At 41.0% G+C, this 128,065-nt stretch overlaps 1 protein-coding gene across 3 annotated transcripts; it reads right to left on the bottom strand.

The window, feature by feature from the left end:
• Window positions 1-8,586: 8,586 nt before the first annotated feature.
• RNF130 (ring finger protein 130) lies at window positions 8,587-110,960 on the bottom strand. 3 transcript variants are annotated; one of them, XM_081135672.1, is made up of 9 exons: window positions 110,343-110,960; window positions 83,461-83,655; window positions 71,547-71,797; window positions 47,442-47,513; window positions 40,760-40,842; window positions 34,232-34,328; window positions 32,011-32,215; window positions 28,349-28,442; window positions 9,006-9,132 (listed from the first exon to the last, which is right to left on the bottom strand). In XM_081135672.1, the coding sequence occupies exons 1-9, from the start codon at window positions 110,587-110,589 to the stop codon at window positions 9,081-9,083; spliced, it is 1,296 nt and encodes a 431-aa protein (XP_080991798.1). In that variant the 5' UTR covers window positions 110,590-110,960; the 3' UTR covers window positions 9,006-9,080. The 3 variants fall into 3 exon arrangements, with proteins under 3 accessions (XP_080991799.1, XP_080991798.1, XP_080991797.1); XM_081135671.1 differs by lacking the exon at window positions 9,006-9,132 and adding an exon at window positions 22,042-22,255 and having other exon boundaries at window positions 110,343-110,945; XM_081135673.1 differs by lacking the exon at window positions 28,349-28,442 and having other exon boundaries at window positions 8,587-9,132; window positions 110,343-110,945.
• Between the last annotated feature and the right edge of the window lie 17,105 nt (window positions 110,961-128,065).

Raw genomic sequence — 128,065 nt, 5'->3', positions numbered from 1 at the left:
AGTCTTTGCGTGGACATGTTTTCAGTTCTCTCGAGCAGGTCCCTAGGAGCGGAATTGTTCAGTCATACGTAAGGACATGGTAACCTTTTTGAGGGCCCACCAAACTGTTCTTCAAAGCAGCCATACGTTTCACACTGGCACCAGTGATGTGTGAGGGTTGAGGTTTCTTGGTGTCTCCTCAACATTGGTTACTGCCTAGCTTTGCTATTCTAGCCATCCTAGTGGGTGTGAAGTGGCCCCTCATGTCGTTTGGATTTGTGGTTCCCTAATGACTTATGACATAGAGCATCTTTTCATGTACTTGATGGTCATTTGTGCTTCTTCCTTGCAGAAATGTCTATTCACATCCTTTGCCCGTGTTAAATTGGGTTGTCTTTTTATTGTTGCATTGTAAGAGCTACTTATGTATTTGAGATACTAGACTTCTTACATTATTTTAAATCTAATCCTCACACATTAACCCTATGAGGTAGGTATTTTATGATCCCTATTTCAGAGATGATAAAACCAAAATCCAGACAGGTGAAATGATCTGCCAAGTTCCTACTAGTTAAGTGGCAGAGTTGGTACTCATGTGCAGCTCTTTCTGGCTCCAGCTCTTTTCTGCCTGTATGGGACATCTGCTGCTTTGTCCCAGAATCCACTTCTTTCTGTGCAGCATCTTGATTTTGCTGTGGGGACCACACCTTAGAACTCTTGGAACCTGTCTTTCAGGTGAAGCTGAATGCACTATTGGGTGGCAGAAGTGGAACCCATGCTGGCCTTGACCACTGGCACATTCTACCTCTGTGACCACAGTGGCCAGTTTGGTGATGACCGTGTGCCTCCCAGCAAGCCAGTTAGGGTTAAGGAAATGCCATTCTGGCCTGGGTTACCTCCTGGGGAATTAGATAAGGACTACTGCTCATGGGGCTACCACTATCCTGAGCCTGAGACTGAAGTTTGCCTGGAGGAAGCAAAGCTAGCAATGTGCCCTGGTATCTGTGTTTGAGGACCAAACCATGCCATACCCTGAGACAAACATACCCCTGGCATTTTAGCTTTTGTGAGCCACTCGCTGCATTCCCCTTTTCCTTAAGCCAGTTTTGGTTGCAGTTTCTGTAAGAGTCCTCGCTGATATAGGTTACCTCCAACAGTATTCCATGTGGCAAAGCAGCTTTTTCAATAGATTTTTATTGAAATGGTTATATTAGCAAATCCCACATACAGGTATACACTATTGGCATATAGGTATATACCATACAATTTCACTACTTAATTATACTTACATCAACCATACAGACCTAGGAGTTGCGCTGCCCAGAACATTTTAAAGGGCTTATAAGATCTGATTGCCGAGAAATCAGCTCATAGTCTACTTGCAGGTGTATGTGTTCTAGACAAGCTAACTCCTCCCTCAGTGAGCCCCTAAATTAAGCTAATGATCAGTTTTGCTTCTTGGATCTTTGCTGTGCGCTCTTTCTGGCACAAGCTATCCAATGGTGGATTAATTCAAGTGCATAGTTTCCCTTTCATCACTCAAGGTGGAAGCTGAGCCATTTGCCACATTTAAGTATATCCCAGCCTCCCCCATCCCAAATCACCTGTGCTGTAGTTAGAAAAATAGTTTGTATGCCATCCTCTGAGATGCTGTGCATAGTTAGCAGGAACCCAGAGTAGGAGGAGCTCTTTGAATGACACAAATATGAAAGGGGCAACTTTAATATTTGATGAGTACAAAAGCTACTGAGGGTCAAAAACAATTGTGATATATATGGCCCAGGGTTTGGACCAACTCCTTCTCTTGTACAGGAACAGGACTGTTCTGTTAGTTGACGATGTTCCCTACCCCAAATAGCATTTCCTAGCTTGGAGTCCTTTCCTGTTTTTGTAATCGCACTGGTCAAGTTTCCTCAGAGCCATTGCCACTTGGGAGTAGACCCTCCTATCCATTCTCAGCTTAAGACACCAGAATCTGGCCCCAAGCACTGGCCTAAGGCACCAGTCAGGGCCAGCAGCCAGGCCTGGGCACTATGGATGGACATAGTGCCCTCTCTGCTTTGCTCCAGGATGGCACATATTATCTCAGGCTGGGCACCCGGGAAAGGAGTTGGAACCTGGCACTGGCCACACCTGGTGACCTGGTCCACATGGCATGTTGGCAGTCGCTAGGTGGTCAGCCTTTCTGTTTGGGAACAGCTTACTCACCTGAGGGAAAGAAATGACCTGTATGTTACGATCCGCCTACCCCACCCCCACCTTTTGTTTTTACAAACATTTCAGCTCAGTACCTCTCAGTCACTGGAAAAGTCCTTTAATGTCACATAGTGTAAATATACTTCGACTTAGATGTGGACGAAGGATAATTCTGAAAGCAAATTAGAGTTTACTTTCTGTTGGGTTAAATTTGTAAAAATAACTCAGAACAATCATCTGTAACTCTCAACAGTTGCCAGGGGCTGTAGAGATTTCTGGAGAGAGAGGGTGATCATTGCTGAGGGGTGTCCGGAGTCTGTCAGGCTCACCCAATGACTGGCACCCCCAAGTGCACCACAGTGGATTGGCGAGAGCTTAACTGTTTCAGCCCAGCATTAAAACAGACTGGGGACCCTGGGAGCTGTGTCCCAGGGGATAAAAAGTCCACTGCAGCCGAGAAAAGGGTGCTCAGGACATTCTCTAGCTCTCAGATTTTCCGCAGAAGGAGAATGTGGGTGGCTCCCGAAGGCCTCCTGCTAAGCCGACCACCACTCTGGGCTCCAGCGCGCAGGCTCTGGCAGTTGCCTGGGGCACCAGCCACGCTGTGCCAGGCCTGCTGCTGCTGAGAAAGTCAGTCCTCTCAGGTCGCCGAAGCTGGCCTGTGCTACCCCAGACCCACTTCTCCGGGTGTATAGCCGTGGACTCTTCCACAGCGACAAAGGAGAGCCCAGTGGAGGTCTGAGCCCTCCAGCAGCACTGAATCCTTCTGGAAGGTTAATACTCAAGTTGCATGGAGTTCATAGTTTTATGCTTTTTGTTTGTTGTAAAGTATCTTCCTTCTTCCTCAAGTCGAAGTGAAGAAAACAGAAAAACAGCATTAGCTAGGGTGAACTGAGAGAGGGAAAATCCCAGATGAGTCCCAGGTCATGGACTAGGGACCCCCACAGGGCCTTGTGGGACCAGGGGAGCCAAGTCTTGGGTGCAGATATGCCGTCCTTTTAGCAACCGGGGCCGACGGAACCCCTTCCCTCCAGGGTCCCTGAAGGCTCCTGGGATGCTGCTCTAGAGAACACAGGTGACTGCTTTCATCCTACGTCTGCCAGGGACTTACTGGTCTCTTTTCTTCAAGGCTCAGTTTGTTGGGATCATCCAGGACACCTTAAGAAAGAGGGCAAACCTCCGGACTTGACTAACACCCCAGAGGAGCCCAAGGCCACGAGGGGGCTCCTGACCCTGCCTCAGTCCCCCTTTCCCAGGCCCCCAGGAGCTGAGTATGAGCTGGGGACCTGGAGCCCCAGAGCTTGGAGGTGGGTTCAGTCGGAGACATGGCCCCTGCAGGAGAAACTCCCCCACAGAGCACAGGCTCCTGGCCCGGCTCGCGCTGCTTCACAGGCGGCAAGAGCAGCAGAACTGAACGCAGGCGCACCCAGGCGCCTCGCCTCTCTACCCTTCCTTCTGTTTTCCCTCTGATGTTATGATACCTAAACTATATAAGGCGTTTTCCAGTCCTGCTGACGGGACCTCAGCCATGTCCATGGACGGTACATACACTCAACGCTCATCCTTGGTACAGTGGGCTTTGCAACAATTTACCAATGAGGCCAAAAGAGAAGGCAAACTAGATGCACCTTACTTGTAACAACTGCCCTCCAGAGGGAAGCCACTGATTTTAAACTGTGGGTGTCATAACGGTCACCCTTACTCATGTGTGGAGCTGGGAGCAAATTCTGAGTTTGATCCCAAACTTTGTTTCTGGGACTGGGTGAGGGCCAGCTGGTCTGCCTCTGGCACAGAGTGAGGTGAACACCACCTTTCTCAAATAGGGAAATTACACTCAGTGGTGTTTCTAAATTGGTTGCTGTCAGCAGCTCCTTCTGCCCACACCTAATGTCACTCTCCCCAGGGCTTTACCCTAAGCCTGGCTCTCATGTCACTGGGCAATCTGAGCCCCGCTCTGGCTTCCATCACCGTCTGAAATAAGGGAACGCCAGGCCTGGCCAGGCACTCTCTCTGGGATTCTAAGCCCAGTGAGTGTGTGTGGGAAGGAGAGTGCATGTGCCTTGTGTACACTGTGTGTGAGAGAGAGAGAGAGAAAGAGAGAGGGAGGGAAGGAGAGGAGATGTGGGGCACTGAGGAACTGCAGTTGGATGGAGACTACTTGGGTAGGTATAGGTGACATGTACATTTAAAACAGCTTCCCAGGACCTCTGATGTACAGAGGGGCCATGCCCTGATGGCTGTTTCTCACCAAACCTGTGCTGGGGACCCAGAGCTGCATCTCCATGCTCCTGTAGAGGCCCTGCCAGCCCCGAGATCTACGGTGCTCCCACAAGGGCTCTCCCTGGGTCCCACCAATCCCACCCTGTCACCAAGACTAGCAGCCTGGGCTTCGGCTTCAATCTCCCGGCTCCCTCTTTTTGCACTTTCAGCCAGACCCCGGTCTTGGCCCTGCTGGAAGTTTGCTGCTCTAAGGCAGGCAGGCAGGCCCGGCAGCCAGGCATCATCGCAGGGCCTATCCAGCCCACCCCCATCCCAGCTCTCTCTCCAAACAGAGATCTGGGCCCTCCCCTCAGCAAAGCTTCCCTGCCTAGCAAGTGACACCAACACCTTTGTCATCTCAAGCCCCCCTGTTCTGCCTTCACCCGAGGTGTTGCATTCCTAGCAACTGCAGGTGCTTCTGGGCCTCTCCGCGGCTGCACTATGCCCCTCTGCGTGTGCCCTGGAAACCCCTCTTCATGACTTGCTCTCATTTCATCTGGCCTCACATCCCCGTTGGTTGTTAATGTGCCAGTTTTTTATAACAGCCGAAATCTTAATGATCACTGGATTCGCCTGAACTCTGAGTATATGCGTTTGGCACAGTGAGAACATAATAAAGTCTGTTGACAAAATTAACCTTATAATCCTACCTTTTTCCTTCTAAATCCTACTTCCTGGAAATCAGTGTTTTTGTTGCATGACATTTATGAGCAGCAACCACTTGTCAAGGTGACCTGACAGTACTATCTCCTCGTTTGCCTAAAGCAGAAACGCTGCATAAATAATACAGGTTAACAGCACAGCAACATTTTGTTCAGTTAAAACCAGTTTTGTTTGCTTGTGTTAATCTTCACCTGAGGATATTTTTTCCAGTGATTTTTTTTTTTCAGAGAGAGTGGAAGGGAAGGGGGGGGAGAGAGAGGCAGAGGGTAAGAGTGAGAGGGGGAGAGAGAGAAACATTGATGTGAGAGAGACACATTGTTCAGTTGCCTCCCCCACACACCCAAACTGGGGATTGAACCTGCAACCCAGGTATGCTCCCTTGACCAGGAATCGAACTTGCAACCCTTCGGTGCGCAGGCCAGCACTCCAACCACTGAACCACACCAGCCAGGGACAGTTAAAACCAGTTTTGTTTAACGTGTAGATCAAGGAAAGAACTAGATGTGAGGGGTAATAAAAATAAGAGAACTTATAAAGCCCATAGGAAACATCAAGTTCGTTAAATTTAGCAACCTTATTTTGTTTAAATGCTTTGTGACCCCATCTTTTGGTTTTAATCCTCAGTTGAGGATATGCTTTTATAGATTTTAGAGAGAGAATGAGAGAGAAACATCGACGTGCAACATCTGGTTGCCTCCTGCACTCCCGTATGTGCCCCAACCAGAAATCGAACCCACAACCTAGGTATGTGCCCCCAACCTTTTAGTGTAAGGGACAATGCTCCAACCAAATGAGCCACCTGGCTAGGGTGTGACCCCATCTTTTGAAGCTGGGCTGTTGCAGGCATCGGGGCAGCTGGCAGGTGTTAAGGGAAGTGCCTCGTGGACATTCTCCGAGTCAGGCCCGAGAAGAGGCAGGGAGATAGAGCCTTTCTTAAAGAGTGGGGCTCGCCAGGCTTTACCAGGCGTTTTTAACCACCTGGCGGTAGAACTAGTCTTCCCCTGAGGGGGCAGAGGCAGGCAGCCCTGGGCAGACATGCTGCCCACTAACAGCACCCCTGCCACCGGGCCTGGGCCTCCTCCTGTGCACAGCTGGGCTGTTTTCTGGTCAGCCACCTCTCCTCTTTCTCTGAAATAACAGGAAAGGAGGGCTAGGGGAAGTTCTCCCCTTAGGAAGCTAAAAATCACCAACTGTAAGCATTTGCATTTTAACTGTCCCAACCCAGTTCCTGGCTGCTCCAGACCTCGGTCCACATGCTGCTTCCTGCGGTCGTGCTGCCGGTCTGCACCCGCTGGGCCTGGGGAAGGCTGCAGCCAGGCCCAGCTCAGAGCAGTCCACTGCAGCGCCGGAGGCCTGTGGTGTAGGTAACACCTCTGCCCCTTCTATCCCTCAAGCTGTCCCCACCTGACCTCCCCCAGACGGTCAAAGGTTATCATACATTTCCCAGGTAATAACTGCGGTGGCTGTAAGAATTTCAACACGTGAGATGCTCAAACAATGTGGAAAAAATGCCTCTCTGCGCCCTTGACCACATCCGCCTGGCTAATAAACTCTGCTCCCTGGATCTTGAGCTTCTCAGAGGCAGGAGTGCCCATGTTGAGGTGTGTTCTCATGAACAGCACTTGAAAGCAGCCCTGGCATCTGCACCCTGCGGGGGTCCCCCATCCCTAGATGGCTCAGTGGAGGACTCCCCTCAGCACAGCTGCCCACAAAGAGGCTGTTATCTGAGACAAATCAGGCCACCCTTGCTATTCCCGAAGTGCATGACCTTCATGGAGAAGTTACTGTCCCTCCTGACAAAGGCAGGACATTATGTAGCTGAGAGGGAAAGTGGCCCCAATTTTCAGGAAAAGTGTGTCTCGCTGGGATCTGAAGCGCTGTTCTGAGTGAACTCCCTGTAGGAAATGCCTCCTTGGTTATTCAACAGGGAATGTGTGCCCTAGATTTACCAGAAATTCAAATATTCTATCAGTAAGTAAATTTGTAGGGGCCTGAATTTTAAATTTCTTCTCAAGTAATTTCATTTCTTTTCAGTAAAGAAGTCTCGAGTGAAATTTAATGTCATTGCTTTTGTAAGACTGCACAAATCAGAAGAAAATGCTGCATTGGAATCTGAGTTCTGGTTCAGGAAAGCAAGGTGGCGGTGGGGACAACAGGGTCAGAACCGGGCCCTCTTCTCTGTGGGAAGAGCCACACCAAATACAAGTGCCGGTAAGAGTCTGGAGCCCCTGGCAGACGAGCTGAAGCTCCTGGACTCTGCTCTCTCACCGCAAAACCAGCGGCAAACCTGTCTACCAACAGTGCTCTCTAGAAACTGCTTTTTATCAAAACGATTTTTACAGTGCAAGGGCTATAAAAAGGAAACAAACAAAAGCCCTTGGTTAAAGGTAAAAAGAAAAAGTTGCCAAGACCTTAAAAATCTGCACTGTTCCAGCCTCAAATGATTAAAAACAAAATGCCGTTCATCACGCCGAGGTGACGATCCTAAATTTAGGCTGTTCCCACCCTAGGTTCTTCGAGGGTTTCTGTTCCAGGCATAACTGTGTCTGAGGCATCTGAGCAACAAATCGCAAGCAGGGATGCTGTTAAAGAGAAGCCGGTGCACATGGGAAAGGGCAAGCGCTCCCCTCAAACTTCGGTCCTACAGAGTCAATGGAAACAGCAGCCTGGGGATACGTGGGTCTGAGTGGTTTCTGCTGGGCCTGACTGTTGGCATATGGAGACTGAAGTTTCCATTCTCGGAACAAAGACGGGAGGGTCTGAGTGCATTCACCCCTCTTTCAGGCTCCTGTCACTAGGAGAGACAGGCTGAACTAGGGTGTGTCCTTGAGCAAAATGATGCCTAGACTTGTTTCATAAATTTGCTCATTATGGTTCCTTGTTGGGATTACTCTTAAGATGTATGTTTCTTGTGATGTTAACTTGATGTCATCCCAGGTGTGTGGGAAGGTCACGTGTCCCAGGTGTGCACTACGTCGGCCACCACACATCTTTTCCTGTAAGCTCCTGCGCCTTCTTCATGCTGATGCCAAGGCTGGTGGGAGAGCACTGGGTCAGACCAGTGAAGACTGAAGCGGGGGCTTATCTGGTGTCTAACAGCAAGGAGTGATGTGATCGTCTCGAAAAAGCTCTCAGAACAGTTCTGGTTTTGACACCCACTGGCTGTCACCCTGAGATCATTGCCAGGCTGGCCTCCTGAATGCCGCCTCCCCACACACCTTGGTGGTTGCCAAGCAAATCAGTCCACAGGCCTCAGGGACAGAGCCTGCAGTGTTTTGGTGGTCACGCAAGCACGTGTCACTTTACATCATGCTCAATGACAATGTCGACCACTGCCTCTCCTGCACAGCCTGCCTGTAGCCCCATCACGATGCTCTGGTGGTCAGTGTCAGAGGAGGGATAAAAGGTGAGGCTTTCTCTCAGGAACCTTCAGAAAGAGGTCCTTTAACAAGAAGTAGATTAAGAGACAGGGAAACACAGAGTGGGCTACGCAGCAGCAACTCGTGCCCGCGTCAGTGAGAAGCGTGCCTGCGGGCATTAGTTAGTATGCATCGTAAGTGGGGAGCACAAAGGTATTTAAAAATGCCAACATCACCCCAACACAGACAGTATGTGGTTATTCACAGACACGCTGACGATGCAACATTAACCCCTTGGCTGCCTCTTCTGCATACAGCCAGGCTTGTCAGGGCCCATGTTCAGAGGCCAGCTTTGCGTGGGTTTTTGGTGCCACCAGGTCACCTGGGAAGTAAGGCTGTCCTCAAAGCCTCACCTTGGGGAAACTGCAATTTAACCTTGAGCCCCAACCTGAGCTTGGAAAGCGCTGCCATTCTTCCAAAACAGACGCTGACAGAAGATAGAAATAAGGAAGGCGATCATAAGTCAAGTCACAACAGAGGTGACCCCCAAAGGCCCATTTAAAAAATCAGGTTTTGTTCTCATCATACATGTCCAGAGAAGGTTCGATTGTGGAGAATTCACTTTCATACATCAGGCTCCGAGGGGACAAAGAGCTTCGATGAAAGAAGTGACCACCTGGAAAAGGCACAAGAAAAAGAGACTTACTAGGTCATCAGGCCTCTACTTCCCGAGGCTTCCCACGTGGCTCGGAGGAAAGAAGGTGGATTATCTTCAAAGCATAACATTTTCTCAAATATGTGTCTATATTTTGGGTTCTTATCATGAGAGAAAGGCAAAGAATTCGGGCATCCCTCAAGCACACTTTAAACACGTAAATTCTAATGTTTGGGTCCTCAAAAGATTAACCACTGGAGCTCTTCAAAGCAAAAGCTGCCTGGTGCCCTTACGAAGAAGCCTCCACCTACAAACGTGACTTCAACCAGGGACCCGCGATCACGTGGAAAACTGCATGTCCCGTCTGCGCCCAGGGTGGGGAGGGCACAGAGCCGCGTCATCCCTGGGCAGACTGAGGCTGTGACATTGAGGCTCTGACAGTGCATTACAGGTTTTTATTGATATTAAAGTTATACCTTAACATGGTTCAGACAGTTAATCCCACATGTGGTAGGATCAGTCATTTGCGGTTCCCCTTCTTCAGAGGCCACTTCAAGCAGATTCGTGGCATGTCTACCTCCACGTCTCTAAATAACATGCCTGTGCTGACCCTTCCTAATGTCTTCAGTCTTGGACTTTACCTACTGAACCCCTACTATGGAGGACTTCCCCCCTTTACCATATCCACACATTTTCCCATTGCCCCAACCAATTGTATTTTGGTAAGAATTCAATGTTCACATTATTTGACTATCTGTGCTATCAGAGGTAAGGCATACTTACATTTCCTTTTCTGAGTAACTGTTTCATTTTACAGTTTTACTGGGGTGTAACTGACACAATGGAATGCACATATTTAACGTGTGTAATGTGATGAGTCTTGACTTATGTACACACCCCTGAAATCATTGCTGGAATCAAGACCGCGAACATCTCCGTCACCCCCAAAACTTCCTGGTGACGCATAATTCTTCCCCTTCTTTCCACCTTATTTCTATCCCTCCCCCCCAGGTAAATGCAGGTGAGTTTGCATCTTTCTAGAATTTTACTTAAGTGGAGTCATAGAGTAGTTTATTGGCTCATACAAATAAAGCTGCTATGAACATGTGAGTAGGAGTCTGAGTGCCATTTCCCTCGAGTGGACACTGAGGAGGAAAGGCTGCATGGGTGTGAGGTGACTTTTCTAAAAGAGCTGAGCTGCTGGGCGTCCTGCCAGCAGTGCGTGCGGTGCGCTCCCTGGCAGGCTCGCCAAGGCTGAGCCGGCAGGGTTTACCTGTCAGCCACAGCCGGAGCGCGGTGTCTCACTGCGGCTGAGTTCGCATTTCCCTGACATCTGGCACCTTTTCACGTGCTTATTAACCAATTGTATATGTTTTGTGAAGCATTTTGTTCAACTCTTTTGCCCATTTAAAAAAATTGTGTTGTCTTCCTAGTATCAAGTTGTAAGAGTTTAAAAAAAATACACACACACACACACACACACACACACACACTCTGCACACATTTCCTTTGTCAGACATACATGTTTTGCAAATATTTTCTCCCAGTCTGTGGCCTGCCTTTTTATTTTCGTAACAATGCCCTTTAAAGAACAAAAGTTTTAAATTTTAATAAAATCTGATTTATTTTTCCTTCTCTAGCAGGTGCTTTTGTGTCAGAATAAAGAAATCTTTGCCAAACCCAATGTCACTAAGATTTTTATCCTATGTGATCATCTAGAAGTTTTATAAGTTTTACTTTTTACGTTTAGATAAACCACTTCGAATACATTTTTGTATATGGAGGGAAATAAAGATTGAAGTTCACCTTTTAGCCTATGGGTATGTTCAATAGTTTGAGCATCATTTTGTTTGAAGAATTATTCTTTCCCCATTTGAACTGCCTTCGCACCTTGGTTGAAAATCTATTGCTCCTATAGGAATGGCTTTTTCTGGTCACTATTTTGTTCCAGCAATCTGTCTGTTTATACTGTCTTGATTACTACAGCTTTAGTTGCTAAAGTTATCCATCTTCTTATTGGTTTCCTGAACATACTTAAAGTTATTTTAAAGTCTATGTCTGATATTTCCATCATTTGTATTTCTTGTGGATCTATTTCTTTGTTTTTCCTCCTTTTTGGTCATTTGGTTTTCTGGTATGCCTGGTACTTTTTCTTTATTAAAGTATAGTTGACATACAATATTGTGGTACTTTCAGGTGTACAACATAGTGATTCTACATTTGTATACTTTATAACATGATCAAGGTATTAAAAAAATATATATATTTTTATTGATTTCAGAGAGGAAGGCAGAGGGGGAGAAAGAGAGAAACATCAATGATGAGAGAGAGTCATTGATCGGCTGCCTCCTGCATGCCCAGTGCTGGGGATGGAGCCCGCAACCCTGGCATGTGCCCTGCCCGGGAATCGAACCACCGTCTCCTGGATCCTAGGTCAATGCTTAAGTGCTGAGCCATGCCGGCCAGGCTGATCATGGTATTTCTATTATCCTCTGTCACCATACAAAATTACGATGTTATTTTTATTTTTTTATTAATCCTCACTCGAGGATATCTTTCCACTGATTTTAGATAAAGTGGAAGGGAGTGAGAGAGAAACATTGATGTGAGAGAGACATCAATTGGTTGCCTCCCACATGTGCTCAGTCCAGGGCTGGGGATCGAACCTGTAACCCAGGCACATGCCCTTGCCCAGGAATCAAATCCGCGACCCTCTGGTGAGTGAGCCAAAGCTCTAAGCATTGAGCACACTGGCCATAGCCAAAGTTATATTATTTTATATTCCCTTTGCTGAACATTATATCCTATGTCACTTACTTTATAACTGGAAGTTTGTACCTCTTAATCCCCTTTACCTTTTTCACCCCTCTCCCACCCTCTCTTCTCTGACAACCATCAGTTTGTTCTTTGTATCTATGAGTATGTTTGTTTGTTCATTTTTTATTTTTTTTAGATTCAACATGTAAGTGAAATCATATGGTATTTGTCTCTCTCTGTTACTTCACATAGCCTAATATAGCGTAGGGCCATCCATGTTGTCACAAATGTCAAGATTTCACTCTTTTTATTGCTGAATAATATTCCATTGTATATGTAATAGTATGTCTGGCATTTTTGATGGATTACTAGACAGTATATATGAAAAAGGTAGAGATAAATGGAGGTTACTGATAGTGGTATCTTCCTCCATAGGGTTTCCTGTTGCCTTAGGAAAGGAAATATCACTTTTAGGATATGGGCCTATCACTTCAATCCAGTTAGAAAGTAAGTAAATGCAGAGTTGGGCTTTGGTCTTTGAGATGGCCGTTCAAATTCTGGGTCATCCTCTAGTTGTAGGGTGCAGGCCTTTGGGGATTCCAATGGAAAGCCCAGGGTGTTTCTCAGGGCTTTTTCCTTGGTGGGCCCTGAATTCCCAAGTTTTGTCTCACAAGCACAGTAAGACTGCCTGAGTTCTCCTCATCTCTGTCTTGCACCCACATTTTAGCTGCTTTACAGATACTGTTTATGACAGTAAATGTCTGAAATGCCCAGTGTTGAACTTTCCTTTTTTCTGGGCTCTTAGTACCTAAAGTCCTCACTACATTTATAGCTCTTCAAGGTCTTTCCACATTTTTTGGGTTTGCTGGTATGCCGGTTGGACTGCAACAAGCTGGAATGACATTACCAGAAGCAGAAACTTAATCAACTTATTATCAATGGCTTTGAGTTCCCTTAGTATGGATTAAAGTTCCTTCTAGACTTTAGAATCCTGAAATTGATAAATGCAATTAAAAAAATAAAAAAATAAAAGATTTTGCAATTCTCTGCAAAATATATGTACCTGATTATGTGTATTCTCCTATTTGCTCTTTTATATCTTTCTTCCCCTTTTAAATCATAATCTACTCATGTGTACAACTCAGATATACTTTATTTCAGTATCTTTACATTGTGCCCATGAATACTACATAAAATTGAGTTGATTGGGATGCATACTACCCCAGTTAGGGGTAATTACTTTGTGTCCAAATAGTTTTAACTTGGAACTATCTCAGCATGAAATAAAAAGGGCTTTTGCACTAAGAGACAATCAATGACCCAGAATTTAACCACCGCTTGCTATTTATGTATATCGCCAGTTTTGGCAGTTATATAACCTTCATAAAGATTATGAAGATTTTAAATAACTGAAATGTCCATCAGTTTAGAATTGATTTAATATAAAGTGCATTTGTTAATATTAAAAGGAGGAGTGCATGTGTGGTCTGTATGTGTGGATGTGGAATAATCTCCAAGTATTGGGAAATAATATTATGGCCCACATAGTCTTTTTTGGATAACCTAATATTTCCTATATTCTTGGTCTCAAATTTTGTTAAGTACTTTTTTTCTGATTCATTTCTAGCAAAGAGCAAATAGAAGCTTGTCTATGCCTTGAGGGAATTGTTGATGTAGATGCAAAATGGGAAAAGAATTGTGTAGAGTCATTTAGGAGAAACTTGTCAGGTTAAGATGAAGACAGGAAACGTTTACAGAAGCATAGGTCCTTACTACTTACAAATGTAACCATTAGAGTGTCTGTGACAGTACTGGGGAAACCCTTTCCTGAGATCCTAAACTTCAAAGGTGTCAAGTTTTCTTCTGTGGGATGCTACATTTAATTCTTAAAACAGTGACCAACAGATAATTTGTTTTAAAGCTATGTGTAGTAGAGATTTTGTTGGGGAAGGGTGATGTGTATATTATGCTAATAATTGTCTTATAAAGGTATGTATAAAAGAATATACTTCTAAATGTACAAAATCTCTCTGGCAGTATAGACACAGGCAACAGAGACTGTGCAGGTCAGGGTCACTGGTTCAGGAATGGGAGGGAATATACTTTTCCCCTTACAGCCTTTTACACTATTTTGACTTTTTTTTTTACCATGTACATATACTATTCATTCATAAAAATAATTTAAAATGATTTCGAAGTACAAGAAGAAGGGGATAAAAGGGAAAAAAATCTTAATATTTATATATAATTTCACAACCACCCCACAAGATAGGTATGTTATTCTTATTTCATAAGAGAGTAAAACTAAGGCTCAGAGAGATAAAACCACTCGCTAAAATCACACAACTATAAGTAGAATCCAGGTAAGTCTGAATCCAAAGCTATCTTTCAATTTTATACTCCCAATACATAAGTACCTTAAATTATCATCATGACCAAACGGCAAAAAACATCTAACAATGACTTAAACTCCATAGTTGCAACACTGGTGACTGAGCTCCTCCTGCTGCATAAAAAATAGGTATACTAAATGAGAAGAGGTAGCTTTTCCAAGGCAATCAATATTTAATTAAACTCAAAACTTCCCAAGGACTTCATGAAGGTCCCAATAGCAACTTTGGTTTAATAAGACAACATTGCTACTGTTTCTCTTTTCAAGAAATTTAAAAAGTGCCACATGAAGTGCAGACAGACGAGGGTTCAGCACGGAGCACTGTAGCAGAACCAGTTAAATCACTAAGGGAGCTGGCAATCTAAGAATTACTTTCACTACGGAAACCTCCTTGCCTTCCTAGAATTCACATGACAATGTAATCTACAAATCTGCATCTTGTGTCTTCTTAAGGAAATCAGACAATGCTCAAGTCTTCTCATCCTAAGGCAGCAGTTTTCACACTTTTTCACCTCATGGCACACAATTATTAAAATTCTGCGGCACGCCAAAAATATATTTTTTGCTGATCTGACAAAAATATAGGTATATTTTTGATTCATTCACACCAGACAGCTATTGTTGTGCTAGCTATTGTCAGTTTTTTATTTGACAATTTAAAGGAAAAGAGGTCAGTGCCCCTGATTAGTCAGGTATTGTATGTTTTAAAAATTCTGCAAAAAACAACAAAAAAATAGTACTTCTGGGGCACACCGGTGTGCTGTGGCACACAGGCTGAGAACCGCTGTCCTAAGGCATCAGGCATTCATTCACCTGGAGTGGGGCTCCAGGGGTCAGTGCCCGACTGTGAATGAGGGCTGCTAGCCCCCTCCCGAGGCCCCTTTCCTTCTATTTCCTCTGCTCCACTTCTACTCTAACCCAGCCCCATTTCCAGATCAGGTGGATATATTTGCTCATAAGCGAGAGCTGTTCTAATCACTGTGCCTGAGGCTCAATGGGGGCTGCACCTATTGAAAAGTGGTATATGACCAGAACTTCCACGTAAAGCTTTCTTCATGTAAAAGAGGAATCATCACTGGAGGTGACACAGCTGCCTGAGTTCCCACCTGGCTCCGGACCCCTGTGCCTCCATGAAGATGAGTGTGTGCTGGGTGAACACGGGGTAGAGCAGTGGTGCCCAACAGACCTGAACATGGAACAGACCAGTCACGATGCCTCGGCAGTGCGGGGCCTTCTCCTGGGCTGAGGGACCCCTGCGCAAGACTTTCCCAACATCAGTGCTAGGAAGGAATTTTATGGCTTTTGGATCAGTTTATCTTTTCATGCAAGGAAGGAGGAATGTTACTGGGTAACACTGTCTGCCAGGCGCCTTCACAAACGCCTCCTTCCAGCTCCCGCAGCCCCATGTGGCTGGTATTGTACCTTCCAATCCACTGGTGAGAAACCGAGGCTGGGCGAGGCTAAGCGCTGACCTCTCCGCACATTCAAATGCGTAGGTCCCATCAACCTACGGCCCCAGCTAACTTAGCGGGTGTGGAGGTGAAGTACTCGGAGGGACGGCGGGAATGAAATCCGTTCTGCCCACAGCCTGGTGGTGCGGGGCCTCCCCAGGCACCTCAGCACTATGCGCGCTGCTGTGACTCCCTCCCTCACCCTGGGCTGCTTGTGCCTGTTTCCCATGGAAGAGGCTTCCAGAAGATGCCCAGTTCCGTGGAAGCCATGTCCTAAGTCAACCCCATCGCACTGCCCAGGCTTTCCATGTGCACTTACACCCACTCAAAAATAAGCCCAGGAGAGAAAGAGGGGAGGGGTGGGGAGGAAACATCTGGAGTGGGGTCTGCCTGCCGCTTGGCCTGCAGTGAGTGGCCTGAGGGGCGCGGGGCTCTGCTGCTCCTGGGGGAGGCTGCAGCGCCCCGGACTTCTCGGCACTTCACTGACTCGAGGGGTTTTTCCAAAGTAACTGGGACATTTTATTTTTTGCCTTTATAAACTATCCCAAATCCCTAGGATGTAACCCCCTACTATGGTTTGTTAAGCATGTGACCAAAAGCGAGGTGCTGGAAATGCATTTTTCTGGGTTCAAAGAGAAAGAAACCATTTGTGTCTGCATTTTGAATGATCCTTCTGTTCGTGTGTCTGGGCCACTCTTACTCTAGTCATGTGCGCCGTGTGGGGGGGTCATGAGAGAAGAGCCTCCAGGAGGGAGCACCAGGGTCGTTGCCAGGCGCCCTCTGCCTCTGCCCCGAGCATGGAGAGTGCCACCCGGAGGCAGAGGGCGGCCATGCCTGAGGTTCCCACCCAGGGTGAGGAAGCCCTCTTCCCGGGCTTGGTTTAGGTAAGGCCAACTGACATTTTCCTCAAAAGGGACTTTTCTGAAAAACTCTAAAGAAAACAAGAGTAGAGGAACTGTGTAGCCTGCTGGACTTCTGCTTCTGTCTCCTCAGACTGGCCAGGCCGGGCCTGCCGACAGCACCTCTGCTGGGCCTCTTCTCGCCCTGGGTTTACTTTACCCTGTCCTCAGGCTGAGCTCGGGTCTGATGCTGCCTGAGCTCCTGTTACTTGTACCTGCTTTTTTTTAAGACTCCTCAGTAAAAAAAAACAGCACCTCTCCCAACAAGATCTCCAAACTTCTCTCTGAGCTGCTCCGCTGCTTTCCTGTGCCGAGTGAATGCTTCCTAGAAGTCTCCTTACCTACGGGTTTTGAGAATCTTCCTCTTGTCACTGACCCAACTGTATCGATCCAATTTCTTTCCCATGGGCTTGTCTCTTAAGGTAGCTTCTGAGCTGTAATGTTCTAAACCAGCAACCCTACCTGCTTTCTTTTGTGAACCTATTCTTTTAATTCCAGGAACCAGTTTGCATCTAATTCACTCCTTCCAAATTCATGGGCCTCCTCATGGGTCCCCAGTGGAAAGCCATGCTCTGTGAAAATTATAAAACTCTTGAAATTTTTTGCGACCTTTAATTACATAACTGTCTCCTAGATATGACACCTAAAACACAAACCAAAGGAAAAAGACAAATTGGACTCCCATCAAAACTAAAAACTTGGGAGGTGGGTCTAAGATGACAGTGTAAGAGGATGCTGAGCTCACCTCGCCCCCTCCCCAGGACACACAGAATGTACATCTATATTTAGAGCAATTCCTCCTGAGAGACAACTGAGGGCCAATGAACAGCTGCACAACAAATGAGACAGAACACATAAGGAAGGCTGGGAACCTCATGAGCTCTCCAGGAGCTGAGTAATCTCCAGCACTGGAGGAACCAGCGAGCCACCGTTCACATTTCCAGCTGACAGAAACTCTATCCAGGTCTCTGGCGGACCTGCAGGGCCACCGGAAGGAGTCTCCAGCCAACCTCCCAGAGCTGGGTCCCACAGGAGGAGGGCACCACAGTGTGCATGCACTGGGCCCCTCAACTGGAGATTGGTCCAGTGGGCATGGCAGGATGCAGCTGCAGCCACCCACCGGGTTGCACACACACGTGGGGCTCCCCTGCCCAGAGGGAGTGAGAGCTAGCACAACGCTGTGGTACCTGCACACAGGGCTGTCTCGCTGCAGCAACTGCAAACAAGCAGGGTGCTGCGATGTGCACACTCAGCAGCCCTACCCAGACCCAGCTGGGGCAACAGACAATTAAAGCAATGGGGCACACCACATGCACACTGGGCAGCCCCGCCGAGATCAGAAGAGCAAGGAAGCGTGCACACACCAGGCTGCCCAACCCGACACCCACTCGTTCCGGCCAGGCGGCATACCAGCTACCCACATGCACCCACCCTGACTAGAAACAGCCTACCAAAACCATCTGGCACAGTCTACACAGAGACCATTTTTGCAAGATTGGGAGAGAGCTATTTCATCTAACTCATAGGAACAAACACAGAAAGTTAACTGAAAAATGGGGAGACAGAAGAATATTCCCCAAATGGAGAAACAAAAAGTACCTGGAGAAAAACACTAATGAAACAGAGATAAGTAACCTGCCTGATAAAGAATTCAAAGTTAACAGTCATAAGGATGCTCGATAAACTTGAGAGTGGAATACAGGAACTCAGAGAGCATATCAACAGTTAGAAATGTAATAAAGAGCCAATTAGAGATGAAAAAGACAATAACTGAAATGAAGAACACATTAGAAGGAATAAGAAAAAAGGGGCAGAAAGTATATTTGAACAAATAATGGATGAAAACTTCCCTAACTTGGGGCAGGAAACAGACATCCAGGTTCAGGAAGCACAGAGTTCCAAACAAATGAACCCAAAGAGGCTCACACCAAGACATACTGTAATTAAAATGGCAACATTTAAGGATAAAAAAACAATTCTGAAGGCAGCAAGAAGGCAGCAAGTCACATACAAGGGAAACCCTATAAGGCTGTCAGCTGATTTCTGAGCAACTTTTAGACCACAAGGGAGTGACAGGAAATGTTTAAAGTGCTGAAAGAAGGGAACCTACAACCTAGAATACTCTACCCAGTAAGGTTGTCACTCAGAACTGAAGGAGAGATAAAGTTTCCCAGACAAGCAAAAGTGAAGGACTTCACCACAATTAAACTGCTTTCCAAGAAATGGTAAAGGGTCTTCTTTATGCAGAAAGGAAAAGGGCCAAAACCAGAAATAAAGGAGATACAAGAAAGAAAAAAACCACTCAATGGTAAAGGCAAATATATGACAAACATAGTAAATCAACCACTTAAAAAGTTAATATAAAGGTTAAAAGATAAAAGTAGCAAAATTAACCATAACTACAATAGGAGATACACAAAACAAAAAGATATAGAACATGTATCAGCTTAAAATAGACTGCTATATATATCTATAAATACCTATAACTATATAGATAGATAGATAGATAGATGAATATATATGAACCTCATGGTAACCACAAACCAAAAACCTACAAAAAATACACAAAAAATAGAGAGGAACCCAAACAAAACACTGAAGAAAATATGCAAATCAAAAGGAAAGGAATCAAGAAAGGAACAGAGAACAGCAGCAGCCAAAAAACAATGAACAAAATAGCAATAAGCACATACCTATCAATTATTACTTTAAATGTAAATAGACTAAATGCTTCAATCAAAAGATATAGGGTGGCTGAATGGACTAAAAAACAAGACCCCTCTATGTGCTGCTACTAAGAGACTCACTTTAGGTCAAAAGACACGCACAGACTGAAAGTGAAGGGATGGAAAAAGATATACCATGCAAATAGAAGAAAGCTGGGGTAGCAATATGCATATCAGGCAAAACAGACTTCAAATACATATATATATAGATGTTAAGTATGTATTTTTTTGTTGTTAATTCTCACCCAAGGATATTTTTCCCATAGATTTTTTTAGAGAGAGTGGAAGGGAGGGAGGAGCAGAGAGAGAAACATAGATGTGAGAGAGACACATCAACTGGTTGCCTCCTGCATGCACCCTGACCAGGGCGGGGTGCAAACCCACAACCCAGGTACATGCCCTTGACCGGAAATTGAACCCCTGACACTCTGGTGCACAGGCCAACGCTCTAACCACTGAGCCATGCCAGTCAGTGTGTGGCAACTACATTTTAATTAAAAAACAAACAAACAGGCATAATTGCAGAGGAAGGGAATGCAGTTTTAAAAAGGGCAATTATAAAGACTAATCCAGCAGTGTCCAAAAGAATTAGAATGTGAGCCACATATGTAATTTTAGATTTTCTAGTAGCCACCTTTAAAGACTTAAAAAGGAGACAGGTAAGATTAATTTTAATACTATATGTTACATAACTCAATATATTCAAAATGTTATTTCCACATGTACACAATATAATAATTGAGATAAAAAATAAAAACTTGTACTTCGAAAGACACTATCAAGAAAATAAAGAATTTAAAAGAAAGAATGCTTGCAAATCACATATCTGATAAGGGTCTAATAAATGGAATATGTAAAGAACTCTTAGAATTCAACAACAAAAAGACAAATAATATAATTAAAAATGTGCAAAGGGCTTGAATAGACATTTTTCTACAGAAGATATTCAAGTGGCCAACAAGCAAATGGAAAGATGCTCAATATCATTAGTCATTAGGAAAATGCAGGTCAAAACCAAAATGAGGTGCTACTTCACACTCACTAAAAATATGGCTGTAATTTTTTCAAAAAGAAAGTGCTAGTGAGAATGTGAAGAAATTGGAACCCTTGTACCTTGCTGGTGGGAAAGTGAAATTGTACAGTTGCTTTGGAGAACAGTTTGGCAGTTTTCAACAATTTAAACTTAGTTACCCTATGACCCAGAAATTCCACTCCTAGAAATGTACCAAGAGAACTGAAAAGATATGTTTACATGGAAACTGGTACACTAATGTTTATGCTAGCATTATTTACAACAGCCAAAAGGTGGAAACAACCCAACATCCATCACTAGCTAACCAGATGGACAAAACGTGGTATATCTATACACTGGAATATTTTTCAGCCACAAAAAATGAAGTGTTAATACATGCTACAACATGCATGAACCTTGAACACATTAGCCAGACACAAAAGGCCACATACTGTATAATTCTATTTATAGAAAATGTCCAGGGTAGATCAATCCATAGAGACAGAGAGTAGATGAGTGGCTTCCAGGATGGCAGGGGGTAGGAGGAGTGAGAGGTTACTGGTAATGGCACCAGGACTTCATTTTTGGGTGATGAGAATGTTCTACAGTTAGATAGTTGTGATGGTTACACAACCTTGTGAATATACTAAAACTCTCAGAAATGGCTTACCCTTTAAAAGGGTAAATTTTATGGTATGTGAATTATAGCTCAAAAAAAACAAAAGAAAAAAAATCTTCAATCGCCCTACCAATCTGAGTATGACTGCTGAAGGAACCTGCCACCAATGGGAATATGTTCTCATTCTCAGGCTGCAGAGGTGGAAGCTGGGAGCCCACTGCTCGGAATGCTACGTGCACTGTCCCAGCCAATGTCCCGGCCAATGTCCCAGCCAACGGGCCTCAGGGGGAGGGGGTTGGCCTTAGGGCGCGTGCGGGAGGCAGATGTTCACTGTCACATCGATGTCACTCTCCCCACTGCCTTGCCTTCCATTCTCTCTAAAAAAATCAATTGAAAAAATATCCTTGGGTGAGGATTAAAAATATATATATATATGTTATGCACACTGAATCCTTCAAGTATATGATTCAATAAAACAAAATATTTCAACATTTTCCTCATCAATAAAGCAAAAATATTTCACTTATATATGTAAAATTGCTTTCATCCAACTTTTTAGAATTTGCCATTTTTGAAAGAATGCTGTACAAACTAAGTTTAAGAAAGAGAGATATAGTTTATTACTTACTAATTATTATGTATCTTGGAAATTTTTTCTTACACTCAACCCTTCATCCCACAAATATTTATTGAGCACTTACTATGTGCAAAGCACTCTACTAGGTAGGGGGATACGGTGGCAAGCGACACAATGTAATGTCCTTGCTGCTGCTGTGGAACTGCCGTTCAGGCTGGAGGGTTATCAACCACAAACAAAGAAACAAGATATTATCAGAGTGAATGGTGACCTTGAGGAGAATAAAATGGGAATAACCAAGCAGAGCCAAGCCGAAGGGGCATTACCATACAGGATGTCCCCAGGCTTGGGTACCCTTTGGGCACAGTAGGAGCCAACATGGAAACACCAACAGAAAGAGCGGCACTGTTCCTCCCATGGGGAATCAGGAGCACGTTCTGTCTCTGAAAGAGAAATCTGGGCATGTCATCTCCAAATCAGCCTTCCAAACACAAGTGGGGGATTAATACTCAACAGCACAGTCTTTTTCTTTTATTATTTATTTATTTTAATACAAAGCTTTGGCATTAGCAATTTATGAAAAAATAAAATGTACTAAAAATAAATGCTTGTGTGGCATGATTGGTAAATGATGCACAAAAATAGGTTCTTTTTTTCCTTCAAGGCAATCAGTCAGAAAGCAGTTTGTTTCTTCTTTAAAACCATTCTACCCTATGGAATAAAGGAAAAAACACAGGTCAAGGATTAGTTAAAGGGTAGTCGTCAACGTTTTAAAGTAATAAGGAAAGTGATCCTAACTGAAGGGCGGCCAAGGGCTGTCCCCGACTATTTCCCAACCCCAACTGGTAAAGCCAGTAGCCATTAGCATTTTCCTGAACTCAGCAGCTTCCGATCTGTGGGCAAGTGGTGCAGTCACCTTAAAAATGTGTTAGTATTCCCCAAAGAAATGCAGGGAAAGGTGTAGGCTAACAGCTTGTTTAAAAATGGGGACAATTCCACAATCGACAACTTTTCCTGGTTTGAACACATGTTCTAAAATGCTGAGTCTCCTGAAATCTGTAGCTGTTGTCCTTAAAATATGCTCCCCCTTTATCGTCAAACAAGAATGTCATTATTTATTTTGAAGTAAGATTTAAAGTAAAGACTTCCAGGGACGTCTGGCTCTCTTACGTGAATCCCCCTGATCACGTGTACGTGGGTCTGAAGGCACCCCGTCTTTGCCGCTTCCTGCGCTGCCTCGGGCTAGTGCTGCCCCCCTGCAGCCGGGCACTGTGGGACTGCCCAGCTTCCTGAACCCTGTACAGTCCGGTTCACCGCCACGGTTCCCAAATCACATCTTCAGTTCTGCTCTCTTTTTGCTGAGGCCAGATCCGTATTTCAAGCCACTGTCCTTGCTATCACACAGCCTCTAACACTTCTCGATTTCATCTCCTCCCCATCACCCTGACTTCCTCATTCAACTCTGCGTTTTCACCTCTCATCTTCCTGCCTACGGTCCACCACCCAAGGCAACTTCGCAGCCACCAGGATGGAAAGCCTTACACGTTATTCACCATTTACAATAAAGTTTAAATTCTAGAGTCTGCCCACCACTGCCACTACCGCCTATAGTAGACACATCAAACACACAACTCTCTGAACCTGCTCTGCTTTTTCCTCATTTTGTGCCCTAATTATGCCCAGCCTAGTTCTAAGTTACTCCCTCCAGGAAGCCTTTTTCAACTCCCTCAGGAAAAAGTGGCAGGAACCTGGTGTCTGTGTGACACTGGGTGACCGAGCTCATTTCATACAGGCACTAGCTCACATTAACCAGCGGCAGTGCCCTGAGCAGTGCCGCCCCTCGTCCCCAGGGCTCTTGCATGACACAGGGCACACTGGTATCTAAGCAAAGGAAAGACCATTCACAGCAACTTCATGTAAGCTCTATGCTTTATTATTTACTCTAGTTTATACTGTAAGATAACAACATGTTGCTTTGATAGTATTTCCTCAGAAAAGCTGGATATTAGATATAAGGACTTCTAATGGGTGAATCAAAAATTTTAAACTTACTTATAATCAACTAATGCAGCCATAACATTAAGGTACTTCTGAAAAATAAAAAAATGACCACTGCTAAAGACAGTACAGAAGTCCAATCAAAGGTCCCAATGCCTTTAATCCTCTCTTTGTCATCATGCTTTTAGAAAACCAAATTTGTCATCTTCAACCACATTGTTTGGAGCTCTTAAGTGGCTCTCTGCAGTAATCAGAGACCAGTGGTGTAAAGGGAAGAGGCTGACCCAGAAACACTGGGCTTCAATGCCATGCTCTGCTTCCTAGGGCATTTCCAGGGTCACTTGGGCATACGTATGGGCCTCAGGTTAGTCCTCTGCATATAGCGCAGGCTCAGGTGGCCGAAAGGAGAAGTAAATACTCAGAAACAAGAGGGTTCGTTAACCAACGGGGGCAAGTTCAAATCTTTGCTGGCATTGCTACAAGAAAGGCTGTCTAAGAAAAATAAACAAAGATGGGTGCTAGTATGAGCAAAAGGTAGTAAGTTGAGAACTAAAAATTCAGTTCTTTAGATCAGTGTTTCTGAAACTTATTAATGGATTGTAAAATCAATGTACGAGCTTACAACTAGCATTAACAACAAAGTACAGAGGACAGATCAGAGAATACTGCATGTATAAGGAAAATGTCTATGAAATTTCCGTTCTAGCCATACACATGGGAGTCCTGGGTCATAATGCAAAATGTATCTCTTACAGTGGGAGATGGTCTAAAAGATGCAGCAGAGAACCCAGCCCCTTTCCTCTGTCTCTGCTCGCTCCTGGGAAGGGACCACTTGGGACACACAGCTCAGGAGGGCCTCTCAGAACTGGAAGGAATCGTAGACTTTCACCTGATGCAGGAACAGCTCCAGCTTTGTAGCTTGTCTGAATAAGCAGGTCCTGGCAAGCTCACTAGCTTTCAAGACATCCCATGTCATGGAGGACAACTGTGACTGACAGACAGTTCTTTCTTACACTGAGTGGAAATCTACCTCCCTGTAGATGTCTCTGGAACTACACCATTAAGTGTCGCTTCTGTGAGCCGCGGTTAGTCACCATGGGACTGTTAGGAGTATTAACAGGGCAATGTGGGGAGTAACAGAGCCCAACACAGGAGTAAGTTCTCAGTAGGAGCTATTCTTATCTTTGGGAGTCCTTCAAAGACCTGGAGACACTTTTCATCTTACCCAGGTTCCTCTTTTTCTAAGCTAAGCATCCCCAAGACATCGGATGAATTTTCAGACTCCTTTTATATCGAGACATGTCAGTGTTCCTCTTCAAGTCTGAGCAGAACAATTCAGAAATATTGAGTGGAGAGTAAAACAGAGGCATTGATCCTTTGATCTGGTCTAGATGTTTCTACCATGACCCCTTGGAGGCCAGCCCATGATAGATACTGCCTGCTACTGAGCCAGGCCTTCTGGGTCTTGGGTAATGTTACAGGATGTGACATTTGTTCCAGTTACTTCATTATGCTGACCATAGCCGACTCATTTCCTCCTGTCCAGGCTATTTCAATTTGAATGTCTGGGCTACACTCCTCTGCAAATTGTAGGACATGATTTCCATGGATCCAAATCTAGGAACTGAGAATGGGCTGCAGAGAATGTCTAACTGATCTTTACACTCAACTCAAAATCTCTCCCTACATCACCCACAGATCTTATAACTCGTTCCTCAAAAAATAAAAAAAAAAAAGGACATTTACTTTTCTTACGTTTAGAGAGAATTAGCGTGATACAAATATACACCTATAAATGCTAGGCTTTAACAAGGTTTATTTGAATAGTGAAGTAGAGGAGAAAACCTCCTTTGGAAATTGAACTTCAATAACCTTGCTTACTTAGGTACTAAGAAACAGAGTATGAAAAGCAAATATATACAAATATATTTTACTTTGTGTTTATTTGCTTCTTTGACTACTACCCTGTTTATATTGCAAAATTTCAAAATTCACTAGATTAGCAGTGTTAAAAAATTAAAAGCATAATTAGTCATGGTTGAATACTTGGGAATTTCATCCCAATAGAAGACGAGTAACCCCAGGTACATGGAATTTTGATTGATTTCTGATTAAGCCAATAGAGTCAAGCCCTGAGTAACCCTGCAGAGGTGGTGAGGGAGGTGGCAGTGCTTTCATCCCTAGGGGGCAACAATCCATGCACTTCGAGTAGAAGCCTAGGCCCACCAAGTGGTGCCACATGCCTGCCCTTACATCTGGTCAGTGCTGCCTCATCTTGCTCACAAATTTTCACAAGTGACTAGACTTGGTCAAGGTCTTGCTTAAATCACAACACAAGTTCAGTGTAATATTGTTAGAAAAGTAAACTGTAATAGAAGACTATCTTATGAATGCATGAGGTTACCTAGAAAATTAAAAGAGAGCTATTAAATTAAAAAGGCAATCTCATTTTGGTTATAATTTTTTTGTAAAACAAAAAGGGGAGAGAGATTTCAAAAACTTCATTAATAAAGAATATTTATAAATTTATTTGCTAAAATAAATTTTCCACTGGCTTTAAATTTTTCATCAACATTTTGGGGAAAGAGACATTGAATGACCATTATCTCCTACAATTAAAAAGGCTTTATAAAAAATTAAGTAATTCATGTTATTAAAAAAAATCAACATATAAAAGCACAATAGGATATTCTGGTGACCATCTTTCATGCATCCCCCCACACTCTTTCTCACACTCTCTCAATTTCTTTAAATGGGATCATGAAAATCATCTTTCAGAGTGGTTTTGATTGAAGGCACAGAAATAATATTCAAATGAATAATTGCAGTATCAAGGCTAAAGGGAGAAGGGTTGGACTAAGACATGGATCTAAGATCTATGACTTAGATTCTGAGTCATGCAGGCATTTATGCATGGAACTGAAATGTTATGTCCCAGGTAATCTGGTTTCTAATAGGTAACATGTCTACTGAGCATTCTCTAAAATATCTGATGTATGAACTGAGCATCTGGCAGATTCTGAGTGGCTGCAAGATGACCATTAAATTACTTAAAATTTTGCTAAAAGTGCCCAGAGTGCCACTATTTGCTGTGATTGGTTTTCACTCATTTGTGAAATCATCTAGTTTGATGAGTCAGTATGGGAGTAAGAAAAAGAGGTGACTGCAGGTGAAATACTTCCCTCCAAACTGGTTTGAATCACAGGCACTCACACAGCTCCTATGACTCTGTAATCTATTTCATGAAAGAAAATTAAATTCAAATGATAAAGACAGATGGCTATCTTACTCACAGAACTTAAAACATCTCAGTGGAATTGATTGGCTAACATTTATTGAGCACTTATTATGTACCAGGCACTGTGCTAAACACTGTATATGCTAATTCTCACAACCACCTATGATGTACTCCTACCATTACCCTGTTTTATGGATGACTAAAGTGAGCCTCAGATAAATATAACTTCCCAGCTCACATAAGCTGAAAATGGCGAAGCAGCGAGTCACATCCAGGTATGTCTGCCTCTAGAATCTGAGCAGTTAACACTGTGCTGCGCTGAAGTAAAACTGCATCAGGTGGGCTCAACAGAAACAGACAGCTGGCGACCTGTTGGATGAGGCTGAGACTACTTTTATCTGAAGGCTGAAGAATGCCAACTGACTATGACATCCTTCCAACACATCACCGTTCAGGGATGACAAGGGCACCTCCTCCAAGCAGCTAGCCGACAGATCAGGTGGGAAGTAATTAAATCATGTCACTGAAGTGGAGGTTACTTATCCAGAGTTTCTACGGCTGAACAATGAGCATTTAATTAAATCAATTACATGAGCTTGGCTGACTGTGAAAATGGCAGACATAACTGAACATGGACAAGGTGTGAATTCCACCTGTACCATTTACGTTCAAATTTGAGCAGTGTCCCCGGGTGCTTCCATCTTGAATTAGTTTGCCTGAGTACTGGGAAATGACTGAATATTATCCTATAGTAAATGCCCAAAATTTAAAACAAAAGAAACAAAACCATTTTACCCCTGTGGAAAGCTAATTTTGGAAAACCACTGGATCAAAATGGACTTTAACAGTCATCTAACCCAGTTTTCTATTCTCTGAAAAACCTCTCACCCACAGCAGCCCTGATAAGTGACATCCAGCTTCCGAGTCCTGGGCACTCCCCACTCTCCACAGCAAACCACCCACTGGTAAGTAGCCTCACTGACAGATATTCTTCCTTTTGCCGAGGTGAAGTCTGCCTTCCTATAACCTACCCTTTGGTCTTCCATTTTGCTCTATGGAGAACAGTTTAGTTATTTTCTCCTGCCCACCTCCTGCCCCCGACAGGCTTCCCAGTTGCTTCTTTCTTGCAGATTAAGCATCCAATTCACTGTTCCTTGACCTTTGCCAGGGTGCCACTGCTCCATCAAAAGCTCAGTATATCAGACTCCAGGTAAAGTCTGACAGGCACATTGTAAAGGGGGCTGTTCCTGTCAGTGATTAGGACACAAACGAGTTTTATCCTACAACTGTACTGCTTCCCTTGGCATCTGCATTACACTGTTGTTTCACTCTAAATTTGTGGCTAATGAAAGGCCCTAGATCTTTTCTTAAGTGAGCTACTGAGGCTGAGCAAGGTGAACTTCCAATATGAGTTACTGTTCATGAAATAAATTGTTTTGGTAGGTATGATCCCATCAGAATCAGTATGAAACTGGTGAAGGCCAATTCTCACTATCTATTAAAATGACTCTACATATTTTCTTGGGATCATCTGGCACATGCAATCCAAAAAATAATTTGTTACTTACTCATTAGCATTCAAGCTAGCTGTGGCTCTGATGATCATGTAGCAGAGTGTGAGAGCACTGAGGAGGCCAAAACTGGCAATAATAAACCATTCTTCTGTTGACAAAGGAAAGGGAGGAAATCACTCTGGGGAGAAGGCTTAAGTGAAATCGATGCCAACATTTCCCTCACAAGCAACGACGCAGACGCCAACGGAGGAGTAAGCCCAGGCTGGCTCAAGGAAGTGAAGCAGGAGGAGGTTTGCCAGAGCTACTAACTGGAGGAGGTTAGTGGAAGGAGTGGTAAGAGCTGCAAGGGAGAGAGGAAAGCACGGCCCAAACGTTTCTTCCAGTTCAGGTCCTGAGGTCTGTGAGGAGCGTGGCCATCAAACACCGTGTAGTGAAAATATGTATATAAAATTGCACATGGATGCAGATTTTTTTACTTATTAAATTAAGTGACAGTAGCCCAGCTGGGCGTGGATCAGCAGTTGAGCATCAACCTAAGATCCAGGAGACTGTGGTTTGATTCCCGGTCAGGGCACATGCCCAGGTTGCAGGCTCGGTCTCCCAGTGGGGGGCGTGCAGGAGGCAGCTGATCAATGACAACTCTCTCATCAGTGATGTTTCTATCTCTCTCTCCCCTTCTCCCTTCCTCTCTCTGCAATCAATAAATATACATTTAAAAATAAATAAAGTGACAATAAAGTAAACTAGCCATACATATAACTTCTCCTTCTTCATTTTGTCTCTTCTGCATGGTCATGTCATTCATTCTCAGAGAATGGCTTAGAAATACGGAGTAGTGGTTCCAAAGGTCTTGTGGGCATACCAAGCAGTCTGCAGGCTGGCCGTCCATGGCATTCACTTCTACCTTCCTTTCTCTTATGCATGGGTTATAGTCTTGACTTAAAAAGCACATGAACTGGTGTCTCCAAAAAGGACTACCCTTCACAACCTCACCACTGGCAAGCAGCACTGGCTGTTCTGGCTCTGTCCAGCATTAGTAGGAAGGGTAGGTGATTCACGAGATACTTGGCCCATCCAAGAGTTGAAAACCACTGGTACACAGAACGCTAAAGATTTTTATCCAGTCTCGTTTTAGAACCAGGAGGTCAGTTTATATTTTCCCTTAACTTTTCAAAGTCTGTATTGTAACATTCCAAAAACAATGTTTACTGAGAAGCTAGAAAATAACCTGAGAACGAATTTGATATCCTTTTTAAAAGTCTGAACACTAAAATGTTTCCTAGAGTGTACACTAACTAGGGCTGGCTTAACAAAGTGTTGCACAGTAGAACTCCCTATATTACCTGCAATGAGGCAGAGAGAAGAGATTCACTGCTTGAAATAACAGCTGTTTATATGCAAAGGCTATGTTGTAACATGGGTGTTTCTCAATCTGGCTTTCGTGAATCCTACAACTATGCAAAACAGTGTATACCTAGAAATTTTTCTAGAAAAATTGGATTTTAAAAGTGGTGATCTTTAATTCTCTGCCCACCTTGGTTTGTATTATTAAAAGACTTAGCAAAGTTGTTCTTTTAAAATAACAGTGCAGGCAATGCTCCTTGGATTATAGATTCCTCATTAGAATGAATTTATAAGGCTTTTCTTTAAGTCAAAATAAACATTCAAGGACCCACACAGCCTGGCTGGTGTGGCTCAGTGGTCAAGCATCAACCCATGAACCAAGAGGTCATGGTTCGATTCCTGGTCAGAGCACATGCTCAGGTTGCAGGTTTGATCCCCAGTAGGGGGTGGGCGTGCAGGAGGCAGCCGATTGATGATTCTCTCTTTTTCTCCCTTTCCCTTCCTCTCTCTGAAATCAATAAAAACATAAAAAACAAAAACAAAAAACCCATACAAATCCACCATTCTACCCACATATATTTTAAGTTAGGAAATACGTATACTGGCATTTAAAAAATTAAGAGATGATTGGTTATCCTTAATTTTTTTCAACTTAGACTTTTATACATGATAAACAGACTAACTTTTAGAACTTCAATTATGTCTATGCTTCTGAATTCTGAATGTACCATCCATATATGCATGGAATTTCAGTGATAAAAACTAGTAATCAAAGGAAGTAAACACCATCATAACAATACCAAATGGGCTCACAGGTATTTTAGCAAAGATCCACCGCAGCTGGGGTCGCGATCATCTCTGTTCTCCCAGTGTGTATTTAGCACAGTGCCGTGCACACAGTGGATGCTGGCTGAACGCACTGTAGTTGCTATGGAACTACAGAGTTTTGAGGGAAAATAGAGGCAGCTTAGGTGTAATTTAACCACATAAATTTTATTTACTAACATGCATAAATTCTGCTAAAGGTGAGTAACTTGATTAATGAAGTATTTTTTATTGTCAAAATAGAAGACTTTGAAAGGATATTCCTACATCAGATATAACTGAATCAGTACTTAATGTCGTAGTAGGTGCTCAATAAATGTTGATCAATGAAGGGCTTATAAAAACTCAACAAACAAACTACTTTCATCTCCTTTCTATTTGACCAATTTAAAAAATCTAGAACATAAAACCTAAATGCCAAAGCAGAAAAATATGAAGTGCTGTTAAACAAATCATTGGGAAATGGTCGGAAATGAATCAAACCATATGCAAGACTAGTTTTACTTATTTTATAACTGAATGAAGTCTCCTTGAGTTTAGACAAATGATAGAATAAAACCTGGGAAATAATTTTCTATTAATTTTTGGCTGTTGAGAAACATATTTACATTAACTGAACAGACCACGTGAGTCTTACTATGTCAAGGGAAACATTTTTCTTAACGGCTTGACCACTGTACCGACTCTGAGTTAAGCAGAGTCTCATTAGGGTTAGGGCTTGAGGCTAGAGGCAAGCAACGGCACATACTGGAAAAGGCAGCACCAGAGTGGTGATGAGATGGGGTGAAGTGTTGTTAGATGAAAATAACAAAGAAAGAATGGAAATGAAGAAAACAGTTGACTGGTTACAGGTGAATGAACACAAGGCCACATGCACACCTGCCAGCCACTCACAAGTTCTTAGGTCTGGCCATCAAAACACTCCGAGCGCTTCTCTCAATGATTCAGCAATGATGACATTCACAACTAGCCCAAGAGCACTTAAGGCAGATTTCCCTTTGGCTTTTCTCCCACCTTGTGTACAATTATACCAAAGAGGTAAGTGCTTAACACCAACCCTCATAAAAGTGTGAAATACAGTGAGCTGCAACAGGCCCATCTCAGCTGTTCCTAAGCTGTGGATTTTTACGTTCAGATTCCAGATTAGTTTGCGCAGCCTGGGAACCAGAGAGCAAAGGTGCTCACAGCCCCCACCCTCCTCCGCCCGTTGCTGCTGCTGCCTTTCTTCACATCCCAACATGACCTTTTAAAATGCCATCTGCATCACAATCATTTCAAAACATGTTTATAAACAGCTACGGAGACAAACCTCTGAACAAGTGCTGGTCTGGGCAGCTACTCCTATTAATCCCACACAAATACACAAACTCCCTATTATAAAGCAGGTTTCCTTATCCCCAGTAGCTGTTTTAACCAAAGTACCCATTACTTTTTCGGTTGTAGACTGTCTCTGCCCCCGTGATTGCCTCAACTCTCCTCTGGAATTGTCAACAACGCCAAATAGCAGCAGCAATCCTGCCATTCACCTGGGCACAGGGCCCACTTACTTGTTACTGCAATGTTGATCTCTCCCGTCCTAGGGGTGAGCTCTCCGTCCTGAGGAAGCGGTGAGATCCCGGAAGTTCGAAGTGGCTCAAGGCCAAGGGAGTTGTCACTGGCGAGGTCACCCAGGGCTGGTCTTCGGTTAACTGCTTGGGTTCTGGTAAGCCTTTCCATATCAAATGCTACGTTATCAGCGCATGGCAAATTTGGCTGCAAAATATTCCCAGATTAAAAGTACTTGTAAGAGTAACAATTTCTAAAGGTTTGACACCGTGTTGAAAAGACCTCAAGATTTTTTCCATGTGATTTCCTCTCATTTGTCTCCCCATCTACCCTTTCCACTCTCACCCAAGAGGTTTTCTTTAAAAGAAACGGGTGATTTCCTACCCAAAATGGTACAAAGGAAAACCAAAATCCACTGCAGAACTGAGAAAATTGGGTACTTCATTTTTTTAAAGAAATGATAACCTTGTGGCGGTGGCTCAGGCCAAGCAGGTCAGTAGTATAAAGCTGACAAACAGTCAAGTGTAACTTTGGCTCAATGCTCAAGGACAGCAGGTGACATACAACACCCCTTTCATCCTAGTAACTTCTCTGTAATGCCCCACTTATCTAGTCGTCAGTTTTTAAATATCTTCCCCCTTTAAACACAAATAAAGCTTAAAACCAAGAGCAGATAACGCTGAAAAGACTTTTGAACTCTAAGAAAACTGTTTCAAAATCTAAGCATCTAATCCTGAAGGACAGCTATAGAGCTGCCTTGGAGCCAAAGCTTACTCACTGAAAGTGGATGTGCAAGTCTTCTGATTTAACAATATGGCTATTTGGTTTCCCTAGCAACCTTCATTCTTTTAGCTGAGAATAGATAGCGTATTAGAAGCAGAATTGGGAACGGTGGCTGAGAGAAGCTCATATACTGAGAAGTGACAGCCAACCAAACCCAACACAAATGGCTTCCTAGGCAAAATAATTGCGTTCCAGATCACCCCAAAGCCCAATTAACAAAAAATTACAGCACAGTGTAATAACTGGTGCTTATAATGATACTCCATTAGTTAGGATTATTATTATTTTTTTATATATAAGGAACCATAGTAGCTTGTAATACATTTTAGAAGGATTTTCATTAAAAACGGTAGGAAAAAGTATTAGCAGTTCAAAGAATAGGATTTAAAAAACAAAACCACCAAGAATGCTGGAGGAACAAAAGCGGCTACATTAGTATTTTCCAAAGTGTCTACTACATGCCAGACACATTGCAGCAGCTCTAAGTTAAACCTCACAAACGGGGGCGACTTTGTTTCCCAAGGGACATCTGGCAATGTCTGGAGACATTTTTATTGTGTGACCAGGTAGTCATGCTACTGGTATTTAGCAGAGGCCGGGACGCTGCCAGGCAGTCCGCAGTGTCCAGTGCTGAGGTGGGGAAACCCTGTTCAACTGTAACGTCAGCGACCTCTGAAGACAAAGGGTAAATGGGCAGGAATGTCCATTTTAGGACTGCACCTGAACTGTCATCTGAGAGCATATTTCAAACAGGAACACTTAGGTCTTCTCTGGGTTGCCAAGATAAAATGAAGAATTCATCTGCTGGGTCAAACTAAACTTTTTGTTCCATAAGGAGATTATTCATTCACTCTTTTTTGAGACTAGAAAGGTTTTTTGTCTTTTTGTCTAAAAAGCAGTAATCCTGGATATGTACTTATCTTAATAAAGGAGCGCTAACTGTAGGAAGTCTCTGAGGCCCTCGGCTGGTCAGTGCTGACTCGCCTGCCACAGCTGAAGTGTTCTGTGCCCCGACCAAAGCCACTGCCGGGGTTAAGGCTCGCCCAGGGCTGCCATCACCCACCTCACCGCTTACCACTTACCAACGCCCAGAAGAGTAAAGCCAAATTCAAGAGGAAGAAACGTAAGTGATGACATAGTTTTATATTATGCTGAACACAGGAAAAACTGCTACTGGAATGGAGTCAAAAGTCTGTATTCTATTCCTTTTTTAGTTCTCCACCACTCACCCACCACCACCCGACAGAGGGAGGCATCCTGGTGGACCAGCGCAGTTCTTCCCCTTCCCTTCCGGGAGTTTCCTGAGATGGGCTGGAAGAAGGGCCCTGCTGGACTAACCAGGTATGGGCAAAGAAAGCCAGTGTCCTCTCCTGAGAAGTAGCCACCCACTTGTGCTGTTCTGACACTTAGAGATAAGACTTCACAAAATGGGCAACATACCACAATTCCCAGGGCCTTCAAAATATTAAGTTTGCACATAGGACAGGTACAATGTTCACTAAGCCAGGGATCCACGCAGGATTTGTGGAAAACATGCCTATAAAAGAAAATGGAGAACTGTATCAGAAATGATATGCTGAAACACTATTAGGTCAAAGTGCAAAGAAATTGTATTAACATATCACTGACAGAAAACCGCCTGAACCCAATCTTATATATTGATAAGATTGTATAATGAGAACTGATTAAGTTGTATTTGGCTGTTTCGTCTTTTTATTCCACCAAATTCCAAAAAAGATTTGAGGAAACTTAGAAAGTTAATTAATAATGAAGACAATGAATTACGTCTGACAAATTAGTTGTTTTCTATAATGGTTAAAGCAGGAAAGGAGAATTTCAAAAATATATTAAACGTCAAAAGAGTTCTCTGTATAATTGTTTCATGGAACTGTTTAAATGCCATTTAAAACATTACTTAAAAAGACTTCTAAGCAACCTTATGCTAAATGTCTGTATAAGTTACAGGGCAGTTGGGACTATTTTTAGGGATGAACAGTATTTCAGAATCAGATAACACTTAGCTAGCAGTTTTCAGCTGAAAGGTGAAAGGGAGAGAGAGGTTGTTGAGAGGTGATTCTCTCTTTCACTCAGAAGAGTAGAAAGTCCCAACCTTGTGATTGGAAATAAATCAGCCATGGAGGGTTTTGCATTCCTAGAAAAGGAGCTTGTGCCCTCTGGGAGAGAAGGCATTAAGAAAGCGGTAGCAAACACTACTCAGCTCAAGTACCCCTCCCTGCAGCTCGGAGCGGCTGAGAGGAAGGCATGGGGGAGCCAGAGTCCTGGCCACACTGGGAAGAGGGCAGCCACCAAGACATTCCAGGTGCCTTTGGAGGAACTGGAATTTGAGTTTTGGGATAAGATGAAAGAAATTTTGAGAAAGATACCAAATTGAACCATGGTATGTCTTTAAAACTTTGTTAATTTATATCTATCTTATAAACTTATATACAGCTGTTTAAAAATGCGGTTTTCATTTTAAAAGAGCAAGCTATAAAAAACACTGCTTCATTTGGGATTTGAAAGAAATGTTTGTGCTGACAGCTTCAGCCTGAAGCTGAACAATAAACACTCACCTACCTACCACCCATTCGGTGGCCTTGCATCCATTTATTTGGGATAAGAATAAAGATCTCGAAGACTGAATTTATCAAGCTAATCTGAAATGTGCAGAGAATGCACTGAACCAGAACCCAATGGTCCCTGAATGTTTTTATTTAAATCTGAAGGTTTTTACTTAAGAGATGGAAGTCACCAAACAGCAGTTGAGACATAAATATAGGGTGTCCCCCCAAAAATGTATATACACTTTGAATAACTATTAATTCCAATGTTTCTTTCTTTTTAGATTTCACCCATTGAAATTAATAATAATTCAGTGCATATACATTTTTGGGTCACCCTGTACATGTGGTATTTAAGGCATCAGCACGTCCGCTTGTTCCTCATACCCTGGTCTGAGCGCTCCCAGAGGGAGGTGAAGGCTCCTTGCCGCGGGGGACTGCCGAGGGTCTGCTCAGTTGGGACTACCCCGTAGCTGTCAACTGTGCCCAGCTGGCTGTAGCCTAACAAAGACCAGAACTAGGCTTTCAATCCTTTTTGGGAATATAGACCCCTTTGGTTTGACATAAATGACAGATCCTCCTCCTACAAGGGTGCATCTGCCTAATATCTGGCATAGGTTTTTGGGAGGACCATGGACGCTGAGGGTTTGGTTAGCGTTGGGTGGGGGTGGGTAGCTGGGAAGGTGCTCTAGGCCAGTTCCATGTAGGGTGGACAGTGGAATTTGGCCGGCTGACAGGTGACCTCTGATGGGCCACTTTGGTCCAAGGGTGGGTGGGGCAGCTGACTTTGAGCAGATGTTTGTGGAGACCTCAGTTTAAACAAGCAGCAGTGGCCTGGGTGTCAACAATGGTTTGGCTCTTGCCCTTCTACTCTTGCCAGCATTTCTGCTTTCCTCTTTCTAAAACCTGCCTTTTCTATTCCTGGTTACTCAGGAAGGACAAAGTGGCATACTCCCATATTTAATTTTTACAGCTGCAAGAGTTGAGTGTTCTCTGCTCATCTCTCCGTTTAAACCTGAGTTATAGATTTCTCTCGTATTGGGGGTGTTTAATAAAAAGTGCTGGGTCCCTGCTATGGGGCACCCTAATGAAGGACAGCGAAGATTGACTGGTTCCCAAGGGACAAACTGAGAATGCCTCCCTTCCTTAGGTAACTCAAAATCCAGAAGAAATGTTTTCTTAAAAAAACAATCCCCAGCCTTTTCCGTCTGCCTGCCTGCCCACCAGTGGCTTTCCTAGCCCCCATCCCCACCCGTCAGCTCGCTGTCTCTCCCTGCCCTTCCCCGGCCCGCAGCCTGCCAGTCTGACCCCACAGCACAACCCTCTTCTGAAAACAGCCCCAGTGACTTTCCTCTTCCCCCGCTGGCCCTTCTGACACAGCCCATCACTGGCCCGGTCACTGAGGGGTCTTGGCGAGTGAGCGCCCTGCACCGTTTCTTCTCTTCATCAGCCTCTCTCCCTGCCTCTAGCTCCTACATCGCCAGGCTCGGCGCGCCACGCCCTCCCTCCTGGGCAGAGCCCTGGGGCCTTCTGACTCCCAGCTGTTTCCTCTGGCAGCTGGGGTGGGGGTGGGGAGTGCTGGGAGGCTGTCTGAAGCAGTAGGTGAAGTGTACACAGGGCATACTTAGAACAGCACCAAGGACGTGCAAATGAAAGGCATTATTAAACATACACTCAGGCAAAGTAACATTCCCGTTTCACACGATATCCCGATAAATGGCCAGAGCACTTGAGCATGCCTGGCATCCAGACACCTGAAAGGGCAACACCTGGGGCCAGTCAGGTCTTGCAAAGAAGCCCCTTTCCACTGTTATAAAAGAGTCAACAAAACAATAAAAATACACACAAAAGCAGAAAAGGGCCCTACATACCTAGGGCTGAATGGCTACTGGGATGGAAAGCAGGGGGTGGTCAGGACATGAAATGTCAAAAGGACAAGCAGATCAGAGCTTCAACAAAGTCCTTTATTCCTATGAGAAATACTTTGGGATACAGAATGCGACACGTATGGCACATAAAAGGAACAAACCCAATAATACTGAGATACAGTGCTTCCCCTTTCCTACTTCCCACACACTACTAACTAGTGAGCAGAACAACGCTGGGGTGGGGTGAGGAGTCTACAGTGAAGGTGACTTGTTTTCACAGCTCTGCAGCCTCTTGGTGCCGTACAAGAACCTGGCAAATATAAAAGGATCCAGGATTATTCAAGGTCAGAGACAAGCACTGTTTCCCCCAGCTGGGACTGGCAGCAGATACTGTTTTGAAGAGGCCCTCCCTCCGAGGTGGGGCAGCACAGTGACACGTCAGCCAGCAGCCATGACTGACCCATTTTAGTTCTTAAAGTGGCATCTTAGATACATGTTTATCCACGATGCTTATGAAAAGTATTTTTATCTAATAAAAGATGTGTGGATGACCTTTAAATAAAGAGGCTGAAGGTGAGATCTGCCATTCCTAAGGTGTGCTGGCTAACATACAAAGGATGATCAACTGACACAAGCGGGGGGCCAACAGCAACGCCAGCTACCATCTGTCCACAGCACATTGATGTGACAGAGATGGAAAGTAAAGGCCATGCAACGAGAGCCAGCAATCCAGGAGAGAGCAGCATTTAGGCCCCGGTCAGTTCAGGCTCCAGACAGGCTTGTTAAAATTAGAGACAGACAGACAGGCACTAAAGCACCTGGGCTTTTCTTCTCCCCATACTCGGGAGAAGGGGGGACAGTGAACGCAGACCCCTTCCAGTCTGGCTGTGAAGGAAGAAGCTGTAGGGTGGTGTCTGAAGATGGGTTTGAGAACTGGAGTAGCAAAGGCCTGAACGCTGATGAGCAGACAGAAGGAATAAAACTGGTGGGAGCAAAGAGCAGGTCCCTGGGGAAGGGAAGGGCTGGCACAAAGAGCCTGTCAGAGAAGAGGATGGGGAAGGCTGCCACGGTGGATGTGGAAGCAGGTGCGCGGAGGCTGGGGCCAGGAAGCAGTTTCAGCTGTCTAAGAGCCACTGCTTTCTCTTCAAGGCTGATGGTGAAGGTATCTGCTGACATGAGGAACAAGGAATGAGTGAAGGTGTTTAAGGAGAACAAATACAACTGGGAACGCTGCCGTGAGGACCAGGGAGAGGCAACCAGGAAAAGAGAAGGGCTCAGCACCCTGGGAGGCAGAGGAACCAGAGCTGCGTGGCAGCAACAGTGAAAGGAAGAAGCAGTGGAGTCACACCTCTACTTGGTGTTAGAGACCAACAGACCCAAGAAGAAGGACAGGGTACCCAGGCAGAGGCAACACAGTAATAGCAGCACAAGGCAAGAGTTAATTTTAAGAGAAATCTATTGGAAAGAAGAGGCTCGGAGAAGACTTGGAGTAAAGATGAGTACTTGTGTGGAGCCATCCTCTGGGCCAGTGGTTCTCCAATGGAGACAGCTGGAATTGTTACAGTTGTGTGTGTGAAGGGGCTGCTACTGGCATCTACTGGCTAGAGCCAAGGATCCTGCTAAATACCCTGCAGTCCACAAAACAGCCCCCCACCCCCAGCCAACAAAGAATGGTCTGGTCTCAAATGTCAACAGTGCCCAGGCCGAGAAACCTTGTTTCAGGTCAGCAGCTGTCAACTTGGTCCCACAGCATGTTGCTCAATGCACAAAGTTAATTTTTATTATACCCCAGAATCATGCTGCTGTTACCATTTCAGTGAGGTGATGTTTTGCTGAGCAGGGTGTGCAATATAGTTTAGAGAAAGCTACAACTTACTGAGACTTAAGAGGTAAGTGTAACAGACACCAACCTGCTCCAAAGCAAAAGGGGATCTTTGACACACAGGCAGGGCAGGAGTGAGTGGTGCCATAACTATGGATGTAAAGAAATGCTGTTAAGTTTGCCCAAATCCTGATACTCAAAAGCAGATCACAACCCTGGCGGGTGTTGCTCAGTGGTTAGAGCACCAGCCTGCCACTGAGCAGCAGCCTGCCACAATCTGAAGGGTTGTGGGTTCGATTCCTGGTCAAGGGCATGTACCTGGGTTGCAAATTCAATCCCTGGCCTGGGTCAGGATGCATGTGTAGGCAACCAATTGATGTATCTCTATCACATCTGTTTCTTTCTCCCCCCATCCCTCCATCCCCTCCACTCTCTTAAAAAAAAAAAAAAAATTAATGGAAAAAATAACCTCAGGTGAGGATTAACCAAAAAAGAACAAAAAATAAAAGCAGGTAACTGATGACCCTGCTTTGTAATGTATCCTGCCAACCTTTCCCTGACTTGTATTTGTATGTGTATTTCCTTTCGATTCATGCTTTAGACTGTAAATGACTACATGGAAAAAACTGGTAATGCATAACTTAATTTTCTATAGGACAGCTTACATTTAATTTTATAGATTTACCTTCATATGTAAACTAGTTATTAAATTCCATAACTTTTTAAAACACCGATCTTTCTAGGCTCAAAATAGATCACTTTGGGAATAAGTAAAATAATAGTAGCTCATGGAGACAACTGCTACTGATTATTTTATTCATTCACATCCTGCTTTATTAGAGGCTTGGAGTTGTGTGATGTGTTGTAAAGCAAGGGAAGAGGAAAGATCTTTGATTTTAGGCTTCTCCAATGGTGCTTTCTTATATTTCCATCAATACTTGGAACTGTGTATCTTAATGTTTCACATTCCCTAGCATGGGATAGCACCATGGTAGGAACTGACATGCTAATACAGAAAACGTGCTCTTTTTAGGGCACTGAGTGCAGGTGAGCACCCTCCTTCTGGAGGGAGGTATGGGCCCTGTGTAAAAAGCAGACCTCTGTGTCAGCTCTGCCATTTCTGAACAGTGTGGCCTTGGCATGAACTGTTGGCTTCACAACCCTTCAGTGTACATGGGGAGAAAACACTGACCCTCCTACAGGAGAGAGGAAATGAACTGCACAGAGCAGAGTGCCTGACCTGGAGGCAGCGCACAACACTCATGCACCCTCCCACTCTGCATGAGTCAGGTTCAGGAAAGGACAACCCAAGTCCCTCGAGTTCTGGCACCCTGACCACATGAGCACTGCTGAGGCTTTATTGGAGGGCCTAGGGATGTGTTCTGATTCAAGGACGAGAGGAACGGTGGCTAGTTTTGAAACCCACATAAGTCACAGAATTAACTATTTTTGACCTCAATGCTTTTTAGACTATGGAAGTGGCCAGAGGTTGTGCCCCTGTGTTTCTCATAACTAGAGAAAGGTTTGTGCTGCCTGGGGGAGCACAGCTCACCACTAACTGCAGCCCCCACTACGTGCAGTGTGTAGCCGGGCCTCGGCCTGCTGGAAAAGCCCTGGCTAAGGTGGCTCTGAAAAGCAGTAGGCATCCCGACTCTGAGAGGAAGACATACAAACCACACTACTAGTGTTTTTTTTTAAACCAAGAAAGTTGACATACTTGCAGGGGAGAATCCGGACAACATCATTCTGCTTATAGCTCTCTATGCAGACAGCACAGTGATCAAAGTCTGGGTCTGTTTCCTGAAAGGCAAAGCATAGGAACAAAGTCACATGCTAAAGCTAAAACTGCATGAACAGTGGAAAAACAATTCAGACAAGAACTTTCCTGTGGCAACTACAGGAGATAAGTGATTATAAAGTGAAAGGTTATAAAAAAAATTTAGTATGTTTCCATTTGCTTAACTATATCATATATCAACCCAAATTATATCTAAACCAATCTGTTTTATCTTTACACTAATGCTGTAATGATTAATACTAATTCTGTTTGTGTAACATCTTAGAAGTCAGAATTCTAATTTCCCCCCCACAACACATCATCTGTACATTGTATTGTGTTCACCACCCCAATTTAAGTTTCCGTCCATCACCATGTATCCCCTCTATCGCCTCCTCTACCCAACCCTGAATTCTAATTTTTTTTAAGATTCAATGAGTTGTCACCCTGGACAATGTTCCTCTCCTCTTCCCCACTCTTGCTGCATCACTATTCTTGTCTAGGCGTCACTGCACACCTCCACATCTGGGTGCTCACCAGGAGTCGCATGTTGCTAAGCACAGGCAGAAAAGATGATGAGCCCCCAGAAGACTGCTATCTGGCAGTCTGCCCCAACTGTGCTTGCAGATTTGGGGTAGAGAATGCATGGGCTCAACTTGATACTGGATCTTTATCAAGATTCAGGAAGATTCAGCCAGTTGTTTGGTCATCCAAAGTACTGATGTCCTTTCTTCTCTGGTGTGGGGATGGGTTTCCCTGAATTGTAATTAAACACAGCATCTACAGGAACCTAAGCCAGGAGAGGTGACACTATCTGTAGTGTCACTGCCACTTGGAATGAAACTCAACAGGTCAACTCTTGGCAGGTCTAGAAGACAGACACTGAGAAGAGGTGTTGATTTTAATTAGGAAAGATTGCTTTGTGCTAGCCTGAGAAACAAAACAGGGTGAAATTAACGTGGCAGTGAAGACCACCAGACCAAAAGTGGTAACTGTGACTGCTGCTCAGTTACACTTACCACACTATTGTGATGCTGCTTATATTTTCTGGAAGTGTTTTTACTTTTTTCTCCCTTGAGTGTACAGTAAAGTTTACCTACAATGTCTCCACCTTCAGGAGCTGTGTCATGAAAAATCGAACGTGGTGGTGTTAAAGCAGTGGGAATAAAAGTGAGCCAAGGCAATACAGTGGTAAAACAGAGGCTGGACAATCAGCTGAAATGATCCTTGCAGAGCTTTGTTAAATCATTAGAGTTGGGTGTGGGGCAGAAGATGATTTTGTTTTATGCTTCCAGAGATGCAATTTTTTTCATTCTAGGTAACCTTGACTATATGGAATATATAGGGTCTAATTTTAAGTTGCTGTTTTGTCCTCACAGAGCAGAAGCAGGGCTCTAGCATAACTTGAGCTCTGACTGGGGCATTGTGGTGAGCAGTCTCAGCCACAGCCTCTGTTACTGCCTCTCCGATCCAGTCCTCCTGTGCCATCAGGCCCAACCCTGAGCACTGTGCCCTTCTTGCCAACTGCTTAGCCCATGCTAAAGCCCATGTTAACCAAGACTCCCTTGCAATCTGGATCTCTAGTTTCCCATTTAATTGGTAAAGAAATAAAACACAAAGGAGAGGTGGCAAAGTCTGAGAAAGCATAGCAAAAAAGCAGCAAGAGAAAGACATTTAGTTACCAACAAGCTAGCTCCCATAAGACTGTCAGCTGATTTCTCAAAAGAAACATTTCAGGCCAGAAGGGAGTGGCAGGAAATATTCAAAGTAATGAAAAGTAAGAACCTATAACCAAGACTGCTTTACCCAGCAAGGCTATCACTTAAAATTGAAGGAGAAATAATAAAGAACTTCCCAGATAATAAAAAGCTAAGGAATTTGTTACCACTAAGCCAGATTACAAGAAATGTTAAGAGCCTGCTTTAAGAAAGAGAAGAGACACACAGAACAGAGTTAAAAGAATAAAATGGCAAAAAATACATATCTATCAATAATCACTTTAAATGTACATGGCTTAAATGCTCCAAACAAAATACATAGGGTAGCTGAATGGATAAGAAAACAGGACCCATATATATGCTGTCTACAAGAGACCCACCTCAGAACAAAAGACTCACACAGACTAAAAGTGAAGGGATGGAAAAGGATTTTTCATGCAAATTGAAGGGGAAAAGCTGGAGTAACAACATTTATATCTGACAAAACAGACTTTAAAACAAAGGCTATGCTAAGAGACAAAGAGGAAACTACATAATGACAGTGGGAGCAATTCAGCAAAAGGATATAACCCTTATAAACATTTATGCACCCAAAATAGGAGCACTTAAATATATAAAACAAATATTGATGGCCATAAGAGATCAACAGCCAGACAGTTATAGTAGGGGATTTTAACACCCTACTGACATCAATAGATAAATCTTCAGGACAGAAAATCAAGAAGGAAACGGTGGCCTTAAATGAAGCACTCATGTGGATTATGTGGATTCAATGCATACTTATAGAGCATTTCACCCCAAAGCAGCAGCAGAATATACATTCGTTTCAAGTGCACATGGAACACTTTCTAGAACACATGTTAGAACACAAAACAAGAAACTTTTCTGACCATAATGGTATGAAACTAGAAATTAATCACAAGAAAAAAACTGAAAAACATACAAAGACATGGAGGCTAAATAACATGTTACTAAACAGTGAAATAAACTAGCAATGAGATCAAGAAAGAAATAAAAAGATACCTCGAAACAAATAAAAATGAGAGCACAAAAACCCAAAATCTGTGGGACAGAAGAAAAACAGTCCTAAGAGGGAAATCTATAGTATTACCTATCTCAAGAAACAAGAAAAATCTTGCCCTGGCTGGTGTGGCTCAGTTGGTTGAGTGTCATCCTGTGCACATCCTGTGCCGGATTTATTCCTGGGGTTAGGGCACATGCCCGGGTTGTGGGCTCATTCCCCAGTAGGGAGTGTGCAGGAGGCAGCTGATGGATATTTCTCTCTCATCAATGTTTCTCTCTCTCCCTCTCCCTTCTTCTTTCTCTAAAATCAACACAAACATTAAAAAAAAAAAAAAAAAAGAAACAAGAAAAATCTCAAACAATCTAACTTTACACTTAAAGGAACTTGAAAAAGGACAACAAATAAAGCCCCACATTAGTAGAAGAAAGGAAATAATAAAGATTAGAGCAGAAATAAACAAAAGAGTCTAAAAGCAACAATACAAGAGATTAATGAAACAAAGAGTTTGTTGTTTGAAAAGATAAACAAGGTTGACAAATCTTTAACTATACTCATCAAGAAAAAGAGAGGACTCAAATAAATAAAATCAGAAATGAGAGAAGAAACTGCACCAAAGAAATACCAAAGGATAGTAAGAAAATATTATAAACAACTATATGCTGACAAATTGGACAATCTAGATGAAATGGATAAATAGCTAGCACCATACAATCTTCCAAAACTGAATCAGGAAGTATCAGAGAATCTGAATAGACAGATTACAACTAATGGAACTGAAGCAGTAAAAAAAAAAAATCTCCTAACAAACAAAAGTCCTGGACCAGATGGCTTCACAGGTAAATTTTACCAAATTAACACCAAATCTTCCTCAAACTATTCTAAAAAATTCAAGAGCAGGGAAGACTCCCAAGCTCATTTTATGAGGCCAGCATTATCCCAATTAAAAAACCAGATAAAGACACTACAAAGAAAGAAAATTAAAGGTCAATATCCCTGATGAACATAGATGCTAAAATCCTCAACAAAAATATTAGCAAACTGGATCTAGCGATACATTAAAAAGATCATACACCATGATCGAGCGGGATTTATTTTGAGCATGCAAGGTTGATACAATATCCACAAATCAATAAATGTGACACATCACATAAACAGAATGAAGGATAAAAATCACACGATCATATCAATAGATGCAGAAAAAGCATTTGATAAAATCCAGCACCCATTTATAACAAAAACTCTCAGCAAAGTGGGAATAGAGGGAACATACCTCAGTGTAATAAATGCCATATATGACAGACCCACAGCCAGCATCACATTCAATGGGCAAAAACTACAAGCATTTCCCTTAAGATTGGGAACAAGACAGGGATGTCCACTTTCACTGCTCTTTTTCAACATAGTACTGGAGGTCCTACCCACAGCAATCAGGCAAGAAGAAATAAAAGGCAGCCAAATTAGAAAGGAAGTACTGTATATAGAGAATCCTAAAGATTCCACCAAAATATTACTAGAACTGATAAATGAATTCAGTAAAGTAGCAGGATACAAAATAAATATCTAGAAATCAGTTGCATTTTTATATACCAATAATGAACTATCAGAAAGGAAAACTAAGAAAACAACCCCATTCACAATTGTTTCAAAAAGAATAAAATACCTAGGAATAAATTTAACCAAGGATGTAAAAGACCTATACCTGGACAATTATAAGACACTGAAGAAATTGAAAAAGATACAAATAAGTGTAAGCATATACCATGTTCTTGGACAGGAAGAATTAACAGCATTAAAATGTCCATACTACCAAAGCAATCTATAGATTCAACTCAATTCCTTCAGGATACCAATGGCTTACTTCATAGAAATAGAACAAATATCCCAAACATTTATGTGGAACCACAGAAGACCCCAAAGAACCACAGAAATCTTGAGAAAGAAGAACAAAGTTGGAGGAATCATGCTATTTGATATCAAGCTATACTACAAGGCCACAGTCACCAAAAACAGCATGGTACTGGCATAGAAACATAGAGATCAATGGAACAGAATAGAGAGCCCAGAAGTAAATCCACACCTTTATAGTTGATTAATATTTGACAAAGGAGGCAAAAACATACAATGGACTAAAGATAGTCTATTCAATAAGTGGCGCTGGGAAAACTGGACAGATTATGTGCAAAAAATGAAACTAGACCTTCTTACACCACAGACAAGAATAAACTCAAAATGTTTTAAAGACTTAAATGTTAGACTCAAAACTATAAAAATCCTAGAAGAAAATAGGCAGTAAAATCTCAGACATTTCTCGTAGCAATATTTTTTCTGATCTCTTTGGGCTATGGAAACAAAAGAAAAATTAAACAAATGGGACTACATCAAACTCAAAGTTTTTGCACAGCAAAGGAAGCCAACCCATTTTGAAAATGAAAAGACAACCACTGAATGGGAGAACATATTTGCCAATAAAACATCTGATAAAAGGTTAATATAAAAAAAATGTATAAAGAACTTATAAAGCTCAACACCAAAAAACCCAAACAATCCAATTAAAAAATGGGCAAAGGACCTGAATAGACACTTCTCCAAAGACAACATACAGATGGCCAACAGACATATGAAACGATGCTCAATATCACTAATCACCAGAGAGATACAAATTAAAACCACAATGAGATATAACCTGTCAGAATATCATCAATAAACCAACAAACAACAAGTGTTGGCGAGGATGTGGAGAAAAGGAACCCTCATGCACTGCTGGTGGGAATGCAGATTGATGCAGCCACCATGGAAAGCAGTATGGAGTTACCTCAAAAAATTAGAAATGTAACTGCCTTATGACCCAGAGATTCTACTTCTGGGAATTTACCCAAAGAAACTCGAAACACTATTTCAAAAGAATATACTCATCCCTATGTTCATTGTAGCGTTATTTACAATAGCCAAGATTTGGAAGTAGCCTTCGTGTCCATAAGTAGCTGAGTGGCTAAAAAAGCTGTGATACATTTATACTATGGACGACTACTTGTCTGTATAAAAGAAGGAAATCTTACCCTTTGGGACAGCATGGATGGACATGAAGAGCATTATGTTAAGTGAAATAAGCCAGTCAGAGAAAGACAAGTACCATACGATTTCACTCATATGTGGAATCTAATGAGCAAAATGAACTAATAAGCAAAATAGAGAGACTCAGTAGAGAGCTGTTGGGAAGGCTGATAGCTGTTGGGGAGGGTGAAGGGACCGAGCAAAGAGAGAAAAAAATCATGAACATAGACAACAGTGTGGTGAATGCTGGGAGTGGGGATGAGGGGTTAGGGGGGTGGAGCGAGGTACGGGGGGATATATTGTGATTGTCAGAGACTGGACTTGGAGTGGTGAACATATAATACTATGTACAGATGATGTGTTGTAGAATTGTGTACCTGAAACCTGTATAATTTTGTTAACCAGTGTCACCTTACAATAAATTCAATAAAAAGAAAAAAAGAAACAAAGCATAGCAAGACAACACATATTTCTGGCTACTTAGTGTATAAACAACTCCATTAGAGATCTTCCCGAAAGGATGCTAGGTTTTGGCAGAAGAAAACCCTGTTGAATACCACAAGTAAGGTAGCTGTAAGTCATTCAGTAAGCTAGTAATCGCAAGAGCATGTAACGCCCAGCCCAGGAAAGGCAGAGAGCTGTGTGAGGGCCTCCACATGGCAGGCACACAAAGGAGGTTTCAAGGAGAAGCCAGTTTCAAGTGAAGCATTACAGAGCACTTGGAGAAAAGTAATACAAATGACACAAATTAGGGCGTATTCTTTCCCACTAAATCAAAAGCAAACTACTTTAATGTTTTAATAGTGTTAAAGTTATTTCATTACTGTACCTTATCACCCTTCTTCACTGTTCTGGTTGTCAATTTGCTGATGGCTTTCTTGGCTGCATCTCCAAGACGACGCTATGAACATTGCAAAGAAAAACAGACATTAAGTGCAAGATCTCTGAATAATGCTTCTTAATTAATTTAATCCTCACCCAAGGATATTTTTTCCATTGATTTCATTTTTTTTAAAGAAAGGGGAAGGGAGGGAGGAGGAGGGGAGAGAAGGAGAGAAAGAGAGAGAGAGAAAGAGACACATCGATGTGAAAGAGACACATGGATTGGCTGCTTCCTGCATGCACCCCGACCAGGGCTGGTTGGAACAAAGGTATGTGCCCTTGACTGGGAATCTAACCCACGACCCTTCGGTGTCTGGGCCGACACACTCACCACTGACCCACACTGGCCAGGACAGTTCTTTATTTTATTTTAATTTTAAAAATATTTTTATTGATTTCAGAGAGAGGGAGAGGGGGAAAGAGAGTCACTGCTCCGCTGCCTCCTGCATGCCCCTTACTGAGGATCGAGTCCACAACCCCGGGCATGTGCCCTGATCGGGAATTGAACCATGATCTCCTAGATCCTAGGTCAATGCTCAACCACTGAGCCATGCTGGCTGGGCTGGCAGTTCTTTATTTTAAAATAATTAAAGGTATAAAGTCCCAAGTATCCTACATCACTCTCCATGTCACAGCGTATGAGGAGGATCTAAAAAAGCAATTAAAAATTAGAGAAATTGGCAGTTTCCCCATAGATTCAGTATTCTGGTTGAATAATTCAAAAGGGAATATAGTTAAAAAGCCAAGTCACATAATCACTACTGCATTTTGTATTTAATAAGCATTGGAAATATTACAGTATTATCGAAATCTACTTCTTGTACACGTCAGAGCTCCGAACAGTTTTCCTATTCTGCTCCACAGACGGCCACCTTAGATGTTTAAGCTCTGTCTTAGTAAAAGGACACCTCCAATGTTACTTGAAATAGCTCATCACATCACCCAGTGTGGGAGAAGGGATGTGGTCATGAGTTCTACTTCTGTCTCTGCCACTACAGTGCTCCGTCACCTTAGGAACGTGTATTTACCTTCCCAGGGGTGAGTTGTTCTCATTTATCTGAGAGAGTTAAGTCAGAGAATCTCTAAGGCTGGATTTATGCAACATTTTGCCAGACATTGCTAGCACTTCCAGATATCAAGAACCCAAAGATGAAAAGAGAGTGTGCCTCTGACCTTGCAAAGCAAACTGAATTGGGGACAGCCCAGTGTAACAGTGCATGCCCATGGAGCCTGGCAGCACAAAGGAGCCAACCTAATGCAGGCTGGATGGGAGGGCAGAGGAGCCATGTCAGGGAAGGCTTTGAGGAAACGATGCCCGAGCTAAGGCTTGGAAAACTGAGCAGGCAGGATTTAAATAAGGAAAGGCATAAGGGTCACGAGGGGGATTCTGGACAAAGAGTCTAGTAAAGACAAACAGGTTGAAGTGAAAATGAGTTCAATATAACTAGGGTGAGCATTATTTTATTGTTCAGATGAGAATGCTTCGAGAGTCAGAGGGCCCTATTAATAATTACATTGGGACAACAGGTGCAAACAGGCACACAGGAACAGATGGTCACTTGACACATAACCAGATTCTAAGCTGTAGGGGCTAAAGGAAGGAACACCTTGGATTCTATCCTGAGAATTAAAAAAGTCATAAAAACATAAAAATTTTAGGGGTAATTAAAAATATGCAAAGAAAAGAACTGAATGAACCTCTTTGCATCCATCAATCAGCTTCAATTATCAATATTTTATCTATATTTTTCATCTATTTTCCCTCTTTACTGTACAAAATTTCAAAGCACATCCATAAGCTTGTATAATTTCACCCATAAAGTCTTCACTATGTTTAACAGGCAGTGGCTTTCATTTGGTGCCACTGTCTTATCTAACAAAATGAATGATAATCAATTTTATCAAATACTCAGACTACTACAATTCCCCCAGTTGTCTCCAGAATGTCTTTTTATAGTTAGCTTGTTTGAATCAGGATACAGAGTCCAAACTGCATTTGGTTGCTATGCCTCTTAAATCTCTTTTAATGTAAAAGAGTCCCCTCTGTCATGTGTCTGTGTACAGAGGGCCTCCAGACGTTTTACACACATATATATATGTATGTGTATGTATATATATATAGATAGATATTTATATATCTATCTATCTATATATATAAGTATGTATGTAAATAAATATCAGCCTCATGGAGGTATAACTGACTTGTAATAAACTGCATATATGGTGTACAATGTGATGTTTTGACATGACCCATAAAACTGTCACTATGATTCAGATAGTGTATCTATCATTCCATCAACGCCTTTGTGTCTCTTCTTACTCCCTTCTTCCCTCCACCCCATTACCTATAACTTACTTTCGGCTACTATAGTTTGTATTTTCAAGAAGTTTACATAAATGGAATGATATTTACATTTATTTACATAAATGGAATGTACTATTTTGTGTATGGTTTCTTTCTCTCAGTATAACTGTCTTGAGATTAATCCATGTTGTTGCATGTATCAACAGTTCATTTCTTTCTTATGCTATGCAATATCCCACTATACAAATATACCGCAATTTATCTTTTTACCTGTCGATGGGACATTAGTATTGTTTTCCAGATTTTGGTTCTAATGGAAACAGCTGGAAACAACATTCTTTACTTGTACAAGTCTTTGTAAGGACATATGCTTTCTTTTCTCTGGTGAGTTCTATAAATGTCAATTAGGTCAAGTTAATTGATTATGTTGTTCAAATCTTTTATTTACTCACTGATTTTCTGTCTATGGATTCTTTCAATTATTGACAGGGGGTACTGAAATCTCTGACTATAACTGCAAGTCTATTTCTCATTGCAGTTCTATCAGTTTTCACTTCATATTTTGAAGCTTTGTTATTAAGCATGTAACTATTTAGGTGCAATATCCTCTTACTAAATTGACCATTTTATTATTAAGAAGTGACTTTACCCCTGACAACAGCTTTGCTCTGATATTAATATAGGCATTTCAACTTTATTTTGAATTATGTTAATATGGTGTAGCATTTTTCATCCTTTTGACCTATATGTATTTTTATATTTGAAGTGCATTACTTGTAGGCAACATATGGTTGGGTCTTGCGTTTTTAAATTTTTAACATTTTTAAAAAATATATTTTTACTGATTTCACAGAGAGGAAGGGAGAGGGAGAGAGACAGAAACATCAAGGATGAGAGTCATTGATTAGCTGCCTCCTGCACGCCCCCTACTGGGGATCGAGCCTGCAACCTGGGCATTGAACTGTGATCTGGACCATAGGTCAATGCTCAACCACTCAGCCACGCTGGATGTATGGGTCTTGCTTTTTAAAATCCAATCTGTTAACCTCTGCTTTTTTTTTTTTTTTATTTTATTAATATATCTTTATTGATTTCACAGAGAGGAAAGGAGAGGGAGAGAGAGAGATAGAAACATCAATGATGAGAGTCATTGATCGGCTGCCTCCTGCATGCCCCCAACTGGGGATCGGGCCCACAACCCGGGCATGTGCCCCGACCGGGGATTGAACCCTGATCGCCTGGATCCTAGGTCGATGCTCAACCGCTGAGCCACGCCCGGCTGGGCAACCTCTGCTTTTAATTAGGGTGTTTAGACCATATGCTTTAATATAATTATCGATATGGTTATGTTTAATTCTATTATCTTGGTATTTGTTTTCTATTTGTTCCATCTGTTCTTTATTCCCCTTTTCCTCTTTCTGTCCTCTTTTGAATTAAATATTTTTTCTTTATTGTGTTAAAATACAAATAACATAAAATTTACCATCTTTTAAGTGTACAGTTCAGTGGTATTAAATACATTTGCATTGTTGCAACCATCACCACTATCCATTCCCATTAACTCTTGTAAATCTGAAACTCTGTACCCATAAACACTAATTCCCATTCCCTCCTTTTCCCAGACCCTGGCAACTGTCATTGTACTTTCCATCTTTATAATTTCCTCAAATAAGTGGAATAATACAGTATTTGTTGTTTTGTGACTGGCTTATTTCACTTAGCATAATGTCCTCAAGGTTAGAATTTTCTTCCCTTATAAGGCTAAATAATATTCCACTATATGTACATATTACATTTTGCTTATCCATTCATCCATCGATGAACACTTCAGTTGTTTTCATGTTTTAGCTATTGTGAATAATATTGCTATGAACATGGGTATACAAATATCTCTTTGAGATCTTACTTTCAATTCTTTTGGGTATGTATCAAGAAGTAGAATTGTTAGGTCATAGGGTAATTTTAATTTTTTAAAAATATGTTTTTATTGGTTTCAGAGAAAGAGAGAGAGAAACATCAATGATGTGAGTCATTGATCGGCTGCCTCCTGCACGTCCCTTACTGGGGATCGAGCCCACAACCTGGGCATGTGCCCTGGCTGGGAATCGAACGGTGATTGCCTGGTTCAGAGACTGATGCTCAACCACTGAGCCATACCGGTTGGGCTATTTTTAATTCTTTGAGGAACCTGCATGTTTTCCATAGCAGCTGTACCATTTTACATTCCCACCAACAGTGCACAAGGGTTCCAGTCTCTCCATATCCTCACCAACACTTACTGTTTTGTTTTTCAGATAGTAGCCATCCTAATGGGTGTGAAGTGGTATCTCATTGTAGTTTTGATTTATATTTTCCTAATGATTAGTGATGTCGAGCATCTTTTTATGTACTTAATGGCCATTCATGTATCTTTGGAGAAATGTCTCTTCAAGTCCTTTGCCCATTTTTAAAAATCGGTGTTTGCTTTTTTGTTGTTGAGTTGTAGGAGTTCTTCATATATTCTGACTATTATCCCCTTATCGGATGTATGATTTGCAAATATTTCCCCCCATTCTCTGGTTTGCCTTTTCATTCTGTTGATTGTGTCTATTAATGTCCAGTTTTAAATTCTGATGTAGTCCAATTTATCCATTTTTTTGTTACCTGTGCTCATGGTGTCATATCCAAGAAATCACTGCCACATCCAATGTCATGTAGATTTCCCATGTTTTGTTCTAAGAGTTTTACTTATGTTACTCTGATTCATTTTGAATTAATTTATGTATAAGGTAAGGGCCCAATTTCATTCTTTTGAATTTGCATATCCAGTTTCCCCAGAACCATTTGCTGAAAAGGCTGTTCTTTCTGCATTGAACAGTTTTGGCCCCATGTAAAAAAATCACTTGACCATATATATAAGGGTTTACTTCTGGGCACTATATTCTATTCCACTGGTCTATCTATCTTTATTCTGGTGCCACAGTTTTTATTATTGTAGCTTTGTAGTAAGTTATTAAATCAGGAAGTGTGAGATTTGCAACTTAGTTCTTTTTAAAGACTGTTTTGGCTATTTGGGATCTCTTGAATTTCCATATGAATTTTTAGGATGTATTTATTTCTGCAAAAAATGTCATTTGGATTTTGATAGAGATTGCACTGAATCTGTAGATCACTTTGGGTATTACTGATGTCTTAACAATCTTAAGTTTTCCAGTCCATGAATGTGGTATGTCTTTCCATTTATTTGTGTCTTTTTAATTTCTTTCAGCAGTGTTTTTTTACTTTTCAGTGTATGTCTTTCACTCCCATGATTAAGTTTATTCCTAAGTATTTTATTCTTTTTGGTGCTATTATAAATGGAATTATTTTCTTAATTTCCTTTTGGGATTGTTTTGGTGTTAATGTATAATAGGATGTGTTTTGGAGGTAGTTCTGAGAACTGATAGGGTAGATGTGGGGTGTAAGAAAGAAAGGGGTCAAAGATGACACTGTAGCTTTGTCCTGAGCAGCCTAAAGAACAGAACCACCATTTAAGGACATGGGGAAGATGCAGGAAGAGCAGGTTTGGAAGAATTCCGTTTTGGACATATGACATTTAAGGTCAAGGATAAGGGGAACTCAGAGTGGACCACTGGAGATGCCAGAGAGGTCATAGTGGTCTTGATAAGAGTTGTTCCGTGGAAGGGCAGGAGGAAAAGCCTGACTGAAGTGGCCTTCAACTGGGACAAGGTAGTGGCAGCTGGGTAATTTTTTATATCTTACCAACTTTCCTCATAAAAACACAGAGCAACAGTCAGAGCAAAAGTAAAAGCCCAGAGACATTTTCAATAAAAGGGTATTTTCACACACCCCAGACTGCAGTAGGTGGGGGTCAGAGCACCAAGTGCAGCGTTATTCTGTGCAGACACAGAATCAGCAGCTGTTTGGAGGTGATGGAGGGAGGAGAAGAAGGATTCTGTTCTGGCAGTCCTTAGAGCCAGGGAGTTCAGATATCACCAAAAAATAGCTCCCTCACCCCAAAAACGATGACTCACTGAACAGAAACCTCAGCAAGTGACTCTGAGCAGCAGCCAGTGAAACGGGGAGCAGATTTCTCTGGCTCGTTTACAGATAAATAAACAGAACAACACACAGAATCCACTAACGAGCTGAGGGAAGAGGGAGAAGCTAGGGCTTCCTCAGCCCTGAAGATTTCAGAAATACCATCAAAATAAACTCCCTAAGGAAAAAACAGCTGAGGCTGAGCAGGGAAGGAACACTGAGGAGTAAAGGGGAGAGAAGCTTCCAACCCTAGAGAAGAGAATCTCAGTCCTGGAGGGGGCTCACGGAGAGACTGCAGAAGAAGATAGCACTCCTACTGTGCAATGGGTAAAGCTACCCTGCCGCATGCATAAATACAGAAAAAGTCATGTCATTCAAACATGATCAACAGAAGGCTGATTACATCCTAGGTACTGTAGGGAAGAAAATGAACCAAATAACCCCCCACGGACAAAGAAAGCACAATGAATGCTTTGTTGAATTGCAGTTCTTTATATATTCTGATATTTATCCCTTATCAGATATGTTATTTGTAATAATTATCTTTTAAAGAAATTTAAATAAGAAAAATATCAGGTACCCACATACTAAAGATGCTTCTTGTGCTCCTCCTTCCTTCGTGTGCTTCCATATATTCACTGCCTGAAGGACCTCCTTTAATGTTTGTATAGGTGAATTTCACCTTCATATTTGAAAGGTATTTGTGGTACATATAAAATTAAAGATGTTGCTCTAGTGTCTCTTCCTTGTGTTGCTCTCAGCAAGACAACTGCTAATGTCCTCAGGTTTATCCCTTTGTATTTTTTTGTCTGATACGCAACCCCCCATTTATTTCTGGACTCCAATTACATATGTATTGGGTTGCTTGAAGTTGTTCCAAAGCTCACTAATGGTCTGCTCATATTTTTGTATAATTCAAGCATTTCATTTTTGGTAGTTTCTATTGCTATGTCTTTATGTTCACTAATCATTTCTTCTACAATGTCTTATATGCCATTAATATCAGTCAGTTTATTTTTCTTTTCAGACGTTAGTTTTTAATCTCTACAATTTTTATTTGGATCTTTTTTTCTTGTAAATACCTTTGCTGTTTCTACTTAATTCTTTGAATATATGTGTGGTAGGCAGAGTAATGAGTACCCCAAAGATGTCCAGATCCTAATCCCAGGACCCTATGAATATGTTCTGTTACATGGCAAGGGGGAATTAATGTTGTAGGTGGAATTAAGTTTGCTAAACAGCTGATTTTAAAACGAGATTAGACTGGATTATCTGGGAGGGGCCAATGTAACCAGGAGGGTCCTTGAAAATGGAAGACAGAATAAGAAGTAGGAACCTGAGAGATGGCAGCGTGAGATGGCCTCCTCAGCCTAACATTGCTGGCCTTGAAGATGAATAAAGAGGGCCATGAACCAAGGTATGCTGGTGGCTTCTAGAAGGTGGAAAGGGTAAGGAAACAGATTCTTGCCCAGAGCCCACAGAAAAGAATGCAGCCCTGACAACACCTTGATTTTTAGCCCTGTAAGACCCATTATGAATACTCTAGCCATGAAATACGAGGTTTTTGCAGTCTGGGACCAGGCATTGTTTGCTGGGTACTATTCCTTTGAATCCTTTTGGGTGGTTTCCTCCCAGGTGGTCAGACCCTCTACAGACCTCAAGGCTGTTTTCTCTGTGTATTTCTCTCCTCTTTAGTAATTGTCCTGTGAATGCTAGCCACCTCATTCTAACTGGATTCTCAGCTCTGTCTTCTCAAGTAAGGTGATCCACTCGGCTCTGCCTTGGTTTCCCCTCAGTGCACTGCAGACTCTTTCAAAACATTAAGCTAAATAATTTTCATCACCAGGCCGGCATGGCTCAGCGGTTAAGCATCTACCTATGATCTAGGAGATCGCGGTTCAATTCCTAGTCAGGGCACATGCTGGGGTTGTGGGCTCGATCCCCAGTGGGGGGCATGCAGGAGGCAGCCGATCAATGACTCATCAATGATGTTTCTATCTCTCTTTCCCTCTCCCTCTCTCTAAAATCAATAAAAAATAATTCTCATCCCTTTTGTTTCCGATTTTTCAGGAATCATCTGCCTTTGCTGAGTGTTGTTTAGTGTCTTAAAAACATTGTTTCATATATTTTTTCTGTTATTTTTCTTTTTAACTGTTTCAGGCAGGAAGGTAAACCTAGTCCATTACCCATCTTAGCCATAAGCAGAAGTCTCTACCATACATTTAAAAACATTTATTATTATTTTTTATTGATTTCAGAGAGAGGAAGGGAGGAAGAGAGAGAGAGAGAAACATCAATGATGAGAGTGAGTCACTGACCAGCTGCCTCCTGCACGCCCCCTACTGGGGATCAAGCCTGCAACTTGGGCATGTGCCCTGACCAGGAACTGAACTGTGATCTCCTGGTTCACAGGTCGACACTCAACCACTGAGACACACCAGCCAGGTGTCTACCATAAATTTTTAAATGCTATTTTTAAAAGACAAAACTGGGTTATTTGTCCTACATTCTAAATTTGGCTGCTGTTTCCTTCTTGTATCATTTTACTTGGTCCATTTCTTATAAAATGGTTGTCAGATTCAGGTTCAACTGCTTAACAAGAATACCTCCTAATGCACCCCATGGTGGGAACACAATGTTATAGGTTATCCAACTTCAGCGATATCAAGCATGATCAATAGGTTCCAGCTCTGTCAGTTTGATCCATACATTATAAAGCTCCATCAATCAATCTTCCAACTGATTTTAGCATCCATCAATGATCACTGCCTAAATACATCATTTCATTAAGGGTTACAAAATGGTGATTTCTAAGTCTATAATTCATTTATTAGCTGGGATGCTTCTATTAAGAACTTTCCCTCATGAACTAGTTGGTTAAACTATTCAATATAATTTGTGCAGAAAAAACTGGGATGAATTTTTAAAAATTTGATTTTTAGAATAGCAAGTTGGTTTTAATAGCAACCTCCTATTTTAATCAGTATTTATTCCTTGGTGGTCTGTCTCATCTTTGGATGAGACAAGCTCCTTTGAGATGGAACGTGGGTCCTTTACACACCATTTCAGTAGTCTTCAATAGTTTTCCTGCTTTCTGAAACTACATTCATCTTATATATTTGCCACCCTAAACCTTGAACAAGCCATTTCTCCATTGAGTGGGGTTTAAAGATGACCCTAGAGCAACCTCAAGGTGCAATGAGGTGGGGCAGAGATTCATTATTTTATCAAAGATATAAAAATGGTACTTTTCCCATTGTCACTCTTCTCCATTTATTAGTTGGAATTCTACAAACAGGGGTACTGGTTATTGGGTTGTCACTGCCATGGACAGATGAGTGCTGAATTTTTTAGAAGAAGGAAAAAAAGGAGTTCATATTGATACTTCCAATTAAAAATTAAGAGTATAGGGTTATTACTTAATTTTTTTGACTTTAATATTTTTCTCTTACTCTGAAAATCCTGACTTCTACTATCATTAATATAATCACTTATTTGTTTTATCCTACAATATACATATAATAGTTTCAAACAACAATCAATACTACTAACAGTAAGACTATTTCCTTTCTCCATGTGTTTATGCCACCATCTTGAAATATATTTAGTTTCATTTGTTTCCATTTATTTTCAATTTTGAGGATTTTTCTTTAAAAAAAAAAATTATCTAAAATACTTACATGGTTCCAAAGTCAAACTATAAAACCAGGTACAGGGAAGTCTCACTTATCTCCTTTACCCTGTTCCCTTTCCTCTAAAGTAGTAACTTCTTATGTTAATTTTTGCTTTATCCTTATATTTTTCCTTTGAAGTTAAAAGCACATATATGTATGTGTGCATATATGTAGATATGTGATATGTATATCTACATAAATGAATGGACTTTCATAGTTCCCCCCTTTCTTACAATAAACTAGTATACTAAAACTGTTCTGCACCAGAGATCCCCAGCAGCACATGGAGATCTTCCCAGAACCCCCTCTTTTACAGGTATGTTCTACCCCACTGTGTTCAGAGTATTTTACTGTGTAGAGTACTAGTTTATTAAAGCAGACTCCTATTGATGGAGATTTGGGTAGTTCAAGTCTTTTGTTATTATAAATAATATCATGAACAGTATTGCATATATATCATTTTTTATTTTTGTAGGGGTATCATCAGGCTATATCCTTCAGGCTATATCCTACTAAGACAAAGGATAAGCATCTATCCAATTATGCTAATTTCCACCACAAGTGTTCCCATCATCAATGTATATGAAACTTTGTTCTCCCTGCAACTCTGTCAAGAGTATGTTGTCAAACTTAGTTTTTTTTTTTTTTTTTAAACAAATTGATCAATAAGAAGTGGTATCTCCAGTATGGTTTTAAGTCACATTTAATCTAAGTGCAGTTGACCATCAAACATTGTAAATACTATTTACATTTCTTTTATTTATTTTATTTTAAAAAATATATCTTTATTGATTTCAGAGAGGAAAGGCGAGGGAGAGAGAGAGAAACATCAATGATGAGAGAGTCATTGATCGAGCCCGCAACCCGGGCATGTGCCCTGACCGGGAATCGAACCCCGATCGCCTGGATCCTAGGCCGACGCTCAACCGCTGAGCCACACCTGGCCGGGCTACATTTCTTTTAAGTGAACTATTTTTTTTGCCCATTTTTTTCCTACCAGGTTTTTAGTTTTTGTTTTACTATATCTGGGACATTAGCCCTTTGTAATATGCTGCAAATACCTTTTTCTAGTTTGTCATTCCATTATCTTTTGATTTTTCTTTAAAAATATAGTGATTTTTCTTTTATTCTACTGGATTTTGAGCCATAATTCAAAGTTTTCTAAATTCATCATCATAAAGGAAAATTTAGTCTATATTTTCTTCTCATATTTGAAGTTGGTTGTTTATAATTAGACCTCTGGTTCATTTGAAATGTATTCTGGTGTACAATGTGAGGAATGAAATTTTGCCCTTTTGCAGTCCCAAATTTATTAAAAAGTTCGTTTCCCTACTGATTTGAAATGATGCTTTTCATTATATATTGTACTAAATTTCCAATGTGCAGTTGTACTTATTTTTGGATTTTGCATTTTGTTCTATTGCTCTGTTTACTCATGGGCTTTTAAACACTCTTATGTATCATAAAACTTGGTCACTGCTCCTCTTTTTCAGGGCTTTTCTGGCTATTCTTTTTTTTTCTTTTAAATCCTCACCCGAGGATATTTTTTCATTGCTTTTCAGAGAGTGGGGGGAGGGGGGAGAGAGAGACATTGATTGGTTGCCTCCTGCACATGCCAGGACCAGGGCTGAGCCTGCAACCGAGGTATCTGCCCTTGCCCGGAATCAAACCCAGCACCCTTCAGTCTGCGGGCCGACGCTCTAACCATTGAGCAAGCCGGTCAGGGCAGGGCCTGGCTATTCTTAGTCACTTATTCTTCCATATGAATTTTATAACTGCCTTACATAATCTCCCAAAATATGCGAAGGTAATTTTATTGGGATTAAATTATAAATGAATTTAGGAAAATGACATCTTTATTTTATTGAATGTTTATATTCAATTGGAACAAGGTGTGTTTTTTCCATTTGTTTAAGTACATTCCTGTCTTTCGTGTTTGTAAGTTTCTCTCACATATATTTTAGAGTTTTGTTAAGTTGATATCTACACTGATCCATCCGTCTGTCCGTCCATCCATCTAGTTGTAAATAGTGCCTTTTGCTCCCCTATTACATCTTCGGATTATTTCTGCACGTTAATTTTATATCCTGTTCTTTTACTAAATCTTTTCCTTGTTTGTAGTAGTTATCCAAATGATTCTTTTGAGATTTTCAGGGATACTTTTCCAAGTCTTATGCATCTACTGCTTTTTCAAACTGCAGGGCCAACACCTGCAGCATATCAGCTAGCAGAGCAGCACACAGGCAGCTCCGTTTTGTCCTGACTTAAGATGAAATGTGCACATATTTACCCATTAGGTAAGATGCTGGCTTTCAGGCTGAGTGTGTGTGTGCACATGTATGCTCACATGTTACTGACGCCTCAAGGGCTGAGGCTATCCCCCCACCTTCTGTGCCTCTGATGCTCCTTACTGGGTGTCCAAGGTCTTTTCTCACTTGTTCACAAATAAAGAGTCTGTGGTGCTATCTCCATTTCACTAGAGTTTAGGTCTATTTGCTCAGGTGTTTCCTCAGAGCAAACTCTTCTCCTAATTTCTGGGTTTTAATGCTTAGGACCACCAGAACTACCCCTCTTCTTACCCTAGCTTCCTTCCTAGTGCTGGTCTCCCTGCTGTCTGTAGCCTGGCCTGACCACTCCTTTTCCTAGAGTTCTTGGAGGTGCCAAGCTGCTTGGTATCACTGGAGATCCATTTGTGGAGTTTTTTTTTCTTCTTTTTTAAAAAAAAATATATCTATACTGATTTCAGAGAGAGAAAGGGAGAGGGAGAAAGATAGATAGAAACATCAATGATGAGAGTCATTGATCAGCTGCCTCCTGCGCGCCCCGCACTGGGGATTGAGCCTGTAACCCGGGCATATGCCCTGACTGGGAATCGAACCACAATCTCCTGGATCATAGGTCTATAATGCTCAACCGCTGAGCCATGCCTGGCCAGGCTGTGGGGTTTCTTTTTGATGTACTAGAAGCTCTGGTATTTTTTAAAAGAAATTTGGGAAGATTAAAAAATATCTACTGCTTTCTGTTGTTCAGATCAGAATTCTACTGAAGAATTTTAAACACGAGAGTTCCATAATGAGACCTGAATTTTGGAGAATCCAGATCTGGATTCCTGAGAAGAATGTAACACAGGACAGGCTGGAAGCAGGGAGACCAGGTAGGGTTTACTACTTCAGCAGGATAAGAAGGGCCTGAATTAGGCAAGTTGTAGTGGAGAGAGAACTGGACAAAGTCAAGAAAGATTTAGGAGGTAAAAGTGACAGAACCTAGTGACTGACTGACGTGGGGGCATGAGAACAGAGGGGAGTCATGGATGGCTGTCCCAGCTTAGTGACGAGTGTGTGGGAGTGGCATCACACCAGATTAGGGAATATCAGAAAGAGGTGAGCAGGTGCTGTGGGAGGAGGTGTTCAGCCTTCAGCAAGCTGATATGGATGTAGCTAGGGTAGCTACAGCAGAGGTCACCCACAAACAACCTGGATATATCACCCCTTCCACTTCTGAACATCTTTTCTCTGTGTTTGATTATTAATGTCAGATATCTTCACTGTAATATTTTTCTTTGGACTTGGCTTCTGTGTTACTACCTTCCTCTGGATCATCCCTTGAGTTTTAAATCCCTCTCAACATTTCCCACCACTTTGACAGGTATACCTCTGCTATGATTTTGGTCCCTCACTTGAATCTAAGTCACTGCTCCCCCACCCCCCACGCCTACTAGGTTGTAATTCTATTAGCGTCCTGCTGACTCTCAAATGTCTAAGGTGATCATGGATGCTTAATAATACGAAACAAAGATGACATTTATAGTAACTAAGATTCATTCAGTATATACCATGTGCTAGGTATTGTGCTAAGCCCCTCATGTGTACTGACTCATACAATCCTCACAATCACTTCATGAGAAAGGAGCTACATTATTCCATCCTCAGAAGGAGAAGGAGACACGGAGACTAAGTAACTTGCCCAGATCAACAGCTGGTAGGTGGGGCCTATGCAGACCTCCCCAATCAAGCTGGAGGGAGAGGGGTGTGGGGCTTCGCAGTTTTAAAAAGTGTACCCTCAGAAAAAGGAGACGAGCAATAAGGGGCGAGAGGAGAAGAGGAGCAGGAGGAAGAGGAGGAGGGGAAGGAGGGGGAGGGGTGCTCCTAGAGAATTCTTTCCCATACTAAAGCTTGAGACTCACCGAACTAAGTATAAACAACCAGCCCTAGTGTCCAGAGCATTTCCACTCATTCCTTTTTGGTACTTCTGACTGTGCCCTATTCATCAGGTAAGAAAACTACTCAAGCTTCCACCCCATCAAACACAGAATGCCAGAATGGGACAAAACCACAGGGCTGCAAAGCAGAAAATCCAAACCCAGAGAGAGCTGAGGTGACCTGTCTAAAATTAGCAAAATTCCTGGGACCGGAACCTGAGGTCTGACTTTCTGGTCCAGTTCTTTTTCCACTGTAAATGCTTAAAGACTTCCCATATTACAAAATACTAAGGGATACTGATCGTCAGGGGCCAGGCTATCTTATTTCACTTGGTTAGAGACACCAGTAACACCAATGTGAACACTATTCTATATTGGGATACAGTGTCAAAAGTCTTAAATCGGTACAAAATAACTTAAAATAGCTCATGGTTCGTATTGAGGACAAGTCACTTCAATGAAACTCATCTCAGGTCCCTCTTTTAAGTCATCAGAACTCTCCCATGGAAACAGAATTAGAGCTGTCTCAGCATACAGTTGGGTTTTCTTCTAGATCACGGTAAAATCCAGGCGCTGAGTGTCATCTTTCCCTGATGGAAACTGCCGTGTAGTCTGCACTGGCTTCCATTCACTCTCCTCACCACCTCCTTTTCCTCTATGTCCTGAAAGAATCATCCCCACACTTTCCCAAGGTAAACATTCCCTGTACCCCAATTCCCCAGCTCTCTACACAAACTTGCTTTATTAATATTATCTTCCTTTGCTCTTCAATATTTCCCTCTTTAGGAGCTCCTTCCTCCTAAGCCTCTTCCATAAAAAAACCTTGTGTCACTCCACTGCTGAAAAACCTTTGATGACTCCTTCTGCTTACAGAATAAAGTCTAAATTTTTCAGCATGAGATTCAATCCTTCATCTCTGGTGCTGATACACTAGCCGTGTCAGTTCACAGTTTCTAGTCTCCTCCCGCCACTCCCAATGTCATTCAACTCTCCGTCTCCTTTTCTCTCTCCACGGTGCTGAGGAAAATGGTTCCTTCGCTGACTTTCCTCCCAGTCTCTCTCTGATAGTCCTTTTTGTCCTTTAAAATTCAGTTCAAATGTCACTGCTTCCTCTGTAAAGTACCCTGACTAGAGTAAGATCACTCTACCCCCCAATAACTCATACTACACAGTATTTTGATGACACCTGTCTGCTTTCCCAATAGTTCATTTTTTAATTCATTTAAGCATTTACTGAGTCAGTGTGACATGCCAGGCCCTATGCTAAACCCTCAGGATGTAGAAGTAAATGTCTTAGAAACACTCTAATCTCAAGAGCATATTTAGTGCTAGAAAAACAAAATCTCTAACTCTTGATGTGTAACATTTAAAAGCACATAGTCTCTGTGTGTAGAAAGTGGTATTTATTTACATAAGTTGACCATAATAGCAGGACATAAACAAAAAAGACAGTAACTGCAGTATATTAAAAGAGTAGTAAAACAGTACCTTCTCAGCTTAAACATCTACTTTCCTTTTCCAGTTCTCTGAGATTGTTAATCCCTAATAAACATAATAAAATTCAATCTACCATCCAACAATGAATGACAAAAGCAGTCTATTTCTTTTGACTATATAGTATTTTCTTAGGGAAAAAATCTAAACAGTGTGTAGAACACTCTCCTCTGCCCCACTTTGGAAGGGGAAAACTTTTAAATCCACCATTTTTGAAAGATTAATGGTATATATGCAAAGTATTAGCCTTTCTCTTCCACACTCTCACATGCATGTGCGTTCTCCAATTAGCTATCTTCCAAGATAAAAATGGGCAGCAAAGTATATTTTGTTTCAGTAACCTTGAGATATTAAGTCTAAGAATATTGTATGCATATTTTGGCGAGGAGCATTAAAAAGTTTTAACCATGCCCTGGCTGGTTTTGCTCAGTGGTTAGAGTGTAGGCCTGCAGACTGAAGGGTCGTGAGTTCGATTCCAGCCAAAGGCACATACCCTGGTAGCAGGCTCGAGCCCCAGCCCCAGGTGGAGCACATGCAAGAGGCAACCAATCGATGTGTCTCTCTCACACCTATGTTTCTCTCTCCTTGTTTCTGCCTCTCCCTTCCCTTCTAAGAAAAATCAATGGAAAAAATATCCTTGGGTGAGGATTAACAAACAAAATAAGACAAAACAAACACAACAAAAACCCAAAAAGTTTAACCGTATGTATTTTTACAGGGAATTTTCCTTAGATGACATTCTAAACTCAGGAGTCCATTAGGTTGTGGAATTCTTCCATATCTGCCCTATTCTTTAACAGTAACATTAAAATGTACTGTTCTTTTTGGGAATCAAACTTGACTACCTTGGGAATAAAGGTATAATATTAACCATGTAATTCTGAAACAGTTTACATTTCTCAGAAAAACTTCAGGCACCCTTTCAATATAAACACACCAAACATCCATCCTCTTGTGTGACATAACTATGACCCACTTATTAGAAGGTGATATTTAAGTTTACCATCAGCCATCATCTGAGCTATCAGCGCTTATTTAGGTGGGTTCTAACAATTTTTCAGAAAGAGCAAACCAAAGCTACTAAGTAGTATACTAAAAAGCCAAAGCATTAGACTCTTAGTTCATATGTAAAATGCTGCCAGTTGTGTACACTGCACTATGCTTAGAAAGTTATTTACAATACATGGCTCTCTTTGGTAGCATATTTTGTAGAAAGATTGCTTCATGGTGACAATTTATGGAGAAAGTTAGTCTCTCCTTAAACTCAGTTTTCCTTTGCTAATAGTTCTGGCTTCCCTTTAAAAATAGCCAAAGGTTTCAACCAGTTGAGTTGCTGCTACCTTCTTATTAAACTTTAATAAACTAAGCTTTTTAAGCCACATAATTTCATTGAGTGTTTCTCAACATTAGGAAAAACGGAAGGATGTAAAAAAGGTCAGAACATCACTGTCTCCTACAGCTGCGTCTGGAGAAGAATGCTTTGGAAGCCTGTGCAGTCGGCTGCAAAACTAACAAGTTCCCATTTGTGGCACCAGATGGTAACTGCGCCGAGTCCATCACACAGGTCCCATGCCAGTGCTAATTAAAGCACTATGGTCCAACAGCAGGCTCCTGAGACAAACCATCCACTTCTTTTGAAAAGTCCTTGAGATGCTACATTCAGTCCAACACTATTAAGGTTTTCTTGTCAAGAACACCATTTCAGAGCAACTCTTGGTCATTTTACTTTTAGTGTTTTATAGTAACATATTTAAAAACTTTATTTAAAAAAAAAGGAATAATGCTACTTAGATACCTGAAGTTCGTATTATAAGAAACAGATAAAAAAGTTGAAAGGGGTGGCTTGTCTCTGGGAAAACAGAATTAGGAGTAGGAAAAGACTGTCCAAAGAACCAAGCCTTGTGCTACTATTTACTATTAAAAATCATGTTCATTATTATATTGGTTCAAAATTTTTATTTAAAAACGAAGCCACATCACTGGATAAAGAAGCCTGTACTCTGCTGTCTTTCAAGCAGCTTAAGAACTTCAACTGCCATATATTTTCTTCCAACATCATTAGACAGAATTTCTTGTCAGGTGCTTTGAAAATATACAAATGCTGTCATTTTGTTAGTGTCAATCTGCCTCTGTATTCCTTCATTTCATCAGAATTTGATTTCACATCTGTTCATTTTGTCAAAAGTCTTGTAAAACTGGTGCATTCTATTTTAAGGCTGTAAATTTGATTTCATACACACATATGCAATGACCTTATCTATGGAAGTAACATTTTTAGATCAGTTAACACTTTCATCTAATAGTTCTTTACCGCTTCGCTTACCTATGTCAAATATCATGTAGGATACTAGGAAGGGGGATTTTCAGCTCTGCCACAATGGAGTAGCCCCATTCCTCCTACGTCATTCCCCTTATACTTAAAAACCCCTGGACAAAACACAACAAACAGGCACAGGGAGTCTCTGAGAGGGGGGCTGCGGAAGGACCTTGACACTTGAGGAACATAAGCCAGTGAGTTCCCTGGGCTTCCTTATGGCCTCATATATTCCAAACAACGTGCTGCAGAAGCCTTGACCTGCAATTGCAGACAGAAACATACCAAAAGGGTGAAAAAAACCTGCTTCCCATAGCCAAAGTACCAGAAAGAGTGGCCTGTACCTGTCCTACTCTAGCCAACCACCAATGAAAAACTGCACCCCTCTTCCCACAATAGTTTCAGCGGGGCCCAGTGGAAGGTAATCTTTCCACCCTACCTTTTCTCAGAAGCAAGCTGAAGGCACTGATCTAACTGCCATCCATAGAACACTCCACCCAACAGCAAAATACACAGTTTTCTAAGCACCCATGGAATATTTACCAAGACAGACCACATACTAGCTCTAAAACAAACCTTAACAAATCTAAAAGAACTGAAGCCATACAGAGCATTGCTCTGATCATAATGGAATCAAACTAGTGACCAGTAACAGACAACAGCAAACAACTGAAAATTAAAAAGCATGCTTCTAAATAATACATGGGTCAAAGAGAAAGTCTCAAAAGAAAAAATTACATACTATTGAATAAAAATAAAAATACAGAATATCAAAATATGCGGGACACAGCTGAAGTGCTGAAAAATTTATACTACTAAATGATTACATTAGAAAGAGGAAAGGTTTCAAATAACGTAAGTTCCTATGTTAAAAATAAAATGGAAAAAAAAGTTGGTTCTTTGAAAAAATCAGTAAAATCTAGAAATTTATAGCATGACTGACAAGATAAAAAGAAAAGGCACAAATCATTAAAATCAGAACGAAGAGAGAAAACTGCTACAGACAGGGCAGCCATTAACAGGAGAACAAGGGCATACTATGAAAAACTAGGCTCATAAATTTGATATCTAAAAAATGGGCCAATTCCTCAAAACCCACAATTACCAAAATTCAATAAAGATGAAATAGACAACCTGAATAGTCCTTTAACTATTAAGGAAATTAAATTTTTAGAATGCCCTCAAACTATTATCTAGACTAATATCTCTAATGAACTTAGACACAAAAATCCTCAATAAAATATTAGCCAATAGAATCCAGCAATGCACAAAAAATTATATACCATAACCACATGGGATTTATTACAGGTATGCAAGGCTAGATCACGTGCAGTTGAGTCCAGGTATGTAAGTCCGATTGAAAAATCAATGAATGTGACCCACCATGTCAACAGCCTAAAGAAAACAAAACAATCATATGATCGCATCAATTGACACACAAAACCATTTGACAAAATCCAACACTCATTTGTGATAAAAACTCTCAGCAAACTAGAAGTAGAGAGGAGCTTCCTCTAGTCGGTAATAAACATCTACAAAATATAACAGCTAACAATATAACTCAATGAAAGGCTGAATACTCTCCTCTAAGATCAGGCACAGGCAAGAAAAAGAAATAATGGATAAAGATTGAAAAGGAAGAAATAAAGTAGTTCCTAATTTCTATAAAAAAAGTACCACAATATCAATCTATACTAATAAGTGAGTTTACCAAGGCTGCAGAATAAAAAATCAGTACACAAAAATCAATCACACTTCAATATACTAACAATGAACATATGGAATTTGAAATTAAAACACACTTATAATCCATTTACCATTACATTACCATTTACAGTCACTCTAAACAAAATGAAATTCTTAGGTATAAACTTAAAAAACAAGTACAGGATCTGTATGCTAAAACCTATAAAGTGCTGAAGAAAGAAAGAAAAAAGAACCTAAATAAATGGAAAAACATACAAACTTCATGAACAGGAAGGTTTAACATAGTAAATATATCAATTCTCTCCAAATTAATCCATAGGTTTTTTTGTTTAATATGTTTTTATTGATTTTTTAGAGAGAGGGGAAGGGAGAGGGGTAGAGAGAGAAACATTGATGTGAGAAAGAAACATTGATCAGCTACCTCCTGCACGCCCCCTGCTAAGAATTGAGCCCGCACCCTGGGCATGGGCCCTGACCAGGAACCAAAAAGGCAACCTTTTGATGTAGGGGACGATGCTCAACCAGCTGAGCCTCACTGACCAGGGCATTAATCTGTAGGTTTAATGCATTCATATCAAAATCCAGGCAAGGGTTTTTTGTTTTTTTTTTTGACAGAGAGACAGATAAGCTTATTCTAAAATTTGTATGAAAAGCCTTGGCCAGGTGGCTCAGTTGGTTGGAGTGTTATTCCGTACACCAAAAGGTTGTGGGTTTGATTCCTGGTCAGGGCACATACCTAGGTTATGGGTTCAATCCCCAGTCAGGGCACATACAGGAGGCAACTGATGTTTCTCTCTCACATTGATGTTTCTCCCCCGCCCCCCCAATTCCTCTCTTTAAAAATCAATAAAAACACATCCTTAGGTGAAAATTAAAAAAAAATTTATATGGAGAGCCTCTAACACCTGGAATAGCTAAAACAATCTTGAAAAATAAGAATAAAGTGAGAGAAATCACTCTACCCAATACCAAAGCCTAATATACAGACAAGACATTATGGTACGGACAGAGGGACATCAGTGGAAGAGAAAACCCAGAAATATACCCATACAAAACATGCCCAACTGACTTTTGAAAAAGGTGCAATATTGGACACACACAAGATAAATAAGTAACCTCAATCTAAACTTCACACTTCATATAAAAAATAATTCAAAATGGATTATGGACTTAAATGTAACATGTAAAACTATGAAACTTCTAAGTATAAAACTTTTACAAAAAAAATAAAAATCTTTAGACTTGACTGCAAAACCAAGACTCATAAAAGGAAAAAAAAAAAAAAATCAATAAATTGAACCTCATCAAAATTAAAAAAACTCTGCTCTTCAAAAGGCTCTGTTAGAAGACTGAAAAGACAAGATACAAACTGGGAGAAAATACTTGCCAACCACAATTCTGACAAAGGACTTGTATCTGGAATGCATAAAGAACTCTCAAAATTCATCAGTGAAAACAAACAACCCAAGTAGAAAATGGGCAAAACATGAATGGACACTGCACTGAAAAGAATCTACTGAAGGCAAATAAGCATATGAAAAGACATTCACCATCAGCAGCCAACAGAGAAATGCAAAGTAAAACTACACCTACCAGAATAGTTAAAAAAAATAACAGTGACAACATCAAATGCTGTCAAGAATGCAAAGGATGACACAGAGGCATGGAACAGAATGTCGAATCTCAGAGGGAAGGTGGGGGTGGGTGAGGAGAGAGTAAACAAAGACTTTATATGCATATATGTATAACCCATGGACACAGACAATGGTGTGGGGAAGGCCTGGGGCGGGGAGTGGGGGCAGGGTGAAAGTGGTCAATGGGGAAAAAAGGGGACATATGTAATATTTTCACCAATAAAGATAAATTAAAAATAAATAAATTCATCAATCAAAAAAAATGCAAAGGAACTGGATCAGAGAAATGTATCTATTGGGAATGTAAAAGAGTATAGCCACTTGGGAAAGGAGTATGGCAGCTTCTTACTAAAATATGTTTTCCATAATAACCCAAGAATTTCAGGGAAATGAAAATTCATGTCCACACAAAAACCTGCACATTAATGTTCATAGTCACTTTATTTATAATAGCCCCAAACTGGAAACAATTTGGTTAACCAAATCAGGATATATACAAGCCATGAAATATTACTGCGCAGTAAAAAGGAATAAACTATTGATATACACAACTTGGAAGGATCTCAAGGGTATTAGGTTAGGTGAAGAAGTCCTAATTCTAGAGGTTAAGTACTACATGATTCCATTTATATAGCATCCTTGAAATGACAAAACTATAGAGTGTGGGACAGATTAGTGGTAGTCAGGGGTTAGGTAAGAGGGAGGTGTCTGTGGCTAAAAAAGAGTAGCGCAAGGGGTCCTTGTGACAAATTGTTCTGTACCTTGACTGTGGTAGTGGCCACATGATATTGCATAGAAAAACACACACACACACACACACACAAAGTACAAGTTAAACTGGAGAAATCTGAATAAGATCAGTGGATTGTATCAATGTCAATATCCTGGTTGCGATATTTACCATAGCTATGCAAGATTTTACCACTGGGGGAAAATGGGTGAAGGGTATATGAAATGTCTCATTTCTTACAAATGCATGTGAATCTGCAATTATCTCAAAATAAAAAGTTCAGTCCTGGCTGGTGTGGCTCAGTTGGTTGGAGCATTGTCCCATGCACCGAAGGGTCTTGGGTTCAATCCCTGGTCAGGGCATGTGCAGGAAGCAACCAATCAATGTTTCTCTCTTTCCTTTCCTCCCCCCCATCTCTCTCTCTCCCTCACTCCCTCTCTCATAAAAAAAAGTATAAATGACTGGTATTGCTGACAAAAATGCATGTAACCTGGATTTAATGAGGAAGGAACAGTAGACATCAGACAAATTCAAATAAACACCTGGCCTATAACTCTTCCAAAGTATCAATGCCATGAAAGAGAAAAAGAGACATGACAAGTGCATGGGGCATATAATCTGATCGAATAATCCAAGGTTTTCTTTGCTATAAAGAACATTATTAAGACAATTTTACAAAACCTAGAAAAGGTCTATAGATCAAATAATGGTATTGTATTAGAAAACATAATAAAGTATTTAAGGGTAAAGTATTTACTCTCAAATGGTTAAAAAAAGTATATACACATAAAAAAGAAATATGGTAAAATGTTGTTAATAGCCACAAAGCCTGGATAAGGAAATACTTTATACTATTCTTGCAATTTTTCTGTAAGTCTGAAATTATAAATAATAATTATAACAAAATTTTTTTAATAGGGTACAAAATACTGCACAAAGCCTGGTACATAAATGTTCAATAAATTATAGTTTTCAGGTATTTTGTACCAATTTTCAGATGAAGAAATATGTTGAGAAGCTAAATAAACTGACAGGAGGAACCATGACAAATTGGTGGTAAGGTCAGGATCTGAACTCAGATCCTCCTATCTGTTCCACACCAAGGTCTGTGCTCCTTTCAGGAGAATGAGGAAGGATGAAAATTTCACCCCTCTTTCTCACCCAAGGATCTGCATGGACTGTTTGAGGAGAAGATGTTATAGAAAAACTGGCCTCAAACCACTCTTTAAGCAAGTCACTTCTTAGATTCCTAGGAGAAAAGCCTAGGACTGTGACAGGGACCTAACACCTCGAACTCAGCTCCCGGGGTGGCTATTTTGTCTATAGCACATCAAATCAAGTAACAAACTTACTGAAGCCCACCTGTAGGGGCTCCCCCACAAGCAGCGCCCTGTCTTTCCTGTGTCTTTATTCACCCACCTGAAGTCCACCAAACCCTCAGGCTGTGCTGGTAAATGGAATTTCTAGGATGGCTATTGTGATACAGCTCTTCTATTGGTGCTTCCCACTCTCCCCATCACCCCACGGCTAAGCTTAGATAGGATAATTTATTTTTAATAGATTTGTTTGTTTCTGAATAGATAATACATAGTTCAAAATTCTCATGGAACAAAAGGGTGTATAGTGAAAGGTTTCCCTCCTCCATTCTCTAGTCTCCTCCCACTGATAACCAGCATTACCAGTTTAAAAATGCAACTTTCTTCAAGTTACCAGAATTAGCTAGATCATGTTATGATATTAAGCTAACCATCTACCTACAATAATGCCCCAAGTGATCACAATAATTTAGTAATTTCCCCATGTAGGCATTTAAAATATTCTTAAAGTACTTGTGCAGACACATTTTCAACATTAAAATGACTGAAGGTTATAGCTTTTTAAAAATGAAAATATATTTGTATTATGCATGATCACAACAGATGCCTTACGAACTCTATGGCTGGTAAGCATCAACCACTAGAGTCCTGGCAGCTCACCTGGTTCCTGTCGCGTGCATTTGTGTATCTGATCTTCTGAATGAAGTAGAATATGAGCCATGCTGAAGAAATAATCATCAAAACAATAAAGGATATTGACACGAAGACTAGAGAGCCTCGGCTGAAGTTCTTTGGTGGCATTCGAGTTCCAACAGCTATTGTCATTTGTACAGAGATGTTTTTCTCCAGATAACTCAAAATATCCTTACCCCTCAGTTCTGTAATCATGACAGCAATAATATCTCCAGTGCCTGTAATGTAAAATAAATATATATACTCAAGTGACATTTAAAATTTACAAGAACTTCAAATATATAAAAATGCTTAGAAAAACTACACTACAATTTCTGCTAATGGCATCTGCAGACTCAACTTTTTAAATGAAATGAAGTTGCAGTTGGGTATGCTGGCACCACGCAGGAACAGGAATTTGTTTTATAGTATTTAAGACTTAGACTTAAAGCATAAAATGATTGTAGTGTTAAGAGGTATATTAACTTGTGTTATAACTACCTTTTTAAAAATTATTAAGTCAGTCAAGTGTGACAAGAGACAGTATAAAACACTGTATTATACAACAATAAACACGTAATAAAATCATAGCAGGTTTTCTTTGTAAAACGTTTTCCATCTTAAATGCTCTTTAGAAAGTCCTGCCTGGCCGGGTGTGGCTCAGCGGTTGAGCGTAGACCTAGGATCCAGGCGATTGGGGGGTTTGATTCCTGGTCAGGACACATGCCCGGGTTGTGGGCTCGATCCCCAGTTGGGGGCGTGCAGGAGGCAGCAGATCAATGACTCTCTCATCATTGATGTTTCTATCTCTCTCTCCCCCTCTCCTTTCCTCTCTCTGAAATCAATAAAGATATTATTTAGAAAGTTCCAACTCCTTAAGGAGAAAATGCCGTTATTTATAGTACAAAAATTGGTACTTTTTACACTAATCAATCTTAGACACATTTATGGAACACCTGTTGTGTGTAGAACTAGTACAAAAAATTGAAAGAATATAGGAAGTGCAGCTGTATAACAGCACTGAGCGTTAGGGCACAAATCTGATAATTGAGTCAACAGCAGCAAAATGACAAATGGTGGTATCTTTTATTAAGAACAGTTGAAACTAACTTTGGTCCTATGTCTAAGCCTGACTGGAGGAAGGTTCCTTTCTAGTTTACCCCAGAACCCTGCTGGAAATTAAACTCTTCCTGAGGTAAATCGAACCTTCACCACTCTGGATGAGTTTGGCATCAAGATGCTTCCAGCTTCTAACAGCTGTCCAGAGGTTCTGCCACAGCCACAGACTACTGAATTTAATATTAAAGATGTTCTTAAGTTGCACTTCTAGTCACCTAGTTCCTTCACTTACACAATTTACTGTAGTACAGTAAAGGCAAGTGACTATGCACAACATGAAATTACAGTCCATTCCTCTTCCTTTCTCAACTTTTACAGTCTGCCTTCCTCAAGGAGCCCCAAAGACTCTGGGCGTTATAGGAAGGAGAATAAACATTTTATTTTAGGAAAGAGAAAATTATAACCTTATTCAAATTTGAATAAGGTTTGCGCATATAAATGTAGACCATCAAGACAAAATAAACAAACCCTCCAAAACTTGCCCTTTCAAAGGCTTCTTCAATGAATACTACTACTAAATATTTGGTTTATATGTTTAATTTATCATATTTAATAAAAGGGCTATCCTTGTATCATATGCAGTCAAAGACCATTCACAACTGAAAATAAATTCAATACTTAAAAGTAGTTTTATGAAAAATTTAACCCAATGGAACATATATATACCTTTGTATCACCTCATTCAAAACTGTGCCACTTTATCAAAACAGCAATTTATCAGAATACTGATTAAAAACCCCCAAACAAAATGAAAACTGCAAATTTAAAGAAAGCAACAAAGTTAACATTTTCATTATCTTTCTGAAATAAAAGTTCTGATCAGTAAGTTAGAGCAAATCATAACGTTATGCTAAACCATTTTAAACTTCCATTTAGAAACCTTAGTTTTGTGCTTTTAAAATGTTGTTCAACAGGCAATGGTCTGTGGTATAAGATACCAGGTATGGCTATAAAGTAACTGAGACGGATCCCACACACGACACATGACAATCAGTCTCATTGCTTTATAATCACACCAGGTACAAACAGGGTTTTAGAAATCAGTTCTGAGGCTCCCTCCTGAAGACTCAAGCTGGAAAAGGAGCAGGGAAAGCTGCACAGGTAGCCAGGGGAAACAACTTCATTTACTCAAAGAACACTAAGTGAGCACCACCCAATTTCAATTGGAATGCTGTGTGGAAAAAGAAGTGTTTAATTATTTCAACCATCATTCAACAATACTTACTGAACACATACTATGACTAAGGCTCTTTAATGTTCACTTTTCAAAGAGAATGGAAAATTATCTACTGTGAAATTAAAAAAGCATATATATATATATTTCTGCTCCTGGTTCTTGGTACACGGCTCCCAAAATCCTTAAAATTTCCTAACTGATAAGCATTAAAAACATCCTTCATCTTTGGTCTTTGGCTGTGATGCTGGTTCCTGACATGGAGCTCCTGAATCCCTTGGAATTTCCTCCTCGGACCTTCTCCTCATTCCTCGCCTCTAAAGCCGAGCTGGCCTCAAGATCTTGATTTAAGGATGCCTCTGACACTTGATTTTTAAAGATTTGCAAAGATGTAGCAGGATACAAAATAAATATCCAGAAATCAGTTGCATTTTTATACACCAATAATGAACTATCAGAAAGGGAAACTAAGAAAACAACCCCATTCACAACTGCTTCAAAAAAAATAAAATAACTATGAACGAACTTAACCAAGGATGTAAAAGACCTGTACATGGAAAATTATAAGACACTGAAGAAAGAAATTAAAGATGCAAATAAGTAGAAGCATATACCATGTTCATGGATAGGAAGAATTAACATCATTAAAATGTCCATACTACCGAAGCACTCTACATATTCAATGCAATTCCTACCAAGATACCAATGGCGTATTTCACAGAACTAGAACAAATACCACCAAAATTTATATGGAATCACAAAAGAACATGAATAACAACAGTGATCTTGAGAAAGAAGAACAAAGTTTGGAGGAACCATGCCACCTGATATCAAACTATACTACAAGGCCATAGTAATCCAAACAGCATGGTACTGCCATAAAAACAGATATAAATATCAATGTAACAGAATAGACAACCCAGAAATAAATCCACACCTTTAGAGTCAATTAAAATTTGACATAGGAGGCAAAAACATACAATGGACTAAAGATAGTCTATTCAATAAATGGTGTTGGGAAAATTGGACAAATATGTGCAAATAGATGAAACTAGACCATCTTCTTATACTGCATACAAGAATAAACTCAAAATTGATTAAAAACTTAAATGTTAGACTCAAAACTATAAAAATCCTAGAAGAAAACATAGGCAGTAAAATCTCAAACATTTCTTGTAGCAATATTTTTCCTGATATATCTCCTTGGGCAAGGGAAACAAAAAAATAAACAAATGGGACTACACCAAACTTAAGAATTTCTGCACAGCAAAGGAAACCATCAACAAAATGAAAAGACAACCCACTGAATGGGAGAATACATTCACCAATGATACATCTCATAAGGGGTTAATATCCCAAATTTATAAAGAGCTTATAAAACAACACCAAAAAAACCAAACATTACAATTAAAAAATGGGCAAAAGACCTGAATAGACACTTCTCCAAAGGGGAAATACAGATGGCCAATAGACATATGAAAAGATGCTCAATATTACTAATTATCAGAGAAATGCAAATTAAAACCACAATGAGATATCACATCACACCTGTCAGAATGGCTATCATCAATAAATCAACAAACAACAAGTGTTGGCAAGGATGTGGAGAAAAGGGAACCCTCATGCACTGTTGGTGGGAATGCAGACTGGTGCAGCCACTGTAGAAAGCAGTAGAGTTACCTCAAAAAATTAAAAATGGAACTGCCTTATGACCCAGCAATTCCACTTCCGGGAATTTATCCAAAGAAACCCGAAACACTAATTTGAAAGAATGTATGTATCCCTATGTTCACTGCAGCATTATTTCCAATAGCCAAGATTTGGAAACAGCCCAAGTGTTCATCAGTAGATGAGTAGATAAAAAAGCTGTTGTACATTTACACAATGCCAAAATACTCTGCCATAAAAAGGAAGAAAATTTTACCCTTTGTGACAGCATGGATGGACTTGGAGAACTTATTATGCTAAGTGAAATAAGGCAGTCAGAGAAAGACAAGTACCATATCATTTCACTCATATGTGGAATTTAATGAACTGAACTAACAAGCAAAACAGAGAGACTCATAGAGAGCAGGCAGGTAGCTCTGGTGCAAGGTGAGGGGTATTGGTGGGGAGTGGAGGGATTGAGCTAAAAAGGAAAAAAAAGAGAACTCATGGATATGGACAATAGTGTGGTGATGGAGGGGTGGATGTGGAAGAGGGCATAGAGGGGATAAATGGTGATGAAAAAATAAAGTAAAATAAATAAAGATTTGCAAAGACTTGGCCAAGCTTCTGGGGGATATTAATATCAGAGAGAATGTAACCTTCAAGATAAGCCTTGGGTTAGCTCAAGCAGTGGCTGATAAGAGTTAAGGACTAATAAGACTGTAATGGTTAATCATTCAGGGAGAGAGGACAAGTATCTGGAATATCCATCACCAGTCTCACATCCCAAGTTCTTGGCAAACACTGCTAGTAAGTCATGGACGTGGCCCCAGAATTCCATGCATTTCAACGTGCCCAGCAGCCATGATTAACTTACCAGAGATGATAACTGAGGAAAAACCTAGTTGTGATCCCTGCTTTCACCTGTTTTCTTGAAAACATTCTCTGTTATTATTCTTTAAAGTGAATCTAGGCTTCTACTGCTTGAGTTCGGCTACTTTCACACACAATTCAATTCTTTTCTCTTTTATTTTCAGAATTTTTAAACCCATAAAAAAGTTTCAATACTATATGAACACACATGCATTTTTTATTTAGATTTGTAAACTGGCAACGTTTTACCTTTTCTATACGTATGTATTTTTGTTGCACCAACTGAGAGTAAGCAAACATGACATTTGCCACCTGAAATACTTTAGCCCATCTCCTAAGAACAAGGACACAATTCATTTATCATACTCAAGAAAATGAACTGGTACAACACTACTCTGTAATATACAGTCCACATCCAAATATCTCTGCCTAGTTCTAATGATGACTTCGAGAACTGTCTAGCACCCAGGATGCAATCAGGTCTGTGGGCACTGTGCCTAGTTTCTAATGCTGTTAGTCTCACGGGATTTAAAGCAGGGCCTCAGTCACTTTTGGTTGCTCACGACATTGACCTTTTTGAAGAGTTCAGGCCATGTTTAGAAAATTTCCCTCACTCTGGATCTGATTGCTTCTTCATAATCAGATCTCAGAAGTAAACATTTCTGGTAGGAACGTTACACAGGTGATGTTCTGTCCTTCGAGCGTGCACATAGAATTTTATCAGTTGGTTAGTCTGCTACCTGCCAGATTTCTCTACTGTAAACAAATGCTTTTCTCTTTTTAATTAATAAGCAATCTATGGGGTGATGCTTTCACAATATCCAGTTCTCCAATAAGCTCTCATTCAATGTGCTCACCCACTGATGCCCGCCTGAATCAGTTACAATAGTTTGCAAAATAGTGATTTTCTAATGCTCAATTTCTTCTACACTGTGTTAAGTGGTTCTATAATCAGAGGCACTAACATATTTTTGTACCTATCTTTTTTCCTGTTAAAAAAAATATGACTGCTGGGTGGGAGATTTTTCGGTAAAAATGAGCCCCCCGTCTTAGTAAGTCTATTTTTTAATGGAAAAAAGATAAGTGGGAAAATATGGTAATGCTGCTATAATCCAGATTACAAAATCAATTTTGAGGGGCCAACAAAAGGAATCTCAGAATTAACCTCCTTTGGGCGCTAAAGTCAGAATGTCTTGATTCAAATTGCAGCATGATATTTAACCTCTCTGAACTTCAGTTTCTTCTTCCAAAAAATGAGATATTACCTGAAGAATTCATGGCAGATGCTCCGTAAATGTACATCTTACTAAGGAAATCAAAAAGGCCTACTACCACAGAATTTTGGAACTCCTATTCCCTCTCTCTAATTCCTCCTCACACTTTGGGAAGCACTCAGGCATCTGCTCACAACACATTCCTCCTGCTACCAAGGGTATTCTGCCCCAGCTCAGGGAAGGCCCCCAGCTGGGAAATATCAGAAATCTCCCCCCCTCCACACTGTCTCTCACTCCTGGGAATGAATCTCAGGACAAGCCCAGTTCAGCTGGGCAGCTGATTCTTTCACCCCAAAAAGGCATGCCCAGAAAGAAAGCACATGAGTTGACTGAGGCACCAGACCACAAGTGTACAGAGGTGCTTTTCCTGTAAACTCTTTTTTTACTTTTTTACTGTAAGCTTACCTCTTTATAAGGGAAAAAAATCTCTGTGCAAAATCTCACTTAGCAGAGGTTTTATGCTTTAACAGATAAACTTGTTTGTTCAGTTCAAATCAACTGCTAAAGTTTTAAGAAATTTTAAAGCTTAGATAATTCTAGAAAATTTCCCATAAAAAGAGTTGGGGGGGTGGGGGATGCTTCACCCCCACAAGAAATTGTGTGCAGGGATACTTTTGTAACTTCTAGTCAATGGCATCAGAGTTATTCCTATAAAAATCAATGACCTATTTATATGTAAAGCAGAACACTATATACTTTAAGTGAGAGATTAAAATTGCTTTAAAATTCTAGAATGGCTGCTGTCAAGGGCACAGTTAGTGTAATTCAGGGATTTTCTGTAATACTATCTCAGAGAAGTTGCACAGATCGACAAGCCCTGTTGCTTGTGTCTCAATGAGTCTGCTCCCTCATGGTCTGAGGCCTTCTCTTCACTTTTCTGACTTAACTGAAGTCCTCCTCAAGTCTTTATCTACAATACTCTTTAAACCTAGGACTCCTCCTCCTTCTCTTCACTAACCCTTAAAGAACTCAAGAGAAAAAAAGATATGCTAGAATCTTATATGAAATGAGTATAGCAATATTTCTGATAGATGTAGATGACAGATTATATCAATTATAGATTTCTTGCTGACATTTATTGGTGGTTTTTCTAAAACATACACTTGTCATGTCACCCCTCTGTTCAAAGCCTTTGATGTAGCCCTTCTGTCAGCTAAATAAAGTTTAAACTCCTTACTCTGACATTCAAGGCACCTGGGAGCCAAATAAGCCTAAAGGTAACTGACAGGTGATAGTAAACAATCCTTATTGACCACATAAAACTGCTGATCAAGTGACTGAAAGAGTAGCCCATGTCCTCTAAGTGGAATGCAGGAGGGTTCAAGGAACTGGAAGTTTCAACAAATCCAAGCGACAGGAGAAGAGGGAGAAAAGGGAAGAAACATCAGATACTAAAGCTGAGACTCAAAAGCTACAATTCCGGGAGACAATGAGGCCCAGGAAGTAGCTATGGAACCGGGCTTCAGGCGAGGTGGAATGGTTGAAGGACCCAAGGAAGGAATTTTAGGTTGGGGTTTTCACTTCCCTCATGGATCCTGAAGTTGGCCAGGTGGTGGCAGGACTTGAATGTGAGTAAGCCAGGAGTCAAGGTGTCTGATGGGTGTGCAGTGACAGGCATAGTTACCTCCATGTGATTAGAATGGCACTTCACCTCTGTGGTCTTCCTCCCCAAAACCCATATCCTCAGTCTAATCATGAGAAAAACATCAAATAAGTTCCAGTTGAGGGACATTCTATAAAATAACTAACAGTACTCCTCAAAACTATTAAAGTCATCAAAACAAAACAAGTTTGAGAAACTGTCACAGCCAAGAGGAGCCTAAGGGGACACAGGTCTAAATGTCAAGTGGTGTCCTGGATGAGATCCTGGCACAGAAAAAGGATATTAGATAAAAACTAAGGAAATCTGAAAGAAGTATAGAATTCAGTTAATAATAATGTATCAATACTGGTTCATAACTGTAACAAATGTACCACACTAATGTTAAGATGTTAATAATAGGGGGAACTGGGTGCAGAGGCTGTGGGAATTCTTTGTAGTATCCTTGCAATTTTTCTACTGTAAAACTGTTCTAAAAAATAAAGTTTATTTAAAAAAAGACATTATATAAAAGGGAACAGCTTCTCATCAGGAAAAAAAGAGGCTAGAAAAAACAACACTTTAAAAGTACTGAAAAGAAAATACTAGAATTCTCTATCTACTATGTCCTTGAAAAATGATGGCCAAAAAAAAAAAGGACATTTTCAGATATATGATAAGAAAATTCATCACCAACAGATCTTCACTGCAAGAAATGATAAATAAATTATCTAGGTTGAAAGGCAAATGACAGATGGAACTCAGAACTGCAGAAAGGAATAAAGAACTCCAGAAATGTTAATATGTGGGTAAATATAAAAGCCTATCCTATTCCCCTCACCAATCAGGGACGCCTTTTCATTCCTCCTCTAAAGGTTCCTTAGGCTTAGAGTCTGACAGGGCGTCTCAACAGAGGCAGAAACGCCCTCCTAGAGAGTGTCTATCTGGAATCTATGCAGAGGGTTTTATACTGAAACAAACATGGAGGGAAGCTGCTGGTAGCAGGCATGGGCCTGGGAGGCTAACCATTCTGTAATGCAAACTGCCTGCAGAGCAAAGAATTATCCTGCCCCAAATACCCCTTTATCAGGTTTATCTTTAAGAAAAACTGAAATTGTAGAGCACAATAAGGCATCAACAAGGGGGAAGGGCACCCCACCAGACCTCTAACATATGCGGCCAGGCTGCATTGCCCTCCTTAGCACCAGTGCCGGTGGGACTAATGCTGAGCTTGCAGCATTAAGTCCACGGTCATCAGCATACGAACAGCCATCAAGTAAAAACTGTCTTCCAGCCTGTAACCTATGGGATTGATTTCTAAACCAGTGTTCTGAGCCCATACAGAACCCTTTCTATTATTTCAGCTCCCTCCTCTTCTGCTGCCGGAAAGGAAAGGATAAGCGTGAGAAAGATAAAAGGACAAATCAAGGGATGAGTTCCAACAGCCTACTCAGGACTGCACAGAGCCTGCAATATCTAAGCCAGACAGGAAGGCTCAGAGAAAAATCAGCTCCAGTATCTGACAGAGGGAGGGGCTCTCTATGTCCACCTAAGATTTAGAAAAATAAGAGAAAAATTCAGAGCTTATGCAAAAGTTTTAAAACAGAATCATCAGCAGCTATTTTTCAAAAGCTATTTTTACTTTTAAAAAGCAATTACCTAAGTGATTCAGTTTTAGACTTTTTTGGATAATTATGAATTTTAAAAAAATGTATGGATCACATAGAAAATATAGAAGTATTTGCAAACTAAGGCAAAAAGCATACATACAATTTAAACTCATTGTCATAGCAGTACATTCAAACTTCAGGCTCCACCTTTTCTGAGGTAATTAAATCCACATTCAGTTAGAACCTAAAAACCTTAGAGAGTAAAACAATAGTATGACTATCATGCTACTCATTTTTTTGATGGGCTTTTAGAATAAAGGTAATAATAGATTTATATTAAGTGGCCCAAATTACTGATACTTAGAGGTGTTTTGCAAAGTGTTTATGATTTATCTTGTTTCCATAAAGTGAGTTTTTTAAATTCATGTTGTGAATATTCAACATTTTCTAGTCACTGCCAGATAATACATTTAAGAAAATAAGGTGAAAAAAGATGAAGAGCCATTCGACTAATTCTGTTCAACCAGCCAAAGAAACAATAAAAAGCATTTGATATTGCTGATTGATAAAAAGGTAGAAAAGCAACATTATTATTTGGTTATGTTTATCTAAATCACCTCATTTTTCTTTAAAAAATGAAAACACAAAACTATAAAAGATTTTCAATCTGACAATAATTTGACATAATTTAAGACTGTTAAATAACAACAGTGAAGTCTATATAAATTTTTTTAAATCGGGAAAATAAATCCTTAACTTTCAGACAAATGCGCACTATTTTAAACATCAAAGGGCCCATAACTTCCCCTTGACACTACCACATATCCGCTAACTCATTCTGCTTAACAAATAAAACCACGAATTGAGCGGTCTTTCCTGTCGATGATGTCACGAACACTGCATTGGGAAAAGTGTCCTTCAGTCACCAAATGAAGGGCACTGATTAGAACAAACATGAGCAACCTCTTGAAACATCACTGACAAGGGAAAAAACCAAAATACTTATACTTAATAGTATAGAATTTGAAAATTAGTTATAACATATATTCCTAAACTGAAAGAAAGCTTAAAAAAACTACATGTCTTTATGAAATCAATTCAGTGCAGGACACACTGATTTTGTCCCAGACATTCTGCTGAGCACTGCAGAGAACAGGAAGATAAGACACAAACTTTAAAGAAACTTGCAAGACTTTCCCTACTGCTAGTCCAGTATAAGGGCAACATAAAAAGGAAAGGCTAATACTGTCCAAGAGGTAAAAAAAAGGTCCTCTGAGGCCTGCTGGGGCCTTGGATGGTAAACACACCGAGGGCATGATCCCGGGGTCTTTTTTTTGCAACTCTTACCAGTTCATATTAGAATGCATAGCACAAAGGTTTCTTTACTCAAATGAAGGGGAGAAAGAATTGACATGTGAGCAAGGGAGGGCTAAACGGGGATCTCTGGGTCCACTCCTCAAGGGTTGTGGCTCTGATGCAAGATTCCTTAACCCTCACGTGGACAGTGCTGTCCTATAGGAGAGAAGGGTGAGAGCAGCTGTGACACATTAATGAGCTAGCAAAGCAAGTGATTCTCAGCACATAAAGATTTTCTGTTGTTGTCCTCCAAAACAGAGATTCATGGCCTGCCACAGAATTAGATTTAGAGTCACAAGAGGCCTTCCCACTCAGGAGGCAATTTGACCTATGTCTCAGAGGAAGCTGGTGGGAAATCTGGGATTAAAACCTTTGTTTCCTGTCTTTACTTCCTTGTTTCTTAAAGCAAGATCTGGGGACCACAGGGGCATCAGCATCATCTGGAAACTTACGAAAAATACAGAACCTCATGCTGTACCCCAGACCTACTGAACCAGAATTTGCATTTTAATGAGATTCCCAGGTGATCAATATGCACATTAAACATTAAAGTTTGAAAAGTAGAGTATGTATCTAGAACTAGAATGTATGAGTTCTTTAATAATATCAGATAGTGCGAAATTTCAAAGTACTATACTAATTTACTTTCCCACATTGTTCTAATTTTCTATGTATCTAATTATAACATAAAGCCATTTCCTATTGCTAAAATTGCTCTAAAAATAAAGTCTATTAAAAAACAAAAAAAGCTCATTATCATAGTGCCTGGCAATAAATTGCAACTACTGTTATTAAAAGTTACATTAGAAATACCCTAAATGTTTCTGCAAGAAATTAATAATACTGTTCCTACTGTAAAGTAATTATGCTAATAACTAAGTCAGTTTCAACATTGACTCTAAGATAAAAGTATCTTCTCAAATAAGTAATCCCTGAGAATGAATCCATGAGATACCTAGACAAATGATTTCAAATCTAATACATTATTTTTCAAAGCCATCAAGTGAAATGGAGAAATGTAAAATGACTAAGGATTCAATCACAGTCAGTTTCTTAGTAAGTACAAGTTTTATAGATTCTTATGGTCATTATTTAAGAAAAAAATTTCAACTAAGGGGAAAAGGCACACAAATGGTAATGCCAAAAATAAATATAATCACAGAATTATGCTGAAAACGGCATGGTTTCGGCAGAGGTGGAATGCCTACCACCTATAAGGCAATGATTTCTAGGAGGAAAAATAAATCTATCACCTCCTTTGTTTGTTTACCTGGATGAGTCATGGTGACTGGTTCCTCTTTGGACTTATTATTGTAGATGACTACAGCAACTGCATTGTGGAAAGCAGCCCGTGATATTTTCTCTTTAAATGTGCAATTTCCCCTCTGCAGCAAAGCAATCCACTGTTTGATATTAGGAGGGACAAAGAACCGGGTTTGAGGATCACAGCCCAGATGATCAGCAACTAAAGAGAAAAGGGAAAAAAATACATTAATTTTTTTGTCAAGTAAAGATAAATAAGATCAATCAAATCTTTCACTAAAGCACGTCCAGCAGCTCATTGTCAGCAGAGCTATGGATACGTCCACAGAGGACACTACACTGACTCTAAATCCTTATCTGTACAGGGAGAAAGACGCTCCTGTAATGCAAATTAAAAGCGAAACATTCTGTTTATAGATCAACAAAAATAAAGAAGACTGTAACATCCAGTGTAGGGTGGTGAACAGAGGATGAAGAAAAGGCAAACACAGAAAACCCCAGAAACCAGGAGACTCATCTACCCCGACTTTGCTCAATTATTTGCATTTACTCCTCTCTCCACACCCAACCTCCCACCACCTTCATGAGGAGACTGATTTTGCTTGGGGTAAAGTAAGGAGCCAGACTAACCTTTTGTTCAGTTATCAAGTGGTCTTGCTGAAATTCAAGCATGCCTGAACAAATTTCTAAGTGAATGTCTAAGGAAATTAGAAAAGTTCCCTTTGGCCTATATTCGAAAGTTATAATAGCTAAAAATAACAATCAGAATAAACAGATCATTCCTCTAATTTACATTTATTGTTAAAAATTACAATTCCACATTAGGATACATATTAACTTACTACATCCGCCTGTCTGATGAGATACAAATTACACGGCATTGGCCTAGATTTAGGGGAAAACCTTGTTTCAAATGCCCTGAAGGGCATCTGAATTGGTCAGGGCAAGCTCCTTAATTTTTGCTTCTACAAACATGATCATCATAGCTCTGATACCCTCTGTAAATCTTAAGATCCCGCTCCTGGCTGTTCTTCCCATTCCTCACCCTCACACTTATAACAGGTTAGAATGAAAGGGGGAAACAAGTCACCAAAGGTAAGTCTGAAGACTGCGGTTCCCCAGTGCCAGAGGACAGTGGGCCCTATGCCTCCTCGTGTGGGTCAGTGCCAGCACTATGCAGGCCAGGGAGGGAAGGGAACACAGCACAAAAGGGTAACACAGGAAGCAAAGAAATAATAAAAACATTAAGTATTAATCAATAACAAAGTGTAAAAAAAGACACCACCAGTGGGGAAATGTTTGCTTTCCCTGAAAGCACACTGTTTAGTAAAATAAATGAAATGTTTACATTACCTAAAGAAACTGTAAAATGTAGAGATGCCACTACTATAAAGAAATGTTACATTTATCATTTCCACTTAAATACCTTTCCCCCCAATTCTCTATCATGATGAGGGACAGCAATGAGAACATATTTGCTCTCAGAGGTCTCCTAATACACAGTAAGTGGGAGATAAATGATTCCCTAATTTGTCATGACTGATACTGTCTACAACTATGACTCACCCTTTCCCTTAAACGGTTTCGTCCTTTCTCAATCAAATTAAACTTTAGTAGTCAACTATTGAAAGACAGAGTCAAGGCACTGTGAAACTCTGAAAATGTGAAACACTGTTTACTTTCAGCAATATCTGTCTGTTTTACTGATTATTATGCTGTTTTAAAATATAAGCATTTAGGTGATGTGTTACGATACCCTCATTGTCTTGGGAAAACTTCCAATACTGTGTCCAAGTAGGTGCAAAGAACTTGTTTTAAGTGTTTCATTTGGGATTTTTCAAAATACACTGCTGCACAAACCCTGAAGAAAATGCAGAATCAAGAATATCTAAAGAGCCCTGGCCTGTGTGGCTCAGTTGGTTGAGTGTAGTCCTGTGCACCAAAAGGTTGCCAGTTCAGTTCCCAGTCAGGGCACATACCCAGGTTGTGGGTTCGACCCCTGGTTTGGGTGCATGAGGGAGGCAACTGATCGATATTTCACTTTCACATTGATTGTTTCTCTCTCTCTCTCTCTCAAAAAATCAATAGAAACATTAAAAATAAAAGAATATAGAAAGAGATCTGTACACTTGTCTTCTGCAAAACATTTGTTTTTCTGTGACTTTCCTGACCTTCCTGTGATTTCCTATGTGTTCAACAGTGTGCTAAAGAGGAAACAACACAGTTAGAGGCCAGCAAGAAGGCCTGGGGGTTCCAAATTCTCTAATCTTCCATTTTTACTTATTTTTAAAGATTGAGATAAAATTCTTACCCTCACAAGAGTTATGTGTATGTGAAAAAGTCTATAATAAATCCTCTACTCTTGGGTGCCTCTTATTCTTCTCCTGTCATTTTACAGGTGCCATCCTACCTTTTCCTAGTGACCCAGCCTGGAGCCACGGGAACTCTACACTGATGTTCATGAAATCCACCTGGAGCTAGGCAGCACATTCTCTGTGTCCCTTGCTCCCAACAGCTCCCTAGTCTCATCCTTTCTGCCTGTTGCCCTGACAATGTCACTGTCCACTTAGAACAGCCATTCACTAATAGCCACAATGTCTAAAACTGAAAGACATAGCAAGGGGTGCAACCACAGAATACAATCTATCTCTCAAAGGAATCCCCACCCACCAAGAACAGATCCTATGGCCAATCCAAACAAATTCCAACAACAGACTGTATAAGCAAAAAGAATGTCCCTGTTCCCCTATTTGTAAAAGGTCTCTGAAAACATCCGTATCAGTGAGAACAGAATATGCAATGATAAGCAACAATAAGATATCCAAGTTCCTGTTCAAAGAAGCAGTTTTCATTATTCAGAAAAACAAAGTAAGGGGTTTTCATAACCACTTAATATTGTAGTATGCTTATTTTATCTATCTATTCTTTCCTGGAATTAAAAAAGAACTTGAACAATAAAAATGTTAACAGCTAAAACCCCACAACTTCCCAAGAGGAATGATGAATGCTGTGATCCCGTGGCACTACTTCAAGATTTATACCAGTTATTTGTACTTGAAGCAATTTATTAAGTGAAGACATAAAACATCTATAATTATGAACCATAAAATTTATCAACAGCAATTTTGCTCAAATTCAAAATCATTTACTTGTTTCTTTTTACCTGCCAAGTTCAGAAGAGAACATCACCTCTGACTTCTTTGCATTTATTAGTCACAGTGCCAGAAAAAACTTATTAGAAGTTACCATGAAAATGTGAAATTATATATAATATAAAATATTGTACTATAATACCTTAATTATACCTTAATAAAGCTGAAAATATTGTATTACAGAAAAACTTCAATTTTTTTTCTGTATGGCCTTTCCTATTGAGTCCAGAAACAGTATTGAGACTTTTATTTACTCCTTGATTCGAACAGGAACAATGATAGAATCCTCACCTTAAGGGACATTAACTTAGATGTTCAGCAACATACTAAGTACCACAGAGAAATAGGATGGAACCAAACATTTTGGTATTGAATCTTGAAGAACCTCTAAATGTATTGAGGAGGCATGCCTGGCACAGAAGTGAAATATCAACAAGGCAGCATAAAGCACCAATCGGGAGAGTGCTTAAACATTTAGGAAAGGAAAAGAGCAATGTGATGGTCAAGGAACCTGCATGGAACGCTGGAAAACTGCTCAAGCAGAAAAGGGAGTGTACAGAAGTGGGCAGCACAAGAACACAGAAGATTAATCCCTTCTCTTAAACTCCTACGAAAATCAAATAAGCAGCTATACAGCCAAAGCTACAACACTATACAAATTTAAGATAGTCAAGTGAAGACCCCAACTGCAATGGGAAAAGAGGAAGACTATTTTGGTACAAAGACTATGTAAATATTTAAAGGGTTTTGTGAGTAAATAAGAAAAAAAAATCTTTTAAAAATGCAAACACCCTACCTAATAAGTAGCAGTCACCACACTATTGTGTGGGTGGTGGTTCCTTCCATGCCCTGAGAACCATCAGTTTGCTGCTGTAAGAGTCACAGCGGCTGGAGTGCAGGTGCCCCAATGCGTCTCTCGCTCTGACAGCCCGTGTCTCATTTTCTCTTCCTGAAATGCCAATCCCACTCCTTTGCTGACTACCTCCTAAGCTTCAGGATTCTGCTAACGTATCTTCTCCAAACACCTTTCTGACCTCCTTAGGCTGAGCTGGGTGCTGTGTTCATGTCTCCAAGGCACCCTGGGATCACAGCCATTTTACCATTCATTGTACTGTATTAGTAACTGGCTGTTTATTCTGAGTGTCTCCTAGGGGTGAGAACTAGCACCTTCTCTAATATGTCTGGCACATAGTAGACACTTAATGTACCTGATGAAGAGAGAGAGGGAAGGATGACAAAGGGAGACTAAGCAAGAACAAATATAAAGAAAAACCTTGTGCCCAAGACCTGTTTCATGTGGAAATGTTCTGACTTGGGCAATGTTCTATAAGCTGTTTCCTACAAAAGAAGTAAAAATAAAAATAAGCTTAATTAGTTACCCTGGATTTAGATATTTTCATTGTCATGTATGTTCTGGTTATTTGCTTTCCTATTTCTACAGATTACAATCTTTTTAATCTTTAGGTTTCCTGCTTCTACCTTTTTTCCCTTATCTTTTCTTTGTTAAATTCTTATTTTATAATTGAAAGGAAAAAACAGAATTCTTTATTTCCCTCCCTCCCTCCCTCCCTCCCTCCCTCCCTCCCTCCCTCCCTCCCTCCCTCCCTCCCTCCCTCCCTTCCTCTTTAAAATTGATTTGAGAGAGAGAGAAAGGGAGGGGGAGGGAAGGGGGGGAGAGAGAGAAACATTGATCAATTGCTTCCTATACTTGCCCTGACTGGGCATCAAACCCACAACCTTGGTATATGTCCTGACTGGGAATCGAATCTGCAACCTTTTGGTGTATGAGACGATGCTCCAACCACCTGAGCCACACCAGCCAGGGTAATTCCCAATTTCTTTTTTTCTCTTTTTTTAATTGACTTTAGAGAGAGAGGAAGGGGGGGAGAGAAAGAGGGAGAAAGAAACATTGATGTAAGAGAGAAACGTCAATTGGCTCCTCCCATATGCACACGGACTGGGGAATAAAACCAGAAACCCGGGTCTATGCCCTGATCAGGAATCGAACAAGTGACCTTTTGATGCACCGGACCACTCTCAACCGAGTCACACTGGCCAGGGCTATTCCCTCTTTTCTTCTGTCTATATATTCAAGTTTTATTTTTTAGTGGTTACCCTTAAAATGTTAACCTGCATATTTGATAAAAAGCTTACATTTAACAAATATTTCTATTCTCTCCCTGAGTAACACAAGGCTCTTAAAATGTGTATTATTTCATAGGGCTGCCATAACAAAATTCTACAAACCTGGAGGCTTAAACAACAGAAATTTACTCTCACAGTTCTGAAGGCCACAAGTCTGAAAGCAAGCTGTGAGCAGGGCCATGTTCCCTTCAAAGGCCCTAGTGGTGAATCCTTCCTTGCGCCTCTTCCAGCTTGTGGAAGCTCCAGGCTTGTGGCTGCATCGCTCCAACCTCTGTCTCTGTCTTCACATGGCCTTCTCCTGTGTCTGTGTCTTCACTTCTGTCTTGTATAAAGACACTTATCACTGGATTTAGGGTCTACTTGGGTAATCTAGGATGATCTCATCTCAAGATCTTAATTTAATTACATCTGCAAAGACCCTTTTCCCAAATAAGGTTTTCTCATTCACAGGTTTCCAGGAATTAAGACATGGACATGTCTTCTGGGATGCCACCATTCAATGTGCTACAGATGCAGCTCTAACTCCCAGTATTCAGTTCCACCTTGCTTTAGTTATCCCTTCTCTAGTATTTAATGTTTCATACAGTCAGTGATTCTTAAACTTTATTTACAGATATGCTTGTCAGTCCTTATACTAGTCAGGGTTCTCCAGAGAAACAGACCAATAAGGAGAGTGTGTGTGTGTGTGTGTGTGTGTGTGTAAAAGTATTTATTATAATGAGTTGTCTCACATGATCATAGAGGCTGACAAGTTCCAAGATCTACAGGGTAATTCAGCAAGATGAGTTGATGGCAGGTCTGAAACTCAAGAAGAGCCAATGTTTCAGTTTGAGTACAAAGGCAGGAAAAAAGCCAATGTCCCACTTTGAAGGCCTCAGGCAAGAGGATTTCTCTTACTGGGAGGAGAATCAGACCTTTTGTTTATTTAGCTTTCAACTGATTAGATGAGGCACACCCACACTGGGGGGGGGGGCAGCCTACTTTAATCTGCTTTATTCAGTCCAACAATTTTAATGTTAGTCTCATCCAAAACAAGCTCCCAGAAATACCAAGAATAATGTTTGACCAACTATCTCTACCCTGTGGCCCAGTCAAGGTGACGTAAAATTAACCATCATAATCCTCACATCTCCCTTTTCCTTCTGTGTTTCATTTCCTTCTTCCTTACTCTACATCCTTTAGAAGTTCTTTTAATGAGAATGTTACAGGTAAACTCACTTCCTATGGTAAACTTGTTTTTTTACATCTGATATCATCTTTCGTCTGTCCTCATTCTTGAATGACAGCTTAACCAGATAAAAAATTCTGGACTGTTATTTTTCTCCTAGCACTTTGAAGGTACTTCATTGTCTTCTGCTTACGTTGAGAAGAGGCTAAACAAAACATTTTAATTGCGTAGGATTCTTGAATGTTATTTTATCTATTTTTAAATTTTGAATCTAGTATTTTTAAAAAGTAAAATAAGTGTGTTTTAAAATTTTTCTCCTAAGTAGTAATTTCTACTTTTTTGGTTATATTCTAAAGAAACACATTTTTACAATAAATTATTGGCCTTTCATATAGAATTTTTAAGAAGGCAACAATAAAGTATCTTCTGTATACCTAGAGTGCTGAATATATCAATCAACATTGGAAGGGTCATACATAGCTGAACTGTCAGCAACTTTAATTGTCAATAGCTATCCATTATCGTTTGTCTTCTATACTTAGTTACTGTATATCTCAAATGAATTTTTATCATTTTTCACGTCCTCAGAACTTAAACATATCTACTGAACGTTCTCCATGACATAATAAAAAGCATCTTAAGAGTAATTTTAAATGATGGCTAATATAAATCACTATACCTGAAAAGTCATATTCAAAAATAATTTCTATTACAACTCACACAACAAATAGAGGGTAGGACAAAAAGTAGGTTTACAGTTGAGAGTACATGAAAGTTTATTCTTGTATTATTACTTATTAATTATGGTATTATTTTCCATATTAACAACTGTAAACCTACTTTTGCCCCACCCTGTACTTCATGCAAATCAAAATAACTAAAAATTACTGCTAGGTCCTTGTACAAACATGGTATCATAGTATAACATAAGTGATACCTATTTAATTTACATCACTTCTCACTCCATTAAAGTGTTACATATCAAGTACAACTCTTTCTGAGGCTCTCTTTCCTACTGGCTCCTATCCATCACGTTTTCCTCCCCCTTCTCGGATTACTCTTCCTCATTTTTCTGTTAGCAGTCTCTTAAGCTGGAGGTGTTCACCAAGGTTCTGCCCTAGGCCCCCTTTCTCAGTGGGCAATCTCATCCATTCCTATGGCTTCAATGATCACCTATATGTAGATAATGTCTAAATCTAAGTCTTTCTCCTGAGCTTTACTCTTTAAATTTCACCTGCTTGCCAGGTATTTCTCCATGAATAGTGCCAATCGCAAACTCATTATCTTCCTCCCTCAAATGTGATCTTTCCATATAGAATTCCTGAGTGACAATATGGTCATCTACCTAAACACACAAGACTGAATTCCTTGCTGAAAAACAAGGATGTGGCTATGAAGAGACCTAGCTCCGTCAATAGTATTCGGTGTTCTTGGCTGTCACGAAGAGCTCACGAGGAAAGAGCAAAGCCAGCGACTATAAGTCAACACTGCTGATGTACAGAAAGAACACCATCGAGGGCCCAGAGGAGTATCTGAAGGCATTAGTTAATTATACCGTAAGCTGGGGGGAAACCTGATGATCTGATGTACCTATACTATGTGAAATGATTATCACATCAAGCTAATTAACATATCCATCACCTCATATAGTTACTTTTCTTTGTGGTGAGAACACTTAAGATATACTCTCTTAGCAAATTTCAAATTTCTAATACGGTACATTAACTATAGTCACCATGCTGTACATAAAATCCCCAGAACTTATTCATTTTATAATTGAAAGTCTGCAACACTGGAAGGCATTTTAAACTTGAGCATTGTCCTGATATGTCAAGGTTGTGGGTTTGATCACCAATTGGGGCACAAGAATCAACCAATGAATGCGTAAGTTAGTGGAACAATAAATTGATGTTTCTCTCTTCCTCTCTCTCTCAAATCAGTAATAAAAAAAAAATTCTTGGGCAAAACAGTAAAAGATGTTAGAACACTCCTATTTTGTTTTATCACTTCTTTCTTCTGGTACTAGTACTTCTCGTACTAATGACTTTGACATGATGACAGTGTTGACAAAGACTGAGCTATCTGGAACATAATTTCAAATATAAGAATGACAGATTCAACAATGCATTAAAAGGATCATACATCACAATCAAGAGAATTTATTCTAGGGATGCAAGGATAGTTCAACACCTGCAAATCAACATGATACATCCCATTAACAAAATGAAGGACGAAAATCATACAATCACATCAATAGATGCAGAAAAAGCTTTTGACAAGGTTCAACATCATTTATGATTAAAAACCCTCTCAACAAAGTGAGTATAGAGGGAACATAATACGAAGACAAGGATGCCCACTCTCACCACTCTTATTAAACACAGTATTGGAAGTCCTAGTCACAGCAAATAGGCAAGACAAATAAACAAAAGGCATCCAAATCTGAAAGTAAGAAGTAAAACTGCCTCTATTTGTAGATGACATGTTATATATAGAAAACGCTAAAGACTCTACCAAAAACTTAGAACTAATAAAGTAATTCAGTAAAGTCGCAAGATACAAAACCAATATATAAAAATCTGTTGCACTTCTATACACTAATAACAAACTATCAGAAAGAGAAATTAAGAAAACCTCATTTACAACTGCATCAAAAATAATAAAATACCCAGGAATAAATTTCACCATGGAGGTGAAAAACCTGTACACTGAAAACTATAAGACATCAACGAAAGAAATTGAAGACGACATAAATGAATAGATATTCTGTACTCATGGATTGGAAGAATATTGTTAAAATGTCCATACTACCCAAAGCAATCTATAGATTCACTGCAATCTCTATAAAAATTCCAATGGCATTTTTCACAGAAATAGAACAAATAATACTAAAATTAGTATGGAACCACAAGAGACCCTGAATAGCCTAAGCTATATTGAAAAACAAAGAACAAAGCTATAAGCATCATGCCTCCTAATTTCAAAGTATACTGCAATGTTAACAGTAATCAAACAGTATGATACAGGCATAAAAACTAACACACAGATCAGCAGAACACAATACAGAACCCAGAAAACCCCCCACATATAATTTAGTTAATTTATGGCAAAGGAACCAAGAACATATAATGGGGAAAGGATAGTATCTTCAATAAACGGTGTTGGGAAAACTGGAAAGTCACATGCAAAAGAATAAAACTGGACAGCACTATCTTACACCACACATAAAATCAACATAAAATCAACATAAAATGGATTAAAGTCTTGAACATGAGACCTGAAACCATAAAACACCTAAAAGAATACACAGGCAGTAATCTCCTTGACATTGGTCTTGGCAATAATTTTTTGGATTTGGCAACAAAAGCAAAAACACATAAGTAGTATATCAAACTAAGAAGCTTCTGCCCAGCAAAGGACACAATCAACAAAATGAAAAGGCAACCTAAGGAATGGGAGAATATATTTGAGATTCATATATCTGATCAGGGGTTAATATGCAAAAGATATAAAGAACTCATACAACTCAATAGGAAAAACATTTCTTCATCTTAGGGTCCCTGTTTTATGCAAGTTTCTATTCACAATTCCCTACCATTCCTTATATTTCACAGGATTTCAGCTAAGTGTGTAATATTGTTATCCCTTGAATTAGTATGTGAGTTAAAAGAAATGACTTACTCTCACCCCACACCCACTCCCCACGTGCTACGAAAAGTATAGCTTACACTAACAGGGGAGAAGTACTTGTCCAGAGGCTGAGCTAAACTGCTAAGGAAGGAGGTAAGAGAACATGAAAATAAAGTCATGAAATTAAGTCCTTATAGAGGACTATTAGGAAAAAAATAACAGGAGACAACTCACATGACGAAACAAATGAGAACAGGAGGTTTAGGAGATTTAAAGTTTTCATAATCTGAGAAATACAATATAGAAAATATAGTAAGAAAAACCTTTAATGTTTACCTTAAATATACAAAATAATCAATGAGGCTTGTTGAAGTGGGTCTTGATGGAAAAGTATGTTTTACTGAAGAAACTACTATCCAGAAGGAAAAAAGTAGAAGAAGCAGTTATTTTATCTCAAGATAATGTATGTCATTTAAGGAAATCCAAGTAAAAAGAACTAGAGAACATGTCTGAGAGACAATAATGAGACTTTGATGGGGGCAATATACCAAGGTCAACTGACCAAATAGAATAAATATGGAAGTTCTTAACATCACAAAACTGGCAGACAAGGTAGAGCGCTGGCAGGGCTTCCAATTACCTACAGAACTGCAGAAATCTCATTCAGCTAAAAGCAGTTGGTCTAACTTCCTGATCTGCTTTACCATTCATTGCACCTTCTGCAGGGCAAAGGCTAGAGGTAACCAGGGCAAACACTACCCAGAACCTAACACAGACCCAGAATGTGAAGTCACCAATAACTTGGAAGAAGGGAACCTGTCATTTTAGAATTTTGCAAATCCCAAGGCAAAGAAAGCTGGGTAATTACAAATCATCTTTATGAGAAACTAAATGAAGAAACCATCTAGAATGCACAAGATGAATTAAACTTTAAAGAAGACTCATACAAAAGCTGTAAAGACAAATTCAGGATGATAGCACAGGCTTAAATTTTTTCCCCCCAAGTTAAAAAGCCCAGAAAGAGATGAAGGTTGCGATTAATGACAAGAACAAACAAAGGGGCTTTTCTCATGCCCTTTCCCAAAGATTTTTTAAAACAGTTGTTTCACAGCAATAATAGGAAAGAAATACATCTACTGCTCAGGGCCAACAAAACAATGGATGAAAACATTTCTCAAAACCTATTTTGCTTTGCTTTCTCTATCAAGGAGAATGACCTGATTAAGGAACAATGCCAACCAGCTTAGAAGGATTCTAAGCAACACACTACAAGGGTCTGTTCACTCACAATTTTATCAATAAATTTGAGCAGTGATTCTTAACTTTGGGTCTCTGTAGACCACTTGGGGTTTCAAGAGATATCTGAACCTCCTAAACCTTACTGAAATTTTGCATATAGCTACACAAATATATTTTTTCAGCAGAAAAGTCTACAAACTTTCATTGAATCTTAAAGGAAATTCAGAAGAGCCAGAACCACTGACTTAAATGAAGATACAGAACATATGTTCATAACATTCACTGGTGACAAAGCTGCTAGAAAGAGTGAAGACTAGATGAGAAATCAGGATTCGAAAAAAATCTTGAAAGCCTGAGTGAACAGGATGAATCTAGTAAAATCACATGGCTTAGGGCAGCCTCTAAGAAAAGACTTAGAAGCTTTAATCAACAGTAAGCTCAGTATGGGTCAGTGATTAGGGCTACCAAAATAACTTACACATACATACTCTCAGCAGGTGTCCAGAGGATGGGAAAAGGCAGCTCTACTCTCTCTTCCACACTGATAAAACCAAACTGCAATACTGTTCAATTTTGGGTGTCTCTCTGTATTCGTTTCCTAGGGCTGCCCTAACAAATGACCATAAACTCGACAGCCTAAAAGAACAGAAACACTGTCTCGTAATTCTGGAGAGCAGAAGTTGAAATCAAGGTGTCAGCAGGGTTGCCTCCTTCTGGAGGCTCCAAGGGATAAATGGTCCTATATTCCCTCCTACCTTCTGGTGGGTGACAGCAATCCCTGGAGCTCCTGCGCCAGGGCAGCCCAACTCCAATCTCTGTGTGCCACTATTTTTCCATGTCCTTTTTCTCTCTGTGTGTCTGTATCCTCTCCTCTCCTTACAAGGACGCCAGTCACTGGATTTAGGGCCCACCCTAAACTAACATCTCTAACAAACATCTCTTCTCTCTTCCTTTTCTCTACCTTTGTCATTTATAATTGTATATTCTTTTGTTTTGTTAATCCACTGATTTTTAGAGAATGAAAGGGAGGGATGGGGAGAGAGGGAGAGAGAGAAACACATCAACTGGTTGTCTCTGGCACCAGCCTCGAGTGGGGCTGGATCGAAAATGCAACCCAGGTACGTGCGCCTTTGACCAAGAATCAAACCCCTGGCCCTTCAGTGCATGGCCTGACACTCTTAACTACTGAGCCACACCAGCCAGGGCTATAATTATATATTCTTAAGGTTGATAACATTTACTTCTGTTCTGCAACTATAATTAAGTCTTCCATGTTTTAACTATAGATTGATTTTTTTTTAAAATCCTAGCCCAAGGATATTTTTTCTATTGCTTTCTGAGAAAGTGGGAGAGAGAGGAGACAGGAATATCAATGTGAGAGAGACACATCAATTGGTTGCCTCCTGCATGAGCCCTGACCAGGGCTGGCGATTAAGCTTGCAACTAAGGTGCGTGCCCTTGGCTGGGATCAAACCTGGGACCCTTCAGTCCGTGGGCCAGCACTCTAACCACTGAGAAAGCCTGCTAGAGCTACAGTTCCATTTCAAACACTGAAAACCAATGAAAGCACTAATATCATCATAAAAATATTTCAGAAAAGCCAAGTCCTGTGCTAGGATTCCAATTTTCTCCCTAGGATCCACTTACTGCTCAAAAACATGCCACATTTTAACTTGTTTTATATTTGGACCACACATTCTTGGTGTTGGGCTTCCTCTTTTCTTACAGGGGAAAAACATGCCCTTTTCAACATATTCCTACTAGTATCTTGCAGCTTCCAGTCATTCTTTTTTTTTTAATTCTCACCTGAGGATATTTTTTCCATTGCTTTTCAGAGAGAGTGGGAGGGAGAGAGGGAGAGAGGGGGAGAGGGAGAGGAAGGGGGAGAGAGGGGCAGACATCGGTGTGAGAGACACACATCAACTGGATGCCTCCCGCACGTGCCTCTACCAGGGTCAGGGATCGAGCCTGCAAAAGAGGCACATGCCCTTGACCAGAATCGAACCTGAGACCCTTCAGTCCTTGCGCGATGCTTCAACCACTGAGCCAAACCGGCTAGGGCCAGTTTCCAGTCATTCTAACCACTGCTTGGAATTCACTCCATTCTTCTTGAAGCTGGGAAATAAACTTAAAAAAACACACACCTGTAAGATACTTGTTCCATTCAGAGAGTATAATTTTACCCCTACGAAGGTTTTGTATTGAAAATTAACAATGTCCAAATAGAAAGTAAATGAGATGTGACCCACAATCCAATCAGTATAATACAATGATTTTTATTGTTTATATTATTTTGCATCCTTGTCCACCATAAACAAATTTTAACCCAGTCACAGTTCAATCACTTTATATTTACTTTTTAAAAAATATCTTTACTGATTTCAGAGAGAGGAAAGGAGAAGGAAAGAGAGGTGGAAACATCAATGACTGATGGGCTGCCTCCTGCATGCCCCCGACTGGGGATCGAGCCCACAACCCTGGCATGTGCCCTGACCAGGAACTGAACCCTGATTGCCTGGATCCTCGGTCGATGCTCAACCGCTGAGCCATGCCCAGCTGGGCTATATTTACTTTTGTAGCATATACACAGCTTTCACTACAATCCCCTTGAATGGCTGTGTAACATTCCCACTTAGTGGCTATATCATAACTTATTAAACCCACTTGGGAAGCAGTACAGAGAAATGGTTAAAGTATGGGTGCTGCAGCCAGACTGACATACATCAAGTCCCAGCTCCACAGAACCCCGTGGTGACACAGCTGGTGGGTTACCTCACTCAGTTTAATTTGTCCAACACTAATCACCCACTTTCTATGTCCCAGGTAACACACTAAGCATCAAGAATACAAGAGTGGATAGAGAGCCCAAATCCCTGCTCTTAGAAACAAACAAAATAGATATATACTTTCCAATCATGTTAAGTGCTATAAAGAAAAAGGCACTGAGATACAGAAGAGACTTGAATTCCCTCCACAAAATGAGGATCTAGTACCACTTACTGCTGTTAAAAGGACTGAATGATAATCCATGTACAATACTTGGCAGCATTTTTGGTAATAGTATGTACCCAACGAATGCTTACCACATCACTGCCTGGGATAAACCAAGAGCACCAAACAGAAAATACCAACTTCCAGGTATACTCTTTCCTCTTCTCTCTGTCAATATATCCAACACTTTTTTAAGTTTGAGTTCACTGCTTGAAGTTTGATGTGCGTCTTTTTTACAGCCATTTCTCTCATTATGTTCATTTTTGTTTATTGCCTCTTTGAATAAATTGAGTATATTTATAATAGTTGTTTAAACATCCTTATCTCTGACTCCATTTGTTTCGTTTCTAGGCCTGTTTCCACTGATTGTTTTTTGTATAGTTATAGGTCATATTTCCGTGTTGTTTTTAAAATTGATTTCAGGGAGAGGAAGGGAGAGGGAGAGAGAGATAAAAACATCAATGATGAGAGAGAATCATTGATCAGCTGCTTCCTGCATGCCCCCTACTGGGGATGGAGCCGGAAACCCTGGGCATGTGCCCTGACCAGGAATTGACCCGTGACCTCCTGGTTCATGGCGGTTGACACTCAACTGCTAAGCCACATCAGCCGGGCATATTTCAGTTTCTTAATTTTTGATTGGATGTCCGTTTTGAATTTTATGTTTTTGGGATCTGGATTTTACTGTATTCCTTTAAATATTATTTGTTCTGAACCAGTTAAGTTACTCCAAATCAGTCTGATCCTTTTAAGGTTTGCTTCTATAGGTGGGTTGGGAACAGGCTTTTCTCTAGGGCTAATCTGACCTCACTCCATGCCCTATGCATTAGCAAGTCTTCTACTCAGATTACTGAGAATATGAACTACTCCTAGTTTTGTGTGAACTCCATCTGCTAATTTTTGACAGTCCTTCATCAAATGTGCAGACCAGTTTGAGGGGAACCCACTGCAGTTCTCCAGAGCTCAATCTATGTGCAGCTCTCTGCCCTCTGGTACTTTACATCTACCACATTCACATCTGCCTTGACCTCTGTGAGCTCTGGACTCTTGTCTCATCAGTTCAGGAAGACCACCAGATTCTTTTGGGATTGCCCCTCCCTGCACTGCAGCTTGGAAAGTCTCTAGGTGGTAGGCTAGGGCAGTCACAGGGCTCTGTTGTTTACTTCCTTTCTCTCAGAGATCACTGTCCTGTGCTGTTTGTTGACCTATTTCTAAAACTGCTGTTTCACAACTTTGTCAAGTTTTCCAGTCACTTACAGTGACTGGAAGTAAACCTTGTGCCTGTTACTCATTTATGGCTGGAAGCAGAACTAATCAAGTTTGACCTCAAATTCCACATTTTCAATGAAATGTTTCTAGACTGCAAGTCCAAATATGTTAATTCTCTGGTCTTCATGCCATTTACGTACGATCTAGCAAAATAACAGTATACTCTGTCCACCAACCCCCCTCCCTCTACCTTCCTACAATGCCTGCCATCAGTTTCAGTACCGCAGGATTAAACTCAAATCATACATTTCAGTGGCTTGCTAGTGTCAGGCACAGTCCTAGGTGTTTGGCTGAAACAAAGAGACTGCGCCTAACTTCCAGGAGGACCTCACAATTTGGGACAATTTAGTTAGGCAGGAATCAAACTCTCATCCATAAACACCTAAGATAGTTTTTAATGGGAAAGACTAAGGTATAAATGAACCTTTAGAACAGGGATTGTCAAATGTTTTCTTAAAGAGCCAGGAAGTAAAGTGTAGGTTTGCAGGTCACACAGGCTCCTGTTAAAACCACTCAACTCTGTAGCTTGAAAGCAGCCAGAGACTTGTGAACAAATGGGCACAGATGGTTTCAATAAACTACTTTTTAAAATTAAATGTATTGGGGTAACACTGGTTAATAGGATCATCTAGGTCTCAGGTGTAGATTTCTGATTCAAGATGTATATTGCACTGTGTGCCCACCACCCAAAGTCAGATCTTCTCCTGTCACTATATATCAAGCCCCCATCACCACCTACCCCCTCCCCTCTGGCAACCACCACACCGCTGTTTGCGTCCACGAGTTTCAGTTTTATATCCCATCTATGGGTGAAATCATACGTTTCTTAACTTTTTCTGCCTTATTTTACTTAGCATAATATTCTCAAGGCCCATCCAGGTTTTCACAAATAGCAGTATTTCACCTTTTCTTATGGCTGAGTAGTATTCCATTGTGTATATGTACCATTTATCCAATCCTCTATCACAGGACACTTTGGTTGTCTCCGTGTCTTGGCCACTGTGAATAATGCTGCAATGAACATAGGGGTGCATATATCGTTGCAAATACATGCTGTTGAGTTTTTCAGGTAGATACCCAGGAGAGGGATTGCAGGGTCCTATGGTAACTCTATCCTTAATTTTTTGAGGAATCGTCAGACTGTTTCCCATAATGGCTGTAGCAGTCTACATTCTCACCAGTAGGGAACGAGGGTTCCCTTTTCTCCACAGCCTCTCCAACACTTGCTATTACTTGTTTGTTGATAGCAGCCATTCTGAAAGGTGTAAGGTGGTATCTCATTGCGGTTTTGATTTGCGTTTCCCTAATTGCTAGTGAGGTTGAACACCTTTTCATATATCTGCTGGCCATTGGTACGTCTTCTTGGGAGAGGTGTCTGTTTAGGTCCTCTATCCATTTTGTTAATGGGGTTATTTGTTTGAGTTGAGTTTTATGAGTTTCTTTATATACTTCGGATATTAAACCTTCGTTGGAGCTACTGTTTGCAAATACCACTTCCCATCTGGTTGGCTGCTCTTTGTTTTGTTGTCGGTTTCTTTTGCTGTGCAGAAGCTTTTTAGTTTGATACAATCCCATTCATTTATTTTTGCCTCTACCTCCCCTGCCTTTGGGGTCAAATTCATAAAATGCTCTCTACAACCAAGGTCCATAAGGTTTGCACCTATGTTTTCTTCTATGTAATTTATTGTTTCAGATCTTATATTTAGGTCTTTGATCCATTCTGAATTGATTTTTGTACATGGGAACAAATTGCAATCTAATTTCATTCTTTTGCATGTGGCTTTCCAATTTTCCCAGCACCATTTAATGAAGAAGCTTTCTTTACTCCATGTGTGTTTCTGGCTCCTATGTCGAAAATTATCTGCCCAGATACATGTGGTTTTATATCTGGGCTCTCAATTCTGTTCCATTGATCTGTGTGTCGGTTTTCCTACCAATACCAGTATTGAAGCTCTGCAGTATAATTTGAAGTCAGGTAGTGTGGTACCTCTGACTTTGTTTTTTTTATCTCAGGATTACTTTGGCTATTCTGGGTCTTTTGTGATTTTTTGTTCTATTTCTTTAAAAAATGACATTGGGATTTTGATGGGAATTGCATTAAACCTGTATATTGCTTTGGGTAATATGGCCATTTTAACTATGTTGACTCTTCCAATATATGAACACAGGATATTTTTCCATTTTGTTGTGTCTTTTTCAATTCTCTTAATAATACTCTGTAGTTTTCAATATATAGGCCTTTCACTTCCTTTGTTAAGGCTATTCCTAGGTATCTTACCTTTTTGGTTGCAACTGCAAGAGGAATACCCCCCCCCCCATTTCTTTTTCTGAAGCTTTGTTGTTAGTATGCAGGAAGGCAGTGGATTTTTGTACACTGATTTTGTATCCTGCAACTTTACTGTGTTTATTGTTTCTAATAGGTTTTTGGTGGAATCTTTAGGGTTTTCTATGTACAGAATCATGTCATCCGCAAAAAGTGACACTTTTACTTCTTCCTTCCCAATTTGGATGCCTCTTATTTCTTTCTCTTGCTTTACTGCTCTGGCTAGGACCTCCAGAACTATGCTGAATAAGAGTGGTGAGAGTGGGTATCCTTGTCTTGCTCCTGATTTTAGAGGAAAGCTTTCAGTTTTTCACCAGAGTATAATATTGGCTGAGGGTTTCTCATATATGGTCTTTAATATGTTGAGGTACTTTCCTTCTATTCCTCATTTTATTGAGTGTTTTAATCATAAATGGATGTTGTATCTTATCAAATGCTTTTCGTGCATCTATTGATCACAATTTTTATCCTTCCTTTTGTTAATGTGGTGTATTACATTGATTGATTTGCATATGCTGAACCATCCTTGTGCCCTGAAAGAACTCCACTTGATCATGATCTATTATTTTTCTGATGTACTGTTGTATTCAATTTGCTAGTACTTTGTCTAGGATTTTTGCATCTGTATTTATCAGAGATATTGATCTGTAGTTTGTGTGCATGTGTGTGTGTTATCCTTTCCAGATTTTGGTAATCATGGTTATGCTGGCCTCGTAAAATGTGTAAAGAAGTATCACCTCTTCTTCAATTTTTTGGAAGAGTTTGAGAAGGACAGGTTTTAAATCTTCTTTGAAGGTTTGGTAGAATTCACTGGTGAAGCAATCTAGTCCTGGACTTTTACTTTTGGGGAGGATTTTGATGGTTATTTCAATTTCCTCACAGTTGATCGGTCTATTTAGATTTTCCAGTTCATGATTTAGTCTAGGAAGTTTGTATTTTTCTAGGAACTTATCCATTTCTTCTAGGTTATTGAATCTGGTGGCATATAGTCTTTCATAGTAGTCTAATATGATCCTTTGTATGTCTGTGATGTCTGTGGTGACTTCTTTCATTTCTGATTGTTAATATGGGTCTTTTTTTTTTCTTACTGAGTCTAGCTAGAAATTTATCAATTTTATTAATCTTTTCAAAGAACCAGCTCTTGCCCTGGCTGGTATAGCTCAGTTGGTTGAGCATCCGCCCATGCACTGAGAGGTTGCCAGTTTGATTCCGGGTCAGGGCACACGCACGGGTTCTGGGCTCAATCCCCAGTAGGGGGAGTGCAGGAGGCGGCTGATTGATGGTTCTCATTGATGTTTCTCTCTCTCCCCCTCTCCCTTCCCCACTATCTCAAATCAACAAAAAACATTTTAAAAAAAGGAACCGCCTCTCTGTTGTATTAATTTTTTGTATAGTAATTTTGTTCTATTTCATTCAATTCCGCTCTAATTTTTATGATTTCCTTTCTTCTGTTGACTTTGGGTGGCTTTTGTTCTTGTTTCTAGTACTTTAAGATGTAATGTTAGGTTGTTTATTTGGGATTTCTCGTTTCTTGAGGTAGGCCTATAATGATACAAACTTCCCTCTTATTACTGCTTTCCTTGCATCTCAGAAGTTTTGATATGTTGTATTGTCATTCTCATTTGTCTATATCTTTTTCTAAATATATTTTTAAAATTTTTATTCTTTGGTTAACCTTCACCTGAGGATATTTTTTTCATTGATTTATAGAGAGAAAAGGAGGGAAGGAGGGAGATACAGAAACACTGATGTGAGGGAGACACACTGATTAGTTGCCTCCTGAATGCGCCCGGACCAGGGCCAGGGACTGAACCTGCAACCCAGGTATGTGCCCCTGACTGGAAATCTAACCTGTGACCCTTCGGTACAAGGGCTGGCACTAACCACTGAGACACACCAGCCAGGGCATCTCTATATATCTTTTGCTCTCACCTTTTATTTCTTCTTTGACCAAGTCTTTTTTTTGTAGTATGTTGCTTACTCTCCATACATTTGTTGGTTCCTTTACTTCCTTTTCACAGTTGACTTCTAATTTCAAGGTATTGTGGTCAGAGAACATGCTTGGTATAATTTAAATATTCTTGAATTTGTTGACCCAACCTATGGTCTATCCTTGAGAATGTTCCATGTGCACTGGAGAAGAATGATGTTCTGGGATGAAAGGCTCTGTAAATGTCAATTATGTCCATTTGGTCTCGTGTTTCATTTAATGCTGATATTTCTTTAATGATTTTCTGCTTGATTGATCTAGCAAGAGCTGTCAATAAAGTATTAAGGTCCTCAACTATGACTGTGTTTTGTTCTGTTTCTCCCTTTAATTCTGTGAGTAGTTGCTTCATATAGTTCAGTGCTCTGATTGGGTGCATATGTATTAAGACATGTTATGTTTTCTTGATGTAGAGTCCCTTGTATCATTATAGAATGTTCATCTTTGTCCCTTGTTACCTTTATCTTGAAATCTATTTTTTCAGATATTAAGTATGGCTACACCTGCTTTCTGTCACTGTTATTTGCTTGGAGAATCATTTTCCACCCTTTCATTTTGAATCTACCTTTGTCTTTGCAGCTTAGATGTGTCTCTTGAAGGCAGCACATGGTTGGTTGTTTTTTTTTTTTTTAAATCCAATCTGCTACTCTGTGTCTCTTTATTGGTGAATTGAGTGCATTTACATTTAGGGTAATTATTGATGTGTGAGAATTTCCTATAGGCATTTTGTCCATTATTTTCTGGTAGCTCTGTGCCTTTACTGGTTCTTTTCCTTTGCGTTTCTGTGTGTTGTTTTTGTTTGGTTGTACTGCATACTTCTTTCCTCTGTTTCCTCTTTTTTAAGCTGTGTGTCTCAGTTTCAGGGTTTTTGTGTGTGGTTACCATTAGGTTTATTAAAGTTGCATATATATATATATGTATATATATGTGTATATATATGTGTGTGTATATATATATATATATATATATATATATATATGTTTTTTCTTTTGAGTGCATCTGATCTCCATCCACCTGTGCAAGTTCAGACCTTTATATACATACACACACCTTTATGTTTTTATTGTCACAAATTATCCCTGTTTATGCTTTACGTTTTTTGGTTATCTTACTTGTAGCATTGTGACCTTATGCTCTTTGTTTCAGGTAGAGTAACCCCCTTGAGTATTTCTTGCAGTGGCAGTTTTCTGGTAATAAAATTCCCTCAGCTTCTGTATGTCTGGGAAAGTCTTAATTTCTCCTTCATATTTAAAGGATATCTTTGCTGGATATATTATTCTTTTCTGGTAATTTCTCTCTTTCAGTCATTTGAGTATTTGATTCCACTCTCTTGTGGCCTGTAGAGTTTCTGCTGAGAAGTACCATGATAATCTGATGGGTCTTCCTTTGTAGTCATTTCTTTCTTTTCCCTGGCTACTTTGAAAGTTTTTTCAGTCATTAATTTTTGCCAGTTTTAATACAATGTGCCTTGGAGAGGGCCTCTTCAGACTGAGGTAACTAGGTGTCGTTTGCTTCTTGGATTCGAGGATCTAGTTCTTTCCACAGCTTTGGGAAGTTCTTATCAACTATTTGTTTGAATAGGCTCTGCTTCTGTGTTCCCTTCCCCCTCTCTTCTTCTGGTATGCCTATTATTCTTGTATTGCTTTTTCTGATGAAGTCAGCTAGTTCTTGTAGAGCTTTTTTGTTTTTGTTGTTTTCTTTTATGCTCAGGTCTCTCTCTTCTTTCCTCTGCATCATTTCTAGAATCCTATCTTTAATATCACTAATTCTGTCCTCCATCTGGTTGGCTCTTTCCTATGCTCAGTAGTTCACTCCTTATGTCCTTAATTGAATGCTTCATTTCCAGGATTTCTGATTGGTTCTTTTTAAAAGTTTCAATCTCTTTGGTAAAGTACTCATTTTGTTCATTAATTTTTCTGAATGCATTAAATTGCCTGTCTGTATTTTCTTGAATATCGTGGAGTATTTTCAGAACTGCAATCTTGAATTCTCTGTCATTTATATCACATATTTCCATGTGTTCCAGTTTGCTTTCTGGAGACTTTTCATTTTCTTTCTGAGATACCTCGTTATGGTTATTCACAGTATTTGCTGATCTCCTCTGTCTAGGCATCTATGTATTACTGGTCCTTCTCCAGCAGCTTTCTCTGAGGAGGTCTTTCTACTATTTTTCCAGTAGGTGGCGCTGAATTACAAGATTCTTACCTCTGTAACTTCCCTCAACTGATTTCAGCAGCTGCCCTCAGACAGTACAACACAATGCTGCTTGCTGCTTGGGGGTGGGGCTTATTTGCCCTCACCTTAATGGTGGTGGGAACCTCCACCGGGGCCACCCCCTCCACACACCCCACATGGGGATCAGTCACAGATGGAAACTGATTCTGCTGCAATAGCTCTCAGTTTATAGATAATGTGCTCTTCAACCCAACACCAAGGGTGACAGGAGGCAAGTTGGGGAGTCCAGTGGGTGGCAGGGCTCTGTGGCGCCATTTCTTTGGAACACCAAAGGATGGACAGCTGCAGTAGAACCCCTGCAATGTGTCCTTGCCCAGGCTTCTCAGCTGGCTCAGCGACAGTTCACACCGTTTGCCCCGCTGGAGTGCCCACTGAAACACTCTGTTCTACCCTGCCAAAGGAAGTGCCTACTACCACCAGCCTTCAGCTGCAGGGCTGCATCTGTGGCCTTCTGAGCTTTCCTCCCTTCTCGCCTCCCAGTCTGCTCCCATTTGCCCATCTTTAGATGCTTCAATGCTTGGGTCTCTCAGGCATGCCTCTATATTGAGCAGGGAATCCTTTGTTGAGCTATAGTTGATGAACTTATTGAAGTTTCAGAGGGAGAAGTCAAGGGGATCTCTCTTGCCCCCATTCCTGTGACATCATGCCACTCCCCACAATAAACTATTTAAAACAATAGGTGGCTGGCCCCCTGGCTGTAGTTTGCAGAGCCCTGCTTCAGAACAAAATCCTCCTATAGGTTGAAGACAGCCACACCATCTTCTGCAATGACACGTCCTCATTGTGCCATCTAGACAAGGCTGACGTCCTCAGCAAAAGGATGAAGTTCTCCCAGGCAGGAATTACATACCATGTCTTTTGTACCACCACAGGAATTACATAACACAAGCATAGAGTAGGTGCATATTAAGTACTTTTTTCTTTATTCCATTTGACATTTGAAGGGTTCCTTTTGTTTTATTCAAAATTGCCTCCAACCGTACAGAAAGCTATCCTTACTACAATTTATGGAAAATATGAATGTCTAGTGAATAAAATATCCTAAGGAAGACGAAACAAACGTTGATAGTCCTGAAAACTTAGTTTCATTTTGTAAGTAAGTCAAGATTACTACGCTTAAAAGAACCAGCTCTGATGGCTATGCATTCATCCCACCAATGCGGACATGGCCCAAAACACTACTGAACTCCTCTCTGAACATTATCTAAAGACAGAGTTTATAAGCACAGAAGAAAATAACTGCCTCAAAATGTCAACTGTCAAAATTCAAATCTAGAAAGACAAATATTTGATATACTACACATAATCTCACAAAACAAATTCTAAAAGTGTTTACATTTATTTTTCATTGCTGCACAATATGTGTATATGTGTACACACATATACACACACGTGATTGGTTTGAAAAAACACACCACTCTCCTTAATAGGTATATTCTGGTACGTCTGTTTTAAAAGATTTGCAACATAGGTAAATGTGGTACTCACCTCCTCCCACAACCACATCAAAATTACAACTAAAATACAGAACAACCATCATTCAGAACCGCCTAAAATCCAACCCTGAACATTTCTATGCAAAGCAAAAAGTTGCTCATACCAAATTCTTCCCACCAGCACATCTGCATACATAATGACATCATCAACACAGGGCCCTCTCCTCTCCCAACCCCCACTCCAGGCTCAAACAAAAAGTTAGTATGCACACATAAAGCACATTTACAATGTCTGCTCCACAGTAGATACTACACTAGCTAGTTTCCATTGTTTCTAGTTCTAAGCTTGCCCTTTGCAAAAAAGCTGCGATCACCACATAAAAACATTTCTAAAAATGAATTCTTTACCAGTTAAAATACACAATTTGTTAGCACCAAAGGAATCTCCATTTACAAATGCATTCTTTTTAATGATAAAAAATATATTTTCTAAGTACACTTGTCTATGAAGTATTTTATAAATTTTAACACTTTTCGAAATGTGTTTTTAAAATACCACAGCATCTAAGGAAAAATTGCCAATCTGCCCTTCAAAGGTATGGGACAAATAAATCTTGTTCAGTAATTCATGCATGCTTAATTGATAGCACCGCAAAATACCAAAGAAAGGTTTCTAATTTCACAAACCGAGTCAGAGATTTAAAATAAGTCATTATTACATTAAGCTCTAGGAAAACTGCAAGGTTATTTTGTCTTTATGTTCATTTCTACCACACCTTTACCTTCAAAGTGACTTTTCATTAATTACACATCTACTGACCACAGCTGTTTTTTTGTTTGTTTGTTGGCCAGGAACTGTTTGAAACTTTTTATTTTTGTAAACAGAACATCACTTTGTTTAGTGTCGACACACAGTAAGTCCTCAATAAAGATGTTAAGAATTTTCTTCAATTCAAAACTATAAAAGCATAAAGGTCATAAGGAATACAATAATTTTTCTAAAAATGTGAAACTCACTAAATAAAAAATATCATGTGAAATATTCAAACATTATTCCAATTTTAAGCCATTTTCAAAAACTGAAATATTGACATAAGCCATTTTCTTAAACATGAATAATTTTAACAGATTTCTACCACCATTCTTGTTTTTCAAAATATATCCCTAAGTTCTTGTTGCAAATGTAGCAAAGTATCTTGGATTTCATGTAAATGCATAGGTTTAGAAACAATTTACAGGTAAATTGGCTTACAAAGACCCCAACTAGAATGGGAGCTTCAGGAAGGGGAGAGATTTTTATCTGTTTTGTTCACGGCTGTTGTCCCTCCTTCATCACCAATACATTATAAATGGTGCTCGGCATGCAGTACGATTTCAATTCATATTTGCTGGACAGAGAGAACCTATGTGCGCAGACCTCTTAGCACAAACCACCTGTAGGATCCCACCAACACCATGAGAAAACCTGGAGCAAACTCATGTGCAAATACAAAATAAGCGAGAAGAGCAGAAAAACACTCAGTGAACTGATCACAGACCATCTTCACACACTGCTCCAATGGGTTCACTTTGATGCAGTGTCTAAAACCCCACTAATTCAGAGATTCATTTAGGTTAACAAGATCCCTCTCTTAAAAAAGCAGGAACCATTTAAGCATCTCAACAACCTTATGGGGTAAATATTTCACCATTCCATTTTGCAGATGAAACAGGCTAAGGTGCCAAATTACTTTCTAGTGTTACACAATTTTCCTACAGCACGACACGTTTAATCCTACATAGCTGCCTTCCCAGTGACGGGAATCACACACATCAGTGCACCTTAGTTCCCAGTACCCTTCTATCCAAACACCTTAAACAAACTTTCTCAAGGATGGGGCTTTTGTTCGGGATGACAGGCAAGCAACAAGTAGTTTTAGCACTTTGGAGGAAAGAATCTAAAGAGATGGTCACCGATTTGGGGCCTGGGGGAACCAAGTTCCAAAGACAAACCACAGATTTCAAAACACTACAGGGCCAGCTCTTGCTCCAGAACAGCTGGCCTCGCTTCCTCTTCCTACCTTCCACATGACCCTTACTGTTCTCCTCCACACCAGAAAATAGGCAACCATTGTTAGTGCCACAGTGTGGCAATATTATGTGTCCCAACCACAGTGACTGGCACAGACAAGGCACGCAAATATTTACAGAATGAACCACAGACCAAGGCTGTTTCCGTGGGCAAGATGGGGCCACTGTTTTTAACAAAGTGGAGATGAGAAATGCACCTTAAGCACCTGGTTATTGGTGTAAAAGTGGCCGGTCTAAACTGGGGACATACTACAATGAAAGCCTTAAGTGATTCTTTTTTCCTCAGCCAGATTGCCTCAAAGAAGAAAAAACTTAGAACTTTAGCACACAAAGACCTCAGAAGGGGCATGTTTTCATGTTAGAGTATAAAACAAACAGCATTACCTTATTTAGATTGCCTAGTTTAGGTCATCTTAACATGAAGAGCAGCTTAAAAAAAAAACCCACTCAGCATTCTCAGAGTGAGAGCGGGGGTGGAGAAGATAGCAGACATTTTCCAAAAAGTTTACAGTGGGCCAAAACAACAACAAAGAATCAAACTCCACAATGCGGAAAAAGTTTCCTTTAAAATATGACCAGTAATTTCTACAAACATGTATTTTATACCAAATAATTAAACGGCGCCCATGTTTATGCTTAAGAGAGAATGAGCTAAATGGCTTCAAAGACAATTCTGGAAAATTGTACCTGTATCTCCTTTGGCCAGCTACGGTCACCTGAAGACTTGGCTATCAGGTTCTCTCCATCTGAGATTTTTAGGCGTCAAATTAAAGTAAAACTACTGGGGCAGAACAAGAGCCAAAAGCAACAGGAAAGATGTCCATTTTCCTCTTCCATTCCCCCGCCCCACTTGCACTTAAGAAAAACCGCACGTTTTTACGAGGATAAGGCCTCATCCTTTGAGATGCAATGCAGCGTTAAGTCTGATTCGGGCAGGTTAAGCCTCCCCTCGTGACCGAGTTTTGCGCTCCTCCACCGCTCCCTTTGTTTGAGCCGTCCCTGCAAACTCGCAGTCCAGTGCCCTCGCGTCAACAAGCCCCCCGCACGCGGCGCAGGGACGCCCCCAGGGCTCAGGAAGAAAGGAAAACCCAACGGCGCTCGGAGCCTCCTTCCCAGGCGCGACCAGGCCGGGCTGCGCGCGAACGAGACCTCGCCGCCGGCTGAGCGCCGCTGGGGGCCCGGCGGCGCGCGGTGGGGACCCCCGCCCACCCCGCGCCCGGCGTCGCCCCCGGCCCAGCACTCACCTCCGTGGATGGGCAGCGGCGCCAGCACCTGGCCGCGGACCTCGGCCTTGGGCGAGTCGAGCCCGTAGCGCCCTCGGTCGATGCGGAACGTGAGCGGGGCGCCGCGGCCGGGCTCCTGCACGGTCACGTTGATGAGCGCCGTGTAGTACTCCTGGCTTGTGTTGTCCGCCTGTGCCGACCACAGGCTGCAGGTCAGCAGCGCGAGGGCAGCGAGCCGGGCCGGGCCCGCCCGCGCCGCGCTGCTCATCGTCCCTCCGGCCGCCGCCGCCGCCGCCGCTAGCGGACCTGGCTCACCGGCCGGCGCCGAGAGGCGGGGCGGGCGCTGCGGCGGGAGCGCGCGTGCGCGCGGCCGAGCGCAAGCACGCGCTTCCTGGGCGCCGCGGCCCCGTTGCTCGCTGCCCTCACGTCCGCGGCCGGCCAGCGGGGACGCGCCACGGGCTCCTTGAGAGGACCGCGGGTCAGACCGCGCGCGGTCATCCGCTCCGGGCTCCTCCAGGGCTGTGGGGGCGGTCTCCTTCCATCCCCTGGGGCGGGACCCGCCGAGCGGGGGCACCCGAAGGAGGGTCCGTGAAACACAAGGTACCGCTCGCCGCCACCCCGCCCGGCGCCGGCGGAGCGGCAGCGCGCAGGCCCGGGCGCAGCCCCGCCCCTCGCGCCTGCGCACTGGGCCCTGCCCGCTCCCGCCCGCCCGCACGAGGGCCGGAGCTGGCGGGTCACCAGTTCGCGTCGCGCGGAGCCCTGTTGATCCGTCCCGCTTGATGGGAAAAGCGCCTGCAGCCTGGGAACTTTCCGGGAGCCTGTGGGAAAGTTTGAGACGAGAATACAAAAGGAAAAGAAGCTAAAACTTTACATTTAATTTAAAAACTAAATGTTTGAGATTTCAACTTTAAGTCATATAAGTGACATCGTGTGTGGGGGGAGGCATTCCGTGTAAATAACAGTATCGCGAGCCCACTAGCTTGGAGCTGTGAGGACACCCGGCTGGTCAGGAAGGACCCCTACAGACTGGATGGACCCCCCGGAGGCCCCGGGCAAGGAGGAGAAGGTAGTGACCACCTGTCCCTCGCTCCCCAAACAGCCGCCCCCCTCCACCCCCCCCACTCGCCTTGTCAGCTAAGCTCTGCACCTTCTAAAGCATGAACGAGGGGAGGGATGGTTCTGGGGAGGCTGAATTTAGGGGTTTATAGGACTGGGCCGTGTCCTCGCTGCTGCTCAGTGGTGGCCGGGCCTGCGTCTCCTGCCTCCTGCCGTGGGAGGCGGGTGGAGTCAGCCCGGAGCTTTCCCAAGGGGGGGCTGAGGCGCTGTTTCCTGCCGCGGATACGGGTGCGACGCGGGTAAACGTAAGTCTCCCCGGGCGCCTTCTTAGCGACCTCCTTCAATTTCTCTCTCCCATTTCTTCTCTCCCACCCTCTCGCCCTCCAGCCCCGCTCCCACCCCACCGCCATCGTCTGTCCAGTCTGTGTTCCTCTTACCGAGACTGGATTTTATTTACTTGCCTCCAGGTAGTACAGCCCCTCGACCAAAGTAACCAGGCCCCCCCCCTAAGCCCAGCACTTAAAGAGGGCCCTGCTCCGGCCCTGAGCAGCTGGACCCCTCCCCACAGGGCAAGGAGTCCCTGGGACCAAGGCACCCCTGCTCGGACACGACAGACCCGGGATTCCTGCCCAGACAGCCTGGGCCCACTCAGGGCCTGCGTGGGGCTCTTTTGGGTGGGGGTCTCCTTGCTCTGCTGCGCTCACTTGGCATGTTCTGGCCCCTGTCTGACACCCCATGCCCCCTCTTCCCTTGCCCTTACAAAATGTCTGAGATTTCAGCGTTAAGTCATATAAGTGACATCAAGTGTGTGTGTGTGTGTGGGGGGGGGGAGTTCTCTGTAAATAACAGTATCCGGAGCCCACCAGCCTGGAACTGTGATCAAAGTGCGGAGTACCCATGCCCCCTAGAATGAGAAATGATTATGGAGGTTCACCTGTGGGGAGAAGGTGAGTCCCTTCAAAGCTCTCTTCTGGTTCTTCTGAATTTGTCAAGGAGAAACTGGTTCTGAAACACTAGTTTTAACATTTCACTGGCACTTGCAGATCTTCCTGTTAAACAAAGCGGGATGAGGTCTCCATGCACAGCCTTAGCCAGCACTAGCATCTAGGGTGATGGTAACACCACCCTGCATTTGGGGGTGTAATTACCTTTACTTTATGGAGACCTTGTCTTTAGGTCAAGAGGTTTTCATTTATGGTAGTGATAAAAAGCTACCTTTAAAAATTGTAACTGTTGTGGAATTGTGCACCTGAAACCTGTTAACCAGGGTTACCCCAATAAATTCAATAAAAGGGGAAAAGATTGGGGTAAAATACACACACAACATAAAATTTGCCATCGTCACCATTTTTAAGTGGCATTAAGCACATTCGTATGGTTGTGCAACCATCTCCACCATCCGTCTCCAGAACTCTTCATCTTGTAAAACAAATACTCTGTACCCATTAAACAACTTCCCAATGCCCCCTCCTTCAGTCCACCATTCTATTTTTTGTTTCTATGAGTGGAATCACACAGCATTTGTCCTTTGTGACTGGCTTATTTCACTTAGCATAATGTCCTCCAGGTCCATCCATGTTGTAGCATGTCAGATAATTTTTCCTTTTTAATTTTTTTTAATCCTCACTGGAGGATATGTGTTTTTTCCATTGCATTTTCAGAGAGAGTGGAAAAAAGAGAGAGAGACAGAGAGAGAGAAACATTGATTGGCTGACTCCCGCACATGCCTCGATCAGGGCTGGGAATCGAGCCTGCAGGTACATGCCCTTGACTGTAAATCGAACCCAAGACCCTTCAGTCTGCAGGCCGACGCTCTAACCACTGAGCCAAACTGGCCAGGAATGTTTTTCCTTTGTAAGGATGAATATATTCCATTGTATGTATATACCACGTTTTGTTTATCCATCTACCGATGAACACTTGGCTTGCTTCCACCTTTTGGCTATTGTGAATGCTATAAACATGGGTGTACAAATACCTCTTTGAGACACTGATTTAAATTTTTTGCATAAATACCCAGAAGTGGTAGTTCTACGTTTAATTTTTTGAGGAACCACCTTACCATTTTCCATAGTGGCTACACCATTTTACATTCCTACCAACAGAACATAACAGTTTCAATTTCTCCACATCCATGCCAAAACTTTGGACAAAACTCCCTTTTAAAACATTTATTTAAGTGAAAAAAACGAAGTCAGAAGTCTTAAGTGAATAAAAGCACAGGTGGTGCTTGGCTATGGCAGATCTTGTGAAGGACACATGCTGAGGTCAGAATCAGGCCCATGCTGGCCTGGGAATGAGCTGCCTAGGAGCCATTCTCTCCATGGGGCCATTTCTCTGACTCCACCACACATGAGTCTCCCCTGCCTCTACTCCCAACTCCCAGCTCATAAGAAATCCCAGGTTCCTAGCTGTACACCCCGGCTGAAATTCCCCTTCTCTGCAGAGCTCCAGTGGGCCCAGCTGCCAGCCTCCCAGCTCCAGGTCCTGGTAAGGGCTTCCTTCCTTCCGGAGTCGATCTGCCTCCTCTGGAGCAATGTTGACCTTCGCAGGGCCATGAAAACCTGTAATCTCTGTGTAAAGCACACTATATAACAGTTACAGGGCTCCAGGGATCAGAGGCCAAGCTGGGTTCCCTGGGCAATGTTTCTAACAAAGGGTTGTCCAGAGTTTCACTCTTCCTCCCCTCCGTCCTCCTCCTTAAGTTCCTTTTTATTTCTTAAATTGCATATGGTCCCCTCTGGTCCTAGCAAGGCTCCTATCTTACTATTTATGTGTTCCCTTTTTTCACTGCCTTTCGCTCCCATTCCTAACCCACAGGCAACCATTCTAATGCGCTTAAAGTGTATCTTTTGTGTTCTTGCAAAATGTGTGCTATTGTTTAGTGCACATGTACTTCATAATTATTTAACTGTATTGGTTATAAATGTCATTCTATTTCTCACTCTCTTCACGCAGCACTATGTTGTTGTTTTAAATCTTTTTCTTACATTTAATCATTAATAATTTTTTGTTACCAGCAACTAGATCAAGGTGGAGAACATGACCAGCACCCCTGGAAGCTCCCCTGCACTTTTATAAGCATAGGGATGTAGATCTGGGTAGGGACAATAACAGATGCACTTGAAGGCATTTCTCAAGGGCCAACCTGGGGGCAGGTGGCTCCTGGAACATGGATGCCAACAGTCGCTGGAACAAAGTATTTTCCTGATCCTAATGGGCAGGGAGGCAGCATTTTCTTAACTGTAGAATAAAAATCCTTATCTTCAGCCCATTGTGGTGACTTGCCTAGCCACCCCTGGACAAATAGGGTTAATAAGGAAATGCCAAGGCTGATTGGGTTCAGCCAGGGCCCTGATGGAAAAAGGAATAGGAGTACTTTACTGCTCACACTAACTTCATGGAGGAAGGGTGTGTATGTAAAGGGGGATGAGTGTAAAGGGAGTTGAGTTCTGGGTAGGCGTACTCAATGCAGAGCTGCCGTTCTCGGATACTGCCCTGACCTCACCTCCCTGCTGTCTTCTCCTTCCCCTCCTCTTCTTCTGTTTCTCTTCCATTTCACGCTCTCTCCTCACCAGTTTTTCCACTTCCTGTTTCCTTGTTGCCCTCTCCTGCTTTCCGATTCCACTCCACATACCTGTTCTATGAGCTAATTTTAATCATATATATTTTCACTCTAGCATTGACTATATGGGCTTAGGCGAGTGACCATACATCTTTAAGTCTCAAGTTTTTATCATCTTTAAAGTAGGGGAATTAATATTAGTATCATATGGTAACTGGGAACATTTTAAGTTATATTTTGGGTTCTGATGCTGGCCAAGATGACATAAGACCACTACAATGTATCTATCCCACTGGCTACAACTAAGAACTCTGGATAAGGTAAACAAGCAAGTAGCTGAGAACTCTAACATGTTAACAATGGCAGGCAGATTGAAGAGAAGGGCCTAAACTTGAAGAATAACCCACAACAGGGGCAACATTCCTAGTTTCTCTTTTTGGCAATCTGTGCCCACACAGCATTGCCCCAGGCCCCACTCAAACTCCTGGGCAGAGCCTCTGGCTTCCTGGGCTGCTCCAAGTATCAGGAAATCTGGGTGTGGTCTGAAGTGAGAGGTGGGTGTGCAGTCTTGTGGGACTGAGCCCTTAACTGTTGGATATGACACTAATTCCAGGAAGATAGTGTCAGAATCGAATTAAATTGTAGGACACCCAGCTGGCGTCACAGAGTATTCCTTGTTGTGGGGAAAAACCTCCACAAATCTGGTGACTAGAAGTGCTCTATATGTCACAGGGAAGACACTCAGAGTGGGAAAGAACAGGGTTTTTCCCCCACATAGGAAGGAAAAATCTGGGTGCTTCTTTTACAGTGAGGTTCTCTTAGATTCAGGAGTGGGGAACATTTTTTTCTTCCTAGGACCATTTGGATATTTATAACATAGTTCGAGGGCCATACAAAATTATCAATTTAAAAATTAGCCTGCTATATTTGGTCAAACATTTAATTAACTCACCCCTAATCTGATAGCTGGAACTGCTTCTCGTTGGTGAGGACTTGGCAGGGCCAGATCAAATGATATACGGCCTGTGGTCTGGAAGTTCCCCACCCATTAACTTAGACCAACCCACCTATCAGTTGGATGCCATCAGATGACCTCAGTGGATGTGATATGGAGCAGAAGAATCTGCAACTGAGCCCTCCTTGTATTATGACTAAAAAATTGGTGAGAGAAAAGAAAATGATTGTTTTTAGGAAGCCATTAAGTTTGGGGGTAATTTCTTTCATTATTATTTTTAAATATATCTTTATTGATTTCAGAGAGGGAGAGAGAGATAGAAACATCAATGATGAGAGAGTCATTGATCAGCTGCCTCCTGCACACCCCTGACTGGGGATCGAGCATGCAATCCTTGCATGTGCCCTGACCAGGAATCGAAGCCCGATCTCCTGGATCCTAGGTTGACTCTCAACCGCTGAGCCACACCCGGCTGGGCTGGGGGTAATTTCTTATGCAACAATAGCCAACTGGAACAAATTTCAGTACCTGGAAGTGGGGCGTTATCTTAATGGAAACCTGAAACGCGTGGCATTGGCTTTGGGATGGGTTGATGGGTGGGATCTTGAGGGGCCTTTAGGAGGTTGTTGATAAACACCTGAAGGGCAGTGCGGAGAATGTTATCGGAGGCTGGAGAGAAGACGGGGACCCTCGTTATGCAGTGGTAGGAGATTTGTCAGCATTATTGTTGGTAGACTTGTAGAAGATAGAAATTGTACTCAATGAGCCTGTGCACCTGGTGGGAGAATCCTGGGAAGACTTTAGAAAGTGCCAACTGACTTTTTTCTATCTGCCTGTAATAAAATATAAGAGATTAGGTAAAAATCTACAGTTCAGTTTTGAAGCAGAGTTTAGATAAAAATTTTAAGAGCTAGGACTACCTAGGTTTGAAAATTTTTCATCCCTAATCTTTACCAGCAGAACATTTTCAAAGGGCACATATCTGAAACACCCAGGAAGATTTAAGGGGACACCTACTAGGGTTCCTACAATTCTGCAAAACACGTGGACCTCTACAAATCTCAAGAATGTGTCTCTCAGATTTTTTTAAAAAACTAGGTAATTAGGCTCCCAAGAATCCTGAGAACCTTCCCCACAGCATCCTGATTCTCAGCCAAGGTATGAAAAGGGCTTATTCCAGAAGGAAAGGTAGGTGTGGCTTTTGTCTGCTGAAGTGGCTTACAATTGGACCTACAGTACTATACGTCCACAACACTTTACAAAGATGGGCAAGAGGGCTTCTGGGGACTGTGCAGAATTGCTGTCTGGAGATGTGGCCCAGAGTTGGCAGATGGTGCAGCATCTCAAGAGATGCCTGGGACCCAGATTGGTATGTATAATTTCCAATTCTAAATGTTTGCTGGCAATTAAGTAAATTGTAACCATTATGCAGGCTGGGCTAAAGGGGTCTGCGATGTGGGTCCCCACTGTGCCTGTGTGGTCAGTGCCTTTGGTATCGTGCTCTGCAGTCCAGGCTGCTCTTTTCTCAACCTGGGGATTGTGGATCACTGCATCAGCTTCAGCTGGGGATGCACGTTACCAATGTGTCTCCCAGGCACACCCTGGACTCTGAGGCTGAGTCCTAGGGGTGGGACCCAGGACCCTGTGTCTGCCAGAGTGCCTCAGCAATGAGTCCTTTAAAACTGCTGGGTTGGAGACCCTATCCAAGGTCCACCGTGGAGGCCTGAGGAATCCGGACATCCAGAGCTGTTTAGCCCCAATCAGTGTCATGTTTGGGACTAACATGACATGAGTGCCTTTGAAAAACAGTCCTGCCTATCTAGCTCTGCCTACGTGGGGGTGGGAACATGGGAATCCACGGCAGCCAGCACCATCTGGGTTTATGAAAATGACTCCAGCCATCTCACTCGTTTGCCTACATGCTCCAGTAGTTCTACGTATACTCACAGTCCAGTCCTGGCTCCTCTTACAGCCTCAGGCTGTCGCTGTCAGGGTCCCTTCACCTTTGTGCTGTCATTCTCCATCATTGCACTCGCCTCTTTGCTCAAATGTCACTTTCTCAGAAAGGCTTTCTCTGACCACCTAGCCCCTCCCATCCCATACTCTTTCCCCTTCCTCCTTAATTTTCCTTCCTGGCCCTTAGCTGCTTTCACATTCTGGCGTCATCTTATAGGATGTTTTCTCCCCTGTGGTATCCCCAGGGGACAATGCCTAGCAACAGTAGATGCTAAAAAACTATCTGTAGAATGAATGAATGGATGGATGACTCCACAGTGGTTATTTCTGCCTTATTTGCATGGGTTGGTGCCTTTGCCTAGGATGCTCTCCCCTAGTTAAACCCACAGTTGGCTCTTTCCTGTTATTCAGTTCCCATCAAGTGTCCTTATGTCACAGAGGCCTTTCTGGTCTCCCTAATACCCCATCCCTCAGACTTTCCTTATTGCCCTGCTTGATTTTATTTTTCTTTAACTTGAGATACACTTTATGTAACATAAAATTGCACACAACATAAAATTCACCATTTTAAAGTGTTTTTGAGTAGTATATTCACAACGTTGTGCAAGTACCACTATCAAATTCCATAATACGTCCATCACTCAAAACACTGCCCCTGAACCCGTGCTCGTCAGCAGTTGCTCAGCCTTCCCCTAGCCCCCTGCACCGCTAATCTACGCCTTTTCTCTCGGGATTTGCCTGTTCCGGACGTTTCATATCAATGGAACCACTCAGTACGGGGCCATTTGTGCCTGGAGTCTGACCAGATGCTGGAGTCTGAGGGAAAATCGAATTCCATCCTCATCTAAAATGTTGATATTTTAGGTGGCTCCGTGGTGCAATGCATAGCACGTTGGATTTCTAAAAGGTTGATATTTTATACATCATAAGTTTTTGCATTAGTTTTTATTCTTAAAAGTTGCATTAGGTATTATTTACCCTGGTGACTGAATGTGGGTGCCCTCATGCATCTCGCGAGGGCGCTGGGCACCTTCCTCTCAGGGTAAGCGGCCAGTACTTTATCTCCAGCATCCGCAGGCTCTCGGGAAGCGCGCGTCCGGCTGGAGAAAGGGATTGTTTGTGAGCAGGGAGTGTACGGTCAGCTTTGATTTTAGGCAAATCCTCAAACTGTGAGACCACAGCCCCTCTGACACCCCTCAAAACCCCGCCCCGGGCGAGAGGGGCTGAAGTTAGAGCTCAGGGAGGGCTGCTTGATAGACAGGACAAAACAGATCCCAGGGCGTCTTAGAGAAGAAATGGACACAGGCCAGCAAGCAATTGATGGTAGGAGGCTGGCAGAGGGATTTTCCCATCCAGGTGGACATCTGGCACCTGGCATTTGTGGCGCAGGAGGCCCAGCATGGCTCTGGGGTCAGGGTGGCCAGGACTGGGATAGTTGGGGCTGCTTCTCAGACACATGACCTTTTGGGGGTGACACAGAGAGGGTGCCTCCCTGGTGGGCCCATGCTGTGCTGCCTCTGGCCTTGGCTTCTGTGAGCCTCCAGGTAAACAACTCAACAGGACCACAACCCAGGTGCAGAATTTAAAGGGTCACCAAAAACCCCAATAAACAAGATACATATCTTTAATGCAGTATTTAAAAAATTAAATGAGCAAGCTACTTCTTGCCTGTGGGATGGCGACCTGATTATTAAAATAAAATCTTACTGGAAATTAGGCAAAAATTAGAGCAAAGGCCTCTGGTGCTGCTGGCCACAGCATCTCGGGAGGGCACTCTCCTGCACTTCCTGAGTGTCCTGGGTGTCCTGGATGACACAGGCTCTCTTTGATTGTCTTTTTCCCTCATGACTGAGGGGATTGGGTGTTGATGCAACTTTTGGGGAAAGTAATTTGTCAATATTTATTAAAATTTAAACCTTATTTCTCCTTTGGAGCTGTCACTGTATTTTTAGAAATCCATTCAATTTCCTTTTATCAGCCCCTTATACTCCCATTTGAAATACTAACGTGATTTTTATTTTCCTGTCTGGATTCTGATGGATTTGTGTCCTACAACCCTGTGCAATCACTTTAGGGACAGCAAGAATTATATCTAGGAAATATGCACACATAATTTTTCAAAATACTGTGAAAGTGCTTGCCAGCCTGGCTACCACGCAGTCTCCCTCGGCAGGGACTGAGAGCCATCCCTCACAGTCTCATCCACATTTCATATTTTCTACCTTCCTAATTTTTTTAAAAAAATATATCTTTATTGATTTCAGAGAGAGGAAAGGAGAGGGAGAGAGGGAAACATCAATGATGAGAGAACCATTGATCGGCTGCAGCCCGCAGCCCAGGCATGTGCTCTGACCGGAAATCGAACCCTGATTGCCTGGGTCCTAGGTCGACGCTCAACTGCTGAGCCATGCCCGGCTGGGCTACCTTCCTAATTTTTGACATTTAGGTATAAAATGGTATTTCACCTTGGTTTTCATGTGCTTTTTACCTGATGTTTTAGCTTTATTTTTATAAAGGTGTTACTCTTTCAGGACTATGTTTTCCCCCATCTGTCTCCTCTGCTCACTTTTAAATCATGTTCCCTATCTTGTTTACTACTGATTTACAGAAATTTGAGGTAGGATCTAGGTGTTAAACCCTGGTCAATTTTGGATTCCACAAGTATTTTCTCCTGGTCTATTATCTGTCCATGATCTTTGTCATCGTGTACTTCTTTGAACAGAAATCCGTACTTTTATGTAGTCGAATTCAATGATTTTTTTTGCTGCATCCATTTAATTTCCATAGAATTACAAATGTAGTGGAGCAGAACACACACACATACTATTTTAGTCTTGTTTATAGTGATAAAAAACTGGGGCCCTTTCCTGTTGTTTCCCCTCAGTTCCAAGTCATCAGTAGATGAAAGGCTGAACACAGTGGGAAACACCCATACTTAGTGACATACAGGTATTTTTTAAACAGTGACAAACACCTATATCTATTGCATTAACAAAAAAGAGCCAGTTGTAATGTGTACAGTAACATCCAGTTTTAAAAATTGCTTCACCAATTGCTTCATTCATCTATATATGTTTATGAGAACAAATAGAAAGATGAAAAAGGATACCTAGGAGGCTATTAATTTTTTTATTGAATTTATTGGGGTGACAAAATTACACAGGTTCCAGGTCCACAATTCTACAACACATCATCTGTACACTGCATTGTGTGTTCACTACCCCAAGTCAGGTCTCCACCCATCACCATTTATCTCTATACCTTCCTCCACTTCCCCTTCCTCTCCCCAGCAATCACCACACTGTTGCTTGTGTCCATGAGTTTTTTCTTTTTTGTTCAATCCCTCCACCCCCCACCCAGCCCTACACCCCTAAGAGCTGTCAGCCTGTTCTTTATCCATGAGTCTGTCACTATTTTGCTTGTTAGTTTATTTTGTTCATTAGAGTCTACGTATGGGTGAGATAATATGGTCCTTGTCTTTCTCTGACAGGCTTATTTCACTCAGCATAATGCTTCTATGTCCATCCATGATGTCCCCAAAGGATAAGATTTTCTTCTTTTTTCATGGCCCAGTAGTATTCCATGATGTAAATATCTCACAGCTTTTTTATCCACTCAGCTACTGATGGGCACTAGGGCCTCTCCATATCTTAGCTATTGTAAATAACGCTGCTGTGAACATAGGGGTGCATATATTCGTCCGAATTAATGTTTCAGGTTTCTTCAGATAAATTCCCAGAAGTGGAATCCCTGGGTCATAAGGCAGCTCCATTTTTAATTTCTTGAGGTAACTCCATACTGCTTTCCACAGGGTTGCACCAGTCTGCAGAATACAAGGGTTCCCCTTTCTCCGAATCCTCACCAACACTTGTTTGTTGATTTATTGATGGCAGCCATTCCGACAGGTGTGAAGTGATACCTCATGTGGTTTTAATTTGCATCTCTCTGATGATTAGTGACGTTGAGCATCTTTTCATACGTCTGTTGGCCATCTGTGTGTCCTCTTTGTCTATTTAGGTCCTTTGCTCATTTTTTAATTGGATTGTTTGTTTCTTTGGTGTTGAGTTTTATAAGTTCTTTACAGATTTTTTATATTAACCCCTTATCAGATGTATCATTAGCAAATATGTTCTCCCGTTCAGTGGGTTGTCTTTACATTTTCAAAATGGGTTGGCTTCATTTGCCGTGCAAAAACATTTTTAGTCTGATATACAGCAGTCCCATTTGTTTATTTTTTCTTTTGTTTCTGTAGCCTGAAGAAATGGATCAGAAAAAATATTGCTACGAATGTCCTAGATTTTACTACCTATGCTTTCTTCTAGGTTTTTTTTTTTTTTTTTATAGTTTTAAACCTAACACTTAAGTCTTTAATCCATTGTGAGTTAATTCTTGTGTATGGTGTAAAAAGGTGGTCTAGTTTCATTTTTTTGCACGTATCTATCCAATTTTCCCAACACCATTAATTGAATAGACTGCCTTTACCCATTGTATGTTCTTGCCTCCTTTATCAAATATTAATTGACCATAAAGATGTGGGTTTATTTCTGGGCTCTCTATTCTGTTCCATTGACCTATATGTCTGTTTTTATTCCAGTACCATGCTGTTTTGATTACTATGGCCTTGTAGTAGTTTGATATCAAATAGCATGATTCCTCCAACTTTGTTCTTCTTTCTCAAGATTGCTGTGGCTCTTTGGGGTCTTTCGTGGTTCCATATAAATTTTGGGGATATTTGTTCTAGTTCTGTGAAATATGCCATTGATATCTTAATAGGAATTGGTTGAAGCTTTGGGTAATATGGACATTTTAATGATGTTAATTCTTTCTCTCCATGAACAGTTTATGCTTCCATTTATATATATCTTTTTCAATTTCTCTCTCCAGTGTCTTACAGTTTTCCAAACACAGGTCTTTTACATCTTGGTTAAATTTATTCGTAGGTATTTTATTCTTTTTGAAGCAATTGTGAATGGGTTTTTTTTCTTAGTTTCCCTTTTTGATAGTTCATCATTGATGTATGAAAATGCAACTGATTTATAGATATTTATTTTGTATACTGATACTTTACTGAATTCATTTATCAGTTCTAGTAGTTTTCTGGTGGATTCTTTAGGGTTCTGTATGTACAGTATCATGTCATCTGCAAATAATGACAATTTTACTTCTTCCTTTCCAATTTGAATGCCTTTTATTTCTTCTTCTTGTCTTATTGCTGTGGCCAAGACCTCTAGTACTATGTTGAATAAGAGTGGTAAGAGTGGACATCCCTGCCTTGTTCCCAATCTTAAGGGAAATGCTTGTAGTTTTTGCCATTGAGTATGATGTTTCCTGTGGGTTTGTCATATATATGGCCTTTATTACATTGAGGTATGTTCCCTCTATTCCCACTTTGCTGAGAGTTTTTATCATAAATGGGTGTTAGATTTTATCAAATTCTTTTTCTCCATCTATTGATATGATCATGTGGTTTTCCTCTTTCACTTTGTTTATGTGGTGTATCACGTTTATTGATTTGTCGGTTTTGCACCAACCTTTAATTCCCAGAATAAATCCTATTTGATCATGGTATATGATTTTTTAAAGGTTTTTCTGAATCTAGTTTGTTAATATATTTTTTTGAGGATTTTAGCATCTATGTTTATCAGGGATATTGACCTATAATTTTCTTTTTTTGTAGTGTCTTTACCTGATTTTGGAATTAGGATAATACTGGCCTCATAAAATGAGCTTGGGAGTCTTCCCTCCTGTTGAATAGTTTGAGAAGGATTTGTGTTCTTCTTTGAATGTTTGGTAAAATTCACTTGTGAAGCCACCCAATCCAGGACTTTTGTTTGTTGGACTTTTAAAAAAAATTATTATTACTGCTTCAGTTTTACTAGTTGTAATCTGTCTATTCAGATTATTAGCAGTAATAATAATTTAAAAAAAAAAGTCCAACAAACAAAAGTCCTGGATTCTTTCTGATTCCATTTTGGAAGACTGTATTGTAACAGGGAATAAAAACTTTATACTCACTATAAAACCACCCCCAAATATTCAAACACATGGAAGCTAAATAGCATACTATCAAACAATGAATGGGTTACCAATGAGATCAAGGAAGAAATCAAACACTTCATGGAAAAAAACAAAAATGACCAGACAACAACCCAAAATCTATGGGACACAGAGAAAGCAGTCCTGAGAGGAAAATTCATAGAGTTACAGGCCTATCTCAAGGAACAAGAAAAAGATCTAATGAACCATCTAACACAACAACAAAAAGAACTGGAACGAGAACAGCAAGAAAAGCCCCAAGGAAGTAGAAGGAAGGAAATAACAAAGACCATAGCTTAAATTCATGACATAGAAACTAAAAAAACAATACAAAAAAATCAATGAAACCAAGAGCTGGTTCTTTGTAAAGATAAATAAGATGCACCAGACTCATCAAGAAACAAAGAGAGAGGACCCAAATAAATAAAATCGGAAATGAAAGAGGCAGTATAACAACTGACCCAACAGAAATACAAAGGATTGTAAGAAAATACTATGAGCAACCATATGCCAATAAACTGGACAACATGGGTGAAATGGACAAATTCCTAGAAGCATACAACCTTCCAAAACTGAATCAAGAAGAGGCAGAAAACCTGAATAGGCCGATAACAACTAATGAAGTTGAAGCAGTAATTTAAAAACTTCCAGCAAACAAAAGTCCTGGACCAGATAGATTTACAGGCGAGTTTTACCAAACATTCAAAGAAGAATTAACACCTATTCTATTCAAACTATTCCAGAAAATTCAAGAGGAGGGAAAACTCCCAAACTCTTTTTATGAGGCCAGCATCATCCTAATCCCAAAAGCAGATAAAGACACTACAAAGAAAGAAAATTACAAGCCAATATCCCTGATGAACGTCGATGCTAAAACCCTCACTAAAATACTAGCAAACTGGATCCAGCAATACATTAAAAAGATCATACATCATGACCAAGTGGGATTTATTCCAGGGATGCAAGGCTGGTACAACATCTGCAAATCAATAAATGTGATACATCACATAAACAAAATGAAGGACAGAAATCATATGATCATATCAATAGATGCAGAAAAAGCATTCAACAAAATCCAGCACCCATTTCTGATAAAAACTCTCAGCAAAGTGGGAATAGAGGGATCATACCTCAACGTCATACTCAATGGGCAAAAACTAAAACCATTTCCATTACAAACAGGAATAAGACAAGGAGGTCAACTTTCACCACTCTTATTCAACATAGTACTGGAAGTCCTCACCACAGCCATCAGACAGGAAGAAAACATCAAAGGTATCCAAATTGGAAGGGAGGAAGTAAAACTGTCATTATTTGCAGATGACATGATATTGTACATAGAAAACTCTAAAGAGTCCATCAAAGTACTACTAGATTTGATAAACGAATTTGGCAAGGTAGCTGGATACAAAATCAACATCCAGAAATCAGTGGCATTCTTATACACCAACAATGAACTTTCAGAGAGAAAAACTAAAAAAACAATACCATTTACCATTGCAACTAAAAAAATAAGATAACTAGGAATAAAGTTAACCAAGGATGTGAAAGACCTGTATTCAGAAAACTACGGGACACTGAAAAAAGAAATAGAGGAAGATATAAACAAGTGGAAGAATATACCATGCTCATGGATTGGAAGAATTAATATCATTAAAATGTCCATACTACCCAAAGCAACTTATAAGTTCAATGAAATTCCTATTAAAATACCAACAGCATATTTCACAGATCTAGAACAAACATTTTGAAAATTTATATGGAACCAAAAAAGACCCTGAATAGCTGCAGCCATTTTGAGAAAAAAGAACAGAGTGGGAAGGATCACATTGCCGGACATCAAACTGTACTACAAAGCCACTGCAATCAAAACAGCCTGGTATTGGTACAACAACAGACATATAGATCAGTGGAGCAGAACAGAGTCCCCAGAAATAGACCCATGGCATTATGGTCAGTTAATATTTCACAAAGGAGGCAAGAACAAACATTCGAGTAAGGACAGTCTCTTCAATAAGTGGTGCTGGGAAAATTGGACAGATACATGCAAAAAAATGAAACTAGATCACCAATTTTCACCATACACAGAAATAAACTCAAAATGGATAAAAGTCTTAAATGTAAGTCATGAAATCATTAAAATCCTATAAGAAAACATAGGCAGTAAAGTCACAGACATCCCACATAGTGGAATTTTCACTGATACATCTCCTAGGGCATGAGAAACAAAAGAAAAAATAAACATATGGGACTACATAAAAAGCTTCTGCACAGCAAAAGAAAACAGCCTCAAAATACAAGGGAACCCCACGGTCTGGGAAAACGTATTTTCCAAGGATATCTGATAAGGGGCTAATTTCCAAAGTGTACAAAGAATTCATACTGCTTAGCAAGAGGAAGACAAACAACCCAATTAAGAACTGGGCAAAGGACCTGAATAGACACTTCTCCAAAGAGGACATACAGATGGCCAAGAGACACATGAGAAAATGCTCAATGTCACTAATCATCAGAGAGATGCAAATTAAAACCACAAAGAGGTATCACTTCACACCTGTAAGAATGGCTACCATCAACAAATCAACAAACGACTTGTGCTGGCAAGGATGTGGAGAAAGGGGAGCCCTGGTACACTGCCGGTGGGAATGCAGACTGGTGCAGCGACTATGGAAAACAGTATGGAGGTTCCTCAAAAAATTAAAAATGGAGCTGCCTTTTGACCCAGTGATCCCACTTCTAGGAATATATCCTAAGAATCCTGAATCATCAGAATATAGGCACCTCTATGTTCATAGCAGCGCAATTTACAATAGCTAAGATATGGAAACAGCCCAAGTGCCCATCAGTAGATGAGTGGATAAAAAAGCTGTGGGACGTATACACCACGGAATACTACGCAGCTATAAAGAAGAAGGTTCTTGTACCCTTTGGGATAGTATGGATGGATCTGGAGAAAATTATGCTAAGTGAAATAAGCCAGGCAGAGAAAGACAAACATCACTGATCTCACTTATATGTGGAATCTAAAGAACCTAATAAACTGATGAACAGAACAGATTCAATGACATGGAAGTATAGATCAGACTGACGAATGTCAGAGGGAGGAGGGCGGGTGGGTGGAGGGGGAGAGAGTAACCAAAGAAATTATATGAATATATGCACAACCCAAGGACATGGACAATGGTGGGGAGGGGAAGTGGGGAGGGGTGTGGGACGGGGTGGAATAGGTCATTGGGGAGATGAAGGGACATTAGTAATATTTTAAATAAAAAAACAACAAAAAAACAAAAAAAACCCAACACTTTATACTACTCTGAGTAACCATGAAGAGGAATTGGAATAAAATGTACTAATTAACTGATAAAAAGAACTCACATACTGACAGTTTCCTTACAAACATACTGCTGGTATCAACAGTTCCAGTTTCAGCTTGTATAAGAAATGGCCTTGACCAGGACTTCAGTTGACACAGATGGCCCAACTGCAGGAATTTGGCTGGCACTGAGTAGTTCCAGTATGCTGACATTAAAGATTCATATCAGGACCAGTAAGGACACCACCTGCATGTCCACAGCCCCTCCCCTTGATCTGTTTGTTATGCTTTCCCTCTCCCTCCCTATAAAAACCCCTACCTGCACTGAGATGTTGAGATGGGCTTTGGGCCCTAACCGGTTTGGCTCAGTGGTTAGAGCATCGGCCCAGGGACTGAAGGATCTCTGGTTCAATTCTGGTCAAGAGCATGTACCTTGGTTGCAGGCTCAGTCCCTGGTCCCAGTCAGGGCGCGTGTGTGGGAGGCAACCGATTGATGTCTCTCTCTCACCTGGATGTTTCTCTCTCTGTATCTCTCTCTTCCTCCCATCCTCTCTGAAAAGCAATGAAAAAAGTATCCTAGGGTGAGGATTAGAAAAAAAAAAGGTGGGCTTTGGGACAAGAGTCCCCCATCTTCTCAGGTTTCTGGCTCTTGAATAAAACTTTTTGCTTGTAACCAGCACCTGTCTCAGGATTTTAGCTTTCATTGAAACAGGCAGCTGAACCTGCGTTTGGTAACAGTGTGTTTCTAGGAATTTATCCATTTTGTCTATGTTATCCAAGTTGTTGGCATGTAGTATTTTGCAATATTTTCTTACAGTCCTTTGTATTTCTTTGGCGTCAGCTGTTACTTCTCCTCCCTCATT

The sequence above is a fragment of the Miniopterus schreibersii genome, assembly GCF_964146895.1.
Source record: "Miniopterus schreibersii genome assembly, chromosome: 4".
In the NCBI taxonomy this organism is placed as follows: domain Eukaryota; kingdom Metazoa; phylum Chordata; class Mammalia; order Chiroptera; family Miniopteridae; genus Miniopterus; species Miniopterus schreibersii.
The sequence above is the reverse complement of the archived record's forward strand: the minus strand, read 5'-3'. Positions and strand labels throughout refer to the sequence as shown.

What these genes read in the sequence shown, in the direction of transcription:
- RNF130 (XM_081135672.1), bottom strand. Translation starts at nt 110,589, where the DNA reads ATGAGCAGCGCGGCGCGGGCGGGCCCGGCCCGGCTCGCTGCCCTCGCG. An exon ending in GCCGCTGCCCATCCACGGAG is followed by an intron (nt 83,656 to 110,342) that starts GTGAGTGCTGGG and finishes TTTTCTCTTTAG; the next exon opens with TTGCTGATCATCTGGGCTGT. An exon ending in AGTCACCATGACTCATCCAG is followed by an intron (nt 71,798 to 83,460) that starts GTAAACAAACAA and finishes TTTACATTACAG; the next exon opens with GCACTGGAGATATTATTGCT.